This window comes from Dendrobates tinctorius, unplaced genomic scaffold, assembly GCF_039654945.1.
Source record: "Dendrobates tinctorius isolate UK_male_01 unplaced genomic scaffold, ASM3965494v1 ptg000040l, whole genome shotgun sequence".
NCBI classification, from domain to species: Eukaryota; Metazoa; Chordata; class Amphibia; order Anura; family Dendrobatidae; genus Dendrobates; species Dendrobates tinctorius.
Genome location: NW_027361708.1, coordinates 17,019,304 through 17,163,482, shown reverse-complemented (window position 1 = coordinate 17,163,482; position 144,179 = coordinate 17,019,304). Strand labels below are relative to the sequence as shown.

General features: G+C 46.2%; 1 protein-coding gene across 1 annotated transcript; it reads left to right on the top strand.

The window, feature by feature from the left end:
- The first annotated feature begins 32,617 nt into the window (after positions 1-32,617).
- Positions 32,618-131,914, top strand: GPRIN2 (G protein regulated inducer of neurite outgrowth 2). The gene is made up of 2 exons (XM_073574919.1): positions 32,618-32,729; positions 129,797-131,914. The coding sequence occupies exon 2, from the start codon at positions 129,819-129,821 to the stop codon at positions 131,619-131,621; it is 1,803 nt and encodes a 600-aa protein (XP_073431020.1). The 5' UTR covers positions 32,618-32,729; positions 129,797-129,818; the 3' UTR covers positions 131,622-131,914.
- The last annotated feature ends 12,265 nt before the right edge of the window (positions 131,915-144,179 follow it).

The following is a 144,179-nucleotide window of genomic DNA, read 5'->3' as shown; positions in this document are numbered from 1 at the left end:
GGAAAGACTAGAAGCAATGGGATGAAACTGAATGGGAGGAGACAGATTAGATATTAGAAAAAACTTTTTGACAGTTAGAGTGATCAATGAGTGGAACAGGCTTCCACGAGAAGTGGTGAGTTCTCCTTCAATGGAAGTCTTCAAACAGAGGCTGGACAGACATCTGACTGGGATGATTTAGCGAATCCTGCTTTGAGCAGGGGGTTGGACCAGATGGCCCAGGAGGTCCCTTCCAACTCTACGATTCTATGATTCTATGATTCTAGGACACAGAAATAATGCAATGGATAAGACAAGTGACGTAAAGCAGAACTATCATTATGGGAGAGGGCTAAACAGTTGCGGCCGTAAATATTGAAACAGTTCATAAATAAGGAGTGTGAAAGTTTTATAGTCTATGATTGAAGTCTGGTTCATGATTGTGATGCCCCCAAATGGTCTGAAAAGCACATTCCTTAGTTGATGTAGAAAGACATAAATCCATGAGACATATTCATTCCGGCATTGAGTGTGTCAAAGGATGTCATAAATTTATACTCCCAGACTCTTCTGTCTCTCTGAGATTTGAAGCTACCTTTCAATACCAGTAATTGTATGTCCATTGTGCTGTGATCAGGAATACAAAAATGTATGGCCACAGGTAGATCCATTCTTTTTTCTTTTATTGTGTGGCGATGAGAATACTGCATCATCATTGCTTGAAGACATCTGTTCAAACAGCCTTCCTAAACAACATTTGACAGTTGGCTTTTGAGAAGACTAGGCAGTGGATAGTGCATTCCCCCTACGGTTCCAATATGTCAGAGACCCCAAGCTGGAGTCACACATAGCGACTCACCAGCGATCCCGACAACGATATCAACGTGTCAGGACGTGCGTCCCTTAGATACCCGATGTGTACGTTAGTTACCAGCTCCCTGCATCAGCGCGCTGATAACTAACGTACACATCGGGTACACATCGGGTATCTAAGGGACGCACGCACGTCCCTTGGATACCCGATGTGTACCTTAGTTACCAGCAGATCGCTGGACTCCCGCCTGTCACACGCAGCGATGCGTACTGGCCAGCGGAAGACCAGCGACAAAAGAAATGTCCAGCGGTTTCCTACAGCGATCAGTGATACCGGCATACTTGTGACTCAGCAGCGATCTCGCTAGCGAGATCGCTGTGTGTGACGGGGCCCTTAGGCCTCATTCCCAAGATTGTTTTTCAGATATGTGCTCTATCCATGTTTTTTTACAGATAAAACACACACCCATTATAGTCCAAATTGCTTTTCAAATATTTGTGTTTGTAACAACCCTGCCGGCATAACTGCAGGGCTTTCCATCTCCCACCAGGCAGATACAGCATCTTACTTACTCTTCCAGGCCATGCTGTGAGTTCTGCTCTCTGCTTGATCCATGCTGTGAGCCTTATGTCTCCTGCCTGCTCTTTGCATACTTCCTGGCTGCGCGCTTAGGGCGGCGGCACCTGCACTTCCTGGTTCTTATAGAGACAATGTGTACCTTCTTAAGGTGTCCCCAGCCAATTGCCAAGAGGCCTCAGGTACTTAAGGCATCCCCACCCATAGGAGGATGCCTGAGCAACAAACTCTTTCAGCCTGTCTTTGGCTACTGAGTTTCCAGGTCCTGTCCTGCTATTTCTCTTGTTCCGCCTTCCAGGGGGCTGCAAACCCTGGCCTGTACCTGTATCTTCTTTTCCGCCTATGAGTAAAGGGTCTGAATACTTATGACCATGTGATATTTCAGTTTTTGTGTTTTAATAAATTTGCAAAAATTTACACATTTCTGTTTTTTTTTCCATCAAGATGGGGTACAGAGTGTACATTAAAGAGAAAAAAATTAACTTTTTTGAATTTACCGAATGGCTGCAATGAAACAAAGAGTGAAAAATTTAAAGGGGTCTGAATACTTTCCATACCCACTGTAAGCCCTTAACTATCACTTGCTAATGCTGTTCTCTAAAGCAGTAAAAACCCATTAGGCCTCTGGTATCAAAACTCAGGTGCATCTACAAAATCTTCAGGATTCACACATTTTGTACGGTTACTCATTGTCATGTGATTTTGATGCTGATTTTTATTTCCCTTATGAACAGTAATTTGTCAAAAGCAAAAATAGTAGGTGTGAACCCATGCTTAGGTTACAACCCTGAACAAATACGACAACAGGGTGGCACATGTTAAGGACCTGAAACTCCTAAACCCGTCATCCAATTTTAATGTGGATACCTTCAAAAGAAAGCTGAAAGTCTGAACTTCAACTGCATCTGAATTGTTTTGTTTAAAATTCATTGTGGTAATGTCTAGAACCAAAATTAGAAAAATGTTGTCTCTGTCCAAATATATATGGACCTAACTGTATGTTTATCAATTAACTAAATACAAAGTGAATGAATAAAATAGAAACCTAAATCAATTCAATATTTGGGGTGATCAACCTTTGTCTTTAAAACAGCATTACATCTTTGTCTAAAACCAGAAGTTTACAGACACTACTGTGTTAGGAACGGCGGAACGCACTAAATAAATAATAAATTGCATTCGCCGCTCGGGGTCCACCCTGCAGAAGGTGTTAACACTGCTGCTGAGTAATGGCAGACGTGCCATATGGCGGTATAACGCGCACGGGTTAAACGCCACCCGATGTGCGCTGAGCGGACTCTGTTAGTTCACAGAGGCGCTGTCACATAAACGCCGAGCCTGTTAGACTCACAGGTCTCAGCTAAATTGCACGCGCGGTATCCGGGCACAGGACACGGGCCAAAGGCTGAGGTCGGTGTCCATCTAGACCTACCGTGCGTGCGGCATCGCTACCGCAGACACTGGTAAGTGCTGCTGACTGCAGCGCAGCGGCAAACCCAGCCGCTATACGATAGTGCCGTGAGACCTGACACAATCGGACGCTAGTGTAGAGGTGCGGTGTGCACAGTGGCCTATGGCTTGCCAGTGACTGGCGCTGACTCTTTCTCTAGTTCCCTATCCACATGCGTAATATCAGAGGGAGGGGAATCTTAATAAGTCAGTCACCAGAATCATACATCCATTACCATTCACACATCTAGCAAGTAAAGTCTATACTAGCGCATGGCCGAGCGGCCATGCGGGCCTTTTATAGCCGGGTGCTGCCGGGACCTTCCAGATCTCTGAGATGGACCAATCAGATCTGGAGAAGGACCTGAGCACGTGACTCCCGACCTCCAATGGGAGATCGTCTCGTGAGCATGCTCAGTGTAGCTGCACAGGAACTTAGTCTCAGGAATGGCTTGCTGCAGAGCAGCATGTGAGTCTCTGGATTCCTGTTGTGTTTCTGCAGGGATCCGACGCCTAACATACTGTATATAAAAGACACATATGCATATTTTTCTCATGAAATCAGAATAAACCTTTCCCGCTTTAGGTCAATTAGGATTACTATAAATATTAATATTTGCCAATTGCCAGAATGCCAGAATGAGAGAGAGAATGTTTTAAGGAATTTTTTATTACTTACTGCAAAGTCAATAGTTTACATACATTTCGTTAGTATTTTGTACCATTGCCCTTAAACTGAATAACTTGGGTCAAACGTTTGGGATATCCTTCCACAAGCTTCTCACTATAGTTGGTCGGAATTTTGGCCCATTCCTCCTGACAAAACTGTTGTAACTGATCCAGGTATGTAGGTCGCCTTGCTCGCACCTGCCTTTTCAGCTTTGTCCATAAATTTTCAATAGGATTGAGATCAGGGCTTTGTGATGGTCACTCCAAAACATCAACTTTGTTATCCTTAAGCCACTTTGTTACCATTTTGTCAGTATGCTTTGTGTCATTGTCCATTTGGAAGACCTATTTCCACCCAAGCTTTACCTTCCTGGCTGATGCCTTGAGATGTTGCTTCAGTATTGCCACATAATCTTTTATCATGATGCCATCTATTTTGTGAAGTGTACCAGTCCCTCCTGCAGCAAAACAACCCACCGGCGCATGAAATCTCATCTCTCGAGATCTTGGTCCCGAGATCACATCTGCGCATGCGAAGGTGGCCATTTTTTACCAGAACCACTGCACACACAGGGAACTGTGGAAATGCCGGGGCTCTGGCCTGTTGCAAAATGTCGGCAGAGCCTTGGGGCAGCGCCGGACACACATGCAGCACCGGCCAGCAACCTCCGGGCACACTGAGAAACCCGGCAGCAGCACAAGACCCCGCAGCAGTACAAGACCCCCGCAGCAGCGGCACACATTGGAGCCCCCCTCATCTCTGAATGCAGCCTGCAGCATCACCCCACTCCTGCCTCCTCCAGCAGCGACTCTGGGACCCCACTACAACGCAGCCACCAACCCCGGTAAGCAATAAGATGCAAGGATTATAAGGGGCACCACCATTTTATTAAAAAAAAAATTCTTATTTTTCTCTTCAAAATTTGTGGTGCGTCTTATAATCCGGAGCATCTTATAAAGCGAAAAATACAGTATATATTGTTATATTATATATTGTCATTTATTTTTCAATTTTTAAAAGGACCAATAATATCACAAGAGTTGTACCACTGCACCATGACCAGACACCATATTACCACCATATAGTGATCTAATAATACTACATACAAGTAATAAAAATGGCCACACCATGACCAGATCACATATTACCACCACATGGTGAACAATAATACCACAAACAAGGAACAAATTCCATCACGCCATGACCAGATCACATATTACCACCACATTGTGACCGAATAATGCCACATACAAGGAACAAATACCGCCACACCATGACCAGACCACATATTACTACCACAGTGACCGAATAATAGCACACACAAGAAACAAATACCGCCACACCATGACCAGACCACATATTACCACCACAGTGACCGAATAATAGCACACACAAGGAACAAATACCGCCATCACCATGACCAGATCATTTATTACCACCACATAGTGACCAAAAACTACAATACTGATCATTAATAAAAAAAACACAACACTAATGTCATTATACACAGGAGATCTGTACTTAGTATACAGTGTCTGTGTGCAGGTAATACAGTGATCACCGGTGACATTATACACAGGAGTTCTGTATACTGTATTGTATCAGTGTACAGGTAATACAGGGATCACCAGTGACATTATACACAGGAGCTCTGTTCTGCCCTCTGAATATAGGGCAAATATGTTTGTATTATGTGCTGGTTTAGTTACAGCACCATCTAGTGGGGGGTGAATTTATAGCTGTGTCTTAAATAGCATTTGCAGCCTGTGTCTTTAACAGAAGTGTTGCACCGTGGGATTGAAGCAATGCATTGTGGGAATGAAGCAATGTATTCTGGGATAAGGAAGATGACATTTTCTTCTGTGTATTTCATAAGGACACACGTGTTTATCTGTCCTCCTGTAACTCCCCTACTTGAGTTTGTTATCCTGGTAAAGCATATCTGATAAGATTGATATCTTTCTTGCCATGCAGTTTGTTCAGCGATGTTATTAGCTGTATGGGAGACAGTGCACAGCAGATGTAATTAGACACCTGTGTATTTCTATGTAAAGTTTGCATCACACTGTATACTTCCTGTAATTGTGTTAGCTGTGTGATCATCTGCCCAATACTTACCCATGTCATTTGTATTCTTTATAGTTTTACCGCATGTTCTATACTCTTCACCAATAAAGAAGTTAGACTACAGAGAACAATCTGCTTATTTGGAAGACAGAGCAGTGGTTTATGCTGCATGCTAGAGTGCACACCGTGTCAATGTGTATGAAGGCAGAACAAACTCTGTATATAGTATAAGTGTAAGTGTACAGATAACACACTGACTCACTGGTGACATCTCTAGTTGAAGTCTTTCACCTTTGCTTTTCTCCTTCATCTAGTTCAGACCACCATCACTTCTTCCAGCCAGGATTCATCTCTGCTGAAAAGAACACAGTTATCTAGAGCACATTCCCCAATTTTTTCCCAACCTCTATACTATGCCAGATGAAGAAAAAAGTGACCATGTCACCCTTTACAGTAGTAGGACCTGTCTTCCCCAAACTGAAAACAGTAATCTCAAAAATAATATCCTTTAATTAGCCCCTACAGTAATAATATCCCACATTATGGACCCCACATGTCCTCCATGTGTACACCCATTCTGCCTCATGTCTCTCCATATTTCCCCCACAGTCATCCATAATAGTATAATGTAGCCCCATAGTATAGTGCACCCCATAGTATAATGCAGCCCCATAGTATTATAATGCATCCCATAATATAATGCTCCCCCATAGCAGTATAATGCACCCCATAGTATAACGCAGCTCCATAGTAGTATAATGCAGCCTATAGTATAGTGCACCCACATAGCAGTATAATGCACCTTATAATATAATGCACCCCATAGTAGTACAGTGCACCCCCATAGTATAATGCAGATCCATAGTATTATAATGCACTCAGCCCCATAGTAGTATAGTGCACCCCATAGTAGTATAATGCACCCCATAGTAGCATAATGCATCCCATAGTATGGTGCACCCATATAGTATAATGCACCCACATAGTATAATGCACCCCCATAGCAGTATAATGCAGCCCCTCTGCCTTTGGATTGGAGACCCCGCAGCGTGACGTGGGGTCCCGATCATTGCCATGATGAGCGGATATCATCTTGATGACATCCAGGTCACCAGCGCTAGGAAACTTGTTGATCATGTGCAGTGCATGATCAGCAAGTCTCTCTGTCAGTGCAGTGCTGACAGCTTCTATGGCATGCAGATGCTGTTTCATCTGCATGCTATAGAAGCGATCAGCCTGCAAATAAATGATTGTCCCATAGTGGGACAAAGTAAAAAAGTTAGGAAAATGTAAAAAAGAAATTTTAAATAATTGTAAAAATATTTAAAAAAATAAAAAATAATAAAAAAAATCAATATATATTCTGTTACTAAATAAATATTTGAGTGAAAAAAAATAAACAATAAAAGTACACATATTTGGTATCGCCATGTCCGCAATGACCCAAACTATAAAACTGTCATACTAGTTAACCCCTTTAGTGAACACCATTAAAAAAAGGCAAAAAACAATGCTTTATCATCATACCACCAAACAAAAAATGGAATAAAACATGATCAAAAACATGGATATAAATAAACATGGTACCTCTAAAAGCAAAAAATAAGCTGCCATACAGCTCCATCAGTGGAAAAATAAAACGTTATAGCTCTTGGAATAAAGCGAAGCAAAAATAGTTTTTTCTAGAAATTAGTTTTTATTATATAAAAGCGCCAAGACATGAAAAAAAATATAAATGAGGTAATGGCTGTAACAGTACTGACCCAAATAATAAAACTGCCTTATTAATTTTACCACACATGGAACAGTATAAACTCCCTCAAAAAAGAAATTCATGAATTGCTGGTTTTTGCTCATTCTGTCTCCCAAAAATCGGAATAGAAAGCTATAAAAAAAAGTCATGTGCCCGAAAATTGTTCCAATAAAAACATGAACTCATCCTGCAAAAAAGCAAGACCTCACATGACTCTGTGGGCCAAAATATGGAAAAATTATAGCTCTCAAAATGTGGTGATACAAAGCTATTTTTTGCCATAAAAAGCGTCTTTCAGCGTGTGACAGCAGCCAAACATAAAAACCCACTATAAGGCCTCTTTCACACATCCTGATATTTCCGGTACCGTGTGTGTAATACTTGCGGCACAAGTGTGGCATTTGTGTGCCGCATCAGAACTAAACGGACGGGCTCCAGGGAAGAAGTGTTATAGTAAGCGCTGTTCCCCGGCGCAGGGTACTCTCATCATTCACCCCTGCTCTGCCGACCATCGGCACAAGCAGGGGAGAATGATGAGAGTTAGGCCGGAGTCACACTAGCGATAAAATCGGACGAATGCAATGCGATAAAAAATCGCATTGCATTCGTCCCAATGTTATTCTATGTTGCTGCTCTCATCATGCATTTTTTTATCGGATCCGTTCCTCGGACCGAGACAATCGCAGCATGCTGCGATTGTCACCGATTTTCGGATCGGATTCGACAATGCAAGTCTGTGGATGCGATTAAAAAACTCATTGAAAACGCACCACAAGTGTGAATTGCGATTAAATCTCAAGACTTCTCCTGGTCACAGGAAAGAACGTCAGGCATTAGCATTGGATGACAATTTGATGCTTAGATGCGAATAAAATCAGTTCATCACCGGAAAATGGGATGACAGACGGATCCCTGGACAAGAATTCTTTGTGCGATTTCGTACCGTTAAAATGGGACCGATTTTTTATTCATTGTGTGTGACTCCAGCCTTACATTTAAGTAATAAAGGAGACAGCAGGAGCGGTGGATGGGAGTATTCATCTTCCGCTCGTGCGCTGTTAATAAATACGGTAATTAAAAATAAAACAGCGTGTGTTCCCCGCTATTTTTGATAACCAGCCTGACAAAACTCACAGCTGGGGGCTGCAACTCTCAGCTGTCAGCTTCAGCAAGGCTGGTTATCAAGAATTTGGGTCCCCACACTGTTCTTTTAATTATTTAAATAAATAATTTTAAAAAAACGGCGTGGGGTCCTTCCCATTTTTGACAACCAGCCTTGGTAAAGCAAACAGCTGGAGGCTGGTATTCTCAGGCTGGTAAGGGGCCATGGATATTGACCCCCCCAGCCTAAAAATAACAGCCCGCAGCAGCCCAGAAAAGGCACAGACTCCTTTATTAGTCTCAATTAAATCATATTTACTACCTCACCTAATCCCAGCAAAGCTCTCGATCTCCTGTAATAAAAATAAAATAACCAACAATATACCATACCTGTCCGTCATAGTGTCCCATACAGCAGTCCATGTCTGAGAGATAATTAGTTTTCAACCTAGACGGTGCCAAGTTGCGACGGTCCCGGCTGAAAACCATGGGTGAATGAGCTGCGTTCACAGCCTCCGGTCACTGGGCTCCAGCCCCAGCTGGGCTGAGCTATGATCAGATCCCCACTAGCACTGTGAGCGCCCACGGCTCAAGGTGCTAGCAGGGATCTCACCAAAGTCACCGCAGCTCAGCTCAACTGGGAACAGAGCCCAGTGACCGGAGGCTACCTCTATGACGTCACCCTCGGTTACTGACGCTGCATTGCCAGCTGGGCTGAGCTGTGGTGAAATCGGTGAGATCCCCGCTAGCACTGTGAGCCATGAGCGCTCATTGTGCTAGCAGGGATCTGATCGTAGCTCAGCCAGGCTGTGAACGGAGCCCAGTGACCGGAGGTAACCTCTATGATGTCACCCCTGGTCACTGATGTTGCATTCCCAGCAGCTCATTCACCAGTGGTTTTCAGCCGGGATGGTCGCATCTTGGCACATCTAGGTTGACAACGAATTATCCCCCAGACATGGTTACTGCGTGGGACACTACGATGGACATGTATGGTATATTGTTGTTTTTTTATTTTATTTTTATTACAGGAGATCAAGGGCTTCGCTCAGATTAGGCGAAGTTGTAAGTATGGTTTAGTTGAGATTAATAAAGGAGTCTGTCATTTTTTTCAAATAAAGGACATTATTCTGGCTGTGTCTTTATTTACAATACAAATATAGGATTAGTAATGAATGGGTGTCTTTTAGACGCCTCTCCATTACTAAGCCGTGGGCTTGATGTCACCTTGACATCAACCCCACAAATATTACCCCACTTGCCACCGCTACAGGGCAAGTGGGAAGAGCTGGGCAAAGCACCAGAATTGGCATATCTAATAGATGTGCCTTTTCTGGGCAGCTGTGGGCTGCTATTTTTAGGCTGGGGGTCAATATCCATGGCCTCTTACCAGCCTGAGAACACCAGCCCCCAGCTGTGAGCTTTAACAAGACTGGTTGTTAAAAATGGGGGGGGGGAACGCCATGCCGTTTTTTAAATTATTTATTTAAATAATTGCCAAAACAGCGTGGAGACTCCTCTATTCTTGATAACCAGCCTTGCTGAAGCTGACAGCTGAGGGTTGCAAACCCCAGCTGTGAGTTTTGTTTGGCTGGTTATCAAAAATGGGGGGAACCCAAGCTGTTTTTTTAAATTACCGTATTTATTAACAGCGCAGGAGTGGCAGATGAATACTCCCATCCCCCGCTCCTGCTGTCACTGTTATTAGCAGCAGCATGAGTAGGCTGATGGAAGTTATAGTCCCATCAGTCGCCGTCTGCTGTCTCTTTTATTACTTAAATGTAACTCTCATCATTCTACCCTGCTCGTGCTGATCACTGGCAGAGTAGGTGAGAATGATGAGAGCTGTGTTCAGCACCTGGCGCCAGGGAACAGCAATAACTGTAACGCTCCTTCCCAAGCGCTGATGCATGTCACATGGATGATATCAATGTGTGTTATGTGTATCCATGTGTGCGGGACGTTTTATGGACCATCCTGACATTAAAAAACAGACATGTCAGCGTGTTTTGTCCACAGACACATGATCTGTGGAAATACACTGACATGTGCACAAACCCATTCACTTCAATAGGCAAATAGCGCTCCATTCCTCTTGAGTCTCTCCGCATGGCTAAGTAGTACTGTACAGCCACATATGGGGTATCGCCACGTTCAGTAGAAATTGTGGGACAAATTTTTTTGCCATTTCTACCCACTTTTTATGTGAAAATGTAAAATCTTTGGCTAAAACAAAATTTTGGTGGTAAAAATGTAGTTATTTTGTGTTCACTGCACAATTATATAAAATTCTGTGACACACCCATGGTGTCAATATGATCACTGCTCCCCTAGATGAATTCATTGAGAGGTGTAGTTCGCAAAATGTGGTCACTTTTGGGGGATTCTGCTGTTTTGGCACCTCATGGGCTCTCCCAGTGGGTCATGGCACCCAGGGCCGGTTTTAGGCAAAGTGGGGCCCTAGGTAAAGTTTAAAATGGGGCCCAAATGCTAACATATTACACATCACACAGAAGCATTTCGGTTGTATTTACATGCGCTAGTTCAGGACGCTCAATGAGTGTGATCAACAATATTGAAGTCGTTCAACACTTGTTTCCTTGCCTCTTTCCACCATCTGAGAAAGAATGATGGGAACAGAATAATGACTAACAGATCACCATACAGTATCATGTTATCAGCAGCACATCTACAGTTTACACCCCATAGTCCTCCATTTAATATAATGTCCCCATAGTCCTCCATATTGTATAAAACACTCCCTATAGCCCTCCATATTGTATAATACACTCCCTATAGTCCTCCATATTATATAATGTGCCCCATAGTCCTCCATATAGTATAATATACTCCCCATAGTCCTCCATATTGTATAATACAATCCTCATAGCCCTCCATATATTAAAATACACTGCTCAGTCCTCCATATAGTATAATACACTCCTCATAGTGCTCCATATAGTAAAATACACCACCAGTCATCCATGTAGTAGAATTCACTTCCCATAGTATAATGCACTCCATAGTTCTTCATATAATGTATTCCCCATAGTATTTGATACAGTATAATGCAGCCCACATATAGTATAATGCAGCCACCCCATAGAGCATAATGCAGCCACCCCACAGAGTATAATGCAGCCCCGCCATACAATATAATGTAACACCCATAAAATATAATACAGCCCCCCCTCTTATAGTATAATGCAGCCACCCCTTAGAGCATAATGCAGCTACCCCACAGGGTATAATGCAGTCGCTCTACAGCATATAATGTAAATCCCCATAGAATATAATGCAGCCCCTCCATAGAATATATGGCAACCCCCTCATGGAGTATAATGTAGCCCTCCTCATATAGTATAATGCAGCCCCCATAGAATATAATGTAGCCCCCTTATAAAGTATAATAAAGCCCCCATACAATATAATCTAGCCCCCATAGAATACAGTGTAGCCCCCTCATAGAGTATGATGCTATCACCCCCATAGCATATAATATAATACAGCCAATCATAGAATATAATGTAGCCCCAAATAGAATATAATACATCCCACCTCCCCATAGAATATAATGTAACCTCCCATATTATATAACATAGCCTCCCCCATAGAATATAATGTAAAATGTACCCCCCTTGGTATATAACACAGCCGCATAGTATATAGCACAGCACCACATGGTATACAGCCCAGTCCCACATGGTATATAGCTCAGCCCCACATGATATATAGCCCAGCCCCACTTGGTATATAGCCCAGCCCCACATGGCATATAGCCCACCATGGAATATAGCACAGCTCACCATGGTATATAGCACAGTACCACATGGTATATAGCACAACACCACACAGTATATAGCACAACACCACACAGTATATAGCACAGCCCCACGTGGTATATAGCACAGCACCACCATAGTATATAGCACAGTACTACCATGGTATATAGCACAGCCATCATGGTATATAGCTCAGCATGGTATATAACCCAGCACCACATGGTATATAGCCCAGCATGGTATATAGCACAGCACTACATGGTATATAGCCCAGCATGGCATATAGCCCAGCACCACATGGTATATAGCCCAGCATGGTATATAGCCCAGCATAGTATATAACCCAGCATAGTATATAGCCCAGTATAGTATATAGCCAAGCAGCACATGGTATACAGCCCAGCATGGTATTTAGTACAGCACCACATGGTATATAGCCCAGCACCACATGGTATACAGACCAGCATGGTATATAGCCCAGCACACCACATGGTATATAGCCCAGCACCACATGGCACATAGCCCAGCATGGTATATAGCCCAGCATGATATATAGCCCAGCATGGTATATAGCCCCCCCAGAATGGCCCCACAGTCCAGTACTCACTGATATACTTAAAGAAAAACACTCCTCACGTTCTCCCCGTGCCCGCGCTGCTCCCGAATCCTGTCTCCTTCTCTGCCTGGTACACAGTGAGTGCGTGATGGCGTCATAGCGCACCCGCTGTGTCAGAGGCAAAGTGGGGATTGATGGGAGAGGGAGCGTCAGCTGACGCTTTCTCCTCCATCATTGCTGTGAACTGTACCGGTGTCTATGACGCCAGTATAGTTCAATGCAGCGGCGGGGGGACTCGACGCTGGAGGCAGGCGGGACCCACTGCCTCACAGGGGTCCCATAGCGGCTGTGTGATGTGCTGCTAGCTAGGGGCCCCTGGGGGAGCGGGGGCCCTAGGCAGCTGAATGGTCAGCCTGCCCCTAACGCTGGCCCTGATGGCACCTGCAATCCATAACAGTAAAATCTGGTGCTCCTTTTCTTTTGAGCTCAGCCATGCACCCAAACAGTGGCTTACCTCCACATATGGGGTATCAGAGTACTCAGGACAAATTGCACAACAACTCTTAGGGTCCAATTTCTCCTGTTACCCTTGGGAAAATAAAAAAAATTGGGGGAAAAAAGATAATTTTTGTGAAAAAATGTGATTTTATTTTTACGGCTCTATGTTTTAAACTTCTGTGAAGCATTTGGGGGTCCAAAGTGCTCACCACACATCTAGATAAGTTCCTTAGGGGGTCTAGTTTCCAAAATGGTGTCACTTGTGGGGGGTTTCCACTGTGTAGGCACATCAGAAGCTCTCTAAACACGACATGACATCCGATCTCAATTCCAGTCAATTTTGCATTGAAAAGTCAAACGGCGCTCATTCCCTTCCGAGCTCTGCCATGTGCCCAAACAGTGGTTTACCTATACATATGGGGTAGGAGCATACTCAGGACAAATTGCACAACAGCTTGTGTTCCAATTTCTCCTGTTACCCTTGGGAAAAAAAATTGGGGGCAAAAAGATCATTTTTGTGAAAAAAATATGATTTTTTATTTTTACGTCTCTACGTTATAAACTTTTGTGAAGCACTTGGGGGATCAAAGTGCTCACCACAAATATAGATAAGTTCCTTAGGGGGTCTAGTTTCTAAAATGGTGTCAATTGTGGGGGGTTTACATTGTTTAGGCACATCAGGGGCTCTTCAAACGCGACATGGTGTCCGAACTTAATTCTAGCCAATTTTGCGCTGAAAAAGTAAAACGACAATCCTTCCCTTCCCAGCTCTGCCATGTGCCCAAACAGTAGTTTACCCCCACATGTAGGGTGTCAGCTTACTTAGGACTAATTGCACAACAACTCTTAGGGTCCAGTTCCTCCTGTTACACTTGGGAAAATAAAAAATTGTTGGCGAAAAAATCATTTATATGAAAAAATATTTACAGCTCTACCAGTGTACTCAGGACAAATTGCACAATTTTTGTGCTCCAATTTCTCGTTACCCCTGGTAAAATAAAAAAAATGGATCTGAAGTAAAATTTTGTGAAAGAAAGTTAAATGTTGATTTTTTTTAAACATTCCAACAATTCCTGTGAATCACCTGAAAGGTTAATAAACTTCATGAATGTGGTTTTGAGCACCTTCAGGAGTGCACTATTTAGAATGGTGTCACTGTTGGGTATTTGCTATCATATAGACCCCTCAAAGTGACTTCAAATGTGACGTGGTCCCTAAAAAAAATGGTGTTGTAAAAATGAGAAATCGCTGTTTAACTTTTAACCCTTATAACTTCCTAACAAAAAACAACTTTGTTCCAAAATTGTGCTGATGTAAACGTAATGTTACTTATTAAGTATTTTATGCTACATATCTCTGTGATTTAAGGGCATGAAAATTCAAAGTTGGAAAATTGCGATATTTTTGCCAAATGTCCATTTTTTTCACAAATAAACGCAAGTCATATCAAAGAAATTTATTGACTATCATGAAGTACAATACGTCATGAGAAAACAAGGTCAGAATCACCAGGATCCATTGAAGCGTTCCAGAGTAATTACCTCATAAAGGGACAGTGGTCAGAATTGTAAAAATTGGCCAGGTCATTAACATGCAAACCATACTTGGGGTTAAAGGGGTTAAAAGGGATTTTCCAGGCTTGGGACTCAAGTATGCAGCTACTCTATGTAACGGTGTATGCATTTGTCAGCATTCTCCAGGAGCGAGCAGGCAGTTGTGTGACCGCAAGTACGTGATTTGTCTCTCTCCGACCACATTTTGGCTTGATGTGTCTGGCCTCGCTCAAAAAAAAATTCATTACTCAAGGCTGTGCCCATCTAGTCAGAATGTGAACAGGAGTGCGCAAATCACATACTTGCGGTCACATAACTGCCTGCTCACTCCTGGAGAATTGCGCACACAGCGCTATGTGAGGATTCACGTGAAGAATTCTGTATCACACAGAGTGACTACAGACTTTAATCCCAACTCTGGATAACCCCTTTAACTTGTAATAAAAGATATAGGGCTTCATGCACATGTGGATCCATGCACGCTACATGTCACATGTGTATGAAGCCCAATATCTTGCTCTTTTCTTACCTGGGACATGCCTTTAATAAAACTACAGATTTTTTTAGTGGGGGTGTACTGAGGCTGGTGCGCTCACTGTTACAAGTCAGGACTCAGAGAAAGAGTCAAGGGCAGCGTGCTGTGGTTATCTGACCTCTGTCTCTACGTACCTTTACGCAGGCCAGATGCACACAGCAATGTTCAGGACCATGAAAAGCTCCACCTTCCTCTCTGTCTCCCTCTGAATTGTTATGCTATGCTGGCTGCATCATGGCCACTCCGCCCTCCGCTCCACCTCCTCTCCGCCCCCCTCTGAACACTTATGCTGGCCACACCATGGCCACTGTGCCCTCTGCTCCGCCTCCTCTATGCCCCCTCTGAATGCTTATGCTGGCTGCACCATGGCCACTCCGCCTCCTCTCCACCTCCCTCTGATACTTTAAGGCCCTTTTACATTTAGCGATGCACCAGCGATCCGACCCGGTCAAGATCGCTGGTGCATCGCTAAATGATTGCTAGTGAGCTGTCACACAGGCAGATCTCACAGCGATGCAGCAGCGACGCAGCGCACTATACTCACCTTTCACACACAGCGATCCTGACGTCCTCCCGCCCGCCTCCACGCGTCGCTCGTCGTCACAGCAGGAAGCCCCAGCAGGAAGCTGACGACGAGAAATTGAGCCGGACATTCTCGCGCGATCAGCGATGGACAGCGGGGGAGCCGGTCGGAGGTAAGTATCACACATAGTGATATCGCTAGCGATATCGCTATGTGTAAAACCCCCTTTACTCTGGCTGCACCATGGCCACTCTGCCTTCCGCTCCACTTCCTCTCCACCTCTCTGAAGGCTTATGCTGGCCGAACTATGGCCGCTCCACCTTCCGCTACGGTTCCTCTCCACACCCCACTGAATGCTTATGCTGGCCGCACCATGGCCGCTCTGCCTCCTCCCAACCCTCCTCAGACTCCTCACTACACGCTGTATTGCTACCTGGCCTGCACGCTCCGGAGTGCTGTGGCTACTGGAGCATTTGTTCTAGTCTGTTTGCTTGTGCCTGTCGACGGGACGGACAAGCACAAGCAAAGGACCGGATGTGGCCCGCGGGCCGCAGTTTGCCCAACCCTGTATTACACGATGAATAAGTGCTTGCCTGTATTCCCCAACAATGAGATCACCATTAATTATGACCAAATCTCCAATTTCATTTGTTAGTTAGGGACCAAGGAAAGAAGCAGATGTTTTAGGGTGCATTTTTTCTGGTTCAGCAGCCAGAGCAACAGTCAACTGGTTGTTTACCAATGTTCATAACTTCAACAGAGTTGTGCCTGTCCCTACATAATGTTTCTAGGTGAGCACGTTCCTTTCTGATTCTTAATTCATTCCAAATAATGGTAATACGTTGTGTTGCACCCCATTCCTTATTTGCAACTTCATTTGTTGAAATGCAGCCCCAGACTTAGAAGGAACCTCATCCATGTTTCACTTTGTTCTGATGAAAGTCATTATTGCACTTTCTTCAGTGTTGCCCATTTCTTGGTGTCCTCAATGTTGATAAATACAGGTTGATCCTTATCCATCATACACTATGAGCAGAAAGCCATTTTATTGGCTCCAAGTTTATTCTGCAGCAGGACAATTACCCCAAACATACAGCAAATACCATGAAGACCTTTTTCTTAGTTGTATGGAAGAACAAGGAGTCCTGGAAGCGATGATATGGCCCCACAGAGGTCTGATCGCAGCCTCATCAAGGTTGACTGCGATTACATAAAGAGAAATACAGATTTGTACAAGCCTACATCCATAGATGTTTAGTTCACCAAGATGCTAGGAACAACCTCCCTGCCGAGTTCCTTCAAAAACTGTGTGTAAGTGTACCTAGAAGAATTGCTGCTTTCAAGCTGGTTTGAAGCTATAGTCCAGTCACATGAAATGTTGATGTCATTTAGAATTCTTTTTGTTCATGCACTTTGTGTTTTGTTAATTGATGAAAAGAAAAAATTGACACTTCTATTTTTAAAAGCAAATTTTTGCATATTACTGTTGTAAGGTAGCGCTTGTTATTCAGGTTGGGGATACTCGCTTTGCAGCCAAATAACCAGGTCCGGCACGGGTTTTTCATAAAACATTAACATAGTCCATGCGGTTTATTAGGCATCATAAACCAAAGCAGCAACAGGCTTTTCACATCAAAGCAGCATAACGTTCATGACAGAGCTCCGCTCTGTTAACCCTGTGGTCACACAGGCTGTGTTATGTCCGGTATGCAGGTTCTCGCCTAAACACAGTTAGCTCACCCTCTTCGGGTTACCTTCTTAGCTGCTTCACACTGCAGATGTCCGTTCCCTCCTGGAACTGTCAGACATGCGCAGCCATTACACACAGCGTCCACACGTGCTGTTCTGGAAGGCAGCCACATCTTTCAGCCGTCTGCCTGACGAGACCTTCCATACGGACCAACCGGGTCCAAGCATTCCCTCATGTGACCTACCCTGGTCACCTTATATGGTCCATAGCCACGCCCACCAGATCACATGGCTATGACCTCATCACAGGTCCTACAACCATTCACACACATACTGTTCACTATGGGCGTTTTAGACACATGCCCCTGGGTGGATTTGTAGGTGGTTAATCCCACCCATCTCACCAACCACCTGAAGGCTTCTCCCTGACACATTAGAACAGAACATCAGCAGTAGCCCTGCTGATCAACACATAATCAAGCCTTCATCCCAAGGCCACCCACCTTGGGAAAAATAACGGTCATTTAGGATCCTGCTCCTATTACTACCCTGGATATGGCTATTTGCCTGTCCTGGGACACCCACAAAGCGCCCCCTAGCGGACACAGTGGAAATTACACCAAACTGTATATACAAGTTATCATGTACAATAAGGGCTCCAAAAGAGCAGCATGACGACTTTATTACACCTCTGCATAACTCTACTTTCATACAGAGACAAACAAAAAAATTTTCTCAAAGAATTCATGCAAATGCAACAGAAATAAATTGTGACATGTGTACCCAGATTTTGTTTTTGGGGTACATTATTATACCCTTGAACCATTGTTGATAGGTAGAAAATTGTGTTATTTGGACTTTAAATTGTAATTGTTATATTTTGTATATTTTATTGCAAAAGTGAAAAATGGAAGGAGCCTAATACCAATACACAAAATTGTTCTGCTATATTTTCATTGTCTCTGATTCAATTAGAATATGTTCTGTTTATTCTCCATATGACACAGATCTTGTTTCCGCATATGTAAATCAGGGCATTAATTTTAGTTTGAATCATTTTGATATTACACAGAACTGCTATTCTAACCGGAAACAATACATTTAATTCTCTCCTGCACTCATTGCTAAATCCAATTATATTCTTCATAGGGTTGCTTGCAGCAGCTGATAGTAAGCACTGTCCCAACCCTTTCAATTACCAAACTGTGACAAAGAAATCTAAAATAACATGAATAACAACAAATTATGTCTTACATCAGTGACGACCATCCACATATTTCCCCTTTCCTTAAAGTCTACTTTAGGGAACACGTGTTTAAAGAGGTTGTAATTTTTTTAAGGGGTTGTCACAGGTGTAACACCTGTCCACAGGTTTTGTGATGTATTGCAATTTGCCATTTAATGAAATGGAGCTGATCTGCAGATTCAGAGACAAATGTGTGTTTGTGTGTGAGTCACCTGTAAAAGGGAGAAAAAGACCAATACAAAAATAGGTGTGCACACCTGGTAAATAATCTTAGAATACAAAACTTTATTTCATAACTGTGGATACACAAGTGTGGCGCCCCTGAGGCTCAGTCGCCACCGAGGTACTGCACCTTCTCCTAAGGTGTAGTGCCCCACCATCCTGGTAAGTTGGGAACTCCTTTCCACACTCCAACACCTGCATCCCACACACAGGATAGTTCAACAGGGCCACATTGCAGCTTCAGGCTCAGAGGGTAGCAGAGCACCCTTCGTGGAACCCTGCTTCGTAACACGAGATGTGCTGGGAGGTGGGTGGAGTTAGCTATAAAAGAGGGGGAAAGTATTGAATTACAGGTCAGTCGGTCAGAAGGACTGATGACGTCAGTCTGTTAAGAGGGCAGGCGGAGTAGGACAGAACAGTCAGTCACTCTGTGAGGAGTGAGGATCCCTGGAAGAAGGGATGGAGGAAGGATTGCTGCAGCTGCCTCAGTAATCTGAGCCAGCTGGCATGGGAAAGGAAGAGAAGGAGAAAGACGTAGAACTGTAACCTAAGTTTCCATAGAGAGTGAAGGACAAGTACGGAATGAAGGAGAAGAGAACAGAGAGGAGACGTGGGTTGAGAGAGTACCTTGCCTATAGGTTCTCTGCGCAAGGCCAGGGCCCGGTCCCCGAGGTTGTATGGACACTTATGGTTCTGTAGCAGACACCGGTGGAGTAGTTGGCTGTAAATGCACTACTCCCATCCAAGACTTGGGATACAACAGCAACTGAATAGAGAGCCGGGATCCAGGAGGTCCCCGAGCAGGCTTCAGCTGTCTGTCATACAAGCAGAGATCTAGGAACATCTGAAGAGAGGCATTCCAGGGTAACTAAGTACTGGAGTGCTTCGCACTTAAAGGCACATTGGAGGAGTCGTTCAGGATAGGTACATGTTGGCGGAGTGTTGGAGAGGAGAACCCTGACTTGCCCGGGAGGCTGATTGAGTCTCATCCCCGGAGGACACGGCACGGAGGCAGGCACCTGTGTGTACCAAGAACTGTGAGTAAAGCTTTGAAACTGCGAGCCTGGTGTCCTCCATTCATTCGTGCGCAACACCTTCAGCACCACTACATCTGGGCATCAGCATCCACACTGCCCGCGCCTCCTGATCCATTGCACCTACACTGCCCTGGGACTACAGCTCCACCTGTGGGGAGCTACACCATCCTGGCTGCACCACACCATCAGTCCCAGCGGATCTGTATGCAGCGTTGGCCTAACATCTTACTTGCCAAACACCACGGGTGGCGTCACAAACTATTCCTATAAACTATTACACTACAACCACCATTTTATTGGGCGCCCAGGACCATGGACCGGGTCACCGCCAGTGCAGCACGTCCCCCCCCTGACACCAGCCCGGTACCGAGTACCCCGCAGCCCTGGGAGGGCGACCCACCAGCCTATTAAAAATATTTAAAAACATGTAAAACACAACACAATCATCATCCAACACCCCTGGTACTATATCAAATGCCTAAATGGCCACAAATGTATTAAGGAGCAATAAACAATATTTGTAAGAATCTTGATTGGTATATACATATATTCACCCCTATGTAGAATGGAAATAATAATCATGCAGGATAGAGGTCACACATAGACCGGGTAACATGTGCTGTATATATACAGTGCGGGATTTTGTAAGTTTGCCCACTAACAAAGACATGGACAGTCTATAATTTTAAGGGTAGGTTAATTTTAACATTGACAAGTAGAATATCAAAAATAAAATCCAGAAAATCACATTGTATAAATTATATAAATTTGCATTTTGCAGTGAGAAATAAGTATTTGATCCCCTACCAACCATTAAGCGTTCTGGCTCCTACAGACCAGTTAGACTCTCCTAATCAACTTTTTATCTGCATTAAAGACAGCTGTTTACATAGTCACCTTTATAAAAGACTCCTGTCCACAGACTCAATTAGTCAGTCAGATTCTAACCTCTACAACATGGGCAAGACCAAAGAGACTTGGCTACAAAACCATACATAAGAGAGAAGAGTGAGAAGTAGACAACTGTTGGTGCAATAGTAAGAAAATGGAAGAGATTAAAAATGACTGTTGACATCGATCTGGGGCACCATGCAAAATCTCACCTCGTGGGGTATCCTTGATCATGAGGAAGGTGAGAGATCAGTATAAAACTACGCAGGTGGAAGTTGATGCTTTCAAGTCAGCTGGGACCACAGGCACCAAGAAAACCATAGGTAGTACATTAAGCCGTAATGGGAGAATAGATGGAGAGATGTAACGTAAAATCCTGAGTGACAACCTCCTTCCCTCCACCAGGATATTAAAAAATGGGTCATGACTGGGTCTTCCAGCAAGACAATGACCAAAAACATACAGCTAAAGCAACAAAGGAGTGGCTAAATAAAAAGCACATTAAGGTCATGGAGTGGCCTAGCCAGTCTTCAGACTTAATCCCATAGAAAACTTATGGAGGGAGTTGAAGCTCCGAGTTGCCAAGCGACAGCCTCAAAATCTTAATGATTTAGAGATGATCATCAAAGAGGAGTAGACCACAATTCCTCCTGACATGTGCGCAAACCTCATCATCAACTACAAAAAAGTCTGACTGCTGTGCTTGCCAACAAGGGTTTTGCCACGAAGTCTTAAAGGAAACCTGTCATCCCCCCAGGGCGTTTTTAACTAAAAGAGCCACCTTCTGCAGCACTAAGTCTGCACTCTATGAAGGTGGCTCCTCTGTTTCTGATCCCCAGTAACGCCGAAATATTGACTTTTATAAATAGGTCCCCATACCTGTATTCAGTCCCATAGGTATGGTGTGTCCCCCTATGTCAATCGCCTCCCAGCCGTCCATCATCCCCCTGTTGCGTCCCTGTGCCGCCTCCCAGCCATCCATCATGCCCTGTGTTGCGTCCCTGCGCCGCCTCCTCCTGTGTTGCTGTTGGCGTTACATGCCGGCGGGCACCTGCGCTGTGCCAACAGTTCTCGGGTTGGAAACTGACATCAGGCTATCGCGCCTGCGTGTTTCTCAGGCGCCAGATTCCCAGCCCTGCAGTGTGAATACATCATAACACACTGTGGGGCGGGATCTGGGGCCTCCCAAACACGCATGCGTGATAGCTTGATGTCAGTTCCCGGGCAGCGCGCACTGCGCATGCCTGAGAACTGTTGGCACAGCGCAGGCGCCTCCCGGTATGTAACGCCAACAGCAACACAGGATGAGGCGGCGCAGGGACACAACACAGGGGCATGATGGATGGCTGGGAGGTAGCGCAAGGATGCAACAGGGGGATGATGGATGGCTGGGAGGCAGCTGATACAGGGGGACACACCATACCTAAGGGACTCAATACAGGTATGGGGACCTATTTATAAAAGTCAATATTTTGGCATTACTGGGGATCAGAAACAGAAGAGCCCCCATCACAGAGTGCAGCCTTAGTGCTGCAGAAGGTGTCTCTTTTAGTTAAAAATGCCCTGGGGGGTGACAGGTTCCCTTTAACATGGGAGCCTAATGCAATCAACTCTCCCCGGAGAACCACCTTATGTGTTTCACAAATGAAAGTAGTAGTTTCTCCTTCTAAGATATTTTCTCTGAAAAATCTAGCAATAGAAACATTCAATTGTTATAGGTGGGCCGAGTTATCCAATAAGGACTCATTCCCACCATGTCGGAGAAGTTCAGGGAAGGGAGGCGATTCGCAATTTCATGAAAATTGGGGTATGGTCCGAAATTGTGATAAGGCATATTGAAATGTCTAAAATTAGTGAGATAGCTGAAGTTTGCACCATTAGATAGTCTAATCTTTGATACGAATTATGTGGCATTGAATAAAAGTAGTAATGTTTTGGAGTAGGGTGGGAAATTCTCCATGGGTCGATCAGATTAAATGAATTCAGTTTATTTAAGAGGTTTCTCCTCTCTTTTTGTGGAATAGAGAACTTGCCATTAGATGCATCTAGATTCGGATGTAATGTTAGATTCAAGTCTCCCCCCTAAGATCAAGAGGCCTTCTTTGAACAGTGCAAGGGTGTCCAAAATCGTAGACAACCATTGCGCCTGTCCAGTGTTCGGTGCATACAGATTCCTGAATGTAATCAATGTATTAGCTAAGAAACCCTTTACAAAGCTATACCTTCCCTCCGAACCCGTGAGGTAGTCTTATAAAGTGAAGGGTAGTCCCTTCTTGAAGGCGATATTAACCCCTTTTAAAGCTGAGGAAGAGCAGCTATTGAACCAAGTTTGGTATGGAGAAAAAGAGGGGCACTACCTGCCTTGAAATGGGTTTCTTGGAGGAAAAGAACCTGTGCATGTTTTTTCCGCAATAAGGAGAAGATCTGACTACACTTTGCTGGTGCATTAATACCTTCCACATTGAAGGAAGCCCCGGTGATCGAGTCTCCCGGGTTTTGTTCAGCCATAGACATGAAAGACATTGGAATCTGCCACCAAAAGTGTGCACCTTTGGTAAAATAACATCATAGTCAACACATAACTATATACAAAAACATTTTCATCTTCAGCAAGGGGGGTCGTATAAACCCTATTATTAAAGATGAGACATAGTGATCCCAAGCAGAGATCTAGAATGATTTGATGAAGTAATCAACCTGTAATAGAATAATTTCTGGAAAAACAACTAACTTGACTCAAGGAGAGAGTTTCAATCAGTAGACCAAGCCTTTTAGTCTATCTCTCCCCCCCCATCACTCCCCAAGAAGGAGCCATGCTACCCACTAAAAACATAACTCAGGTAGGAAAGGAGAGGCGGGGGATGAAGAGCAAAATGAGGGCGTGTTGGAAAATAGATTTCTCTCTAAGATAATTGGAGACAGTGTTGTAAACATTAATAATCACTAACAATTAGTAGAGAAATGGAAGGAGGAGGGTATTTACTAATCCGAAACCGATTAATATTAAAAACCCTCAGCATTCTCTACTCAAGAGAACAATGACTTGGAGTGCATTCAGCCCCAACAAAACATAAAGACATCATTTTCAGGTTAAGTGACGTTTGGAAGAGTTCTTTTTAACTTTCGGAGAGGCAGATTTATTTTTTGTGGACCACTCCGCTGGTTTAGCAAGCCTCGGTATATCCAATCCCAGATCCAGAGGCATCTACGAAGGGATCGGGACAGGGCTTATTTGTAATGATTCCCAAGAGTTTTCCAGGTCCTCTGGGGTTCGAATGGTGATCTGACGACCTTCTTTAGTGATCCCAATGCCAAACGGGAAAAAGCCATTTGAATCTTAATCCTTTAGCCACTAACGCATCTGTCAATAGCTTCAGCAATCTCCTTTTAGCCAGAGTGGAGGGAGAGATGTCCTGGAAAATTTGGAAATTTGTGTCTCCATAAGTCAGGGGTAATGCTCTCCAGCTCCTGTTAAAATTGCTGCGGTGTCGAGATAATTGAGAAGGCCACATATTATGTCTCTAGGAGGTTCAGAGACTTTGGGCTCGGTCTAAGAGCCCTATGGACCCTTTCAATAATGATGGAGTCTGCGCTGTCCTGATCTAGAATAGCATGAAAAATTTCCTTAGAGACTTTATTGAATGATTCTGGGGCAAATGACTCTGGTATACGGCCTCAACCTTATGTTTTTCTTCTACTCCTGTTCTCCTGATCTTCCATGGCCAGAAAGACGGTATTAAGGTGTTGCTGGTGGACAAGTAAATGAACTCCCATAGTGTTGGTAGCATTAATAAGTTCAGTCAGGGTGTTTTCTAACGTTTCCACCCTTTGACCAATGTTTCATGTCAGACTTTAGGTCCGCTGTCTCTTTGACCAGAGGTTTCATACTTGTGGCTAAAAGTTTTTTCATGAAATTTCGTGAGATAGAAACCGGGTCTTCCAAGATAGAACCACACTCTGATTCATCTGGACTGACTTCCGAGTTTTCAGGAAGAACAGGGGGTTCCACGTTCAGTTCCATTAATTTATCTAGAGACCGTAAAACTTCTGTTTTTTTTTCATCAGAAATTTATCTAATTCTCCCTGAGGGGTAGATTTCAGGTTTATGGAGATATTTCTTGTTAGACTTTTTGCCTGTTCTTTATTTGCGTGTACCATTCTGAATTCTTATGTATACGGGCGAGCTATGATTACTGTTTGGGCATTCAGCTATGGCTAAACAGTCATCATCATGGGTTGGATACGGTATCGTAGCTACCGGGGGCAGGGAGGTTGGTGGCCCGAGGCCCTGTGCTCTGAGGGGGCCCACCGGAGCTACACTACACCACTATTCTGCGGCAGAGCAGGGAGAATCAATCTCCCTACTCTGCTGCCCGGCTGCTATGGGCCCCTGAGAAGGCGGTGGGGGGCCCTGGTGCCAGCAGTGGACCCCCCACCTCTCAGCCAGCAATGTCGTCCTGGGCTATTCACAGGACCTGCGATGAGGTCACAGAAGGGGCGGAGTCAGCGGTCACATGATCAGGGGTCTTCAGTGGCTGCAGGACTCTGCTGTGCTGGTTGTCATGGTGCTGGCTGGATGAGGTGAAGTTTCTGTGTGGGGTCAGGAGGGGTTTACAGAGTGCATGTAGCAGAGCTGTGTGTGTATGAGGTGTAAAGAGCAGAGCCGTGTGTGTAGAAGGTGTACGGAGCAGAGATATGCATGTATGAGGTGTACGGAGGAGCGGAGCCGTGTGTGTATGGCGTGAGCGGAGCCATTTGTGTACAAGGTGTACACAGAGGAGCCGTTTGTGTACAAGGTGTACGGAGCCGAGCCGTGTGTGTACGGGGAGTACGGAGCGGAGTCGTGTGTGTACGGGGTGTATGGAGCGGAGCCGTGTGTGTACGGAGCAGAGCCGCGTATGTACAAGGTGCACGGAGCAGAGCCGAGTGTGTACAAGGTGCACGGAGCAGAGCCGAGTGTGTACAAGGTGCACGGAGCAGAGCCATGTGAGTACGGGGGGTGCAGAGCCGCGTGTGTACGGAGCGGAGCCAGGTGTGTACAAGGTGTACGGAGCAGAGCCGCGTGTGTACAAGGTGTACGGAGCAGAGCCATGTGTGTACGGGGGGTGCGGAGCCGCGTGTGTACGGAGCGGAGCCAGGTGTGTACAAGGTGTACGGAGCAGAGCCGTGTGTGTACAAGGTGTACGGAGCAAAGCCTCGTGTGTACAGCGTGTACGGAGCAGAGCCGCGTGTGTACAGCGTGTACGGAGCAGAGCCGCATGTGTACAGAGTGTACGGAGCAGAGCCGCGTGTATACAGCATGTACGGAGCGGAGCCACGTGTGTACAGCGTGTACGGAGCAGAGCCGCGTGTGTACAGCGTGTACGGAGCAGAGTCGCATGTGTACAGCGTGTACGGAGCAGAGCCGCGTGTGTACAAGGTGTACGGAGCGGAGCCGTGTGTGTATAGGGGGTGCGGAGCGGAGCCGTGTGTGTATAGGGGGTATCAGGTGCAGTAATAGTGACACATACGGCAGCAGCGGCTCAGCATTGGGGTATCAGGTGAAGTAATAGAGACATACGGCAGCAGTGGGTCAGTATTGGGGTATCAGTTGCAGTAATAGGGACACATACGGCAGCAGTGGCTCAGCATTGGGGTATCAGGTGAAGCAATAGAGACATATACGGCAGCAGTGGCTCAGTATTGGGGTATCAGGTGCACTAATAGGGACACATACGGCAGCAGTTGCTCAGCATTGGGGTATCAGTGCAGTAATAGGGACACATACGGCAGCAGAGGCTCAGCATTGGGGTATCAGGTGCAGTAATAGGGACACATACAGCAGCAGTGGCTCAGCATTGGGGTATCAGGTGCAGTAATAGGGACACATACGTCATCAGTGGTTCAGCATTGGGGTATCAGGTGCAGTAATAGGGACACATACGGCAGCAGAGGCTCAGCATTGGGGTATCAGGTGTAGTAATAGGGACACATACGGCAGCAGCTCAGCATTGGGGTATCAGGTGCAGTAATAGGGACACATACGGCAGCAGCGGCTCAGGATTGGGGTATCAGGTGCAGTAATAGGGACACATATGGCAGCAGAGGCTCAGCATTGGGGTTTCAGGTGTAGTAATAGGGACACATACGGCATCAGTGGCTCAGCATTGGGGTATCAGGTGCAGTAATAGGGACACATACGGCAGCAGCGGCTCAGCATTGGGGTATCAGGTGCAGTAATAGGGACACATACGGCAGCAGCGGCTCAGCATTGGGGTATCAGGTGTAGTAATAGGGACACATACGGCATCAGGGGCTCAGCATTGGGGTATCAGGTGCAGTAATAGGGACACATACGGCAGCAGCGGCTCAGCATTGGGGTATCAGGTGCAGTAATAGGGACACATACGGCAGCAGAGGCTCAGCATTGGGGTATCAGGTGCAGTAATAGGGACACATACGGCAGCAGAGGCTCAGCATTGGGGTATCAGGTGCAGTAACAGGGACACATACGGCGGCAGCAGCAGCTCAGCATTGGGGTATCAGCAGGATGAGGGGTTTGTGCAGGTTGGGGATACATGGTGATGGAGCTGGAATATGAGAAGTGAAACGTGTCGTTGTATTCTCTGTAGCAGAGTCCTGGCTGGATGAGTTGTCAAGTCAGTCTGGGCCAGATGGAAAAGACGTGAAAAGTGAACGATTCCATCAGAAAGATCATCAGCGGTAAGACACCAACTATAACTGTGCTGTAATCACTTATATGTAGGACTGGAATTTACCACTGACCATATGGCGGTAATATCAATATTGATCTTTATAGAGAGATTATTTTCAGTAACAGCGCAGTCATCTCCTACATCCACTATTAGGGTGCGTCACTGAGTTGTAATCAAAGTTACCTAGTTAGGGGCCCACTCAGAAGTTTCGCCCCCCCGAACCAAAACCCTAGCTATGCCTCTGGTGGGATATCATGTACAGGTAAAGACGATTTTAGCCCAATGAATAAGAAAACTAGAATCAGTAGAATCATGTGATAGCACAGAATGACCAGCAGGTGGAACTCCAGTCTTTAAAATGTATTCTATGGCCACAATGAGATTTGTATCATAATCTCTCTCCTCCATTTACAATCTCTTAGGTTAGCTGCAAAAAACCACTCTTATTTTATGGACCTGGGCACCCAGGTATAAGTCCCACAGTAGACCAGAAGTCTGATCACAAAATCAGCCCGATGCCCCTACTGATATTTGTTTGGGCAGGGAAGGCCACAGCGCCCCCTCTATTCGCTCAAAGTCAGTTGGCTCTAGAGCCTAAATATCCCAGTGTGTGATCATGCGAGGTTTGTTCAGCTCTAGCACCACGCACCTTGTCACCGACGGACCATCTACTCTAGGCCCTGGTCTCACCGACAATGCAGGCCACAAGATCGCTGCGGTCTCCCCAAGCCCACCGTGCGCACAGGAAAGCACCACACTGTGGCCCCACAAGGCACAGAGAGGTATGTAAGTCTCCCACCTGATATTGTTGTTCCAGCAATGGGAGGAAAGCAGCTGATGTTGCAGGTAGATGGTGGGCGGGAAGCGTCTTGCGCAGGCCCCAGGTCCATCCGCAGTCCCCGAATCCCCGCTGCACCTGTGGTGATGGAGCGTGTCTGAGGCAGTTCACCGGGAGCGCAGTGAGGCCCGCCGTTGTAATCCCGCAAGGTACGGAGAGAGGTGGGTAAGTATTTCACCCTCTGTCTTTGATCCAGCGGTAGGAGGGAAGCGACTGTTGATACGAGGAGGTGGTGGGCGGGAAGCGCCATGAGCAGACCTCAAATTTCCACTGTGCCCATGGCACTAGTAGCGTGTCCGAGACAGTTCACCGGAACAACCGATGTGCAGGGAGGCCCGCCGCTGTATCCCCGCAGAGTACGGCAGTTAGCCCTGTGATGGGAGAGAAGCGGCTGGTGGTACAGGAAGATGGCGGGCGGTAAGCGCCTCCGGCAGGCCCCGAAACTCTGCTGCACTCGGGGTGTCGGAGTGCGTCCAAGATGTAAAGGTATCGTCTCTGGGGGCTCCACCACTTTCTTGCTGCTTCAGAGAGGTGTGGATGGGCCACAAAAAGTGTGAAATTAAGCTGATTGCTGTGGCATTGAGCTCAGGGAAGCACATCTTACGCCTTCGGCTGCTGGCCACGACACCCCCCCCCCCCCCCCCCCCCACAAAAGTTTTATTTATTTTTTTTAAATTCTCTAATTCTGTGGAAGCATGGTTGAAAAGCAATATCTGATTTTCATTTGTTCATTTCCATAGATTTTTTTTATTATTACTTTTGTCAGATTCAAGTTATTTCTGTCACCATTGTGGGTTTTTCTGTCATTAAATAAGGGGTACCAACAATTTTGACCTTGTGTAAATACTTTGGCTTTGCTGTAAATGCAGTGGCCGGCAGGGCCGTGGGATACTCGTGACTGGGTCGGGCAGTTACTTCAGGAGATGTCACGGCAGCAGTGACCCGGGCCATGGCCCTGGGCGCGCAATGAAATGATGAGGAGGAAAGGTTATAGGGGATTAATTCGTGACATACCTGTGGTGTTCGGCAATAAGGAGATGGCCAACGCTTCTTAAGGAGACCGCTGGGGCTGTTGGTGACGCAGCAGAGTTGTTACAGCTCTCCACGGGTAGAGCTATAGAGCTAGACTCCAGGGCAGTTATAGGGTGAAAGAAGATGGCGGTGATGATGGTAACAGTTGTAGTGCAGGGTAGGTGGCGCAGCAAATAAATCTGAGGACACAGCAGGGTTGCAGTCTTAACACTCACGGTGTTGCAGGTTACAATCCCCAGCCGGAGTGCTGTTAACTCCGGGACGGTGGTCCAGCCAGCTCTCAGGCAATGTGGGTACACTTTACCAGGACCCCCTTCTTATGTTCTTTCTCTGGTCGTCTCTCTGCGCTGGCTTCCGCCTCTCCTGCACTGCGCCTTACACACAGTGTCCCAAGCCAGCAGCCTCAGATCCTGTCGGGTGACATACTCTAGGTCCCCGTGATCCTGTGTGGCTGCCTTTTCAGAGAATGTATGCAGACTTGGCTGTTACACATGCAGATGCTGCAGACTTTGGTTTGCTAGCTGAGTCCCCAGTTTCTCCACTAGTCTGGGGCTGGTCCCCTACTGCGACCTGGTCCCTCCTCTCTACTGCGGATGGCATGGATTTGGGTGCCACGGGTAGAATCCTCACTACCTGTGCCCCTAGGACCCCTTCTTCCTCTCTCTCTCTGGAGCTTCTCTCTCTGACTCCTCTGTCCTCCTCTCTCTTTCAACTGTCCTCTGGTCTCGGGACAAGCTCCTCACTGCTCCAGTTCCCAGCACCAACTCCCTCTAACTCACTCCTGATCTCTCAGACCACTCACCCAAGCTCCGCCCATTTTCCACTTCCTCCACCCACACTCTCTATCTAGTTCCTCATTGGCCTGGAAAGGTCTAGTGTTGGATGCCAGTGTGTGGCTCCTGGGCAGTGCCCCCTCCTTACCTGAGAGTGGAGTACCACACCTCTGGCTGAGGTGCAGTACCTCTGTGGCAACTGGACCCTCAGGGGCGCCACATAAAGTTCCCTCTGCCTTTGGATTTTTCTCTATTATATATGCTTTACAGCCACAAAATTAAGGATAATTAGTTGGTGTATTTACAAATACTGATGTAAAATACTGACCAAATACTGAACGTGTGAACGTGGCCAAAGGATAAGTAATAAGTTATAGATTGGTGAGGGTCCAACTGCTGGGACCTGCACCGATCTGCACAATGTGAACTCTTACTCCTATTAGTATGGAGTGGCATGTGCGACTCAACCATTGATCCATTCATTCCCTAAGGATCTGCACTTGCCTTTTTCTGGAAGCCCCCAAAGAGGATGAATGGAGCTGCGGTCAGACATCCCACCTGCTGCTCCATTTTAAAATGGGGATAAAAATGCCCTGTCTGGGATGAAAGTTCCCCATTCCTCCGATTGGTGCAGTTTCCAATGATTCCACCGATCAATAAGTTATCACCTACCTAACCTGTGGATCAGAGATAACTTGTTTTCACCAATGAACCACTTTAATGCAAACTACTACTATTGTACATCCCAGTTATAGGGGCGCACAGTAGAAGTGAAGAAGCCTCCTGTGTTTTACAGTCGATGCTGCACTATATGAGGGTAACGACTAACAGGTATAGCTGAAGGGTGAGCCCCTAGGGTCAATACTCCCAGTGGGCCACTACAGCCCAGTCTAACCCTGATTACACTGTATGGTGTTACGCATTAGATTTGTTTGTTTCTGATCCTTCTTTATCTTTAGTACTACACATAGTGATGATTAAATTAAAAGGGTGGTCCAAAATACAAAGTAATGTTCATCCTAAATGCCTATTTATTTAATGCTGTAATCTACGATATCTTGTAATATACTATGATTAAAATGTCCCTATCCTTCCCTATTTTATCTAACAGGTTTTTTTTTACCTACTTCATCTTTGAAGATGCTCCATTTGAGTACGCTCTGTTGCTGGCTCAGATCAGTAGCAACAAGCTGACAACAGAGCGCACTAACAGTGTACACTAAGGCTGGTTTCACACTTGCTTTTTTGCGCTGTTTTTTAGCGCAAAAAAAGCATGCGTTTTTTCCCCTATCTTTTACATGGGTGCGCATAGGTGCGCATACACATGCGTTTGTATGCACATGCGTTTTTTTGTAGTGTGCGCTCAGGCGCACAAAATGCATCCTGTTGCATTTTTTGTGCGTCCGACTTGCCCCAAAAAAACCGCATGTGCACGCAATGCGTTTTTTTTTTTACAGCAAAACACCCATTATAGTCTATGGGTGCGCATACGTGAACGTATGCGCAAAAAAACGCACCAAAACCCGCAAAAAAGTATACAAACGCATGATGTGTTTTTTTCATGCACTTGTGTGCGCAAAAAACGCACAGCAAAAAAACGCAAGTGTGAAAGTAGCCTAAGTATTCTAACAACGCGCTCTGCTCTGTTGGCGACTCGTTACTACTGATCTGAGCCGGCAAGAGAGAGCACATCACGTAGGGGATATAGCCCAGACTCTAAAATGAAGGTCACTGATATCGCTACAGGTGAGAGAAAGAGACAGAGGACCCTGCTGACCATAAAAATCACAGAGAGAGAAAGTAAAAGAGAGAACAAAAAGAGAGTAGGAAAAAGAGAAAGAAAACGAGAGAGAAAGAAAAAGAGAGCGTGAGAAAAGAGAAAGAAAAAGCGAGAGAAAGAAAAAGAGAGAAAGAGAGTGAATAATGGAATAACAGGAGCAGAAATGCACAGCCTTGTAACACATTCCTCACCCAGACTGACACCACTGCTTCATCTGTGGATGATGGGGGTCACCCAAGGTTTCATCTAAGGAAGGAGCAGATGCTGCAGCTCAGTGATAACATTATGGTATAAGGCAGATCTCACACAGATTTCACATATAAGTCTTTGATGATTTGTGTTTAAATACAAGGATTCTAATTGTTGATTTTTCTTAGTCTCCTTCCTCCCTGCTCAGCACTTCTTTCTTACCTGCTCTCCTGTCATGCACCTCTCTAATCAGCTGAGATTTCAGTTTATCTCCCTCCTCCTTCTGAATCACCATCTTGTCCCCTCCACAGAGAGAAGTGGGTGGTTAGAGGAGGGACAGTGGGCACCTGTGGCAGGGCACATCTTCATCCTCGCCCCCTATTTCTAGTCCAGCAAGAACAACAAAGGGGAAACATCAAGGAGAACACTTCTGTATCAGGACTGACTTATACAGGATCTGCTCTCATCATTTACCATAAAGGTAAGAACAGATTGCAGTATCATTCCGAATGTAATATTTGTATATACAGATGTAGCAGAGCTGAATTTGCTACACTATAAGTTAACAGTTTTATTGGGAGTTGGGAGCCTGGTTACCTGCAGCTCTATGGAGAAAGAGAAATAATACTGGATGCTACATTGCTAAATGAAAGCTCGATCCAATGACTTCTGTCTATGACATTTGTATGATGGATTTTCTTTCCTTTACTCCAAAGACTGGAGAGAAAATATTATAATACCTGAAGATAAATGGTTGTTGCATCTTATATATTAGATATTTAAAAAAATAACAAAATAAAAAATAAAATGACATATGAATATTTATAAATGAGTTTGTGTGATTTTGTCTCTTGTGGATGCGTGTAAAGCTTAAATATTGTACAAAAATGTCATTAAAGGAGTTTTCCAGGATTAATTCTGTTTGCTTTCTGGCACACCTACAGTGCTGCCCCTCTGGGGTCTGGGGAAGAGGCAGCGCTGGGCTTGAAGTGGGTGAGCACAGATTATTTAATTTTGCACTGGGCAGACCAAGTAATGAAAAACAATCCTGGAAAATCCTTTTAATTTTAACATATTATTCTAGGTTTTCTCATACTACAATTAAATAAAAGTATATTAACTAGATACAAAATTAGCACTTCCCAACATCAGTTTACAATGGCGTAGCAAATCTATAGTAGGGTATACTCCTGTGTGGGCCGGTACATAAACACATGTATAGCAGTCCTAAATCTGTCATGGCTCCATTGTATGCTACTAATTAGTTACTTTCCTACAAGTAAAACACTGAAGTTATTATGATTTGTATCAAGTACACTGCATTTTAATACCGTATGAGGTTGTCTAGGACTTTGTTACTAAGATGTTACTAAATACTCTGCCGGCTCAGCGCAGTCACATAGCGTTCCTGCTGGCGATTCTGTGACTTCCGATGACGTCACGTTGACAGAGCAGCTTCTTCCTTTCCGCTCTGTGGTGCCAATCGACAGTGATGCTCAGTCGACAGAACAGACTGGGATATGAAGAGCTTCTCTGTTGACTTTTTTTCCATACTTTTCACTGACTTTAATAGTCCCCTTAAGAGACTTGAAACTGCGATCACTTGTACTGTACAAAAGCTTCAGCCCTGCTATGTATAGAAGAAATCATGATCTATGAACGCAGGCAACAAGCCGGCGTTCACAGGAGATTCACAATAACAGGCACTGGGGTCCTCTGCAGATCCCTGGTTGTCATGACAATCTATCGACATGCCGCGATCAAGTGACAGGGGCGCCAATGGGCGGGACAAGTGACGCGCTTCAGGCTGGCGTGTATTAAAGGCACTTGATGTCTGATTATATCAGTTACTAAGTGCAGGGAAAGATTTGGACTCAGCGTCAGATCGCGCAACAAAGGCAGGAACACAACCTTTGACGTAAATATACGTCAAAGATTGTGAAGGGGGTTAATGAATTAGGGCCATTCTGTTGCCTAGCTCTGTGTAACATTGTTGCTTTCCTTTTTACTATGGCTTGCAGCATTACCAATATTAAAGGGGTTGTATCATGTTCAGTCTTCAGGAGTGCACTGTTTCCCTGCCTCTTCTTCCTGGGGGGTGCAATCCTGATGAATAGTTCAGACCAGCAGAATTTTATTGCCTGCAAAGCTGTGAGCTCATCAATGATGGAAGCAAAGGCAGCTTGGTCTCAGTAGTATTGGAGGAGCTTCACAACTGTGATTACAAGTTGTATAGAAAAAAGCTTATAAGCACAGAATTCCTTGCCTGGGAGACTGGTCCCCACTGACTGCAGCAATGGCCGCTAACCTAGGCACCAAGCAGTAAAGTATAACATTAAATATATAGAATTTTTCACGGTGATCGGCTGTGAAGATACTGAGCTTGAACTGCGGTGACCTCATCACTGGCATTTTCCCACGGTCCAGAGGTCAACACAGTTCAACCCAGGTGGGAGCGCAGCCTCAGTGACATCACTGAGGCTACGCTCACAGCATCTCATTCACCAGTGTTTATCAGCCTGGATGGATGCATTTTGGCACCGTCCAGGTTGAAAACTAATTCTCCTCCAGACATGGATTATGGTGTAGGACAGAATGACCAAAAGGTATGGTATATTGTTGTTTTATTATTTTACTTTTATTACACGAGATCGAGGGCTTCGGTGGAATTATGCGAGGTTATAAGTAAGGTTTAGTTGAGATTATTAATGGAGTCTGTGTCTTTCAATTACAGGACTTTTTTTCTGGGTGTCTGTGTTTTCTTACAATGTGACTATGGGGATACTAATGGCGGCGTCTTATTGACACCTCTCCATTACTAACCTTGGGGCTTGATGTCACCAGACAATACAAAGGTGACATCAACCCCCCAAACTATTACCCCACTTGCCACTACTACAGGGCAAGTGGAAAGAGCGAGGCAAAGTGCCAGAACTGGCAAATCTCAGAGATGCACCTTTTCTGGGGTGGCTGAAAGCTAATGTTTTTAGCCAGGGTGGGGCCAGTATCTGTGGCACCTTCCTAGGTTAATAATATCAGCCCGCAGCTGTCTGCATAGCCTTTGCTGGTTATTAATTATAGGGGACCTCATGTAATTTTTTGGGGGGTCCCCCATTTTAATAGCCAGTAAAGGCTAATTATACAGTTGTGAGCTGATATTACAGTCATATGTTAAAGTTTCGGCACCCCTATTAATGTTAAACTTTTTTCTTTATAACAGTTTTGGTTTTTGCAACAGCTATTTCAGTTTCATATATCTAATAACTGATGGGCTCAGTTATATTTGTGGATTCAAATGAGGTTTATTGTACTAACACAAAATGTGCAATCTGCATTTAAACAAAATTTGACCGGTGCAAAAGTATGGGCACCCTTATCATTTTCTTGATTTGAACACTCCTAACTACTTTTTACTGACTTCCTGAAGCACTAAATTGGTTTTGTAACCTCATTGAGCTTTGAACTTCATAGCCAGGTGCATCAAATCATGAGAAAAGGTATTTAAGGTGGCCACTTGCAAGTAGTTCTCCTATTTGATTCTCCTATGAAAAGTGGCATCATGGACTCCTCAAAACAACTCTCAAATGATCTGAAAACAAAGATTATTCAACATAGCTTTTCAGGGGAAGGATACAAAAAGTTGTCTCAGAGATTTAACCTGTCAGTTTCCACTCTGAGGAACATAGTAAGGAAATGGAAGAACACAGGTACAGTTCTTGTTAAGCCCAGAAGTGGCAGGCCAAGAAAAATATCAGAAAGGCAGAGAAGAAGAATGGTGAGAACAGTCAAGGACAATCCACAGACCACCTCCAAAGTCCTGCAGCATCATCTTGCTGCAGATGGTGTCACTGTGCATCGGTCAACAATACAGCACACTTTGCACAAGGAGAAGCTGTATGGGAGAGTGATGCGAAAGAAGCCATTTCTGCAAGCACGCCACAAACAGAGTCGCCTGAGGTATGCAAAAGCACATTTGGACAAGCCAGTTACATTTTGGAAGAAGGTCTTGTGGACTGATGAAACAAAGATTGAGTTGTTTGGTCATACAAAAAGGCGTTATGCATGGAGGCTAAAAAGCACAGCGTTCCAAGAAAAACACTTGCTACCCACAGTAAAATTTGGTGGAGGTTCCATCATGCTTTGGGGCTGTGTGGCCAATGCCGGCACCGGGAATCTTGTTAAAGTTGAGGGTCGCATGGATTCAACTCAGTATCAGCAGATTCTTGACAATAATGTGGAAGAATCAGTGACGAAGTTAAAGTTACGCAGGGGATGGATATTTCAGCAAGACATTGATCCAAAACAGCGCTCCAAATCTACTCAGGCATTCATGCAGAGGAACAATTACAATGTTCTGGAATGGCCATCCCAGTCCCCAGACCTGAATATCATTGAACATCTGTGGGATGATTTGAAGCGGGCTGTCCATGCTCGGCGACCGTCAAACTTAACTGAACTGGAATTGTTTTGTAAACAGGAATGGTCACAAATACCTTCATCCAGGATCCAGGAACTCATTAATAGCTACAGGAAGCGACTAGAGGCTTTTATTTTTGCAAAAGGAGGATCTACGAAATATTAATGTCACTTTTATGTTGAGGTGCCCACACTTTTGCACTGGTCAAATTTTGTTTAAATGCAGATTGCACATTTTGTGTTAGTACAATACACCTCATTTGAATCCAGAAATATAACTGAGTCCATCAGTTATTAGATATATGAAACTGAAATAGCTGTTGCAAAAATCAAAATTGTTATAAAGAAAAAAGGTTAACATTAATAGGGGTGCCCAAACTTTAACATATATCTGTATTAGCCTGGGAAGCTCCATGGGTATTACTCCCTTCCCAGGCTATAAACATCTGCCCCCAGTCACTGGCTTTCCCTCTGCTGGTTAGCAAAAATTGCGCGGGAGGCCACGCCATTTTTTTCCAAATAATAATCTTTTATTAAATACATGTAAAGTAATTTGCACACACTGTACTAATTGTATTTGTCACTGACATCTTTATATCTACCTATTGTATTTACTGTATATAATCCATCTCTTCTATCCTGTTGGCTCCTGCAGTGATTTTACAGAACCCAGCAGCTGAATTACCGGCTTTTCTTCTATCCATCTCTCTATGCAATATAAATACATATCTTTAATATATCTCTGTAAGCGTCACTCTGTCCGAAGCCTCTATAGACTGCGCAAGCGCAATGCGCCTGCGCAGTGTGACTCCAGACAGAGTGAGGCATCCAGCGGTGAGGAGTGTGTATGGCCCGGAGATGGCGGTACCATACACACTGCATACTGCCATCTCCGACGCCATACTTACATACTTACCTGACCGGGAGGAGCGTTGCCGCGGAGCTTCTCTTCGCCCGGAGACCAGGGCTGGAGTGCGGCCGGAATCGCGCTACGCGTCCGCGATCCAGCGCCATTTTACTGAAGACACACTTGCAGTGTGTCTTCATCAATATGGCGCCGAACAGCGCTATGGGCATATGCGATACGCCCTCCAACAGAACAGCGCTGGAGCACAGGAAAGAAGGGTGAGTATAAATTTTTTTTTTTACTTGTAATAGGAGTGAGGGTACCATGCATACCAGGATAGGGGAGGTGAGAGGCCCATGCATACCAGGATTGGGGGGTGAGGGGGCCATGCATGCCAGGATTTGGGAATGAGGGGTACCATGCATACCAGGATAGGCGGGGTGAGAGGACCATGCATACCAGGATTGGAGGGTGGGGGGCCATGCATACCAGGATTGGGGGGTGAGGGGGCCATGCATACCAGGATTGGGGGGTGAGATTGACCATGCATACCAGGATAGGGGAGGTGAGAGGCCCGTGCAAACCAGGATTGAGGGGTGAGGGGGCCATGCATACCAGGATTGGGGGGTGAGGGGGCCATGCATGCCAGGATTGGGGAATGAGGGGTACCATGCATACCAGGATAGGCGGGGTGAGAGGACCATGCATACCAGGATTGGAGGGTGGGGGGCCATGCATACCAGGATTGGGGGGTGAGGGGTACCATGCATACCAGGATAGGGGGGTGAGGGGACCATTCATACCAGGATTGGAGGATGAGGGGTACCATGCATACCAGGATTGGGGGATGAGGGGTACCATGCATACCAGGATTGGGGGATGAGGGGTACCATGCATACCAGGATTGGGGGATGAGGGGTACCATGCATACCAGGATTGGGGGATGAGGGGAACATGCATACCAGGATTCAGGGATGAGGGGTACCATGCATACCAGGATTGGGGGATGAGGGGTACCATGCATACCAGGATTGGGGGATGAGGGGTACCATGCATACCTGCATACCAGGATTGGGGGATGAGGGGAATATGCATACCAGGATTCGGGGATGAGAGGTACCATGCACACCAGGATAGGGGGTGAGGGGACCATGCATACCAGGATAGGGATGAGGGAGTATCATGCATACCAGGATTGGGGGGGTGAGGGTACCATGCATACCTGGATTGGGGGATGAGGGGTACCATGCATACCAGAATTGGGGGATGAGGGGTACCATGCATACCAGGATAGGGGGTGAAGGGATCATGCATACCATAATAGGTGGGTGAGAGGCCCATGCATACCATGATTGGGGGATGAGCAGGGAGCATGCATACCAGGATTGGGGGATGAGGGGTACCATGCATACCAGGAATGGGGGATGAGGGGGACCATACATACCAGGATAGAGATGAGGGAGTACCATGCATATCAGGATTGGGGGATGAGGGGTACCATTCATACCCAGGATAGGGGGTGAGGGGACCATGCATACCAGGATAGGGGGGTGAGAGGACCATGTATACAAGGATGAAGAATGGGGTGCCATGCATACCAGGATTGGGGGGGGTGAGGGTACCATGCATACCAGGATAGGAATGAGGGGTGCCATGCGTACCACGATAGGAGGGTGGCAGCACATAGCAGGATAGGAGACCATATACCAATAAAAATGCTCGCCATCTGGGCGTACAACGGGTTGATACCTAGTATATATATATATATATATATATATATGTGTGTGTGTGTCACTGACATATATATGTGTATATATCTATTCTATCTATTTTATTCTAACCTGTCACTTTGTGATTATACTCTATGCGGCAGATGATTTGCCGGCTTTTAATCTATGTATGCAATATAAATACATATATGTGTCTGTGTGTGTCACTGACATCTATATATTTATGTATTCTACATGTATAGATCTATTCTATTCTAACCTGTCAATGTGATTTTACTGTATACTGCACATGATTTGCCGGCTTTTCAAAGGACACCAGTGCGTAAACATCGGACAGCACTCGCATGGTCCGTGTGGTGTACGTTTTTTTCTCACATCCATAGGCTTGCATTGGCGAGACTTGGTTGATATATGCTGAGATTTTACACGCACGTAGAATACACCCAAGATGAAATATGGTGATGTGAGCTACCCCGCAGATTAACACCAGTCCGAGTGCTATTAAATGTTTTCTCGCATAGCACTCCTCCGTATTCTATGGTAGTGTGACACCGGCCTTAAAGAGAACCTATCAGGAGGATTGTGCACAGTAACCTACAGACAGTGTTAGGTCGGCGCAGTTACACTGATTAAAATGATACCTGGTTTGATGACATCCGTCTTGTGGTTGTTGTTTAATTTTTATTTGTAGTTTTCAGTTAATGATATGCTCGTGATCCGGGGCGGCCTGTGGGGGGGGGGTCATCATGTGGTGCTCTGAATAGCTATTGATACTGATAGAAAAGGATAAACCAGATCACCCAAGCTAGGCGTCCCATGTGGCACAGATCTGCAAAGAACCACTTGTTGAAATGACGAATGACAATGATCCAGCTTCCAGGCATGCAAAAATGTATTGGATTAACAAATATTAATAGCTTCCATCATGAGTGTAGACACAGCTATGCAATTCGAACATCCATTGCATTCTTTAGCAATGAAAGCGCTTTGTTAAAGAATGCAATGGATGTTCGAAACGCGTAGCTGTGTCTACACTCATGATGCCATCTATTAATATTTTTAATCCAATACATTTTTGAAAGCTTGGAAGCTGGATCATCTTCTTTCTTCATTCATACTGATGGCTTTAGACAGGTCACTGATCCCTCAGGGACCTCCCCTATTTTACATATTGAATATTATATTGAAAAAAAATCACCTAGAGCAGGCAGCGGCGCCTGCACTGCAGCATGATCACGTGTATAATGTGCATTAAATTGTTTTATTTAGCCATATTCATTGATTCTGCGAAAAAAAATCTCAAAATGGCGCCGGCCGTACCTGCGCAGTAGCATCTATTGGCGATCCGATAATTTTTTTTTTCCTCTAGCAAAATGGCAGCGTCTGTGCAGTAGCATCTATCTGTTCGCCGATAGATGCTACTGCACAGGCGCGGTCGGCGCCATTTTGAGAAAGATTTTTTTTCAGAATCAATGTACAGTATATGACTAAATAAAACAATTTAATGCTCATTATACATGCAATCATGCTGCAGGGCAGGTACCGCTGCCTGCTGAAGGTGATTTTTTTTGTCAATACATATAAAAATCAGTATGTAAAATAGGGGGCAAGTCAATGAGGAATCAGTGACCTGTCAAAAGCCATACTGATGAATACCTAATCAGGGCACCACATGAAGACCCTCCTACAGACCACCCCAAAGCATGAGCATATAATTAACTCAGAACTGAAAACAAAGATTACACAACAAACACAAGATGAATTTCATCAACCAAGCTATCATTTTCATCAGTATAACGGCGCCGGCCTGACACACTTTGTAGGTTACTGTGCACAATCCTGCTGACAGGTTCCCTTTAAAGCCCCCGTCACACACAGCAATCTTGCTAGCAAGATCGCTGCTGAGTCACAAGTTTTGTGACGCAACAGCGATCTGACCAGCGAGATCACTGTGTGTGACAGCGATCAGCGACCGGCCCCCCTGCCGGGTATCGCTGATCGTCTTGGAATGGCCAGGACATTTTTTTGATCGCTGGTCTCTCGCTGGCCAGCACGCATCGCTGCATGTGACAGGCGGGAGACCAGCGATCAGCGAGCTGGTGCTGGTAACTAAGGTACACTTCGGGCTTCTAAGCGGCACGCAGCACTTAGAAACCCGATGTGTACCTTAGTTACCAGCGCTCTGGTGCAGGGAGCAGGTAACCAAGGTACACATGGGTTTCTAAGTGCTGCGCGTCGCTTAGAAACCCGATGTGTACCTTGGTTACCAGCTCCCTGCACCAGGGCGCTGGTAACGTACACAGTGGGTAACTAAGCGACGTGCGTCGCTTGTTACCCGCGTGTCGCTGGTGCTGATCGCTGGTGAAGCTGCCTGTTCGGCAGCTCACCGTTGATCATGCAGCGACACACCAGCAATCCTGACAAGGTCATATTGTTGTCGGGATCGCTGGTGCGTCGCTATGTGTGACAGGGCCCTAAGTCATGGCTATTGTTTTTTAAAAGGAAAAAAATGCACTGAAATCAAAATTGGGAACCAGAAGTTACAGCAGTCCCTCTCCTACAGTGAAACAATTCAAACTAACTTCTTTATTGAAATCTCAAATAAGAGATCCCCAGCCTCCTCTACATCAGAATTCATAGGTAACACCAAAAATACAATAAATGAAATACAGTGTAATCTGGGCAGCTAGCTGTCTGGGGTCAGCACTAGAGTTGAGCGAAACGGGTCGAAAAAATTCAAAAGTCGCCGACTTTTGGCAAAGTCGGGTTTCATGAAACGAAACCCGACCCTAGGATGAGGTCGGCCACGAGGTCGGCGACTTACGCGCCAAAGTCGCGTTTCAAAAGTTTGTTTTGCGCTCTTTTTCAGCCAATCAGGATCCACGGACACTGTGGGCAACGTGATGACATAGGCACGGGTCACCACCATCTTTCAGAAGGGCATGCAAGTGATTGGCTTGCTTTGGGGGGCGTCACAGGGGGTATAAAAGGGCGTGCACGCCGACCGCCATGTTACTCATTTGATCTCAGAATAGGGAGAGCTGCTGCTGCTGCTGATTTTGTAGGGAGAGCGTTAGGCAGGGAAGAAGACACCAAAAACTGCTTCTGCTGCTAGCGATTTTGCCTGTACAACACACCAGTCACTGTGCAGTGCAAGGGGAGGCTATATAGTGGTGTATCAGTGGTGTTGGTTGTTGGGCTGCCTTCTAAGGCTTCCTGACATTCCTGCATTGCTGTTTACCCACTGCTCCGCAAACTGCTTTTTTAAAAGCAATCACAATTTTTTTTTTTGTCCTGCTGAGAAGAAGAAAAAAAAACTGCTTCTGCTGCTAGCGATTTTGCCTGTACAACACACCAGTCACTGTGCAGTGCAAGGGGAGGCTATATAGTGGTGTATCAGTGGTGTTGGTTGTTGGGCTGCCTTCTAAGGCTTCCTGACATTCCTGCATTGCTGTTTACCCACTGCTCCGCAAACTGCTTTTTTAAAAGCAATCACAATTTTTTTTTTGTCCTGCTGAGGTACTGAGCGTGCATTTTTTCACACCATACAGCGGTGTACGCTCCTCACACAGTACCGTGTAACGGCTGTTATCACAGCCACAGTGAAGCTATCAGTGAGTCACTCTGTGAGAATAAGTCGAGGACATGTTCCGTTCTTACAGGCCTGCACTCTAGGGAGATTCCAATTCTGCCCAATTCTACATACACCTTGTAGTTTGTGATACACTAGCCAATTTCTGCCTGTGACATAGCGCTCAGATATTCAGTGGGCCTCACACAATCCATAAGTGTCCAGTGTCCACAAGTGTGTGCAGAAATTCAAAATCTCCCTTATCCTCTAGTCACTTTGGTCACAGCTCTGCCATCGAGCCTGTGACAGAGCGCTCAGATGCTAGTCAGTGGGCCTCACACAATCCATAAGTGTCCACAAGTGTGTGCAGAAATTCAAAATCTCCCTTATCCTCTAGTCACTTTGGTCACAGCTCTGCCATCGAGCCTGTGACAGAGCGCTCAGATACAAGTCAGTGGGCCTCACACAATCCATAAGTGTCCACAAGTGTGTGCAGAAATTCAAAATCTCCCTTATCCTCTAGTCACTTTGGTCACAGCTCTGCCATCGAGCCTGTGACAGAGCGCTCAGATACTAGTCAGTGGGCCTCACACAATCCATAAGTGTCCACAAGTGTGTGCAGAAATTCAAAATCTCCCTTATCCTCTAGTCACTTTGGTCACAGCTCTGCCATCGAGCCTGTGACAGAGCGCTCAGATACTAGTCAGTGGGCCTCACACAATCCATAAGTGTCCACAAGTGTGTGCAGAAATTCAAAATCTCCCTTATCCTCTAGTCACTTTGGTCACAGCTCTGCCATCGAGCCTGTGACAGAGCGCTCAGATACTAGTCAGTGGGCCTCACACAATCCATAAGTGTCCACAAGTGTGTGCAGAAATTCAAAATCTCCCTTATCCTCTAGTCACTTTGGTCACAGCTCTGCCATCGAGCCTGTGACAGAGCGCTCAGATACTAGTCAGTGGGCCTCACACAATCCATAAGTGTCCACAAGTGTGTGCAGAAATTCAAAATCTCCCTTATCCTCTAGTCACTTTGGTCACAGCTCTGCCATCGAGCCTGTGACAGAGCGCTCAGATACTAGTCAGTGGGCCTCACACAATCCATAAGTGTCCACAAGTGTGTGCAGAAATTCAAAATCTCCCTTATCCTCTAGTCACTTTGGTCACAGCTCTGCCATCGAGCCTGTGACAGAGCGCTCAGATACTAGTCAGTGGGCCTCACACAATCCATAAGTGTCCACAAGTGTGTGCAGAAATTCAGAATCTCCCTTATCCTCTAGTCACTTTGGTCACAGCTCTGCCATCGAGCCTGTGACAGAGCGTTCAGATACTAGTCAGTGGGCCTCACACAATCCATAAGTGTCCACAAGTGTGTGCAGAAATTCAAAATCTCCCTTATCCTCTAGTCACTTTGGTCACAGCTCTGCCATCGAGCCTGTGACAGAGCGCTCAGATGCTAGTCAGTGGGCCTCACACAATCCATAAGTGTCCACAAGTGTGTGCAGAAATTCAAAATCTCCCTTATCCTCTAGTCACTTTGGTCACAGCTCTGCCATCGAGCCTGTGACAGAGCGCTCAGATACAAGTCAGTGGGCCTCACACAATCCATAAGTGTCCACAAGTGTGTGCAGAAATTCAAAATCTCCCTTATCCTCTAGTCACTTTGGTCACAGCTCTGCCATCGAGCCTGTGACAGAGCGCTCAGATACTAGTCAGTGGGCCTCACACAATCCATAAGTGTCCACAAGTGTGTGCAGAAATTCAAAATCTCCCTTATCCTCTAGTCACTTTGGTCACAGCTCTGCCATCGAGCCTGTGACAGAGCGCTCAGATACTAGTCAGTGGGCCTCACACAATCCATAAGTGTCCACAAGTGTGTGCAGAAATTCAAAATCTCCCTTATCCTCTAGTCACTTTGGTCACAGCTCTGCCATCGAGCCTGTGACAGAGCGCTCAGATACTAGTCAGTGGGCCTCACACAATCCATAAGTGTCCACAAGTGTGTGCAGAAATTCAAAATCTCCCTTATCCTCTAGTCACTTTGGTCACAGCTCTGCCATTGAGCCTGTGACAGAGCGCTCAGATACTAGTCAGTGGGCCTCACACAATCCATAAGTGTCCACAAGTGTGTGCAGAAATTCAAAATCTCCCTTATCCTCTAGTCACTTTGGTCACAGCTCTGCCATCGAGCCTGTGACAGAGCGCTCAGATACTATTCAGTGGGCCTCACACAATCCATAAGTGTCCACAAGTGTGTGCAGAAATTCAAAATCTCCCTTATCCTCTAGTCACTTTGGTCACAGCTCTGCCATCGAGCCTGTGACAGAGCGCTCAGATACTAGTCAGTGGGCCTCACACAATCCAAAAGTGTCCACAAGTGTGTGCAGAAATTCAAAATCTCCCTTATCCTCTAGTCACTTTGGTCACAGCTCTGCCATCGAGCCTGTGACAGAGCGCTCAGATACTAGTCAGTGGGCCTCACACAATCCATAAGTGTCCACAAGTGTGTGCAGAAATTCAAAATCTCCCTTATCCTCTAGTCACTTTGGTCACAGCTCTGCCATCGAGCCTGTGACAGAGCGCTCAGATACTAGTCAGTGGGCCTCACACAATCCATAAGTGTCCACAAGTGTGTGCAGAAATTCAAAATCTCCCTTATCCTCTAGTCACTTTGGTCACAGCTCTGCCATTGAGCCTGTGACAGAGCGCTCAGATACTAGTCAGTGGGCCTCACACAATCCATAAGTGTCCACAAGTGTGTGCAGAAATTCAAAATCTCCCTTATCCTCTAGTCACTTTGGTCACAGCTCTGCCATCGAGCCTGTGACAGAGCGCTCAGATACTAGTCAGTGGGCCTCACACAATCCATAAGTGTCCACAAGTGTGTGCAGAAATTCAAAATCTCCCTTATCCTCTAGTCACTTTGGTCACAGCTCTGCCATCGAGCCTGTGACAGAGCGCTCAGATACTAGTCAGTGGGCCTCACACAATCCAAAAGTGTCCACAAGTGTGTGCAGAAATTCAAAATCTCCCTTATCCTCTAGTCACTTTGGTCACAGCTCTGCCATCGAGCCTGTGACAGAGCGCTCAGATACTAGTCAGTGGGCCTCACACAATCCATAAGTGTCCACAAGTGTGTGCAGAAATTCAAAATCTCCCTTATCCTCTAGTCACTTTGGTCACAGCTCTGCCATCGAGCCTGTGACAGAGCGCTCAGATACTAGTCAGTGGGCCTCACACAATCCATAAGTGTCCACAAGTGTGTGCAGAAATTCAAAATCTCCCTTATCCTCTAGTCACTTTGGTCACAGCTCTGCCATCGAGCCTGTGACAGAGCACTCAGATACTAGTCAGTGGGCCTCACACAATCCATAAGTGTCCACAAGTGTGTGCAGAAATTCAAAATCTCCCTTATCCTCTAGTCACTTTGGTCACAGCTCTGCCATCGAGCCTGTGACAGAGCGCTCAGATACTAGTCAGTGGGCCTCACACAATCCATAAGTGTCCACAAGTGTGTGCAGAAATTCAAAATCTCCCTTATCCTCTAGTCACTTTGGTCACAGCTCTGCCATCGAGCCTGTGACACAGTGCTCAGATACTAGTCAGTGGGCCTCACACAATCCAAAAGTGTCCAGTGTCCACAAGTGTCTGCAGAAATTCAAAATCTCCCCTGTCCTATAGACACCTTGTACCTTGTTTTACATTACTATATAGTTTGTTGGATTTTGTCTACGTTTCTACCAAAAATGAGGAAGGCTGGTGGAAGAGGCCGTGGAATTGGGCGGGGGTTGGCAGCTGGTAATGATGGTGTTGGTGGTGGATCTGATGGTAGTGGCAAGAGCAAAATAGGACCGAATGCAGGAGGTGTTGAGCCTGCGTCATCGTCTGGCTACATAAGGCCTCGAACGCTTAGTTTTATAGGAGTTGGCAAACCGCTTTTAAAGCCAGAGCATCAGGAAAAAGTTTTGTCTTACATTGCTGACTCAGCCTCCAGCTCTATCGCCTCCTCTTCTTCAGTTGTAAAAAGTAAAAGCACTGAGTCGTCATTGGAGGCTCATGTTCATGAACCACACCTTTCCTTGTGTCCTTCACCCCAACCAAGATTGAAGGATGACGCAGGCCATACTACTGATTACTCCATGGAGCTGTTTTCACATACCATGCCTGGATTATCAAGTGAAATGGTGAATTACCCAGGCCAAGATGAATCTGACATGGAGTGCACTGATGCACAGCCGCTGATGGATGATTCTGCTGGTACATTCACTCAGAGCACTACATTGTCCTCGCAGTGTACAGAGCCAGATTCTGACCCTGATGAGACTCAGGTGCCCCTTCCCGCACACTATACCACCATACACGGTGACACAGAGGAAGGTGCACATGACATAGAAGAGGAGGTGATGGATGACCCAGTTGTTGACCCAGATTGGCATCCATTGGGGGAAGAGGGTGCTGCTTCCAATAGCTCAGATGAGGAGCATCCACAGCAGACATCGACATCGCAACAGCTGTTATCTGGCAGGCCCGGAGCACTCCAAAGACAGGTTCCAAACATCAAAAGAGTTGCTGGACAGCTTGTCCAGAGGGTCAAAAGATCACAGCGTGCTAGGCCGCAAAATGTCTGCCAAAGTAGGAAGAGTGCAGTGTGGCACTTTTTTGAACAAAATCCTCATGATCAGGCCAAGGTTATCTGTAAGAAGTGCGCAAAGACCTTTAGCCGAGGGAAAAATCTGAAAAATTTGAATACCAGTTGCATGCTTAGACATTTAACCAGCATGCACTTGCAAGCGTGGACACAACACCAAACCTCAAGTGCCACATGTGCAACTGATCACAACGAAGGTAGTCAGCAACGCTACATTGTTTCCCCCACTGTAAGCCCACCGGTTAGCACAGCAGCAAATGTTGAGGTGTCGGTGCAATGCCACAGCAGTCAGGGAATCCCACTGTTATATCAACGAAAGACTGATTCTAGGCCATCAGAAAGAACAACAACTCCATCACCATCATCAACCCTCTCTCAGTCCGCCCTGTCCACCGCTACTTCCACCATATGCAGCTCTCAAGTCCAGCTCACCCTCCCAGACACTATGAGTAGGTCAAGAAAGCACTCAGTCTCTCATCCGCGTACACTGGGTTTGAACGCCCACATTGCCAAACTAATCTCGTTTGAGATGATGCCCTTTCGGTTGGTGGAAAGCGCAGCTTTCCGCGAACTCATGGCCTATGCAGTACCACGCTATGACCTACCCAGTCGCCACTTCTTCTCTCACAAAGCCATCCCAGCCCTACACCATCATGTGAAAGACCGCATTGTCCATGCACTCAAGCAGTCAGTGAGCGGAAAGGTGCACCTCACAACTGATGCATGGTCCAGTCGGCATGGCCAGGGCCGTTACGTGTCTATCACTGCGCACTGGGTTAATGTGGTGGATGCAGGGTCCACAGGGGACAGCGGTGGTGGGACAGTGCTGCCTAGCCCACGGTATAGGAAACAGTTGGCTGTAGGCGTTCGACCCTCCTCCTCCTCCAGAAGCGAAAGCTCGTCCACAGAGCGCAGTCGTACGAGCACTCCATCTGCAGCTGCCACTGTTGCACACGATGTGTCCCCCTATCGAGCAGCTAGTGGAAAGCGTCAGCAGGCTGTGTTGCAGATGATGTGTTTGGGCGACAGACACACCGCCGAGGTACTGGCCGAGTACTTGAAGCGACAAACTGAGTCATGGCTGGGCAGTGTACATCTTGAGGCAGGCAAGGTAGTTAGTGATAACGGCTGTAATTTTGTGGCAGCCATAGCCCTTTCAAAACTCAGCCACATACCTTGCTTGGCTCACACCTTGAACCTGGTGGTGCAGTGCTTCCTCAAAAATTATCCGGAGTTAACAGCCCTACTCCAGAAGGTGCGAAGACTGTGCGCGCACATCCGCCGGTCGCCTGTACACTCCGTTCGTATGCAGAAGCTGCAGCGATTGCTCCACCTTCCCAACCACCGCCTCATTATCGACATTGCAACAAGGTGGAACTCCACCCTGCACATGGTGGAGCGGCTGTGCGAGCAGAGGCAGGCCATAATGCATTTGTGGGAGGATACACGGCCAGGCACTTTGAGAGCAGACATGGAGTTGACAGGTGTGCAGTGGTCGAAGCTGAAAGACCTCTGTAAAGTCCTTCAGTGTTTTGAGGAATGCACACGGCTGGTAAGCGCAGACGACGCCATCCTAAGCATGAGCATCCCACTTATGCGTCTGCTCATGCAAACTTTGACGCACCTTAAGGAGAAAAAAGGACCCGTCTGTCAACCCAAAATGTGGATGATCTAACCTTCATTAAAATGAACCATGCATGGGTTTCCAAGGATTTTGTCCCACCTTCCCCTGATGACACATAGGGTGACAGAAAAATGGCTTGCTTTGGTCCACCTCTTCCTGGGACTTCACCTATTTCGCCTTTTGCATCAGCTGAATGTCCAACATCAACATATGCCACTTTCTAAAACTCCCTAACTGTGCTGCCTCCCCCCGCATGGCCAGGGTCACCACCTAGCGCACGACACCGTGTGAGTGCCGTTGCCCTGGACAGGTGGGTAGGCCGACTCTTGGGCGCGGGCACTGGCACAGGGTCCCTCGTAGTGCAATCAAGTGTCTCTGACGGTGGTGGTGCACACCCGCCGTCAGACACACCGCTGTACTATGAGGGGCCCAGTGTCAGTACCGACGCCCACGAGTGGGCCCCCCTTGCTTGGGCAGGGCCCCAGCATTTGCAATCTTTACCTCTCCCTGCTCCTCTGCTGTGTAATCTGGGCCGTCAAATCCATACTGTGCCTGACACCGTCTGAGCCTGCCTCCTAATGTATAGACATATATTTTGAATGTGTACGCTATCCATACATGTTATCTGGGGATACGGTACCCTTTCTAACCTTTGTGCAATCACGTGCAATCCATACTGGGCCTAACACCGTCTGAGCCTGCCTCCTGATGTATAGACATATATTTTGAATGTGTACGCTATCCATACATGTTATCCGGGGATACGGTACCCTTTCTAACCTTTGTGCAATCACGTGCAATCCATACTGGGCCTAACACCGTCTGAGCCTGCCTCCTAATGTATAGACATATATTTTGAATGTGTACGCTATCCATACATGTTATCCGAGGATACGGTACCCTTTCTAACCTTTGTGCAATCACGTGCAATCCATACTGGGCCTAACACCGTCTGAGCCTGCCTCCTGATGTATAGACATATATTTTGAATGTGTTCGCTATCCATACATGTTATCCGGGGATACGGTACCCTTTCTAACCTACGTGCAATCACGTGCAATCCATACTGGGCCTAACACCGTCTGAGCCTGCCTCCTGATGTATAGACATATATTTTGAATGTGTACGCTATCCATACATGTTATTCGGGGATACGGTACCCTTTCTAACGTTTGTGCAATCACGTGCAATCCATACTGGGCCTAACACCGTCTGAGCCTGCCTCCTGATGTATAGAAATATATTTTGAATGTGTACGCTATCCATACATGGTATCTGGGGATACGGTACCCTTTCTCACCTTTTGCAATCACGTGTAATCCATACTGGGCGTGAGAATGTCTGGCGAGCTGTTAAGCAAGCTACAGCACCTGTGGTTTGCACACGTAAGTTTTTAATTTTTTCATGAATGACGGTTAGGCCTAATTCCGGAACTGCGGTTGACCTGCACTTACTGGGAAATCATCGTTCGCGGGTAATAATTGTAATCAGTGATCCCCATCACTAACGTTGTTCAGCGGGTTATCTGCACCTGTAAGCGACAAACGCTGGCCTTTTCAGTGTAGCGCACATGCAGCCACGGACATGTAAGGGCATGACACACCAGTTATTGGCCAATCTCATGTGCCAGAGCCTCACGTGTCCCTCTAGTAAGCCGGACTCGGACCGCGGGGCATGACGGAGTCTTGTTCGTTAACGGAATTAAGCTTGCAATGTGTGCATCTGTTCTGTAGCTGGCATGGTTGAGGTTTCCCAGGTGGAGTCGAATTTAACCGTAGGCTCCACTCCTGGTGGTGCCCTTCTGGACATTCCTTTAAGGTTCAGCTTTGCAACCATACTGCCCACGTAAAACAAACACTTTGCCTTCATGAACGCTGTTTGGAGGGTCATGACTCGTGGGAATAACGCCGCCCAATCAGTTAACCTGCTAGAGAGATCCTTCGTTGCTCCCAAGCATGACATCACACTCCCTAGGAGGAAGGTAATGCCACTGTGGCGACCGTACTCCTGGGGGCGACACAAGTGCACTTATGCCCAGCCACTGCTCGATGAATCTGCTGGTACATTGACCCAGACCACTACATTCCCCTCGCACGCTACACGGCCTGAATCTGACCCTGATGAAACTCAGGTTACCCTTCCCATATACAGTTCCATCTTACACGGTGACAAAGAGGAAGCTGCAGATGAAAGTGCAGGTTCGGCCCACCCGCCATCAGACACACCACCGTACTATCAGGGGCCCTGTGCCAGTGCCGTCGCCAATGAGTGGGCCCCCCCTGCTTGCTCAGGATCACAGCACTTGCAAGGTTGAAATACTGTGCAGTGAGATGGAAGATGGGGACGACGAGGAGTCCAGACTAGTCCAGGGATTCCCTAGCGAGGAGACTTATTTGATTGTTTTCAATGTTGGGACAGCAATTTTTGGGGAGCACTATACTCTGGAGAATGATAGATGGGGCCCACCATACACTGGAACATTCCAAAGGTGGACATCAGACACTGGAGCAGCATTTACAGGGCCCATTATACACTAGAGCATTAGAAATGGGGCCCATTATGTTTGGAGCATTATTTGGGCCCATAAGACAGTGGAGCTTCATCCATGGGGACCAACATATACTGTAGCATTATGTGGAGCTCATCATATACTGTTTCAAACATTATATGGGACCAATGATTCTGTATGGAGAAATAGATGGGCCTCGTCATGAGATGTAAAAAGTGAAGTATTTTTCATTGTACTATATCGCTATTTCTCTGCCGTATCGGAGCATGATGAGTTTTGGTATGTGTTAAAGGGGCGCTCTTTCGCCCAGGGCACATGAAAACCTGGAGCCAGCCCCCCCCCACAACTTTAGCCAAATTTTTCAGTGCGTAACTTGTATTATGAAGTTAATTAAGGTTGACAAGCTTAAGTAAGAAGAATTGATGCTTTTGGCATTCAAATGGGCACTGTAGGTGTGTTTCCTGTCCTCCTCTCACTGCCGACTTTTATTCCCCATTGACTTACATTGGGTTTCGTGTTTCGGGACGACCCCGACTTTTCCCTATAATCGGACGATCTTGCTCGACCCGACTTTTGGAAAAGTCGGGTTTCACGAAACGAAACTCGACCCTAAAAAACCAAAAGTCGCTCAACTCTAGTCAGCACTAATAAGCAATGAAGTCCCAAGAGGTTATTTGACTTCCTAAGAAATTGATCTCTAAGTCTTATTAATGACAGGGACTGATATGGTGACAATTTCATTGTGGCATAGATAGGTAAAATAAAATAAAAATATTCTGGATTTCATAACGTGTCATTCTCAACAGAAGCAGAAAACCCCTTAAGTATAATGTTATTCTAATAGAACTAGACAGAAAGTCTCTTGTTAACATTTGCACGAGCAGCTGAGCAAATCAGATATTCTTCTGGCTTAAAAAGACTTTCTGCCTCCCCTGATCCCGAGCTTTCCCTCAGCTGTTTCTGACCTTCTTACAAATGGATAAGCTGACAATCACCTGATCGCTTTGTACAGAATTCCCTCTCGGCTTAGTCTTCGCTGACAGTTTATATAGTTCTCCTGGCTCACTGTAATGCCATCTTTTCTGTTCTGAGAACAAGTTTGCTTGTGATATCAACATCCACAGAAAAACCTCCCTCGTGTTTGCAAAATTCAATTTTGGCCACAATGTCCTCATTTATTACAGGGGGCAAAACACGTAGTAAGGAATCTTACATGTTGCGCCTGCCCCTGTGATGTGCACCCTGTGATACTTTGGTTTATGTGCTCATGTCTTGTATTTTTAGGTGGATAGCCTATTAGAATGCTTATTTTCATCTTTTTTATGACTTGAAGATAGATTTAGAGAATAATCGTCATTTTAATTTTTTTTTTTCATAAAGTACACCTTACAATAAGTAACTTTGTATTATGTCTTATCAGAGAAATCTGCTTCTTTCTCTGCCAGTATTGATCAGTGATTATCAAAATTCTCAATTCTGAGGTAACATCTGTATTCAGTGAAGACAGACTTTACCACTACTGAGATAGGGGTGACCGCTGCTTACTGATAAGTTTCTATATAGACGGAAATAGGGACGAGCTAGCGACAGAATTCCTCCCTCCTCCATTCTAGATAGAATCATATGAAATAAAAATTAAACTACAGTTATGCCTTAACCCCTTCACCACGAATAATAACCCTGAAACACTTTTATAGATCCCACTGATTCTGAGAATGTTTTTAGTGACATATTGAACTTCATAATAGTGGTAAAATTTGATATGACTTGAGTTTATTTGTGGAAAAAAAATAGTAGTTTGGTGAAAATTTTGAAAATGCTGCAATTTTCAAACTGTAAATTTTTATTCTCTTAAGTCATTTACAAATTTATAACAGTTAAAAGTTTTTATTATTATTATTTATTTATATAGCACCATTAATTCCATGGTGCTGTACATGAGAAGGGGGCTTACATGCAAAGTTATAGATAATAGTAAACAAATTTGCAATGACAAACGGTACAGAGGGGAGAGGACCCTGTCCTTGCGGACTTACATTCTACGGGATAATGGGGAAGAGACAGAAGGTCAGGGGTGCAGCAGCTCTGATGGTAATGAGGCAGGATGAGGGGGATATTCGGGAGAAATTTTGGTGGCGGTTGTGTGAGGAAAAAATAAGTGTAGAGGAGAGTAGGAGGTCTTGGAAGGATCGAAGATTACGTGAGGGAAGATATTGGGAGATTAGTTCAGATATATAGGGAAGGCACAGGTTGTGGATGGCTTTGTAGGTCAATGTTAGTAGTTTGAACTGGATTCGTCAGGGAATTTGGAGCCAGTGGAGGGATTTGCAAAGGGGAGAGACAGGGGAGTAGCGAGGAGAGAGGTGGATTAGTTGGGCAGCAGAGTTGAGGACAGACTGGAGTGGTGCAAGAGAGTTAGCAGGGAGGCCACAGAGGAGAGTGTTGCAGTAGTCAAGGCGGGAGATAATGAGGGCATGTACAAGAGTTTTAGTAGATTGAGGGCTGAGGAAGGGACGTATTCTGGAAATATTTTTTAGTTGGAGGTGACAGAAGGTTGCAAGAGTTTGGACGTGTGGTTTGAAGGACTGTGACGCCTCTGGCTAATACGTCCAAGAGTGGACCCTCTGGATCGCGGATCCGGAGCCCCTGGGCCGAGCACACCTGGTGAAGACCGACCCCTATACAGGGATCGTTAGGGGCAGGACCGCAGGGGGCGGAACCGCGACAGCCGGAGCCAGCAGGGACGACTCGGAGGACTGGCAGACAGAGCAGGAGTAGCGAAGTGGAGGGCAGTAGGAAAAGGCTGGAAGCCCACAGGAAAGGTACAGCGAGGACCACAGGAAGGAGACAGGCAGACAGACACGGACCAGGAACAGGGCAGACAAAGGAACAGCAAGGATAGGCAGGGTACACAGAAGAAGGTGGGACCGATGGGTGCTGCGAGTCACAAACAATCATCAGGCGCCCTCAGAATAGAGCGGACGCCTGATATATGCGGAGACCGGAAGTGCGCCCTACAGACCCTCCCCTAGCGACGCCCCCTGCCAACGGAAGAGGCCGGGGGAACGCGCGTGCGCGGCCTAAGGCCGCCGCGGTCACCCGCAGCAGAGCGGCAAGCAGCGCGGAGGAACGCGCGAACCGGAGGGCGCAGGTGAGAGAAAGCTGCGGCGGGCGCCGTCGCTAAAGGGGCATCGGCGGGCACGACCGCCGATGTCACAGTACCCCCTCCCATATGCCCTCTCCTTCTGAGGTTGGTTAGAAATCTTTTCATGATAAGGGGGGCATCGACATTCTCTCGGGGCTCCCAGGACCTCTCCTCTGGGCCAAAACCCTTCCAGTCGATAAGAAAAAGAGTCTTACCTTTGACCCTTTTCATAGCCAGGATGTCCTTTACTTCAAAGACATTGTCAGAACAAATTGGCGAGGGAGGGGACATGGAGGTTGGTTGGAACCGATTCAAGACCACAGGTTTAAGGAGCGAGATATGGAAGGCGTTAGGGACCCGGAGTGACGCCGGCAACCTCAATTTGTAGGCTACCTTGTTAATGCGCCCAAGTACTTCAAAAGGCCCGATGTACCGAGGACTTAATTTGTAAGCAGGGACTTTCAGGCGGATATGTTTGGTAGAAAGCCAGACTTTGTCCCCGGGCTGGTACGGGGGTAGATCCCTTCGTCTTTTGTCCGCGTGTTTCTTAATTCGGACGTTGGCTAGCTCGAGCGCCTCTCTGGTCTCCTTCCAAATTTGCGAAAACTCCTTGGCGAGAGTGTCTGCTGCAGGAACTCCAGACGATGCGGAAAAGGGCAATGGAACCCCAGGATTTAGCCCAGTTACCACAAAGAACGGTGTCTTGGACGTTGATTCGCTGGAATGATTATTATGAGCGAATTCCGCCCAAGGTAGAAGAGAGACCCAATTATCCTGATGGGCGTTAGAAAAATGGCGTAGGTAGGTGGTCAGAATTTGGTTAATCCGTTCCACTTGGCCGTTGGTTTGAGGATGATACGCTGAAGAGAAGTCGAGAGACGTGCCCAGGAGCCGACAGAGGGCCCTCCAGAATCGGGAAGTAAACTGGACCCCTCGATCGGTCACGATTCGCAGAGGGAGGCCATGTAGCCTGAACACGTGGTGGATAAAGATTTCGGCCAACTTTGGGGCAGATGGCAGTCCGACCAAGGGAATAAAGTGGGCCATCTTGGAAAAGCGGTCAGCGACGACTAAGATGGTAGTACACCCAGCCGAGCGAGGGAGATCAGTCACGAAATCCATGGCGATTTGCTGCCAAGGAGCCTCTGGGACAGGCAACGGATGAAGGAGGCCGGAGGGGAGAGTCCTTGGAACCTTGTTCTGAGCACAAGACCTGCAGGAGGCTACAAAGTCCTTTGCATCCTGGTGGAGAGAGGACCACCAGTAATACCGGGAAAGAAGCAAAAGAGTCTTCTTAATCCCAACGTGCCCAGCAACCTTGGAAGAATGTCCCCAGCGCAGTACTTCCAGGCGTTTGTTTGGAGGGACGAAGGTCTTGCCAGGCGGAGGGTTAGAGAAACTCACGGGGGCCACGGAGATAGCTTTAGCCGGCTCGATGATATATGATGGATCCTCCTCCCTCTCCGGAGGCTGCAAAGACCTGGAAAGCGCATCGGCTTTGATGTTCTTACTGCCGGGCCGGAAGTGGAGCTTAAACTCAAAACGGGAAAAATACAGAGCCCACCTGGCTTGTCTGGAGTTGAGTCTCTGGGCAGATTGCAGGTAGGCCAGGTTCTTGTGGTCCGTGAAGATAGTAAAGGGGTGCACTGACCCCTCGAGCAGATATCGCCATTCCTCCAGCGCCATTTTAATGGCCAATAATTCCCGGTCCCCAATGGAGTAGTTGCACTCCGCCGGAGAAAAGGTTTTGGAGAAGAACCCGCAGGGGACAAGACGTCCAGATGGAGCCTGTTGGGAGAGAACTGCCCCAGCTCCAGTGGAGGAGGCATCAACCTCCAGAATGAAGGGCCTACTGGCCACTGGACGGTGTAAAATCGGAGCAGAAGCAAACGAGCGTTTCAGGGCAAGAAAGGCGTCCTCGGCTTCAGAGGGCCAGACGTTAGGCTTCGTCCCCTTACGGGTCAGGACCGTAATGGGCTTGGTGACTGTAGAGAAGTGGGGTATAAACTGCCGGTAATAATTAGCGAAGCCGAGGAAACGCTGGATGGCCTTTATGCCAACCGGACGAGGCCACTGAAGTACCGCGGACAGCTTGTCCGGATCCATCTTAAGACCGGAATCCGTGATGATGTACCCCAAGAAGGGTAACGCTGTTTGCTCGAAGAGGCACTTCTCGATCTTGGCGTAAAGACGATTTTCTCGAAGGCGCTGCAGGACCATGCGTACACTTCTCCGGTGGGAGGAGAGGTCGGTCGAGAAAACGAGGATATCGTCCAAATACACCACCACGCAGGAATAGAGTAGGTCTCGGAACACCTCATTTACGAATTCCTGAAACACCGCTGGAGCATTGCAGAGACCGAACGGCATGACCAAGTATTCATAATGGCCGTCCCGGGTATTGAAGGCCGTCTTCCACTCGTCCCCCGCTCGGATTCGGATTAAGTTGTAAGCTCCCCGCAGATCCAACTTCGTGAAGATTCTGGCCCCCCTCAGGCGGTCGAAGAGTTCAGGAATCAGCGGGAGCGGGTACCGGTTTTTGACCGTGATGTTGTTCAGACCCCGGTAGTCAATACAGGGTCGCAGGGACCCATCTTTCTTCCGGACGAAGAAGAAACCTGCGCCCGCAGGGGACGAGGACTTTCGGATGAACCCCTTGGCCAGATTTTCCTGTATATATTCCGACATAGCCGAGGTCTCTGCTGGGGACAAAGGATAAGTTCTCCCTCTGGGAGGAGTGGCACCAGGAACTAGGTCGATAGGGCAGTCATAGGAGCGATGAGGGGGTAAGGAATCCGCCTCCTTCTTGCTGAACACGTCGGCAAACGTGTGATAGGGTGCGGGTAAGCCCGGGAGGTCGGCAGGCTTCGAGCATGGACGAGGACGCGTGAGGGCCCGTAGGCAGTGCTCCTGGCAGGAGTGCCCCCAACGGAGAACTTCCCCAGAGCGCCAGTCAATCACAGGCTCGTGCCGTCTGAGCCAGGGCAGTCCTAGGAGAACCGCATGGGCTAATTGTGGCAGGACATAAAAGGCTATCTTTTCGAGGTGGAGAGCTCCGATTTGAAGATCTACTTCGACGGTAATCATGGTGATGAGTCCGGGTAAAGGTTTACCATCAACGGAGGAAATAGCGCGAGGGTTCTTCAATACCAACACCGGAATCTGGAGTTTGTCAACCTCCTCCTGGCGGATGAAATTACCGGCAGCACCCGAGTCCACATACGCCTCCACAGACCCACGCCCCCGACCTGTAATTAGCAAAGCTGAAAGAGTAAGGGGAAGAGAGGAATTTTGATCACCTAGGGGGTCCTCTCTTACCTGACCTAGGTGGAGGCATTTCCCGACCTTTCTGGCTTCTCTGGACAGGAACGCACAAAATGGCTGGCCCCTCCACAGTACAGGCAGAGGCCCTTGGTCATCCTCTCCCTGCGGCGTTGCTCGGACAGTCTGACCCGATCAGCCTGCATAGGCTCAGGAGCGGTGCTAACAGGAGATACAGGGAAACGGGGGACAGGAGCCTGATACAACCTAAAGGACCTTCTCTCTCCGACTGCCTCTCTAGCGCGCTCCTGAAAGCGTAGGTCTATGCGAGTGGCCAGCGAAATAAGGTCCTCCAGAGTGGTGGGGGTGTCTCGCCCGGCCAGCTCATCCTTGATCTTGCTGGAGAGGCCTCTCCAAAAGGCTCCCACTAGAGCCTCATTGTTCCACCCTAACTCAGAAGAGAGGGTCCGGAAGCGGATGGCGTATTGCCCCACTGTGAGGGAACCCTGGCGGAGGTTAAAAAGGGCCTCAGTGGAGGATGCTAAGCGACCCGGTTCATCGAATACCTTGCGAAAGGTTTCTAAGAAGGTCTGTAAATTTAGCACTACGGGGTCATCTCTTTCCCACAAGGGGTTCACCCAGGACAGGGCCTCACCCTCAAGATGGGACACAACGAACGCCACCTTGGCGCGGTCAGTAGGGTACTGAAGGGGGGCAAGCTCAAAATGTAGCCTGCATTGATTTAAAAAACCCCGGCATAACTTGGGATCTCCGCCGTACCTGGGGGGTTTACCCAGACGGGGAGCCGGAGTAGGGGCTACATCCGGGGAGGAAGTTGCAGCGGCAGCAGAGGATTGCAGGGCCAGCAGTCGGTCATCCACGGATGCCATGTAACCCAAGATGTGGGATTGGGCGTCGCGCTGCTGCGCGAGCTCCTGTTGAAGGCTGACTAAGAGAGGAGCGTGCCCGGGGTCAGAGGTCTGCAGGGCGGACAACCGGGTGTCCATAGACTTCATAAAGGACATTATCCGGTTCTGATTTTCACGAAGGAAAAGCAATTCCTTTTGTGTGGCGGCTGCGGCACCGGCGGGATCCATGGCCTGATGATACTGTGACGCCTCTGGCTAATACGTCCAAGAGTGGACCCTCTGGATCGCGGATCCGGAGCCCCTGGGCCGAGCACACCTGGTGAAGACCGACCCCTATACAGGGATCGTTAGGGGCAGGACCGCAGGGGGCGGAACCGCGACAGCCGGAGCCAGCAGGGACGACTCGGAGGACTGGCAGACAGAGCAGGAGTAGCGAAGTGGAGGGCAGTAGGAAAAGGCTGGAAGCCCACAGGAAAGGTACAGCGAGGACCACAGGAAGGAGACAGGCAGACAGACACGGACCAGGAACAGGGCAGACAAAGGAACAGCAAGGATAGGCAGGGTACACAGAAGAAGGTGGGACCGATGGGTGCTGCGAGTCACAAACAATCATCAGGCGCCCTCAGAATAGAGCGGACGCCTGATATATGCGGAGACCGGAAGTGCGCCCTACAGACCCTCCCCTAGCGACGCCCCCTGCCAACGGAAGAGGCCGGGGGAACGCGCGTGCGCGGCCTAAGGCCGCCGCGGTCACCCGCAGCAGAGCGGCAAGCAGCGCGGAGGAACGCGCGAACCGGAGGGCGCAGGTGAGAGAAAGCTGCGGCGGGCGCCGTCGCTAAAGGGGCATCGGCGGGCACGACCGCCGATGTCACAAGGACAGGGCAGAGTCGAGAGTTTCTCCGAGGCAGCGGATTTCAGGTGCAGGAGAGAGCATGATGCCGTTTACCATAATAGATAGATGGGGTCGGGAAGATACATGAGATCGAGGAAAGATAATGAGTTCAGTTTTGTCTACATTGAGTTTTAGGAAGCGAGAAGTGAAGGAGGATATGGCTGATACATTCCGGGATTCTGGACAGCAGAGAGGTGACATCTGGGCCAGAGAGGTAGATCTGAGTGTCGTCCGCATACAGGTGGTACTGAAATCCATGGGACTTTATGAGTTGTCATAGGCCAAGGGTATAGATGGAAAAAAGTAGGGGCCCCAGGACAGAGCCTTGGGGGACTCCAACAGAGAGAGGGCGGGATGAGGAGGTAGTGTGGGAGTAGGAAACGCTAAATGTGCGGTCAGAAAGGTATGAGGCAAATCCAGGACAGGGCAAGGTCTTTGATGCCAAGGGAAGAAAGAATCTATATCAGTAAGCAGTGGTTGACTGTGTTGAAGGCAGAGGACAGGTCGAGAAGGAGGAGGATGGAGAACTGTCTGTTAGCTTTGACTGTGAGTAAGGCCCCGTCACACATAGCGATGCATTAGCGATCCCGACAATGATATGACCTTGTCAGGATCGCTGGTGTGTCGCTACATGATAGCTGGTGAGCTGCCAAACAGGCAGATCTCACCAGCGATCAGGACCAGCGACGATGCGGGTAACAAGCGCACACGTCGCTTAGTTACCCGCTGTGTACCTTAGATTCCAGCGTGCTGGCTCTGGGAGCTTTTACCCAAGGTAAACAGTGGGTTTCTAAGCGCCGCACGGCGCTTAGAAATCCGCTGTTTACCTTGGATACCAGCTCCCAGCGCCAGCACGCTGGTATCTAAGGTACACAGCAGGTAACTAAGTGAGGCACACCCTTAGTTACCCGTGGTTTACCTTGGATACCAGCTCCAGCTCGCTGATCGATGGTCTCCCGCCTGTAACACGCAGCGAGGCATGCTGGCCAGCGGGAGACCAACGATCAAAAAAATGTCCAGAGCTTTCGAGCACGATCAGCGATACCCGCGAGGGGGGCCAGTTGCTGATATATGTCACACACAGCGTTATCGCTGGTGAGATCGCTGTTGTGTCACAAAACTTGTGACTCAGCAGCGATCTCGCTGTGTGTGATGGAGGCTTAAGTCATTAGCAAATTTGGTCAGGGCAGTTTCAGTGGAGTGATGGGGCGGAAACCAGATTGGAGGATGTCAAGGAGGGAGTTAGATGAGAGGTGGGAGGAAAGTTGAGCATGGACATGCTGCTCAATGAGTTTTGGAATGGGAGCAGTTATATGGGGTGATAGCTGAGCATAGTAGTTTGGTCAAGGTTTGTTTTTTTGAGAATGGGTGTGATATTGGCATGTTTAAAGGCAGAGGGGAAGGTACCAGAAGATAGCAATAGGTTGAAGAGATGGGTTAAGGCTGGGATGAGCATGTTAGTGAGGTTGGGGAGCAGGTGGGAAGGGATGGAGTCGAGTGGCCAGGTGGTAAGGTGTGATTTGGAAAGGAGATGAGTAAGCTCTCCATCACTGATGTTGGAGAGGGAGGTTATTAGGGAAGGGTAGAGGTCTGGTATGTGGATTGGTTGGGGTGGTGGAACAGTTAAGGTTTGCCTTGTTTGGTCGATCTTGTTTTCGAAGTAGGTGGCAAAGTCCTCGGCAGAGATGAGGGGAGTTGCAGGTGGCAGTGGTGGGCAGAGAAGAGAGTTAAATGTGCTGAACAGTTGTTTTGGGTTGTGGGACAATGAAGATACAAAGCTTGTGAAATAGGTATGTTTATCAGAGGTGAGGGCTAATTTGAAGGCAAGTGTAGCTTGTTTGAGAGCACTGAAGTAGTCTGGCAGAGGTGTTTTCTTCCAACGCCGCTCCGCGACCCTGGATGCTTGTCGAAGTTTTTTGGTGAGGTTGTTGTGCCAGGGTTGCCTATTGATTCGTCGCACTTTGCCATGCATGAGAGGGGCGACTGAGTCTATGGCTGATGTGAGGGTGGCATTGTAGAAAGCGGTGGCGGTGTCCATATCGAGTGAAGATATGGAGGACAGAGGTAGAAGAGAGTCTGAGAGTCTGTTAGTGACTATGTGTGCGAGGTTTCTGTGAGGATGTGCTAGTAGCTGAACATGTGGGGCAAGTGAGAAGGATAAGAAGGTGAATAGATAGTCAGATGGGGGAAGGGAGAGGTTGTGACATTAGGTAGGGAACAGAGGTGGGTGAAGATGAGGTCTAATGTATGTCCGTCTGTGTGGGTGGCTGTGGAGGACCACTGAGTAAGTCCAAAGGATGAGGTAAGTGACAGGAGTTTGGAGGCTGCTGGCTGGTGGGTGTCAATGGGGATGTTGAAGTGGAGGAGCCAGGTAGAGAATTGGTCAATGAAGGCAGTGGCTGAGCACGGTGGTTGGCATATTACAGCCATTTGGAGATTATAGGGAGAGTAGATATCGACGGAGTGAACCTCAAAAGAAGGGAGGATAAGGGAGGGTGGGCTTTGGATAGGGTTAAAGGAGCAGGAAACCCACTCCTCCGCCATGTCTGTTGCCAGAGCAAGGAGTGTGGGTAAAGTGGAGGCCACCGTAACTCAGTGTGGCAGGGGAGGCCGTGTCAGGGGGTGTCAACCAGATCTCAGTGAGGGCCAGGAAGGAAAGGTTGTGGGAGGCAAAGAGGTCGTGGCTCACTTGGAGCTTGTTGCAGATGGAGCGGGCATTCCGAAGTGCTCCAGAGAGAGGGAGCGGGAGGGTGGGGGTCAGTGGCACAGGTTTTAAGTGTGAGGGATTGCGGTAGTTTCCCTTAATGTGAGAAAGATAGGGGTGAAGATTAGTTGGATGTATGAAGCAGGGGGGCAGGATTGGGGGATATGTCACCAGCAGTGAGAAGAAGCAGAGAAAGGGAAAGCAGGTGGGTGAAGGAGAGTGATCGACTTGTGTTATATTTTAGTAGGAGTGGTCTGGGGTTAAGGAGTATGTCTGCAGATGAAGCGAGGTGAGGGGTAAGAGAGAGGGGGAGATAGTTATTTGGTTTGAGGGTGCAGGGGTGTGGGGATAGCAAAGGAGAGTGAAGATTAGTGGAGCAAAAGCGGTGAGGGCAAATGTGAGCATCGTTAAAGAGCAGGGTAAGAAAAGAGAGGCAAGTTAAATTAGAAAGCAGTGGTTATTCTTATCTTCTGACCGATTTCTGGGCTAATTCTGGTATATTTCTGATGTAACACTTTAAAGATGTCACACTTCAAAGGTCATATCTGACCTGCTCTGTTCAAATTATACCATTCAAATGTCCATGAAATGAAGCCAGGTGAGTGAGAGAGGGAGGAGGGGTCAGGAGGACAGTTCACAGCAGAGAGAAATTAACAGATTGCAGTTGATAGGACATTTGACTATCATCAAAGCTGAAGAAAGAGGCAGAATAAGATGGAAGGATAAGATTAGGTGTGAGGAGCATGGGCATATCAATATGCATACAGTAAGTTTGAAGTATGATACATGGAATTAAAGTCAGGGGAAAAAACAGAGTTCAGACGTACCAGTTAAAAAATAAAGGATGAGGAGTGCATGGGGTTCAGGGGTGCAGTGGGGATTCTGGATTATGAGGGTTCAGACGTACCAGTTAAAAAGCAGAGGATGAGGACTGCATGGGGTTCAGGGGTGCAGTGGGTATTCTGGAATAAGAAGGTTCAGACGTACCTGTGGATGAAAGCAGCAAGTTGACCAGCAATTTTTTTTTTTTTTTCACCAAAATTTACAAAACTTTGAGGGGTCTAAATGACAGAAAATACCAAAAAGTTTATTAACCCTTCAGGTGCTTCGCAGAAATTAATGGCATGTGGAAGGAAAAAATTAACATTTAACTTTTTTTCACACAAATTTTGGTTTAGACCCAATTGTTTTTATTTTCATAAGGGTAACATGAAAAAATGTACCCTAAAATTTGTTGTGCAATTTCTCCTGAGCACTCCAATGCCCAATATGTGGATGAAAACTACTGTTTGGACGCACAGCAGGGCTTGGTTGGGAAGGAGCACCATTTCACTTTTTGAATGTAAAATTTTATGTAATAATTAGCAGATGCCATGTCACGTTAGAAGAGCCCCTGATGTGCCTAAGCAGTGAAAACTGCCCACAAGTGACACCATTTTGGAAACTAGACCCCCAGGAAACATATCTAGATGTGTAGTGAGCACCTTGAATTCCTAGGTGCTTCACAGACGTTTATAATTTTGAGCTGGGAAAATACAAAAATCACTTTTTTCCCACAAAAATGTTTTTAGCCCCAAATTTAGCATTTTCATAAGAGTAACAGGAGAAATTGCACCATCAAATTTCTCCTGAGTACACTGATAACCAATATGTGGACAAAAACTACTGTTTGGGAGCACGGCAGGGCTTGGAAGGGAAGGAATGCCATTTCACTTTTTGAATGTAAAATTTGCTGGAATAATTCACAGACTCCATGTCATGTTTGCAGAGCCCCTGATGTGCCTATTCAGTGGGAATCTAGATGTGTAGTGAGCACTTTGAACCTCTAGGTGCTTCACAGAAGTTTATAACAAAGAGCCGTAAAAATTAAAAAAAAAAACACATTTTTCCCACAAAACTGTTCTTTTAGCCCCAAATTTTTTCTTTTTACAATGGTAAAAGGAAAAATTGGACCCCAGAATTTGTTTCTCCTGAGTACACTGGTATTCCACATTCAGGAAGAACTACTATTTGGGCACACAGCAGGGATCAGAAAGGAAGGAGTGATGTATTGGAACATAGACTTTGATGAAATGGTCTGTGGGTGTCATGTTGCATTTGGAGAGCCCTTGATGTGCCTAAACAGGGAAACCCCTTACAAGTGACCCCATTTTAAAAACTTGACCCCTCAAGGAAATTATCTAGATGTGTGATGAGCACCTTAAGCCCACAGTTGCTTCACAGAATCTTACAACGTTGATCTGTGAAAATTAAAAATATATATTTTTCCCACAAAAATGTTGTTTTAGCCCCAAAATTTTCATTTTCACAAGGATAGGATAAAAAGGGCTCCAAAATTTATTGTGAAGTTCCTCCTGAGTATGCCGATACCCCATATGTGGTCTAAAACTACTTTTGAGGCACAGTGCAAAGATCAGTAGGGAGGGAAGAAGCATCGTATTGGAATTCAGTTTTAGAGTGCCATGTCACCTTGGCAGAGCCGATGAAGTGCCAGAACCGCAAAACCATGGGGGTTTAAAAACCCCATTTTACAAAATACACTTTTCAATTAATTCATCTAGGCTTTCAGTAACCATGTTGATATTACAGGTGTGTCACAGAATTTTATGGCATTGGGCAGTGAAGTAAAAATAATTACATTTTTACCACCAAAATTTTGTTTTAGCCGAGGATTTTACATTTTCAAGATGACACCAAAATTTTTCCTACAATTTCTGCTGAATGTAGAAATACCCCATATGTTCTGTACAGTATTGACTCCATGGGTGTTTTCCAGAAACAAGCAGCAGTGAATGTTGCCAACTGCCGTTTTAGTGACCAATTCGTTGAAGTGAATAGTTCATTGTAGTGACCAGTACGATGTTGTGACCAGTAGTGATGGGCGAACCAGTGGATGTTCAGGTCTGGCAGGTTTAGCCGAACAGTTAAAAAAAAGTTCATTTCGGGTACCAGAGCAGCACCCGAACTCAGACCCCAGTCACATGGGGTCACATGTAATCAGCCTGAATATCCATTATTTGCCACACTGTCATGCAGATGACAGTGTGGCAGACACTGCCACTGATCAGTGACAAGATCATTACTACGCAGTCAGATAACAGCAAGCACCCGCAACTGTGACTGGAGGTAAAAAGTTTACCTCTCGTCACAGAAGCATCATCTGATGGGAGTACTACTGCCATAAGACTATGCCTGCTGTCCCTGGCAATAGCAATAGCAGGTACCAGCTGACGAAAGTATTCATCAGCCGGTGAAAGTGTAAAAATAAATACTAGTTTTAAAAAATGGCATGGGTTCCCCGGTATTTTTGATAAACAGCCTGGCAAATTGCTGCTTGCTGCAACCATCAGCTGTCAACCTTATCATGGCTGGTTATCAAGAATAGAGGGGTCCTCACACCAATTTTAAAAAATGTTTAAATAAATAATTTTTAAAAAATAGGGCTGGGGCACCGCACTTCATTTATGACAACAAGCCAAGCTAAAGCAGACATCTCGGTGCTTGTAATTTCAGGTTGGTAAGGGGCCATGGATATTGGCCTTCCCCAGCTTAAAAATAGCAGTTCACAGGAGACCCTGAAAAGGTGCATATATAAGATGCATCAATTCTAGTGCTTTGCCGAGATTTTCAACCCTTGCCCTGTAATGGTGGCAAGTGGAGTAATATTTGTGGGGCTGATATCACCTTTGCATTGTCAAGTGACATCAAGCCCATGGGTTAGTAACGTTGAGGTGTCAATAAGACTTCTATCCATCACTAATACTATGGTCATATTGTAAAAAAAAGCACAGCAAGAATAAAATCCTTCATTTCAAATAAAAGACACACCACTTTACTTTATTTAAAAATAACAAACACAGTTATGCTCACCTAATGTGGCTGTAAAAAATATAAAGTAATAAACAACAAAAATACTCACCTAACGCCTTTTCCATTGAGGCCCTGGTCTCCTGTAAAAAACAAACAAACAACCATATCCCTGACCTGTCCGATGTACTGTTGCACACCGTGACCCATGTCTGCAATAAATGTTTTTCAACCTAGACCTGTGACAAGATGCAACTGTCTAGGCTGAAAACAACAGGAATGCCCCCACTTGCCCTGTGGTGACTGTAGGATGCTATTTTTAGGCTTACCAGCCTGAAATACCAGCCCACAGCTGTTTGCTTTAGCTTGGATGGTTGTAAAAAATAGGGGGGACTCCACGCCATTTTTTTTTATTATTTATTTAAATAATTTTAAAAAAGTGTGGGGACCACTCTATATTTGGTAACCAGCCATGCTAAAGCTGACAACTGAGGGTTACAGCTCGCAGTTGTCAGTTTTACCAGGCTAATTATCAAAAATTCAGGGAAACCCATGTCTTTTTTAATTTATTTATTTATTCATAGCCCAGGCACCGGCTGATGAATACTTTAGTCATCCTCTGCCTGCTTTCGCTGTTTTTAGCTACAGCAGACCAGAGGTAAACGTTTTTATTCATCTGACAGCACGGGAGCCGCAGCGCTATGACTGGTGGTAATAAGATCAGAGCCGCCGGTGGGTCTTGCGCTGTCAAGCAGATGACACCCAGTGTTCAGAGTGCTGAACCTGAACAGTAGCATGGAATTCCTGGAAAAGTTCATGTTTGGGGTCCCTGCCCAAACAGTAGGTGGTCGGTGCAGACCTCGAACTTTAATGTTTGGGTTTGCCCATCTCTAGTGACCAGTATGTTGTAGTCCCCTTACATTGTGCCCAGTTCATGCACCTGTAGATTAGATGGATTCTCATTGTTACAGAAACACCAAACATATGGACGCTAACTGCGGTTTAGGCACATTGTGGTGCTCAGAATGGAGGTGGGCATTTGGATTTGGGAGCGTAGAATTTGCTGAATTTGTTTTGTTGGGCGAGGAGGCATTTCACTTTTCCAGAGCCTTTGTACTACACGAAACATAAAAGCCTCCTATATTTCTATTAACAGATAATGGACCTGAGTTGGGACTTGCTTTTTTTGTGGATTGAGTTGAAACTTTTGTTGGGAACATTTTACATAACATTTGACATTACATTTATCCAGAGCTCTACACTGAGGACTAACATTGGAGTTTTCATCTAAGAATCCGAGCAATTCATTATAATGAGGCAACAGGGTTACTCTGGACTCCATGTGGCCTCTGTTCAGCGTTGTCCTTTTTTTCAGACGTGCGCAAAACTGTGGCAGACCATGCTTTTATTAACCTATAAAGATGGATACCGCCACATCATAGGCCAAACATCATACACAGTGCCTCCATCTGCCTCTTTATAGGGAATCTTCCGTTGGGGGTTCTATCTGAATCACGTATGTCAAAGATTTACATTGAAACCCTGGTGTAAGTACTCAGCATAGAGTGCAGGATAAATCTGAGCCAAGCTTTACTGCGATCTTTAGGAGGCAGAATGAACAAATCAACAAAAGAGTTGAAGAGTTGTTTTTATTTATTTTTTACATGGATACTTGTGTGGTATAATTGATTTGGCGACTTTATTTTTTGGGTCTGTGCGATTACAGAGATACCTGATTTATTTCTTTTTATGCTTGACTGCTTTCACACACAAAGAAATGCTTTTTCTTGCAAAAACTAGTGTTTGCATAGCCATATTTTGAGAGCTGTAATTTTTCTATATTTTGGCTGGCAGAGTCTCGTGAGGGCTTGTTTTTTGTGAAATGAGTTGACGTCGTTATCGGTACCATTTTCTATGACATGACATTTTTTGATAATTTTCTATTCCGATTTTTGGGAGGCAGAATTAACAAAAATCAGCAATTTAGGAATTGTTTTCTGATTTTTTTTATGCTGTTGTGCATGTGGTAAAATTGATAAGGGATTGATAAGGCAAATTTTATTCTTCAGGTCAGTACGATTGCAGTGATGCCACATTTTTAACCTTTTTTATGTTTTGGTGCTTTTACACAATAAAATTTATTTAGGAAAAAATCATTATTTTTGGATTGTTTTATTCTGAGAGCTATAACTTTTTTTATTTTTCCGCTGATGGATCTGTATGGCAGCTTGTTTTTTTGCAGGAAAAGATGACAGTCATCTTTTTTCTCTCGTTTTATTCAATTTTTTGTTCATTGGTGTGAAGATAAAGCACTTTTTTTTGCCTAGTTGTTTATTAGTTTTTTTACAGTGTTCAATAAAGGGGTTAACTAGTGGGAAAGTTTTATACGACAGGTGATTCTGGATGATTTTTTTGTTTTTATTTCACTTTTTTACTTTGTCCCACTATGGGACTTTCACTTTTTGCAGTCTGATCGTTTGTAAAGCATAGCAGAGCAGGAGCTTAGGCTGGTTTCACATTAGCGCATTTTCAGCGCGCGCACGGCCGGGGGTAGCTCCGCCCCCGAGCCGGCTCTCTGCCCGGCGTGCCCGCTCCTTGCTTGTAGCGCCGCCTACTAGCGGACAGCGGCGCCTGCGATCGGCGCACCCTATCTTTAGCATAGGGTGCGCAGATCGTGCGCAGGCCGTGCGCTAGTTGCGCTTTGACCTGCGCTGCGCACTTTCGACGGTGCGCCGTGCGCGCCAAAATCCGAAAAGTTTGATTTTGGCGCGCACGGCGCACCGTCAAAAGTGCGCAGCGCAGGTCAAAGCGCAACTAGCGCACGGCCTGCGCACGATCTGCGCACCCTATGCTAAAGATAGGGTGCGCCGATCGCAGGCGCCGCTGTCCGCTAGTAGGCGGCGCTACAAGCAAGGGGCGGGCACGCCGGGCAGAGAGCCGGCTCGGGGGCGGAGCTACCCCCGGCCGTGCGCGCGCTGAAAATGCGCTAATGTGAAACCAGCCTTAGCTATGCTTTACAAACTGTTAGCGCTGCACTGATAAGCAAGCTTGCTACACCATGCTCTGACCTTGATCTAGGAAGTTTAGTAGCTCTGGTGACACGGATGTTGTCATGACGACATCGGATCACCATGGCAATGATCCGCCCCTCGCGATGACGTCGCGGTGGCGCCAATCGGACAGCAAAGGGAGCTCTCTTCCTCTGCATGCCTGCTAAATGCTGCGATCTATGTCAATCACAGCATTTAGTGGGTTAAAGTGCTGTGAGCAGTGCGGGAATTGCTCCTATCACCGAGTGCTGGGTGTCACCTGTCAGAATCAGCTGACACCTGGCGACGATCACCATGACGTATTTATGCAGCATCAGTTGGGAAGTATTTGGCCACACAAGTGACTTGTGCAGAGACAAAACTATGTTCTTGTCACTAGCATCTATTTATGCTCTTTTATTTCATTATTTTATTTGCCTTGGCAGCAGCTGCCTGGCACTGGTAACTAAAGTTTAGTTTGCTGTCCTTATGCCCAAGTCTTTTTCAGTGACAGTTTTTCACAGTGTCTTACAGTTCAATACATAATTATACATTTTATTTCCTCTGCCCAAGTGCACAGCCTTACATTTATCCATTTATCTGCATTAAACTTCAATTACAAATTTATCAGCCCAAACCTCCAGCTTATTACTCCTCGGTAACATTAACTCCTTAGTGACTGGGCCAATTTTGACAATTCTGACCAGTCCCTTTATGAGGTTATAGCTCTGGAACGCTTCAGCATATTCCACTGATATGGAGATTGTTTTTGTGACATATTGTACTTAATGTTAGTGTTAAAATTTCTTCGATATGACTTTATTTATGAAAATAATGGAAATTTGGCAAAAATTTTGAAAAATTTGCAATTTTCAAACTTTTAATTTTTGTGCCCTAAAATCAAAAAGTTATGTCACACAAATTAGTAAATAAACAACATTTCCAACATGTCAACTTTACATCAGCACAATTTTGGAAACATAATTTTTTTTGTTAGGACGTTATAAGGGTTAATAGTTGACCAACGATTTGTCATTTTTCCAGCAAAATTTACAAAACCATTTTTTAGGGACCACCTCAAATTTGAAGTGACTTTGGGGGGTCAATATGACAGAAAATACCCAAAAGTGACACCATTCTAAAAACTGCACCCCTCAAGGTGCTCAAAACCACATTCAATAAGTTTATTAACTAGAGTTGAGCGAAACGGGTCAGTCAAATTCATAAGTCGCCGACTTTCGCTGAAGTCGGGTTTCATGAAACGAAACCCGACCATAGCGTGAGGTCGGCCACGAGGTCGGCAACCAGAGCACCAAAGTCGCGTTTCAAATGATGCTTCCAGCGCCCTTTTTCAGCCAATGATGGAGGACGCACACTGTGGGCAACGCGATGACATGGGCATCGGTCACCACCATCTTTGATAAGGGCATGAAAGTAAATGGCTTGCTTTGTGTGGCGTCACAGGGGCTATAAAAGGGCGTGCACACCGACCGCCATCTTACTTCTGCTGATCTTAGCATTAGGGAGAGGTTGCAGCTGCTGATTCTGAATAAGGGAGAGCGTTAGGCAGGGAAGAAGGAAAAAAAAACTGCTTCTGCTGGTAGCGATTTCCACTGTACAACACAACTGTATAGTGTGCAGTGACAGGGGAGGCTATATTTTTGTGCATCTGCTCTGTTGGTTATTAGGCTGCCTTATAAGGCTCCCTGATAGCTGCATTGCTGTTTGCACACTGCTGTCCAAACTGCTTTTTTAAAAGCAAAAATACTTTTCTTCCTCTTTTCTGCACAGTTACCAAGCGTTCATTTTTCCACACTTTTGTGTGCAGCAGTCCTGCTTATTAGGCTGCTTGCTGCCATACTTGGACTGAGAGCATCATTGTCAGCCTCATAAAATCTCTAGGGAGCTTCCAATTCTCCCCAATACTATATACACCTTGTACTTTGTCATACACCAGCCTATTTCAGCCTGTTAAATTGAGGTGTAATCTATAGTGGGCCTGAGAGAATAGTTCAGCCTCCTAAAATCTCTAGGGAGCTTCCAATTCTCCCCAATACTATATACACACCTTGTACTTTGTCATACACCAGCCTATTTCAGCCTGTTAAATTGAGGTGTAATCTATAGTGGTCGTAATCTATAGTGGGCCTGAGAGAATAGTTCAGCCTCCTAAAATCTCTAGGGAGCTTCCAATTCTCCCCAATACTATATACACACCTTGTGCCTGGTCATACACCTGTCAATTTCTGCCTGTTAAATTGAGGTGTAAACTATAGTGGGCCTGAGATAATAGGTCAGCCTCCTAAAATCTCTAGGGAGCTTCCAATTCTCCCCAATACAATATACACACCTTGTGCCTGGTCATACACCTGCCAATTTCTGCCTGTTAAATTGAGGTGTAATGTATAGTGGGCCTGAGATAATAGTTCAGCCTCCTAAAATCTCTAGGGAGCTTCCAATTCTCCCCAATACTATATACACCTTGTACCTTGTTTTACAGTACCATATAGCTGGTGGTATTTTGTGTACATTTTCCCAAAAATGAGGAAGTATGGTGGAAGAGGCCAAGGAAGGGGGCGGGGGTTGCTAGCTGGTACTGATGGTGGTGGTGGTGCATCTGCTGGTAGTGGCAAAAGCACAATAGCACCTAAGGCAGGAGGTGTTGAGCTTGCATCATCGTCTAGCTCCACAAGGCCTCGAAGGCTCCCATTTCTGGGAGCAGGTAAACCGCTTTTAAAGCTGGAGCTTCAAGAACAAGTTTTGGCTTACATTGCTGATACAGCCTCCAGCTCTATCGCCTCCTCTTCTGAAGTTTCAAAAAATAAAAGCACTGAGTCGTCAGTGGAGGCTCCTGGTCAGGAACAACACCTTTCCTTGGGTCCTTCACCCCTACCAAAAGTGAAGGATGCAGCAGGCCACACTACAGATTACTCCATGGAGCTCTTTTCACATACCATGCCTGGGTTATCAAGTCAAATCATGAATTCCCCAGTCCAAGATGAATCTGACATGGAGTTCACTGATGCACAGCCACTGCTAGTTTTTTCTGCTGGTACATTCACTCAGAGCACTACATTGTCCTCGCAGTGTACTGAGCCAGAATCTGACCCTGATGAAACTCAGGTGCCCCTTCCCGCATACTATACCACCTTACACGGTGACACAGAGGAAGGTGCACATGAAATTGAAGAGGAGGTGATGGATGACCCAGTTTTTTACCCAGATTGGCATCCATTGGGGGAAGAGGGTGCCGCTGCCAATAACTCAGAAGAGGAGGAGGATCCGCAGCAGGCATCGACATCACAACAGCTGTTATCTGGCAGGCCCGTATCAGTCCAAAAACGATTTACAAAAACCAAAAGAGTTGCAGGACAGCTTGGCCAGACGGTCAAATTAGGACAGCGTGCAAGGCCTCAAAATGTCTTCCATAGTAGGAAGAGTGCAGTGTGGCACTTTTTGAACAAAATCCTAATGATCAGGAATCCTAATGATTCAGAAATTTGAATACCAGTTGCATGCTTAGACATTTAACCACCATGCACTTGCAAGCGTGGATGGACTACCAAACCTCACGTACCACATGTGCACCTGCTATGAATGAAGGTAGTCAGCAACGCTACATCGCTTCCCCCACTGTAAGCCCACCAGTTAGCACACCACCAGCAGCAAATGTTGAGGTGTCGTCGCAAGGCCAAAGCAGTCGGAATCACAATGTTATTGCTACGAAAGACTGAATCTGAGCCATCAGCAAGACCACCAACACCATCACCAACCCTCTCTCAGTCCACCATGTCCACCGCTAGTTCCACCATATGCAGCTCTCAAGTCCAGCTCACCCTACCAGAGACTCTGAGTAGGACAAGAAAGTACTCATCCTCTCATCCACTGTGTTTGAACGCCCACATTGCCAAACTAATCTCGGTAGAGATGATGCCCTACCGGTTGGTTGAAAGCGAAGCTTTCCGCGAGCTCATGGCCTACGCAGTACCACGCTATGAACTACCCAATCGGCACTTCTTTTCTCGAAAAACCATCCCAGCCCTCCACCTGCATGTGAAAGACCGCATTGTCCATGCACTCAAGCAATCAGTGAGTGGAAAGGTGCACGTCACAACAGATGCATGGTCCAGTAGGCATGGCCAGGGCCGTTACGTGTCCATCACTGCGCACTGGGTTAATGTGGTGGATGCAGGCTCCACAGGGGACAGCGGCGGTGGGACAGTGCTGCCTAGCCCACATTATAGGAAACAGTTGGCTGTAGGCGTTCGACCCTCCTCCTCCATAAGCGAAAGCTCATCCACAGAGTGCAGTTGCACAAGCACTCCATCCGCAGCTGCCAGTGTTGCACACGAGGTGTCCCACTATCGAACAGTTAGTGGTAAGCGTCAGCAGGCTGTGTTGAAGATGATGTGTTTGGGCGACAACAGATACACCGCCGAGGCACTGGCCGACTACTTGCAGCGACAAACTACGTCATGGCTGGGCAGTCTACATCTTGAGGCAGGCAAGGTAGTTAGTGATAACGGCCGGAATTTTGTGGCAGCCATAGCCCTTTCAAATCTCAGACACATACCTTGCCTGGCTCACACCTTGAACCTGGTGGTGCTGTGCTTCCTCAATAATTATCTGGAGTTAACAGCCCTGCTCTATAAGGTGCAGAGACTGTGCTCGCACATCCGCCGGTCGCCCGTACACGCCAGTCGTATGCAGAAGCTGCAGCGATTGCTCCACCTTCTCAAGCACCGCCTAATTATCGACGTTGCAACAAGGTGGAACTCCACTCTGCACATGGTTCAGAGGCTGTGCGAACAGAGGCAGGCTGTAATGCATTTGTGGGAGGATACACGGGCAGGCAGTTTGAAGGCAGACATGGAGTTGTCTGGTGTGCAGTGGTCGAAGCTGAAAGACCTCTGTAAAGTCCTTCAGAGTTTTGAGGAATGCACACGGCTGGTAAGCGCAGACGACGCCATCATGAGCATCCCACTTATGCGTCTGCTCATGCAAACTTTGATGCACATTAAGGAGCAGGCGTCTGCAGCCGAGGAGGAAGAGGAGGGAAGCCTTGATGACAGTCAGCCATTGTCTGCTCAGGGAACTCTCCTGGACGAGGTGGAGGAAGAAGAGGAAGAGGAGGAGGAGGGTGATGGGGATGATTATTTGGGGAGGAGGATGCTTCTCAGGGGGCAAGAGAAAATGTTGGCGTGGCAAGGTCAGGTACAGGGTTTGTGCGTGACTGGAGGGATGTTGATTTGCCAGAAAGTGCTCCTCCACCCAGCACTCGCAGTGCATCATTGACACCTGGAACATTGGCCCACATGTGTGATTATGCCTTGCAGATCCTAAAAAGGGACCCCCGCATTGCCAAAATGGTGAACGATGACGACTACTGGTTGGCCAGCATCCTGGATCCACGCTATAAAGGCAAATTCCAAAACATCATGCCACAGGAGAACCTAGAGCTAATATTGGCTAACAAACAAGCAACTCTGGTAAACCGTTTGTTTGAGGCATTCCCAGCACACAACGGCGGTGATGGTTCTCCCACAAGCCGTAGGGGGCAACATGGAAGAGGTGTTCATGGTGCACACAGCACACAGCTGAAGTGGCGTTGGACACAGGGGTTTCATGACCATGTTGTGGACTGATTTTTCAAGTACTGTTCACACGACTGGTAATACTGCATCGATTGAAAATGACAGGAGACAGCAGTTGTCAACTATGGTTACAAACTACTTCTCCCATATCGATGTTCTCCCTCACAGGTCATTCCCCTTTGACTATTGGGCCTGTAAACTGGACACCTGGCCTGAATTGGCACAATATGCCTTACAGGAGCTCGCTTGCTCTGCTGCTAATGTGCTATCCGAAACAGTCTTCAGTGCTGCTGGATCAATCCTGACAGAAAAAAGGACACGTCTGTCGACCCAAAATGTTGATGATCTAACCTTCATTAAAATGAACCATGCATGGGTTTCAAAGGATTTTGTCCCACCTTCCCCTGCTGACACATAGGTTGCCAGAAAAATGGCTCGCTTTTGTCCTCCTCTTCCTCGGACTTCTCCAATTCCTCCATTTGCAGCTGCTGAATGTCCAACATCAACATATGCCATTTTTTCAACCTCCCTAACTGGGCTGCCTCCCCCCCAGGGCCGGCGTCACCACCTGGCGCACGCACCCGTGCGAGTGCCGTTGCCCTGGACAGGTGGGTGGTCCCACTCTTGGGCGACGGCACTGGCACAGGGTCCCTCATAGTACATTCAAGTGTCTGACGGTGGGGGTGCACACCTGCCGTCAGACACATCGCTGTACTATGAGGGGCCCTGTGCCAGTACCGCCGCCCACGAGTGGGCCCCCCTGCTTGCTCAGGGCCCCAGAACTTGCAAAACTTACCTCTCCCTGCTCCACCGCTGTGTAGTCTGGTCTGTTAAATCCTTCACTGGGACTGCCAATACAAATTTGGTGAACTGATAGATGATGGTTAAGACGTAGCTATGCCCTGTCCTGCTGGGCTCTATCTTCAGATGACCAATGGCTTCCATTTGTTATGGACGTCGACTCACAATGAGATGCAGTGGTGGTTTATCATCAGCTTTCACGGTTTTCCTACTCACAGACATGTGACATTCCTGCCCACATTTTTAAATGTGTCCTCTCATGCCAATCCAATAGAATCGCCTACGGCCTGTGGCTTCAGTCTTTTTCACTCCAAAGTTACCTGACAGATCATGATAGGCAGTGAGGACAATGTCTACATCTCTCCTTGTGATCACAATTTGATGGAGATGAGTAACGGTGATGGGATCCACGGTACTGCGATACAACAAACCTTTCTTCACAAGAACTGTTTTCGCTGTATCCACAGACAAAGTAATTGATGGTCAGCATCGCCTCTGAGAATTCTCCCGGGACTTTTTCCCGTGATTAGTAATTCCAAAATTTCATCAATCACACGACTTTCCGTCTATACTTGTATCCATCTCGTTTCCTCTTGCGAAGTCTGGACTGTCTTACTGAGACTGAAATATATATGAAGATTGAAAAATACCCCAACAGTGTATACTGGTGTACGGTTCGAATACATTACCCTTTTTCTACTTTTTAGGTTCTTGTCTAATACTGAGGCTGTGAGTGTCTTTGTCGGACTCCGGAAATATACACGGAGATTTTTAATGTTTAAACTATGCTATATATACCTGGTATCCAGTGATACTGTACCCTTTCTCAACTTTCTACAATCTTGTAGAATCCATACTGGGCCTGAGATCGTCTGAGTCTGCCTCCTGGATATATAGACATAGATTTTTAATGTTTAAACTATGCTACATATATACCTGTTATCCGGTGATACTGTGCCCTTTCTCAACTTTCTACAATCTTGTCGAATCCATACTGGGCCTGAGACCGTGTGAGTCTGCCTCCTGATATATAGACATAGATTTTTAATGTGAAAGCTAGGCTACATATATACCTGTGGAATAAAATGACATTGCTTACTGAACCTGTCCACCACCACCCAGATACATGTCTTCCCTTCTGAGGGCGGCAGGTCAGTAATGAAGTCCATGGAGATGTGGGTCCATGGACTCTCTGGAGTGGGCAAGGACTGGAGCCAGCCGGCAGGCCGATTATGGGGGGACTTGGCGCGAGCACATATTTCGCAAGCTGGTACGTAATCTTTACAGTCCTTAACTACCGTTGGCCACCAAAAGTTCCTAGTCACTAGTCTGACGGTATTATTGACACCAGGGTGGCCTGCCAGGACAGAGTCATGTGACTCCTTCAGAACTTGTAGACGAAACGGGGCTGGAACGAACAATTTCTCAGGGGGTGTCGTGTCAGGGGCTGGTTCTGAGGACCTATGGATCTCCTCCAGAAGGTCCAGAGACACTGCCGACACAACGATCCCATTGGCCAGTATTGGAACTGGTTCCAAGTCCTCTGCCTGTGAGGGGCAGAAACTTCGAGAGAGGGCATCAGCCCTTACATTTTTAGTCCCTGGACGAAACGTGATCACAAAATTAAACCTTGAAAAGAATAAAGCCCACCTAGCCTGCCTAGGATTCAGTCGTTTAGCTGACTTCAAGTAGGTCAGGTTCTTGTGATCTGTGATTACTGTAATCTTGTGTTTAGCACCTTCGAGGAAGTGGCGCCATTCCTCAAAGGCCCATTTTATGGCCAACAATTCCCGATTCCCTATATCATAATTTTTCTCAGTAGAAGAGAATTTTCGGGAAAAGAAGGCGCATGGACGGAGTTGAGTGAGGGAGGCAGTGCCTTGGGAAAGCACTGCCCCTACTCCAACCTCAGAGGCATCGACCTATACCACAAAGGGGCAGTCTAGATCAGGCTGGATTAATATCGGGTTGGCAGAAAAACAATCCCTTAACATAGAAAATGCCTGAAGTGCCTCAGACTTCCAATTAACCACGTCTGCCCCCTTCCGGGTCAGGTCCGTGAGCGGTTTGGCGATATCTGAGAAGCCTTTGATAAATTTACGGTAGTAATTTGTAAACCCCAAGAATCGCTGCAGCGCTTTTAGAGTTTTGGGTTGCACCCATTCTCTAATGGGTCGGATCTTGGCAGGATCCATGCGGAAACCCTTAGCAGAAATCATGTACCCCAAAATTTGTACCTCCTCAGCCATAAAAACACACTTTTCCAGCTTGGCAAATAGAGAATGTTCTCGAAGTCTCTCGAGCACAGTACGAACATGTTGCGCGTGTGTAAGAACATCAGCGGAGTAAATCAGAATGTCATCTAAATAAACCACTACATATACCCCACAGATATCCCAAAGTTTTGGAACACGGCAGGTGCGTTACTTAGCCCGAACGCCATAACAAGATACTCAAAATGACCAAGGGGTGTGTTAAACGCGGTTTTCCACTCATCTACATCTCTTATGCGGACAAGATTGTAAGCTCCCCAGAGATCAAGCTTAGTAAACCAACGGGCTCCCAGTAGCTGATTAAAAAGATCAGGGATGAGTGGAAGCGGATACTGATTCTTTACAGTTATAGCGTTCAGCTCACGATAATCAATGCATGGTCTGAGTCCACCATCTTTTTTTTCTACAAAGAAAAACCCAGCCCCTACAGGTGAGGTGGATGGTCTAATAAAGCCTTTTCGTAGGCTGTCTGCTATGTAGTCATTCATGGCTACACTCTCTGGACCAGAGAGGTTAAATATTCTCCCCTTAGGGAGACGGGAACCTAGGACCAAGTCTATAGGACAGTCATACTCTCTATGAGGAGGTAATTTCTCAGACTCCACTATGGAAAAGACATCCTCATAGTCTCTGAATGCATATGGTATAAAGGGTGTTTTAAGTTTAATTTGGTTCACTGACAGCGACATACAGTTACTCTGACACTGTGGACTCCAGCGCACGATATCACCTAGGTGCCAGTCAATAACAGGATTATGCTGGTGCAACCATGGCATACCTAATACCACTGCATGTGATAAATTGTGAATAACAAAAAACGACATCTGTTTGGTGTGTAATGCCCCTACTGACATAGCAATTTCTGCAGTGACAGATTCCACTCCACCCTGGATAATAGATGTACCATTAATCGCAGTGGTTTGAACAGGGGCATTAAGCTTTAGCAGAGGTACACCAAGACTTGCAAGTAAAAAATCCATAAAGTTGCCTGCAGATCCACAATCCACATAAGCCTTTACACACAGAAATTTCTTAGAAAATGAGAGAGAGACGGGTAACAAAACTTTAGCCGCATTTGCGGGCAATACCTGAGCCCCCGGGCAGTTTTGACCAGAGCTGCCCAGGGGCCGATGTCCCAGGAATTTGGATTTCTGATCCCCAGCATTTCCCTTGAAGTCTCCAGGCTGCAGCATGCTGGTATAGGAAGATTGGAGTGTTCCTTCAGGCTGTGCACTGAAGCAGGTGTTAGGGCAAGAAATCAGCTCAGGCAGGAGAAGAAGGAAAAAAAAAGTTCAGGAGACTGCTTTTATTTATGATGGACATACACACAAAAGCAGCCTTTTTGGGCGGGATATAATGTGACGACCGTCTTCGAATCTGAGCTGCAGTAGGACAGCACCCCGAGTAACCCCGAGACCCTTAACCCCTATACAGGGATCTGGAATTGTAGCAAGGCCCAGGGGGTAACTGTCTTGGGGCGCAGTGAACCAGAGCAGAACGGTCATCAAGGGGTTAAAACTAAAACCCGTAATAGTGGTCCGGAGACAGGAGTCGGAGGTCGGCAGAAAGCAGAAGTACAAAAACAACAGGCAGAAGAAGGGTCAGGAATCCAAGCCAAGGTCAGCGTCAAAAATCGGGAGAAAGACAAAGGTACAAAAACGGCAGGCAATAGAATGGTCAGAAATCCAGGCTGAGGTCAGAGTTAACTATAGCAAATCACACAGTAGCACGCAGGGGAACAAAGAATATATCCGGCGGCTTGCAAGACCAGTCCCAAGGTATTTGAGGGATCAGGTCATCCCTCACAGGTTCCCGGACTGATGATGTCATAAGGACCGCCCCCAGGACTAGGCCAGATGGTGATGCAGTAACCCACTGACGACTGACAGAGGGGCAGCGCCTGCACCGACCAGATGCCTGCGCAGAAGCCCCTTCTCTGTCACCACCAACACTCACGGGCGAACCATGGTGCCTCCCAGTGGCCAAGGCAGGAACAGCCCTCCCTGAGTCTGACGGTGAAGTGGCGGCCTGGCGCCTCCTAGTGGCCGCGACCGGAACAGCAGGCCCCAAGTCTGACGGCGATGTGACCGACCGGTGCCTCCTAGTTACCGAGGCCGTAACTGCAGGCCCCAAGTCTGGCGGCGACGTGCCAGTCCGGCGCCTCCTAGTGACTAAAGCCGGAACAGCAGGTCCTGAGTCTGACGGTGACGTGACACCAAGAAGTCATCCATTGATTCTTGCATTTCTACTATTTTGTATTGCAAGCCAACGGCTACCAATAGCCTGTTACATTTCTCCAGTTTCCATCCGCAGCACCTCAGAAACGATATCCCTAAGGGACAGTTTTACCGCGTGAAAAGAAATTGCAGTACACATGATGACTTCTTGACACACGCATGAGACTTGACCATTGGTAACACCACAACTAGCCCAGAGTGGATCTAGATTAAACTCTGCAATAACCACAATCAAAGAAAGAGGGAGTACTTTAATAATTTTTGATTTAGGAATTTGCCTTACAGAAAACTTGTACTCGCCTAACCACTGCCTGCTGGCCTCAATCCTGCCTATTCTTTCAACACTGAGACTTTATGAAGACAGTCTTGGAGATAGAGCACACAACAGTGGAACGAAGAGGATTGGTGGAGAAGAAGACCATATGGTGGCTTGAGAGGTCAGAGGTGAGTAACATTTTCTTTTGTTTGTGTTTTTAATAAACCATTTTCATAACTATGGATCATTCATAAGTTGAATGTTCTGAAAAGGCCCCGTTACACATAACGATGTCCCAGCGATCCCACCAACGATCCGACATGATGGGATCGCTGGGACATTGTTAGGCCGATCGCTGGTGAGCTGTCACAAGACAGCCCCTCCAGCGATCAGGACCAGCGGCGCTGGACGCTGGTTTCTAATGTAAACATCGGGTATCCAGGAGCCGCGGCTCTTGGATACCCGCTGTTTACCTTGGAAACCGGCGTAAACGCTGGTTTCCAAGGTAAAGATTGGGTATCTAAGAGCCGCACGACTACTGGATACCCGCTGTTTACCTTGGAAACCAGCGTGTATGCCGGTTTCCAAGGTAAATAGCGGGTATCCAGGAGCCGCAGCTCCTGAATACCCGATGTTTACATTAGAAACCAGCATCCAGCGTCGCTGATCGCTGGTGTCTCACTGCCACACGCGATGCATGCTGGCCAGCGGGAGTCCAGCGATCGAAAAATGGCCTAGGCCGATCGAGGACAATCAGCGATAACCGGCAGGGGGGCCGGTCGCTGATCCCCATCACACACAGCGATCTCGCTGGCGAGATCGCTATGGCGTCACAAAATCATTGATCTCGCTAGCTGTGTGTGATGGGACCTTAAGTTGCTGACTGTCTGTATTGATTATGGCTACGTAATTATTCTTAGATATTTTATTTGCTTACAATAAAATGTAAAATTGTATTTTTATAGACTTTATACTGGAATTGGCTTTTGGGAGTTTATCATGGACAAGAAGTAGATATCCAGCTGGGCAGGAACCATCATCACTGGCAGCAGAAGAACAGTGTAGAAAATGGGAAGGCCATTCAAACACTGGAATCAGCTGTTGGGGAATGAAAGACAGCACTTATTCATGCCTGATTTATTTTGACAAACATAAGGTTTTTCACCCTTGTGGAGGATAACCCGGTCCGCTTTGACATGATGAAGCCACCAGTCATGCTGAATATCCTGTCTGACAGTATATCGGAGGCTGGACATAGTACGCCCATAGCATACCAGGACAGTTTTAGATGTTGGTCCGATCTGATAATCCAAAAGTCCATGAGATCGAGGCTATCTACCAGAGAAAAAACACAGTCTAGGTACGACTGAAGCTGGGTATTCAGCCACAATGTCCTAGTTGGCTGATATGCATCAGTTTAGAAAAATGGCAGATATAACATCTGATCCATCATGTCAAATATACTGAAGCTGTTGTTGCCTCTGCTCCTTGCTGTAGCCCTAACATTGGCATATCGTTGGGTCTGTGGGGTCTCCTGGTCAGTCGTGCAGCTGTCTCTTTACATAGAAGGAAACACAGTTTATCCTCACAATAAGCCGATTAGGACTCCCTTTAAATAGAAAAAAATTCTCCATATTGCTTTTATTGCAAGGATCTAAAATCATAGCTTTTGTCTGCAGCCCTAATGTTACATCAATGACACTGCAAGCAATTGTTGAGCTCGGCGGCTTTGAAGTGACTGCCCTCAACTCATGTGAAGCTGCTGTGCTCAGTTCTTGGTTGCAGAGTTCTTGACATGGTTTCAGGGCTACACACAAAAAAAGATATCGGAAGCAGGACCCGGGGTGGGTGAGTAATGCAATTTTGTTTGTTTTTTAGTATATGTATGATTTATAGAGGGTCTAAGTTCCTTATAATAATAATAATAATCTTTATTTATATAGCACCAACATATTCCGCAGTGCTTTACAGTTTAACAGTTTCAAAACACAAGTCATAAGTAACAACGTTAACAATACAATAATTAAAGCAAAATAAGATGAAATAAGATGACCCTGCTCATGAGAGCTTACAATCTACCATGAGGTGAGGGAGATACAAAGTACAGGTGTGTATTTACAATTGTATATTTACAATGAAGGTCCACCCATCTTGAGGGAGTGAAGGATGGATGGAGATAGTGAATGGGCTATACACGCACACTTACACATAGAAGGACTTTAATTAGCGAACGTGATAAGCCGCTCTGAAAAAATGTGTTTTGAGGGAGCGCCTAAAACTATGCAAATTGTGGTTAGTCCTAATTTCTTGGGGTAGAGCATTCCAGAGGATAGGAGCAGCATGGGAGAAGTCTTGGAGTCGGGAGTGGGAGGTACGGATAAGTGCAGAGGTTGGTCGAAAGTCGTTTGCACAGCGCAGCGATGGGCTAGGCTGATAGACAGAAATGAGGGAGGAGATGTAGGGGGTGCCACACCGTGGAGAGCTTTGTGGGTGAGAACAAGTACTTTGTATTGGATCCTATAATGAATGGGCAGCCAGTGTAATGACTGACGAAGAGCGGACTCGTCCGAGTACCGATTAGCCAGATGGACCACCCTGGCTGCTGCATTAAGTATGGACTGGAGAGGGGATAGTCGAGTGACGGGGAGGCCAATTAATAGAGCGTTGCAGTAATCCAGGCGGGAGTGGATCAATGCTACAGTGAGGGTTTTTGTTGTTTCCATGGTGAGAAAAGGGCGGATTCTAGAGATGTTCTTTAAGTGTAAGCGGCAAGAGCGGGCAAGAGATTGTATATGGGATGTCAAGGAGAGATTGGTGTCAAACATAACACCCAGACAGAGCGCCTGCTGCCGGGGAGTTATTGTGGTACCACCCACGGAGAGGGAAATGTCAGATTTAGGGAGGTAAGTAGACGACGGGAGCAGAAGAATATATGAATATATATGAATATATAAATAGTTGAATTTCAGTTTTGGGGGTGACTGATTCACTGAGGGTGGACATAACCTTAAATTAAACCATCCTCTTGTTTGCAATGTTCCTCAGTTTCATTACTCGTACATTTGCCAGTAATCATTGATAGAATTAAGTTTTGTTTTAATATCGTAGAAAATCATTTTAATCCAGTGTTCACTGTAAGCCTTTTTGTTCTGTAATTTTAGCTTTAAACTATATAAGTAGATTGCAGATTAAAGAGAATTATCAAAAATTGAATTTAAGATTAGATTTCGTTTTTTAATATGAGCATAAAGGAAAGTATTATTCCAAGATGTATTTCCCAGTTCTGGAATAACCATAAAACCAAATGAAATCCATAATTATATGAAATATATAGAAGCTGCATATAAAAATAAAACAAATATTCAGCTGCTAAATAAGTCTCTGTTTACACCATATTTGGCCAGTCAGTTGGTTGTATACATCTGTGTTCTGAATATCACGTATGATGTTAGGGCTCAATAGCTACGATGATGCAGTTGGTAGTAATAGCAATGCATGTTACTATGACTTTCAGGCTACAGCTTTTCCCTAGTGGCAGTTTGTAGGAAAAGGTGATATAAGACCTTGATTCTAATAAACAACAGCATAGTCTGAGAATCTAGTCTCACTCAATAATGCATGCCCTCCAGCTCCATTCTAGGGCAGCCAGACAGAAGAAGAGACAAGAAGTGAGGCTAAATAAGCCTCTATTATATTTTTAACCAGCCTGCATTTAATTAGAATAAATCAGGATATATAACGTCCCAGTCAATGGAAGTCTATGGCAGACAAAGACAAGGATGCTGAAAAGTTTGTGAACCCTTCAGAATTGTCCATACTTGTAAATAAATTTGACCTAAAACTACATCAGATGTTCACAATAGTCTTGAAAATAAGATAAAGAGAACAAAATAAAACAAATAAGCCAAAAATATTAGCCTTTGTCATTTTTTTATTGTGGAAAATGATCTAGTGTCATGTGTCTGTGAGTTTCCAAAGTATGTGAACCTTTGTGTCATGATTCATCTTTGGATTCATGAAAGCTCTGGCTCTGCTTTAATTTAAACATTGTTTTTGCTTTCATGCCAGCAAGGGTTAATGTCAGTTTCCTTGCTGGAAGCTGCATTGTTATTAGGTCAGCTGATGTGGGTGGTGACCACTCCCACCATACTTTAAATAGTCACATAACGCATCAGCTGACTTTTGGTAATAGAGTTTGTCTCTGAAAACCAGCCGTGGAGTTGGGAGCTCTCTAATGCCAGCGTGTATCAGTTGCTTGAGGTCCTAGTTCCATATCCTCTGTTGTGTGGAGCTTGCAGCAGAAGCTTGAAAGCTAAGTTTTTTGTTCCCTGTCTTTGTCTGTCTCGTGATTATCACTACCCCTTATGTTTACACCATCTGCAGTGGTGAGGCTAGCATCCTTGCCCACCAGTGCACTAGCCAGGGTATAGTGAGGTGACAGCTAGAGACTAGGTACGTGACGGTGGTGGGGGAAGGACCTGCATAGGGCATTTTGTGAGCTTAGGGATAGGTACAGGCTGTGTTAGGAGGTGCCCCATCCCTCGTCCCTTATTGTTGGGGCCTTCCTCTCCCTTTTTCCATCCCATTGTTGGTGTTTGCTATACCATCCGCTGGACCGACCCCTGTGGGTTGTGACATTATTACCAACCCATACTAATTTCCAGTGAACCTATGCCTCAAGCATAGGCTTTTGTTCACCTTATCCAGACCCTCATGGATGAGTTAATGAAGCTGCAGTCTCAGGTGGTACAGCAGCTTCAAGAGATGTCTGGGTTCATGGTCTCGGCTCACGTCCTGGCTAAACAGGAACCCAAAATATCTCTCCCTGACAGGTTCTCTGGAGGGTGAGATAAGTTTATCATATTTAAAGAAACCTGTAAATTCTACTTTAGGCTTCACCCTCGTTCTTTAGGGAGTGAGGAACAGCGTGTGGGGATTAGTCTCTCTTCTCAAGGGTGATCCCCAATACTGATCCTTCTCCCTGCTGATCGATTCACCATCTTTGCGGTCGGTGGATGAGTTTTTTGTGGCATTGGCGCTGGTGTATGGGGATCCTGATGGCGTCTCCTTGGCTGAGTCTCAACTCCATAAAATCAAGCAGGGGGGCCGGTTTGCTTAGGAGTACTGCTCAGAGTTTCAGAGATGGGCCAGTGGCACCCAGTAGAATGACCATGCTCTTAGGAGCCATTTCTGTCAGGGTCTGTCAGCTAGGCTTCAGGATACTCTGGTGCAGTATGCTACTCCTGGGTCATTGGAGGCTGCTATGGTCCAATCTATCATGGTGGATTGACGTCTCAGGGATATGCATACACCGAGTTTACCCCCCTGTTGTTCTTTCTAGGGAGGAGGACCCACTGGTGCAAATGGAAGAACCCATGCAGGTGGGAGGAGACTCCTCTCAAACTAGGTCGCCTGCGGATTGCCGTGGGATGGGGGCATGTTTTTTCTGTGGTCTGACTGATCATTACATCAATGTCTGCCCAACTCGTGCCAAAGTGTGTACTCCATCACAAAAGCTGCTTTCCCCTGATTGTATGGAGGGAGATGACCATGGTGTGTATATTTCCTCCATCTTTATGTCTCAGTTTACCATTTCGGCTGAAGTGGTGGTTGGTGGGGAAACTGAGACTATACTGGTTCTTGTGGATGGTGGAGCTAGAGTCAATTTGGTAGATTCTCACTTTGTTCAGACCCATGGTCTGATTGGTAGGACGCTGGCAAGACCCGTTACAATTCGGGCAATTGACTCTGTTCCTCTCAGCCAGAGGAGTTTGACACAAGTCATAGACTATATTACCCTGCAAATAGGCACTCTTCACGAGGAGTCCTTGTCGTGCCACATCTTGAAGGGTATGTCAACTCCCATCATCTTAGGCCTTCCCTGGCTGAAGAGACACAATCCGGTCATAGATTGGCGGTCCAGGGAAGTAGTGAGTTGGGACCAGTCTTGTAAAGACTGTTGCCTGGGTACTACGATCTCTGCCATCCTTCTCAAACCTACCCCTTCTTCTCCAGTGGAAGCAGCTAAAGTGCTACCGGGTAGTAAGGGCAAGACTCAACCCTCACCACAGGTAAACTCTGAGTCTTGGTGTCCCCTTACGAGGAGGGATCAGGGGAGGGTGATGGTTCCCTTTGAATATAGTGAGGGTATGAGTTTGGTGACACGGGGGAACACCTGTGGTCTGTTCTTCAGGGAAATTACCATCTGTTGTCAAGCGAACGCATGGAAATAAATGTTCAGGTCCAGACCTGTATGTGAATGAGTACATGTGGGTGTGCACTAAAAACATCAAGTGGAAGTACGCATCTGGGACTTGGAGTTCTAGAGTGATCAGGCTGTATCAGGTGTCGGCCATTTTTCAACCTTAGGACCTTCCAGTTGGACTTACCCCCAGAGGGTTCCACTGCTGGTCTCCAGGTGATTAATCTTTCCTCATATGGTCTCACTTAACCCCAATTAGAAGTCCTAAGCAAGGGCCTGACCTTTTCCCCCACTAACTCCTTTGATTATTTTGTAGCATTAAAGGACCTCCATCTTTTTTCGAGGAAACTTATGTTGCAAAAGCTTCACCACAAGGATGTGGGTAAAGAGATGATGAGTGAGAGCGAGAGGGAGGCTCTTCGTGCTCTAGAGCAGGGGTCCCCAACCGCCGGTCCGTGGCCCAGCACCGGGCCGCTGCATTGCCCTTGCCGGTCCGCGGACACAAGGGGAGCCAGGGGCAGTCAGTGGCGTAGCGGGGGCAGGGGACGGCGCGCAGCAGTTATTGAACTGCCCTCGTGTAGCGGCGGGCAGGGAGCGATCAAGCAGGGAATAGCAGGAGCGGAGCTGCAAGGACCCGTCCAGCTTCCTGCCCGCCGCCCGCGCTTCCTGTCTCTGACTGACACAGAGAGGAGCGTGCCGCTGCTGTGTCAGAGCGAGGAAGCGCGGGCGATGCTGCGACAGGTGAGAGGAGAGAGGTGGTGTCTGTGTGTATGTATAGTGTGTGTGTGTGTGTGTTTGTGTAGGTGGAGCCTGGCCCTGGAGGAGATGGGGAGGGAAAGCCATGATGCCTGGGGTGATGCAGAGAAGGCATTGATGGAAATGATGGAGAGACGTCAGTGATGGGGTGAAGGCAATGATGGAGAGATGGCAGTGATGGGGTGAAGGCAATGATGGAGAGACGGCAGTGATGGGGTGAAGGCAATGATGGAGAGACGGCAGTGATGGGGTGAAGGCAATGATGGAGAGACGGCAGTGATGGGGTGAAGGCAATGATGGAGAGACGGCAGTGATGGGGTGAAGGCAATGATGGAGAGATGGCAGTGATGGGGTGAAGGCAATGATGGAGAGACGGCAGTGATGTGGTGAAGGCAATGATGGAGAGACGGCAGTGATGGGGTGAAGGCAATGATGGAGAGACGGCAGTGATGGGGTGAAGGCAATGATGGAGAGACGGCAGTGATGGGGTGAAGGCAATGATGGAGAGACGGCAGTGATGGGGTGAAGGCAATGATGGAGAGACGGCAGTGATGGGGTGAAGGCAATGATGGAGAGACGGCAGTGATGGGGTGAAGGCAATGATGGAGAGACGGCAGTGATGGGGTGAAGGCAATGATGGAGAGACGGCAGTGATGGGGTGAAGGCAATGATGGAGAGATGGCAGTGATGGGGAGAAGGGAGTGATGGGGTGATGGAGCAGGCAAGAATGGGGTGATGGAGCAGGCAAGGATGGGGGTGATGGAGCACTCATTCAAAACCTATGGTGAGTTGAGTCACATTATAAATGTTATTTAATTATAAGTATGCACTGCTACACTACAACCGTGTCCATAGCCCCGCCCCCTTATGACCAAAGCCCCACCCCTGTCACACCTCCATCCCCGCCCTGCCGGGCCATGGAAGAATGGTCTTGCTTGAAACCGGTCCCTGGTGCAAAAAAGGTTGGGGACCACTGCTCTAGAGGACTTCCTTGAGGAACAAACACCACCTACTCGGGGTAAGTTTCCTCCTAACATTGTGCCCAGATCCAAGAGGTTCCCTCCTTGGCATTGAGTCCCGCTATTGACATCTTTACAAAGTTGGTCACAGAGGATTTTAAAAAACCATCCTTGCGGCGGAGACATGATAATTTAACTTACAAACAACGGCAGGCAATCTCAGAATTACAATCTATTCCAGGAGTATTGTTTAAACCCGCTGACAAGGGGGGGAACATCGTGGTCTGGCCTATATCTATGTATGAACGTGAGGCATATAGACAGCTAAGAAATCTTCATACCTATGAAAAGCTGTCATACAATCCAACTTCCTCCTTCTCGCTCAACACTCCAGCGCATTCTTGTTCGTGCGTTGGATGATAACATCATTACAAAGGCAGTTTTTGAGGGGTTAATGGTCAGGAATCCCAGGACACCCACCTTCTACCTCCTGCCCAAGATACACAAGGACACCGCTGACCCCCCGGGACGTTCGATCGTGTCCAGTATAGAGGGCCTTTGTGACCCGGTATGTAAGTTTTTGGATTATTATCTGAAACCTTTGGTTGAATTACTACCTTCATACATCAAGGACACGATGGACGTGCTTACACGGGTTGACGGCGTCCTTGTTGACTCTCATACTCTCCTCGTCACTGCCGATGTCGAATCCTTATACACCTGTATCGATCATGCCCTTGGTCTGGATGCGGTTCGCCTCTTCCTGGGGATGTCCGACCTGGACGGCTCTTTGTGCGAGTTGCTCCTTGAGCTGCTGCGCTTTGTCCTTACCCATAATTTTTTTGTGTTCAAAGATCAGTTTTATCTTCAGCGGTGTGGCACCGCCATGGGCGCGGCCTGCACGCCTTCGTACGCTAATCTCTTCTTCAGATCATGGAAGAGATTCATTTTTGGAGACGGGGGTGCGCCGGCCGCTTCCCGTGTGCTGTGCTGGCACCGCTATATTGATGATATATTGTTTTTTTTGGATGGGACGGTGCAGCAGCTCGAGGAGTTCATGGCGTGGCTTAATGTCAATGACTTTGGTATTAAACTTTTAAATATGATTTCAAGTCTATCGACTTTCTGGACGTCACTTTGGAGGTGGATCATGATCTTCATATCCAGACTGACGTATGCAGAAAGTTGACCACGGTCAATGCTTTGTTACACGCTGAATCTGCGCACAACTTTTCTACCATCAAAGCCATCCCGGTCGGGCAGTTCCTAAGGATGAGGTGAATCTGCTCCACTGATGATAGATTTGAAAATCGTGCCCGCGATTTGCAGACAAGGTTTCAGGACCGAGGATACAGTAACAGGTGTATAGGGAGGGGATACGACAGGGCGAGGAGAACGGCACGTAGGGATTTGTTATATCCCCGGGCAGCTATTGGTGGTAGAAATGATGGGGGGTACTCCTGGTTTCACTGGCCCTATTCGGTTTATATCAACTTTTAACCATGAGTGGGACCATATGAGGGAGATTCTCTAAACATTGGGCCGTCTTCAGTTCCGAACCATCTTTACGTTTGGCCATTGGAGATCACCCTATGATGACCTCTAGAAGGTCTAAAAATTTAAAAGACCTTCTTGTTAGGAGTCATTATGTTCCAGCACTTACCAATCCGTTTGGCTCCAGGGGCCCGATGGCTGGATCCATTTTTGCGGCCACTGTCTTGCCTGCTCGAATGTCCTGCGATGCTCTACATTTCACACCTCAGATGGATCTAAAGAATTCCAGATTGCCCAGCGTATATCGTGTAGCAGTACCAATGTCACATATTATGCGACATGTGGATGCCCCATGATATACGTTGGTTTGAGAACTACGTGTGAGGGTGCGTGAGCATGTGCGGGACATTCGGGCGGCCAAGACGGTGGCCGACTCCTCTACCCTTAAGACCATCCCTCGCCATTTTAAGATGTTTCACAATTGTGACCCTCAAACATTTATGGTGAGAGGAATTGACTGTATCCATCTGAGGGTTAGAGCAGGGAGCTATAAGAAAAGTTTGGCCCAAAGGGAGACTAAATGGATTGTCACCAAGGACACGGTGACCCCTAAAGTCCTTAATGAGTCCCTGAGTTTTGCTTCTTTTTTATAGCTGTACCTTTTGTATCTCTCCTGCATCCACTATTGTATACATCTACCCCAGTTCCGTGGTCTTTTTATTTGTTTTTAACTTTATTTGTCCTTTTTCATCATTAGAGTTATATTTTTTTAATTGTCGGCTGTCTTGGACTAATGGGACCTCTTGGGACCTATGCTGCGGATGTCTATTTTGGATCTGTGGCTGTGCTGGCATGTAACATTTGCGAAGATGTCATTCCGGATACGGACCCTCTTTCTCGTCCCCGGTGGATACATGGACATTTTTCTTTATATATGTTACTGATGTACTGGGGACTTTTGATATGTGTTCATTAACACCACTGCTGCCCCACTCCACATTATAGCTGACCCAAAACATTTAAATGAGGTTTGCACTTTTTTTTTCCTTGAATCATGGATCCGCTGCATGCTCTCTCTGAGCAAGTGAATAGCCTCACTCAAATGATACAAAACCTGTCTGTGGAGCAGCAAACCCTGGCTCAGTCGCAGCAACAGGTTCAGAGGGAGGTTGCTGATGCCATGCAGGGTTCTTTTCCTTCTGGGGCCCGGGGTGAGGGTACCACACATGTTTCCTTAATTTCCCCTGAATCACGTGTTAAATTGCCTGACTTTTTCTCTGGGGATAAAAAACATTTAAGGTTTTTAAGGAGGGGTGCAAACTCTTCTTTTCGTTAAGGCCATGCTCCTCTGGGGATGAGAGTCAGAGGATTGGGGTCATTATTTCTTTGTTAAGGGGTTCCCCTCAGGCTTGGGCTTTTTCCCTTCCCCCTACCTCCCCTGAGAGAATGTCAGTGAATGCATTCTTCGAGGCACTCGGGCACATCTACGATGAACCCGATCGTGTGAGGCTAGCCAAGGATATGGTGATGAGTGTGTGCCAGGGGAAACACTCAGCCGAGTGGTTCTGCTCTGAGTTCAGACGCTGGGCAGCGGAGGTCTCCTGGGATGATGCTGCCCTCCGGTGTTTGTTCTGTAGAGGCCTGTACAAACGTTTGAAAGATGCCCTGGCCTTTCATCCTCCACCGGATTCTTTGGAGGACGCTATGATCCAGGCTGTCCGCATGAAACGTAGGCTGCGGGCGAGAGGGGACATGCTGCAGGAGACCCCTTTATTCTCCAACCTGAGAGACTCTGCATCTGGTCCCCAGCCCATGGAGGTTGGTACCACGTCCTTGAAGGAAAAAGAGATGAGACGCTGTAGAAACAACCAACTGTGCTTTTACTGTGGATCCTCTGGACATTGGAGAAGGAACTGTCCTTCTTGCCCTTCTTCAGTGAAGCCGTCAGGAAAACGACTGAGTCTGGGTAACAATCAAGGAGGTTGCCCAGACTCCCAGGTACCTTTTTCCTCGCTTACTAAAATTTTGCTTCCGGTGGAACTAGAACTTGCAGACGGTCTGGTTGTGACTACCGCCTTTGTTGACTGTCATTCTTCTATTAATCTGATCGATGCCAAAGTTGTGACTTTTCATAAGATAGGGACAGTCAGGTTTATAGATCCTGTTAAAATTGTGGCAATTGATTATCCTCCTATCACCCGGGAGGGAATTTGTTTCATGACTGATACCTTTTCTCTGAAAGTGGGTTCCACTCACATGGAAAAATTAAGGTGATTTGTTCTAAATAATCTGCCGGCTGGACTGGTACTGGGTATGCCTTGGCTTCAATGCCACAATCCTACTATTGACTGGGTCAAGGGGGAGATCATTCAGTGGGGTTGTATGGCTAACGGTCTATGTTTTAACTTGACAACTCTTGTCACCCCAGTAAAATCTGTGTCAGTGTCGTCTGTCGGTCTGGAAGGTATTCTGGAGTACCTGAAAGATTTTGAAGACGTATTTTCCAAAAGTGAGGCTGAGGCGCTACCACCACATAGACCATTTGATTGTGCCATTAATCTAGTCCCTGGAGTCAAGTTACCCAAGGCTCGCCTGTTCAATTTGTCCGGGCCCGAATGTCTAGCCATGAAGGAGTACATTACCGAGAGTCTCCGCAAAGGGCATATTAGGACTTCTGTTTCACCTGTGGCGGCGGGATTCTTTTTTGTTAAGGAAAAAGATGGTGGTTTGCGGCCATGCCTCGACTTTTGGGAATTAAACAAAATTACTGTGAAAAATACATACCCTCTCCCCCTAATTCCTGATCTATGTAACCAAGTCACCGGGGCCAAGTGGTTCTCTAAACTGGATTTACGTGGGGCATATAACCTTATAAGAGTCCGGGAAGGGGACGAATGGAAAGCAGCATTCCTGACGACTGAAGGGCTGTTCGAAAACTTTGTTATGCCCTTTGGTCTCACCAACGCTCCTGCTGTTTTTCAGAATTTTATTAATGTAATTTTCTCTGATTTAATTGGTCGTTTTATGATTATCTATTTGGATGACATTTTGGTGTACTGGGTGGACAGTCAATTTCACTTGCACCATTTGAGCATGATTCTCATGAGACTGAGGGAGAATCATTTGTATGCCAAGTTGGAAAAATGTTCATTCTTCAAGCAAGAATTATCATTTCTGGGTTTGATTGTGTCAGGGGAGGGGTTTTGCATAGATCCTAGGAAGGTCCAGGCTGTTACGGATTGGGTGCAGCCTCATGACTTGAAAGGGTTGCAGCGATTTTTGGGCTTTGCTAACTTCTATAGGAAATTTATTAAGGGCTTCTCGCAGGTGGTAAAGCCTCTAACGGACCTCACTCTCAAGGGAGCTGATGAAAAAAATTGGTCTGTAGCTGCAAAAAATTCTTTCATGACATTAAAAAAATGCTTTTCTTCAGCCCCAGTATTGGTACAACCCGACCCGTCAAGACCTTTTATCGTGGAGGTTGACGCCTCGGAAGTAGGGGTGGGGGCAGTTTTGTCTCAGGGCCCTCCTACCCTTACTAATCTGAGACCTTGCGCCTTCTCTAAAAAATTTTCCTTTGCCGAGAGAAATTATGTTGTCGGCAATAGAGTTATTGGCGGTAAAGTTGGCTTTTGAAGAATGGAGGCATTTCCTGGAGGGGGCCGTTCATCCCATTACAGTCATCACTGATCACAAAAATTTGGCCTATATCGAGTCTGCCTATATCGAGTTTTTATTTTTCTCGATTTTAGTTTACCATCACATTCCACCCGGGATCTAAAAACATGAGGGCTGATGCCTTATCCTGAAGCTTTGATTCGGTGTCCCCTCCAGAACCTCCCTCCTCCATTCTTCAGCCAGGAGTAGTGGTGGCCGAAATCTCATCTGAGTTACAGAGAGGGATTTTGGAAGCCCAGGCTCGGGCTCCAGGTGGTAAACCCCCTGGTAAATTGGTTGTACCGGAACGTTTCCGTCTCGGACTTAGGCTGGTTTCAAACTTGCGTTTTTTTGCGCTGTTTTTTAGCGCAAAAAAAGCATGCGTTTTTTCCCCTATCTTTTACATGGGTGCGCATACACATGCGTTTGTACGCGTTTGTATGCGCATGCGTTTTTTTGTAGTGTGCGCTCGGGTGCACGAAATGCATCCTGTTGCATTTTTTGTGTGTCCGACTTGCCCCAAAAAAACACATGCGCACGCAATGCGTTTTTTTACAGCCAAACACCCATTATAGTCTGTGGGTGCACAAAAAAATGCATGCATTTAAAAAAAAAAAACGCACCCAAACTGGCAAAAAAACACACACAAACGAACGATGCATTTTTTATGTGCGTTTACACTGCAAACGGTGCGCAGCGCAAAAAAAACGCAAGTGCGAAAGTAGCCTTATGCAGGAATTTCATGATTCTATATTGAGTGCTCATCCTGGCATTGCTGCTTCCCGGGGGGTAATTGCGAGGGGTTTCTGGTGTCCCTCTATGGTAACAGATATTAAAAAGTTTGTGACTGCATGTGGGGTGTGCGCTCGTTCTAAAAGTTCTCAGGTTCGGCCGGCCGGCGCTTTTGCCATTTCCGGATAGACCATGGACACATTTGTCCATGGATTTTATCACAAATCTTCCTCCTTCCAGGGGTAACTCGGTGATATGGGTGGTGGTGGACAGGTTTTCAAAACAAGCCCACTTTGTACCTCTCCCCGCGTTACCATCTGCTGAAACCCTGGCACGTTTATTTATTCAGCATATAATTCGGTTGCATGGAGTGCCTATGAATGTGGTGTCAGACAGAGGGGTACAGTTTGTGGCCAGGTTCTGGAGGGCTTTTTGCAAAAATCTTGGAATTTCGTTGTCCTTCTCCTCTGCCTATCAGTCTAATAGACAGACTGAGCGCACAAACCAATCATTGGAGCAGATTCTGAGATGCTTGGCCTCTTCCAGGCAGGAGGACTGGTGTGAGGTATTGCCCATGGCAGAGTTTGCGTTCAACGGTCGTGTGAGCCAATCCACTGGGAAGTCTCCCTTTCAGATCAACTATGGGTTTAACCCACATTTTGGAGAGTTTTCCCACATGGATTCAGGTTGTCCTGGTGCTGAGGATGCGACACAACATCTTAGAATTCTTTGGAGGGAGGTTCAGAGGAATATTTCCAAGGCCCAGGGAAACTATAAGCGGTTTGCTGACAGGAGGAGGGGGCCAGGTCCAGCATTTGCAGTAGGGGAGAAGGTGTGGCTATCCACCTGCAATATCAAGCTTAAGATACCATCTATAAAGCTGGGCCCCAAGTTTATTGGCCCATACAAAGTTGTGGAGGTTGTTAACCCAGTAGCCTACCGACTCCAGCTGCCCACCTCCTTTAAAATTTCTGATGTCTTCCACAGGTCCCTGTTAAAGCCTGTGGGGACTGTGAGAGAGGATTCCTCATCCAATGCTCTGCCAGTGCTGGTAGAGGGGCAGCTGGAGTATGAAGTAGGGCGCGTTGTTGACTCCCGGTGGGTGCACCGGAAACTCCAATATCTGATACACTGGAAGGGGTACTCTCTGGAGGATCGGTCATGGGTTCCGGCCAGTTCGGTGCATGCCGATCGTCTGGTGCAGGCTTTCCACGCCAGATACCCAGACAAGCCTGGGGGTCCAGTGGCCCCCCCGTTAAGAGGGGGGTACTGTCATGGTTTGGACAGTGTTCTTGCCCTGCACTCACAGGGATAAGTGTACGTGGCCTCTTTCTGGATCTGGGAGGGGTATTTATACTCACTCTTTCCCTGGGTTCTCTGTCAGCTATACTGTTGTTCTGGCTGTGTGTCTGACCCCTGGTGTGCTTGTATACTGCATAGCTTGTTTGCTTCCCGTGTATGACCCGGTCTGTCCCCTCACTCTGTACTCCGTCTCTCGATTTGGCATTATTGTCTTCTCCGGTTCTGACCTCCTGGCTTGGCTATCGCTACTCCGTTACAGTTTGTCCCTATTGTACCGTCTATTGCCCGTTCTGGTTTTCTGATCTATTGCTACGTCCTGACTATCCATTTTGTATAACCTTTTGGTACTGTCATGCTATCTTGTGCTTTGACCCTGGCTTGATCTGGTTTCTATCTCTGTCTATGCCCCTTGATAACATTGTCCTGTAGTTACCCTTCTAGGAGTTTTCCTCAGCTCCTAGCTCTCTGGAGTTTAGACCACGCCTTTAGCAGTCACATGCATCAAGTCCTGTGAGCCTGGAGCATGCATCATCACCACTGCTGCCCCACTCCACAGGTATCTTTGTGCACAGTTTTGTACTCAGGACACGCACACTGGCTCAGTGAGCAAGTGCAGTGCGGTGTTCCTGACAATTTTTAGGTATTTGTGCTAGCCTCTGAACATGTCGGCATATTTTAAAAGCCATTTTGGCTTAGTTCGGTATAGGTGCACTTCATTTTCCCCCCCTGCCTGCCTTCCTGTCATTGGTGTTAACTTTTTATCTGCAACTTTGCTGGTTATTTATATATGCTGTTTGTGCCAGCACTTAATAAAGATTTTGATATTTTTATACTATTTGGATTCGATTGCTCCTTTTCTTTTCTCCTCATTTTCTGTTTACCCCCAGTAATGCAGGTACTGAATGTGGGTCGCCCTCCCAGGGCTGTGGGGTACTCGGTACCGGGCCGGGGTCTCAGAGGGAAGTGTCACAGCAGCGGTGACCCGGTCCGTGGCCCTGGGTGCCCATGTAAAAGGGGTGAAACGTGGCTGATTATAGTTTGTAAGTGGATAATACGTGACGCCACCTGTGGTGATCGGCAATGAAGGGGTTAAGCCGACGCTGCAGACAGATCCTCTGGGACAGATGGTATATGGCAGCAAGATGTAATAGCTCCCCACAGGTAGAGCTGTAGTCCCAGGGCAGTGAGGATAGGTGTTGAGGAAGAGGGTGCAGTGTCTGGTGCAGTGATGTAGCGGTGCTGGAGAGGTTGCAGGAAGAAGGCAAGGACACAACAGTCCAGAATCCAAATTACAGATGGAGCAGGAGCTGGCCAGCCTGGAAGCAACTCTGAATCTCTCTATGCAGATGGGTTGTGTAGTCTCCTTCCTAGCGCTTATTTTAGGTACTTGCAGTACTGTGTTACACTGAAGTTCCACTCGCTTGTTCTCTTTAGAACTCCCTCGTATGGCAGACAGCTGTAGCCTCCTTCTTCTGGCTCACATGTTGCTGTTGTGCCTCCGAGTCTTATATGGGAATAGAGCATTTACAGCTTCCTATTCCTCCGGTTCCTGTTGCAGGAACATCAGTACCCGTACAACCTTGGAGACCGGGCTCCAGATCATGCGCTATAGTTGGGAATGAGCCTGAACTCTCTGCTCAATCTCCCAGCTCTTCTCCATGTCCACACACGTTGCCCTCCTCACACAAACTGCCTAATCTTCCCCTTTCTGGCCCCCAGAGAGTAGCTCTTCCCCTAGTTTTGGTTCAGAGCTCCCTCTGCTGGCCTGGAATTAGAACTGTGTTGTGTGTTGTGATTAACTACTAGAGAGACCCTTCATTGCTTCCAAGCATGACATCACACTCCCTAGGAGGAAGGTAATGCCACTGTGGCGACCATACTCCTGGGGGCGCCACATTCCCCCCTAGTGCAATTCAGTACTCCCGGACTGAAGGAAAACATGTAAACATATAAACAATTATAAATATAACAAGATTTCCAAAAGTGAAAAATACAAAAAAAAACCAAAGCTCTAAAATAGTCCTGATGACGATTAGTCTAGGCGTCAATTTCCATGGTCCAATTCCTGAGCAAGCAGTAACTATGTAGAAGATAGTTTTGACCACACATAGTCCTGTGGCCCAATTGTCCATCAAAAACAAACTGATACTTTCAAAAGGGTTCTTACAGAGTCTCTGTAGGCACAAAACTTGAATCGTTGCCTATTTACATTTTGACATTACATAATTTACTTATATACGAAACCTTAAGGGTGGTATACCTTGGGTACTACGGACAGACCTGCGTAGCACTGGTGTTGTTGGGGACCTTACTGGATGCCTTGTGTTAACTACTGGTGTAGTGTGTGTTGTACTGGCTACACTACTGGTGGTTCTGCGTAGCACTGGAATACTAGATTTCCTAGGACCACTTCTACTCACTGTGGGCATGACAGATTCACCAATGGCAGGGTGAGAATTCTCTTGTTCCACTGCTGGTGTAGCATCCACTGCTTGTACTTGCTGGTTTTCAGGGTGGTCTTGAGTCACTTCTTCTTGCACTACCAGTTGGGGAAAGGTCAAAACTGGCACCACTATGGCTTGATTCGCTCTAGTCCAATTTGCAGGGAGTACAGTGCTGACCTTCTCTTCCTTCTCTATGGGTTGGATGTTGTTTTGCTCTTCCATTCTTTCCTTTAGCTGGTCAGGGCACAGTTTCAGATGATCCCTCGATACTGCTGATGAGGTTTCTCCTCCATCCTTACTGATAAGGCACACTTTGGTGTTGTCAAAGTTTGATGGTAAGACGGTGTAGGGTTCAACTTCCCATTGGTCATCCAATTTAGGCATCCTCCTTTTCCTCTTTAGGACTTGTTCTCCTGGTGACAAGGGAACTGCAGGTGCATGTTGATTGCAGTTCTCCTGCTTTTGTCTCGCCTGAGCTAGACTCTTTTCTACATACTCTTGTACTCTTCGATATTGTTGCTGCCGCTCTGTATCCCAGTCAGCATCTGGTGATGTCACCTCAGGTGTAAGGACTCCCATATCCAAATCAATAGGCAACTTGCCATGCCTCGCTCTCATTAGGTAGGCTGGAGTGCAGTTGGTGGAATTCACAGGAATGTGTTTGTAGTGGTCAACCAGATCTGGCAACTTTTCTGGCCACAGATTCCTCTCTTCCAAAGGCAAGGTCTTCAGTAGATCGATCACCACCTGATTCATCTTTTCACACATGCCATTGGTCTGTGGATGGTACGGTGTTGTCCTGACCATCTTGCAACCGTACAAGTTGCATAATTCCTGGAACACTTCTGCCTCAAAAGCTGGACCTTGATCTGTAAGCACTCGCTCGGGATATCCGTGTGGTCGACAAAAGTGCTGTTGGAATGTTCTGGCTGCTGTCCTGGCTGTTTGATCCTTGACAGGCACTACTACCAGGAATCTCGAGTAGTGGTTAACGATGGTAAGTGCATAAATGTAGCCTGAACGGCTTGGGACCAGCTTCACATGGTCCAGGGCTACCAACTCGAGTGGCTGTTTGGTTATTATTGACTGCAAAGGAGCTCTCTGGCTGTTACGGTCCTTTCTGCGCAGGTTACATTGTCCACACTCCCGGCACCAATTTTCAATGGTCTTCCTCATACCAGCCCAGTAGAATCTCTCCCGGAGCAAGGCCTCCAAATTTTCCATCCGAAGTGTCCAGCTCCATTGTGGTATGCTTCCAAGACCATTGATGCCTCTCTCTTTGGGACTACTACTTGCCAAACCAACTCATGAGTGCGGGCATTGATACTCCTCCGACACAGCTTTCCTTCATAAATGAACAGCCTGCCTCTTTCCTTCCACAACTGCTGGGTTTCTTCAGGAGCATCCGACTCTGGGCGTGAGTCAGCTTGTGACATTAGCTCCTTTACCAGGCAGACTGCGGGGTCGCTATCTTGGGTTTCTGCCCAGTCATAATGAGGCAATGGATTCAGGGTGGCCTCTTTCATGATAGACCATCTGTTTCTCACTCCTTGGGCACGTTGGGCCGCAATTGGCCGGTAGAAGGCAGGTAACTCTATTTCTTCGAGTGCCTCAGGGTCTTCTCCTGCATCTGGCAGATTAGGCATTCTGGACAGTGCATTAGCATTGGCATTCTTCTGCCCCGCTCGATACTTGATGGTGAATTCATAGTTAGACAGCCGGGCCATCCATCGCTGCTCCAGTGCACCTAGTTTTGCAGTTTCCAAGTGAGTCAACGGGTTGTTGTCCGTGAAGATGGTAAACTTAGCTGAAGCTAGGTAATGCTTGAATCTTTCAGTCACAGCCCAGACTATGGCAAGGAACTCCAGTTTGAAGGGACTGTAGTTGTCAGGGTTCCTTTCAGTGGGACGAAGCTTCCTGCTGGCGTAGGAGATCACTCTTTCTTTGCCATTCTGTATCTGTGACAGTACAGCTCCCAGTCCCACGTTGCTGGCATCAGTATATAACACAAATGGTTGGTCATAATCTGGGTAGGCCAGAACTTCGTCTCCTGTTAGAGCCATCTTCAGTCGAGTGAAGGACCTCTCCAGTTCCTCATTCCATTCAAATGTAGGACTCTTCTTTCTGGCTTTCTTGGGCTGGCCCACCAGAAGATTTTGCATAGGGGTGGCTATCTCAGTGAAGCCTTTGATGAACCTTTGGTAGTAGCCTACCAACCCGAGGAATTGGCATACTTCATGAAGGTTGCTGGGCTTCTGCCAGTCCCGGATGACAGTGACTTTGTCGGGATCCAGTGCCACACCTTCTGCACTCAGTACATGACCAAGGTACTGTACCTTGGGCTTCAGGAGGTGGCATTTGGATGGCTTCACTTTCAGGCCAAAGTTGGACAAGGCTTCAAACACCTCAGCCAGGTGCTTCAGATGGTCTTCATAAGTCTTGGAGAAAACAATGACATCATCAAGGTATAACAGGACTGTCTCGAAGTTCTTGTGTCCAAGACAGCATTCCATTAACCGTTGAAATGTCCCAGGGGCAGTGCAGAGCCCGAATGGCATGTAGTTGAACTCACAGAGACCCATTGGTGTAGTAAACGCTGTTTTCTCCTTGTCTGCCTCTGCCACGGGAACCTGCCAATACCCACTAGTGAGATCTAAGGTGGAAAAATAGTTAGCAGTTTTAATTGCAGCTAATGACTCCTCAATTCTGGGTAATGGGTAGGCATCCTTATGTGTAATGCTGTTAATTTTTCGGTAATCAATACACATTCTCATGGTACCATCTTTCTTTTTCACAAAGACTATTGGAGCTGCCCAGGGGCTACAACTGTCTCTGATCACCCCAGCCGCCTTCATTTCCCGCAACATACTTTTGGCACATTGATATTGTGTTGGGGGTATAGGCCGGTAACTTTCTTTAATGGGTGGATGATCTCCAGTGGGGATATGGTGTTGAACCCCTTTTGCCTTCCCAAAGTCTAGGGGGTGTTTACTGAATACCCGCTCATACTCCTGAGTCACTCGGTAAACCCCATTCTTTTGGTATAAAGGGGTGGAGTCAGTCCTCACCTGCTGACACCACTCCTCCAGCTGCTTTACAGAGCCATTGTCCTCCACCTGGTCGGATGAGACCAAGGGCTCTGCTGCCTGTATGGCATTGTTACTGACAGTAAGCAGCTTAGCAACAGTGGCATACTGAGATATTGTGGCCTCCTCCTCCCCACAATTCAAGAGGCGTACAGGTACTCTCCCTTTGCGAACATCAACTACCCCTCTGGCTGTCAGGACAGTGGGCCGGCTGTCAGAGTACACTGGTTCTACCACTGCCTGGTAATCTTTTCTTCTGAGGCCTATGACTGCCTGACACCAAATTAACATTTCACATCTGGGGGGTATTGCAATGGGGAAAGAATCACTCACTCTGATGCTGCCAATTTCTCCGCCAGAGAGTTCTACCTGCTGTCTTTGCATCAGGGCCTTGATCTCCTTCTGCAGGACGCGTTGTTCACTGGAACCAGCAGTCTCAGCCACCTGTTGCAACAAGGCAATAACCTCAGAAAGACAATTTTCAATCACATTGGTACCTAGACTCATCATTGGGTTACATTCTCGTCGATCAATATCTACAACTATCAGACCTTGAGATTTTAACTCTACTCTCCCCACTTTAATAGTAATTTCTTTGCATCCTACTTGCGGCAAAGACTGACCATTACTGGCAACTACTGTGAGTTCATCACTTGGGCCACGGGTAAGTTCAGAGTCAGCCCAATACCGCTTGTAAAGGATATACGGCATAGTGGTCACCTGAGAGCCAGTGTCCAGCAAAGAGTTCATGGGGATGCCGTCAATCACCACTGGGAGGATCGTCATCCTCCAGCATACTTGGCTCGCCAGTTCTTTGGGCCTTGTGGTCCTACTCCTGGGGGTTGGCCCTCTGCCCCAGGGTGGCAGAATCTTGAGATGTGGCCTGCCTTGCTGCAGCGGCGACAGATGGGACGTCCATCCTGGTCATAGCGATCGTTGTTTCTCCCTCGGCGTGGCGGGATCCTCTTCTTCCGTAGCCACGGAACATCCTCTGGACTGGGGGCCAGCTGGATCTTCTCCTTTGAGGACACCTGCATAGACTGCACAGTTTTAGCAAGTGCAGCCAAACCTTTGGTCAACTCCTGGACCTGAAGACGCAATTCTTCAGACGGATCTTTATCCAGAGTCTGTGCATCAGCCTCCGCAGGGCTGAGAAGGAAAGATGCTGCCTCCTGATGGTATTTGATTGCTGGGCGCCTAGGGGGCACTGGATGGCTAGCAGTTGGTTCATGCAGCACCCGAATAGCCCAGTCTTTGAAGTCTGCGAAGTCCAGATCAGGGTTCTGTAGGGCTATGATGCGCAGCTGTGCTCTGTGGGTGCTGGATAAGAGTCCTTCAATAAACCGCTCCTTTATCAGTCTGTCTCCATCTTTCACACTGTCTGGATCAATCTGCTTGATGGCTCGCAGCCCCTCCTGCAGGTTAAGAGCATAGTCCCGTATACTGTCCTGCGCTCTCTGCTTACATCCAAAGAATCTCATCTTGATCTCAGCTGCAGGACGGGTGTCAAAGGTGCTTCTTAGCTTGGCCAGAAATCTTTTAACAGTCTGTTTATCAGTGCCCTGCCAGGCTTTTACTTCCCTCTGTGCTGCACCTGTTAGCTGCCCAATAAGGATGTTCACTTTCTGGCCTTCAGACAAAGGATACACCTCAAGCAAACTGCACAGTCTCTCTTTAAGTTCACTCAGGGTATGTGACTCCCCTGAATACTGCGGTAGCCAAGCTGCTCCCGGTATGTAGGGCATAGACAGCGGCATTATGGGGACTGCTGCGGTGGGTGCTGATTCTTACGGTGCCCTGGAGCGAGGCAGCGCTGGCTGCTGGATTCAGCGGCGCTATGGGAGCCACAGCTGCGCTGGGCCCTGCAGCTTGTGGCGCTGTGGGGTTTGCATTGGCGACCGCCGCTGCGTCTGCTCTTGCTTCAGACATTCTCTTCCCCCTAGTTAACGTTGGCCAGGCCATGGGTTGCGCTGGCTTACAGGTCACCGCTCCACCGGCTGGACGATCGGGGGACGCCGGGGCTGCAGGCCTCGGCTTCTCACTTCTTGCGCGCTGGCCTCTTCTTGTGCGGCGCTTCACTTTTTCGCGCTCTTCGGCTGGCTCCACCCACAACGGCCCGCCCTTTTAGTTTCCCCCGCGCGCCAAGCAGCGGGGTAATGGCGGCAATGGCGCTGACAGTCTATGGCACACAACACAGTCTCTGGCACACAGGACCCGGGGACACCAGGCTCCGTAAATCCTGTTCGTGATGCCAAAATGGGTCGCCCTCCCAGGGCTGTGGGGTACTCGGTACCGGGCCGGGGTCTCAGTGGGAAGTGTCACAGCAGCGGTGACCTGGTCCGTGGCCCTGGGCGCCCATGTAAAAGGGGTGAAACGTGGCTGATTATAGTTTGTAAGTGAATAATACGTGACGCCACCTGTGGTGATCGGCAATGAAGGGGTTAAACCGATGCTGCAGACAGATCCTCTGGAACAGATGGTATATGGCAGCAAGATGTAATAGCTCCATTGTCCTGTAGTTACCCTTCTAGGAGTTTTCCTCAGCTCCTAGCTCTCTGGAGTTTAGACCACGCCCTCAGCAGTCACATTCTTCAGGTCCTGTGAGCCTGGAGCATGCATCGTCACCACTGCTGCCCCACTCCACAGGTATCTTTGTGCACAGTTTTGTACTCAGGACACGTGCACTGGCTCAGTGAGCAAGTGCAGTGCGGTGTTCCTGACAATTTTTAGGTATTTGTGCCAGCCTCTGAACATGTCGGCATATTTTAAAAGCCATTTTGGCTTAGTTCGGTATAGGTGCACTTAATTTTCCCCCCTCTGCCTGCCTTCCTGTCATTGGTGTTAACTTTTTATCTGCAACTTTGCTGGTTATTTATATATGCTGTTTGTGTCCGCACTTAATAAAGATTTTGATATTTTTATACTATTTGGATTCGATTGCTCATTTTTTTTCTCCTCATTTTCTGTTTACCCCCAGTAATGCAGGTACTGAATGTGGGTCACCCTCCCAGGGCTGTGGGGTACTCGGTACCGGGCCGGGGTCTCAGAGGGAAGTGTCACAGCAGCGGTGACCCGGTCCTTGGCCCTGGGCGCCCATGTAAAAGCCCTGGTGAAACGTGGCTGATTATAGTTTGTAAGTGGATAATACGTGACGCCACCTGTGGTGATCGGCAATGAAGGGGTTAAGCCGACGCTGCAGACAGATCCTCTGGGACAGATGGTATATGGCAGCAAGATGTAATAGCTCCCCACAGGTAGAGCTGTAGTCCCAGGGCAGTGAGGATAGGTGTTGAGGAAGAGGGTGCAGTGTCTGGCGTAGTGATGTAGCGGTGCTGGAGAGGTTGCAGGAAGAAGGCAAGGACAGAACAGTCCAGAATCCAAATTACAGATGGAGCTGGCCAGCCTGGAAGCAACTAGGAATCTCTCTATGCAGATGGGTTGTGCAGTCTCCTTCCTAGCGCTTATTTTAGGTATTTGCAGTACTGTGTTACACTGAAGTTCCACTCGCTTGTTCTCTTTAGAACTCCCTCGTATGGCAGACAGCTGTAGCCTCCTTCTTCTGGCTCACACGTTGCTGTTGTGCCTCCGAGTCTTATATGGGAAAAGAGCATTTACAGCTTCCTATTCCTCTGGTTTCTGTTGCAGGAACTTCAGTACCCGTACAACCTTGGAGACCGGGCTCCAGATCATGCGCTATAGCTGGGAATGAGCCTGAACTCTCTGCTCAATCTCCCAGCTCTTCTCCACATCCACACACGCTGCCCTCCTCACACGAACTGCCTAATCTTCCCCTTCCTGGCCCCCAGAGAGTAGCTCTTCCCCCAGTTTTGGTTCAGAGCTCCCTCTGCTGTCCTGGAATGAGAACTGTGTTGTGTACTGTGATTATCTGCTAGAGAGACCCTTCATTGCTTCCAAGCATGACATCACACTCCCTAGGAGGAAGGTAATGCCAACGTGGCAACCATACTCCTGGGGGCGCCACATTTGTATTCCACAGGTTGTCGCTCTGGAGATTTGTGGTGCTTCTGGAGCCTACGTTATTTCCATCACAATCAAGCTGCATTTGCCATAAACCTGAGGATCAGGTGACTGCAGAGCTGAATCCTAGTGGGTTGAAGCGTCCTTATCAAACGTCATTTCTGGTGAGGTCCAGTATTTAGGGTCCAGAGGCCCCTCGTTGAAAGGGGGGGTACTGTCAGAATTCATTTTTGGATTTGTGACAGCTCTGGCTCTGCTATTGTTTTGTGCTCCTGTGCCAGCAAAGGTTAATGTCAGTTTCCTTGCTGGAAGCTGCTTTGTTGCTAGGTCAGCTGATGTGGGTGGTGACCATTCCCACCATCCTTTAAATAGTCACATGACGCATCAGCTGACTTTTGGTAATAGAGTTTGTCTCTGAAAACCAGCCGAGGAGTTGGGAGCTCTCTGGTGCCAGCGTGTATCAGTTGCTTCAGGTCCTGGTTCCATATCCTCTGTTGTGTGGAGCTTGCAGCAGAAGCATGAAAGCTGATTTCTTCTTCTCTATCTTTGTCTGTCTTGTGCTTGTCACTACCCCCTGTATTTACACCATCTGCAGTGGTAATGCTAGCGTCCTTGCCCCCCAGTGCACTAGCCTGGGTATAATGAAGTGACATCTAAGGACTAGGCATATGATAGTAGCGGGGGGATTCACCCACATAGGGCTTTAGAGAAGCATAGGGGTAGGCACAGGCTTTGTTAGGAGGTGCCCCATCCCTCGTTCCCTATTGTTGGGGCCTTCTTCTCCCTTTTTCCATTCTGTTGTTGGTGTTTGTTGTGCCATCCACTGGATCAATCCCTGTGGGTTGTGACATTTTGCTTTCAGTATTTGGTGTGACCTCCTTGTGCATCAATAATTGCATGCAAACTTTAGCAGGAATTGATTAGTCCTGCATATAGGCTTGAAGGAATTTTAACTGACCACTCCCTATAAAACAGCTTCAACTCTCTTTGCTTCAATAGCTATGTTGGTGTTTTTTTCCCATGAGCTGCTCTCTTCAGGTCCTTCCACAATATTTCTATAGGAAAAAAGGTCAGGACTTTCACTTGCCATTCCAAATCTTTAACTTTATTCTTCTTTAACCATATTTTTGTTGAATGACTTGTGCGCTTTGGGTCATTGTTATGCTGCATGACACGTGTTCTCATGAGATTTAGCTCGTCATGACCAAAAGTTCTAAATTTTTCCTTTAGAATTTGCTGATAAAGTTCAGAACTCACTGTTAAATCAATTATGGCAAACCATCCTAGCCCAGATACAGCTAAACAGGTTCAAACCATGATATTACCACTACCCTGTTTCACAGATAGAAAAATACTGCATTACAGTATAAAAACTTTCTCTAAACTTAACGTTTTTTTATTTAAAGTGAACGTGTCAGCAGGATTTTGCTAAGTAAACTATAGACATTATCAGGTTGGCACTTTTATACTAATTAAAATGATATTTTCAGTGAAGAAATCCATCTTGAGGTTCTTGTGTAATCAGTATTAGAAGTTTTCATTTAATGTGATGCCTGTGCTCCAGGGCGGGGCTGTAAGCAGAGTCTTATCTTCCTGCTCTAAGCCAGAGAAACCAAGAAGAGACCTGCCCACAGGCTGCCCCAAAGCACAAACAGGTTCCTCATCATCAGAGCTGGCATTAGGGGCTGGCAGACCAGGCAGCTTCCTAGGCCCCCCGCTGCCCCAGGGGCCCCCAGCTAGCGGCACAACACGCAGCCACTATGTGGCCCGTGAGGCAGGGGGGCCCACCTGCTCCCAACGTCGACTCCCCCTCGCCGCCTGCCCCCGGCGCCAACTCCCCCCCCGCCGCTGCCACATTGAACTATACCGGCATCCTAGACGCCGATACTGTTCAAAGCAATGATGGAGGAGAGAGCGTCAACTGACGCTCCCTCTCCCATCATTCCCCGCTCTGCCTCTGACACTGCGAGCGCATGATGACTTCATCGCGCACTCACTGTGTGCCAGGCAGTGCAGCCACTGAGGCAGAAGCCAGCCAAGAGCAGCACGGGCATGAGGAGAGGTAAGGAGTGTGATTTTTTTTTTACTACAACAGTGAGTACTGGACTGTGGGGCCATTCTCGGGGGGAAGGGGGAGAGATGCATGCTGTGCTATATACTATGAGGGCTGTGCTATATACTATGTGGGCTGTACTATATACTATGAGGCTGTGATATATACTATGTGGGCTGTGCTATATACTATGTAGGCTGTGCTATATACTATGAGGGCTGTGCTATATACTATGAGGCTGTGCTATATACTATGTGGGCTGTGCTATATACTATGAGGGCTGTGCTATATACTATGCGGGTTGTGCTATATACTATGCGGGCTGTGATATATACTATGCGGGCGGTATTATATACTATGCGGGATGTGTTATATACTATGGGGGTATATTATATTCTATGAGGGAGGCTGTGTTATATACTATGTGGCTGTGTTATATACTATTGGGGGTATATTATATTCTATGGGGAGGCTGTGTTATATACTATCTGGCTGTGGTATATACTATGTGGCTGTGTTATATACTATTGGGGGGTACATAATATATTACGGGGGATGATGTGCTATATACTTTGGGGGTATATTATATTCTATGGGGGAGGCTGTGTTAAATACTATGTGGCTGTGCTATATACTATTGGGGGTACATTATATTCTATGGGGGAGGCTGTGTTATATATTATGCTGGTACATTATATATTATTTTCTATGGGGGAGGCTGTGTTATACAGTATGGGGGTACATTATACATTATATTCTATGGGGAGGCTGTGTTATATACTATGAGGGGTACATTATATTCTATGGGGGAGTGTTGTGAACTCTCTTAATCCGACTTTTGAAGCAAGGCTCCCTCTGGTGGATACTGCTGGTAGTGGAGCTGGTCAACATGATGTTAACCCAACAGCTGCAGAAGATAATTGGAGGAGTGGGGGTAGTGACTGGGACTACATAAGCAAGCAGACTTCTCTCAGTGGCTGCCAGTGACACTCCTTTCTTTGCTTCTTTGCTTATTGAGGATTTCTGTCTCCTGCCTGATCCTGCATTTTTCAGCTAAGTGTCATTTGCTAAACCCTTTGCATCTGATTTTGCCTTGCTGTCAGGGGTCAGCTTGCTCCCCCAGGGGCTGCTGGCTCCTGCCCTGTATTTTTGTATCTTGTGTTTGTTTGCTCAGTCCCCTGCTGTATTAGCCTGTTGCTAGCCGCCAGTTCACACCTGAGTGCTGATATAGTGGGGGCGAGGTTTGTGCAAACCTCAGTATTTTTGTACATCAGTCGTGTTGGAATTGTTAGGGTTTTTGCGTGATTGCAGACAGTGCCTTTTCTGTCCTGTCCTATCTAGTCAGTGTGGGCCCCATCATTTGCTCAGTCTATTTTCTGTCTGTGTTTGTGCTTCATCTTGTCTCACCGACAATATATGTTTGGGGGCTCTCTATTCCTTTGGGGATCTGCTCCAGGGCAGATTAGATTTCACCTTTCTGTCTTTAGGCTTAGTTAGTCCTCCAGCTGTGACGAAGCGTCTAGGGCAACGTAGGAGGATTTTTTTCCTTCATGGAGACAATTGTCTGATCGTGTTGAGCATCTCGCTGCTGAAGTGCGGAGAATTTCTGCTTATCTCGCCCAATCATCTATTGTAGAACCAAAGATCCCTACTCCTGATGTGTTTTCTGGGGATCGGTCTAAATTTCTGAACTTTAAGAATAATTGTAAACTATTTCTTGCTTTGAAGCCTAACTCCTCAGGGAGCTCGGTGCAGCAGGTTAAAATTGTCATTTCTCTGCTGCGCGGCAATCCCCAGGACTGGGCCTTTTCTCTGACACCTGGAGATCCTATTCTGGCTAATGTAGATGCGTTTTTTCAAGCCCTGGGGTTATTGTATGATGAGCCTAATGCTATTGATCAAGCTGGGAAAACCTTATTGGCATTAAAACAGGGTCAAGATGCTGCTGAGTTATCCTGTCAAATTCCGAAAGTGGGCGGTCCTTACTAAATGGAATGATGATGCCCTAGCAGCTCTCTTTCGGAAAGGTCTGGCAGAATCTGTAGAGGATGTTATGGTGGGATTCCCTGTCCCTTCTAGAAACATAGTAACATAGTTTTGAAGGCTGAAGGAAGACCTTATGTCCATCTAGTTCAGCCTATTTTTAGAGCAGCAGTTCTGCATTGTTGATCCTGGGGAAGCAAAAAACCCACAGAGTTGAAGCCAATTTTCTCCATAGGGAAAAAAATTCCTTCCCGACTCCTAAGCTGGGTCAACCATCTACCTATAATATTATGTTATTTGTAACCTTCTATACAGTTACTCACAAGAAAAGCATCCATTCCTTTCTTAAAGTCTGGTCTTGACAACTCTATGTCGTTGGCCATTCAAGTTGATTCACGTTTACGAGAACGTAAAACTATGCGAGAGGCGGTGCCGCCTTTCGAACAAACCTCTGAACCCATGCAATGTGATAGGGTTTTGTCTAGGGCGCAACGTCAAGAGTTTAGAAGGCGTAATAAGTTATGCTTCTTTTGTGGAGATGCTTCTCATGCTATTTCTATAGACTTGGCACACACCAAAAAGATTCTGATGCAGAAAGGTGGTTTTAATGAATTGCAGTACATACATACAGACGTTTCGGTCTAGGACCTTCATCAATGTACAATAAGTTGTACTGTGAGCTCTTAGTGACTGGGCTTTAAGGGAGAAACCAATACTGCAAGGAGGCACCTGCGGCCGTCCCACGTGGTTCTATATAACAAGTGGACGCAGTATCCACCACGAATCCAAGGGTGCACCGCGGTGGATACTGCATCCACTTGTTATATAGAACCACGTGGGACAGCCGCAGGTGCCTCCTTGCAGTATTGGGGCCCATGTTGTCTGCATTCTCCGTGGCCCCTCTGGCTGAGACATATTCTGTGACCACCCGGAGACAAGCTCGAGCTGCGGAGGCGGAATCACACTCAGAGGAGGCCCAGGTAAGACATCTCAGCCTTACACATATTCCCATAGCCAGACACATTTCTTGGGCCACCCCAGATGAATTTAAGAGGGAGTTACTTGAGGATCCTTCATTAGAGGGATATCGTGGGAAGGCACAGGAGGGGAGAGGGGTACTGGAAGGGGAACAGTTTGTATGGAAGCAGGGACTCCTCTACCGGATCACAGAGCAGCACCACACAGGGACGGGCCCCACTATAAAACGACAGCTGGTAGTTCCCAAGAAGTATAGGCAGGAGCTACTGCGAATCTCTCATGACATACCCTTAGCCGGGCACTTCAGCGTCAGTCGCACCAGGCATCGTCTGACACAAAACTTCTTTTGGCCGGGGGTAACCTATGATGCTCGTCAGTACTGCCAGACCTGTGACAGTTGCCAGCGCATTGGCAAGAGGTGGGATCGATGCAAGGGCAAATTACGCCCCCTCCCCATTGTGGAGGAACCATTTAGCCGAGTAACTGTCGATCTGATAGGGCCGTTAGCCAAACCCAGTCCGTCCGGGAAAAAGTATATATTGACAGTGGTAGATTATTCCACATGGTATCCAGAGGCGGTTGCGTTACCTAACATACTGGCAGAGACGGTGGCGGCCGCCCTGCTCCAGGTGTTCTCACGGGTTGGATTTCCCCGGGAGATTATCTCGGACCAGGGTACCCAGTTTACAGCAGAGGTGACCAACCAACTGTGGAAGCTGTGTGGCGTAAAGTCCATTAGAAGCGCCCTGTACCACCCGCAAACCAATGGGTTGTGTGAACGCTTTAATGGGACATTAAAACAGCTCATTGGGACTTTTACCAGGACATACAGGGATTGGGAGAAATTCTTGCCACACCTCCTGTTTGCCTATCGGGAGGTGCCCCAAGAATCCACGGGGTTCTCCCCGTTCAAGCTGGTATACGGGAGACGGGTAAGGGGACCCCTAGACTTAGTGCTGGAACACTGGGAATGGGAGGGCCTCATAGAAGGGGTACCTATTGTACCCTATGTGCTGGAATTCCGGGACCGCCTACAGGATCTGACTCAGGCTGTACGTGAGAACATGCAGGCGACCCAGCGGCGCCAGCGCGTATGGTACGATCGGAGGGCCAGAGAGCGCACTTTGGAAATAGGACAGAAGGTCCTGGTGTTAGAGCCCACTAAGCAGAATAAGTTTCAAGCTGCATGGCAGGGGCCCTACCAGATAGTGGGGAAAATAGCCGACACAACCTATAATGTCGCCGATTGTGACGACCCCAGGGTTATCCGCATGTTCCACGTGAATATGCTGAAGCCCTACCGGGAGTGCCCTGAAGAGGTATTGGCCATCTGTGCACCTGAAGCAGAGGATTTAGCCGGACTTCCCTTGCCGGATGTCTTAGGGGAAAGGACTCAGTCTAAAACATGGGACCAGGTACACTTGGGTGAAGACCTAGGCCCCCGGGAGAGACAGCAGGCGGAGGAGTTGTTGAAGCAGGGACAGAGGATGTTTTCGGGGAGACCAGGGTACACTCGCCTGGCACAACACAAGGATGAGACCCAGGATCAGACCCCCTGCGACAAAACCCCTTCCGCGTCCCTGAGTCTGTACGAGAGGGGATGCGACAAGAGATACAAGAGATGCTGCGTTTAGGGGTCATTGAAGAGTCAGATAGTCCCTGGGCATCCCCCGTAGTGTTAGTGCCCAAGAAGGATGGGACTACACGGTTTTGTGTAGACTATCGTAGGCTCAATGAGAAAACAGTGACGGATGCATACCCCATGCCGCGTGTGGATGAGTTGTTAGACCGGCTGGCGGGGGCAAAGTATTTGACCACCATCGATCTATGTAAAGGCTACTGGCAGATTCCCCTTAGTCCTGACGCTATTCCCAAGTCGGCATTTGTCACCCCGTTCGGCTTATTCCAGTTTCGAGTTATGCCATTCGGGATGAAGAATGCCCCGGCGACCTTCCAAAGGCTGGCTGACCGGCTTCTGAATGGTCTCCAGGACTATGCTTGTGCCTACCTGGATGACATCGCCATCTACAGTGCGACATGGGAAGAGCATCTAAATCACCTAGAGACAGTATTGGACAGGATCCACCAGGCCGGAATCACCCTGAACCCAAACAAGTGTCACGTGGGCAAAGCAGAGGTTCAGTATTTAGGGCATTGGGTGGGAAGTGGGAAACAGTGACCAGAACCAGCCAAGATTGAGGCCATAGCCAAGTGGCCCATCCCACGCACTAAAACCCAGGTCATGGCGTTTCTAGGGACAGCGGGGTATTACAGGAAATTCTTTCCCAATTACAGCAGCGTAGCCAAGCCCCTCACTGATCTGACCCGTAAGAGCCAACCCCGCAAGGTAACCTGGACCTCAGAGTGTGAGGAAGCCTTCCGCCAACTAAAGGACGCCCTCACCAATACCCCTGTATTGGCCGCCCCCGATCCAACTAAACGTTTTCTTGTTCACACAGACGCTTCTATGTTTGGATTGGGGGCAGTACTGAGCCAAGTCGGGCCGGTCGGCCAAGAACATCCGGTAGCTTACCTGAGTCGGAAACTACTGCCCCGTGGAGTAAGCTATGCAGCCATCGAGAAGGAGTGCCTGACGGTAGTATGGGCACTCAAGAAGTTGCAACCATATTTGTATGGACGACAGTTTTCCCTCCTAACGGGCCATAATCCCCTAGTCTGGCTTAATCGGGTCTCCGGAGACAACGCCAGATTGCTGCGGTGGAGTTTAGCCCTACAACCTCTGGACTTCACCATCCACCATAGACCCGGCAAACAAAACGGTAACGCCGATGGGCTAAGTCGACAAACGGAACTTGTACCAACCCCATAAACTTCAGTCATCCACAAACCGATCCGTTGAGGATCAGACTGTGTATGCCGATCGCGTCGCTGAAAAGGGGGAGCCGTGTTACATGCTACAGAACCACTCAGCACCCAGAATATGTTGTGCAGTTATATGTATAATAGGTTCCATGTGAGATGCGTGTCCATAATGCATCAGTTCACAGGCTGCGCCCCTGGGCAGAGGGGACACGATATTCTCCTTTTGTCCTCCCTCCCCCCACCTTTGTAAATCCCACAGTAAACATTGGCAGGCTCCGGCCACCTGCGGCTTTTGTAATGCATGTCTGGCCTGCCGCATTTCTATTGGCCGGCCTTCTGTATCTGTGTGATATATTCTGTGTCCTGTGAGTAAAGTGTTGTCAAACTGGAAATACATGGAGAAGCAGTGATCTTTTATATGCGCCCGTGTAACCAAGGAATTCCAGCCAGCGTCATTCATTCAGACTCCAGCCAACGCAGAGCGGACCTCCGAAAACACGGGGTGGTACTAAAAGAGGTACCCCAGCTTGGTAGACCCCGTTACACCTTGATCTGCTCCTTGTCCACATTTTCCGCTAAGGCATTTGTGAATTCAGGAGCAGTTTTGAATCTGATGGATTTTGACTTCGCTAAGCGTTGTAGTTTTCCTATGGTACCCCTGCAGACCCCAATTCCTTTGAGGGGTATTGATGCTACCCCTTTGGCGGAGAATAAACCCCAGTTTTGGACCCAGTTGATTATGCGGGTCGCCCCGGACCACCAAGAGAATTGTACATTTTTGGTGTTGCACAATTTACATGATATTATTTTACTAGGTTTACCGTGGTTGCAGACCCATAATCCTGGTTTGGATTGGAAATCTGTGTCTGTGGTGAGTTGGAGTTGTCAATGTGCTCTTGGTGACACTCCTGTTTTCTCCACCTCTCCCCAGTCTCAAGATGTTCCTGACTATTTGGCTGATTTTTCTGATGTATTTAGTGAGAGTAAGTCTGTGTCTTTGCCTCCTCATAGTAGTTATGATTTCGCAATTGAGTTGATGCCCGGGTGTAAATTTCCCAAAGGTCGGCTTTTCAACTTATCGGTACCTGAACATGATGCTATGCGATCTTATATCAAGGAGTCAATAGAGAAGGGTCATATAAGACCATCTTCTTCACCTTTAGGTGCTGGGGGGTTTTTTGTGGCCAAGAAAGATGACTCATTAAGGCCATGTATTGACTATCGCTCCCTTAATAAGATCTCTGTTAAATATCAGTACCCGTTGCCCCTGATTTCTGATTTATTTTCCCAGGGTCAAAAGTGCTTGTTGGTTTACCAAACTTGACCTTAGGAGGTGTATAATCTTATTCGCATCAAGTACGGGGATGAATGGAAGATGGCTTTTAATACTCCGGAGGGACATTTTGAGTACCTGGTGATGCCTTTTGGGCTCACTTATGCCTCTTCCGTCTTCCAGTCTTTTATGAACGATATTTTCCGGGACTTTGTGGATACGTTTTTGATCATTTATATGGATGATATTTTGATTTTTTCCAGTGATTGGGATTCTCATGTGGAACATGTTCAGACTGTGTTCGGGATCTTGAGAGAAAATACTCTGTATGTTAAGGGATCGAAATGTCTCTTTGGTATACAGAGGATTTCGTTTTTGGGATTCATTTTTCCCCGTCTGCTATTGAAATGGACCCGGCCAAGGTACAGGCCATCTATGATTGGGTTCAGCCCACTGCTTTGAAGACTCTTCAGAAGTTTTTGGGTTTTTCTGATTTCTATCGTAAATTTATACTGCAAGTAATTTTTCTGGTATTGTTAAACCACTGACGGATTTGACTAAAAAAGGCGCTGATGTGGTTAATTTGGCTCCAGAGGCAATTTTGGCGTTTCAGGAGCTTAAGCGGAGATTCACTTCTGCTCTGGTTCTGCGGCAACCTGATGTTTCACTCCGATTTCAGGTGGAGGTAGATGCTTCTGAGATTGGTGCAGGAGCCGTTTTGTCTCAAAGGGATCCGGTAACCTCTAAGATGAATCCCTGTGCCTTCTTTTCTCGAAAATTTTCCCCATCTGAACGTAACTATGACGTGGGGAATCGGGAGTTGTTGGCCATGAAGTGGGCATTTGAAGAGTGGAGACATTGGTTGGAGGGAGCTAGACATCAAGTTGTGGTCCTTACCGACCACAAGAACTTGATTTATCTTGAATCAGCCAAGCGCTTGAATCCTAGACAAGCTAGGTGGGCCTTGTCTTTCATGCGTTTTAATTTTGTGGTCACCTTTCTTCCTGGCACTAAGAATGTTAAGGAGGACACCCTTTCTAGGAGTTTCTTTGCGGATTCTCTCGATGTGACCGAGCCTACTACCATTCTAGGTGAGGGTGTGGTTCTTTCCGCCATTTCACCAGATTTGAAACTTGCCCTGGTGGAATTTCAGGAGGACAAACCCGAACGATGCCCTGTGGGGAAATTGTATGTCCCTGACGAGTGGAGGAAAAGAGTGATGGCTGAAATTCATTGCTCCATGCTGGCTGGTCATCTGGGTATTTTTGGTACCAGAGATTTGGTGAGTCAGTCTTTTTGGTGGCCTGCCTTATCTCGTGATGTCAGTAATTTTGTGCAGTCCTGTGGGACTTGTTCCAGGTTCAAGTCCTGTTCTCATTCTAGTGGTTTGTTGATGCCCCTGCCGGTGCCCAGCTGGCCATGGACCCATATTTCAATGGATTTTATTCTGATCTCCCTGTCTCTCAGAGAATGACTGTTATCTGGGTGATTTGTGATAGATTTTCCAAGATGGTCCATCGTGTACCACTCCCGAAGTTGCCATCTTCTTCTGAGTTGGTGCCCCTGTTTTTACAACAGGTGGTTCGTTTGCACGGGATTCCTGAGAACATTGTGTCAGACAGAGGAGTCCAGTTTGTTTCCAGATTTTGGAGGGCCTTTTGTTCTAAACTGGGAATTCAGTTTTCTTTCTCCTCTGCATTTCATCCTCAGACCAATGGACAAACTGAGAGAACAAACCAGACTTTGGAATCCTATTTGAGATGTTTCATATCTGCTGATCAGGATGACTGGATCTCATTTCTGCCATTGGCCAAATTCGCTCTAAACAATAGAGCTAGTTCCGCCACTTTGATGTCTCCGTTTTCTGTAATTTTGGTTTTCATCCTCAATTTTCTTCGGAGCAGATGGAGGCTTCTGCTTGCCCAAGTGTGGATTCTGTGGTGGACAGAATGCAGCAGATTTGGGACCAAGTAGTGGACAAGTTGTCCCACTCTCAGGAAAAGGCCCAACGGTTTTCCAACCGGCATAGGACCTTTGGTCCCCGGTTCAAAGTGGGTGATATGGTTTGGTTGTCCTCAAAAAATATTCCAATGAAGGTTGCGTCTCCAAAATTCAAGCCAAGGTTCATTGGACCTTATAAGATTTTGGAAATCCTTAACCCCGTTTCTTTCCATTTGGCTCTTCCAGGTACGTTCAAGATTCATAATGTTTTTTCACAAATCATTCTTGAAAAGGTTTGTGGAACCAGTAGTTACTGTGGCGGCGCCCCCTGACCCTGTATTGGTTGAGGGTAATTTGGAGTATGAGGTAGAGAAAATATTGGACTCTCGTCTGGCTAGACGGAGACTCCAGTACTTGGTCAAGTGGAAAGGTTATGGCAAGGAGGATAATTCTTGGATCTCTGCTTCCGATATTCATGCCGAGAGATTGGTTCGTCCTTTTCACCAGGCCCATCCTGATTGGCCTGGTGGTGTGGATGAGGGTTCGGTGACCCCTCCTCAAGGGGGGGTACTGTTGTGAACTGTCTTAATCCAACTTATGAGGCAAGGCTCCCTCTGGTGGATACTGCTGGTAGTGGAGCTGGTCAACATGATGTTAACCAAACAGCTGCAGAAGATAATTGAAGGAGTGGGGGTAGTGACTGGGACTACATAAGTGAGCAGACTTCTCTCAATGGCTGCCGGTGATACTCCTTTCTTTGCTAATTGAGGATTTCTGTCTCCTGCCTGATCCTGCATTTTTCAGCTCAGCGTCATTTGCTAAACCCTTTGCATCTGAGTTTGCCTTGCTGTCAGGGGTCAGCTTGCTCCCCCAGGGGCTGCTGGCTCCTGCCCTGTATTTTTGTATCTTGTGTTTGTTTGCTCAGTCCCCTACTGTATTAGCCTGTTGCTAGCCGCCAGTTCACACCTGAGTGCTGATATAGTGGGGGCGAGGTTTGTGCAAACCTCAGTATTTTTGTACATCAGTCGTGTTGGAATTGTTAGGGTTTTTGCATGATTGCAGACAGTGCCTTTTCTGTCCTGTCCTATCTAGTCAGTGTGGGCCCCATCATTTGCTCAGTCTATTTTCTGTCTGTGTTTGTGCTTCATCTTGTCTCACTGACAATATATGTTTGGGGGCTGTCTATTCCTTTGGGGATCTGCTCCAGGGCAGTTTAGATTTCACCTTTCTGTCTTTAGGCGTAGTTAGTCCTCCGGCAGTGAGGAAGCATCTAGGGCAACGTAAGAACGGTCCACGGCTACTGCTAGTTGTGATGTTAAGATCAGGAGTCTGCAATCTGCTGAGCGACCAACCTCTCTGGTGTTCTGGTGGCATAGCCTATTGCGCTCTCCTCCTCGGTGATCCATTCATAACAGGGGAGGCTGTGTTATATACTATGGGGGGCTGAACTATATTCTATGGGGGGCTATATTATATACTATGGGGAGGTGGGCTGTATTATATTCTATGGGGGCTACATTATATTTTATGGGGGGCTGTATTAGATTTTATGAGGGAGGATTGCATCATACTCTTTGATGGGGCTACATTATATTCTATGGGGAGGTGGGCTGTATTATATGCTATTCAGGGCTACATTATATTCTATGGGGGGCTGTATTATATTTATATTCTTTGAGGGGTGATTGCATCATATTCTATGAGGGGGCTAAATTATACTATATGAGGGGGGCTGCATTATATTCAATGGGGGGTTACATTATACTCTGTGGGGTGGTTGCATTATACTCTGTGGGGTGGCTGCATTATAATCTGTGGGGTGGCTGCATTATGTTCTATATGGTGGCTGCATTATACTATATGTTGGCTGCATTATACTGTATTGAGGACTATGGGGAATACATTATACTATATGAAGAACTATGGGGTGCATTATACTATGGGAAGGGAATTGTACTACATGGATGGCTATGGTGGTGCGTTATACTATATGGAGGACTATGAGGAGTGTATTATACTATATGGAGGACTGAGGAGTGTATTATACTATATGGAGGACTATGGAGAGTGTTTTATACTATATGGAGGACTGAGGGGTGTATTATACTATATGGAGGACTATGGGGCATATTATATTGTATGGAGGACTATGGAGTGTGCATTTTACAACATGAAGGACTGTGGTGTGCATTATAATATATGGAGGACTATGAGGTGCATTATACTAAACAAGCAAAATGCTGCATATTCATCGAATGATTGGATTGTTTATGCCGGAACAAAAATCATTGTTCTCAGCAGCACATCGATGGTGTAAACTGTAGATGTGCTGTTGATAACATTATCATGAGGACAGATTGATCTAATAGTGATTGTTCTGTCCCATCATTGTTTCTCAGACAGTGGAAAGAGGCTGGGGAGCAAGCCTTGAACGATTTCAGTATTGTCGATCACACTCATTTAGCGTCCTGAACTCAGTGAATGTAAATACAAACGAAATGCTTCGGTGTGATGTGCAATATGTTAGCATTTTGGGCCCCATTTTAAACTTTGCCTAGGGCCAAATACCAGCCCTGCTCATTATAGAGACAGAAAGAGAGACAGACTGTGCTTCCAGGGAGTCTGTGGGCAGGTTTTATATTCTTGATCTAAGCCAGAGAAACCAAGGAAATACCTGCCCACAGGCCAACACCGAAGCACAAACATGTTCCTCATCATAGAGACAGACTGTTTGTGCTTTGGGGCGGGCCTGTGAGCAGGTATTTCCTTGGTTTCTCTACCTTAGAACAGGAAGATATGATCTACCTTCAGTCCCGCTCCGAAGCACGAGAATCTCATCACCTGGAAACTTCTGACACGGGTTACACAAGAACCACCAGACGGATTTCATCACCCCAATTTTTTCTGGATATTCTTTGGGTGTTATTTTTTTAACAATTTGACTATGAGGATAGTAATGAGGGTGCCTTGTAGATGCTTCTCCATTACTAAGCTCAGGGCTTGATGTCACCTGACAAAGGTGACATCAACCCTAACACCATCACCCCACTTGCCCCTCCACCATGGCAAGTGGGAAGAGTGAGGCTAAGTGTCAGATGTGTGCATCTTATGGATGTGTTATTTCTGGGGCGGATGAGAGCTGATGTTTTTATTCTGGGACAGGGCCAATATCCCTGGCCCCTTCCTAGGCTATTAATATGAGCCCACAGCTGTCTGCCTAGCTTTGGCTGTTTATTAATTATAGGGGGATTCTACGTCATTTTTTGGGGGTCCCTTATTTTAATAACCAGTAAAGGCTTAGTATACAGCTATGAGCTGGTATGAATAGCTTGGGAAGCTACATAGGTGTTACCCCATTCCCAGGCTATAAACATCTGCGTGCAGCTGTCCGCTTTCCCTCTGTTGGTTAATAAAATTTTGGGGAACCCCACATCATTTTTTTTTTCAGAAAATAATTTATTTATTAATAAAATACATGTACAGTAAGCTTCACAGGCCAAGCAATGATTATTTATCTCAGTCACATATTTATATCTATCTATCTGTATCTATCTAACATATATATATAGAGAGAGTATGTAGAATATTTCCTTGGAAAACTATGTGTAAACGAGATATTTAAAAGCTCATGTTAAAATCACATTGCAATCGGATCGCATTCGCATATAAATTGCATGTCATAAGGATGCTCCATGGAAAAAAAATCGCATTGTACGCTCAAGAAAATCGCATCCCACACACATCCCACTTTTCTGGACCAATATCGGACCTTTTTTCTTACAGTGATGGGTATAAGCACTCACTCCAGTATCCTGACTCTAACATTGTCCTTGTCACCAAATGCCAGCTACCCTCCAACAGTCTGGGAAGGGCTCTGTAAAGCCCCCTTTCTTATCAGGAGTGGGTGAAGAATATCCTGGCCCTTTTGACTTGCCTAGCAGTGGTGGCTTGCCCTAAGTGCATCTGTGCACATTTGCTGGACCGGTGCAAGTCGCTGAAGAGTAGATTAACTCCATCACATAACAGTATTTACCGTATATACTCAAGTATAAGTTGACCCGAGTATAAGCCGAGGCCCCTAATTTTGCCACGGAAAACTGGGTAAGCTTATTGACTCGAGTATAAGCCGGGTATGCATTGTCCCCTCATCCCTGTCCTGCTCTGTGTGGCTCTCCCCCCTCCCAGTATGCATGATTTGGCTCCCCTGTCCCATCCTTCTATGTATGGCTCAGCTCCCTGTCATCCCCCGTGCTCTCCGTCCTCCTCAGTGCTCCCCCGTCCCTGTCCCATCCTTCTATGTGTGGCTCAGCTCCCTGTCTTCCCAAGTGCTTTCCGTCCTCCTCAGTGCTCCCCCGTCCCTGTCCCATCCTTCTATGTGTGGCTCAGCTCCCTGTCTTCCCCCGTGCTCTCCGTCCTCAGTGCTCCCCCGTCCCTGTCCCATCCTTCTATGTGTGGCTCAGCTCCCTGTCTTCCCCCGTGCTCTCCGTCCTCAGTGCTCCCCTGTCCCTGTCCCATCCTTCTATGTGTGGCTCAGCTCCCTGTCTTCCCCTGTGCTGCCCGTCCTCCTCAGTGCACCTCCATCCTCCTCAGTGCTCCCCCCGTCCTCCTCTGTGCTCCCCCATCCTGCTCCATACTCCTACGTGCTTCCCCTTCCTGCTCCGTGCTACCCCATCCTCCTCTGTGCTCCCCTCGTCCTCCTCTGTGCTCCCATCCTGCTCCATGCTCCTCCGTGCTCCCCCATCCTGCTCCGTGCTCCCTCATCCTCCTCAGTGCCCCCCCGTCCTCCTCTGTGCTCCCCCATCCTGCTACGTGCGCCTCAATCCTCCTCTGTGCTCCCTCCATCCTTCTCCGTGCTCCTCTGTGCTCCCCATCCTGCTCCATGCTCCCCGTCTTCCCCTGTCCTTTTCTGTGCTCCCCCATCCTCCATGCTCCCCCCATCCTCCTCCGTCATACTCACCGTCCTGTTCCATCGCTGAAAGTCCCTGCATCCTCTGTTGTCTCAGGGCTTGCAGCTTCTTCCTGTGTTGAGCGGTCCCGTGGTACTGCTCATTAAGGTAATGACTATAGACGCCACGCCTATGGGAGTGTGGAGTTGCATTCATATTCATTACCTTAATGAGCGGTACTACGTGACCGCTCAACACAGGAAGAAGCTGCCAGCCCTGGGACAATGGTGGATGCAGGGATTTTCAGCGATGGCACAGGAGGGTGAGTATGATGTCTCAGCCACCGGCTCCTGCCGCTGCTCCCCCTCCCCCACTGGTTTCTGCACAATGAAGTATTCTTTAATTTTTATATGAATAAAACTATCACCATTGTGAAATCATGCAATTTCCTTGTCAAGGTTCCCTGGCTTTCAGTTTGGAGCCATATGGCAGTAACACTTGTGTGATGGAGTAGTTCTTCCATCACTGTTTTGCAATGTTTTAGGCAACTCTCCTTTTTCCAGTGCGTGCACTCAGGCTTCCTGTGCATATGAAATACTTTCCCTACGTGACAAACTTTCACCACTAAATACACCAGAGTATTACAAATTACTGAAACTTTTACAGTACAAACACTAGATATTGGCAGATATCACACACATAATCAATTGTGCTACAATGTTTTTTCATTATATTATCTAGAACTATCAAAACATTTTTATCAGAACATTTCTATCTTATGGAATTCACAGTGGGGGTCCAAGGAGAAAGCCTACCTAAAACCCTGAAACACTGTTCAAGTGTTCCGTATTATTACATGGGTCATGTGGTATAATGTTCCTAATATGTAACATTTCACAGTTCCTGTTTTCAAGAAACCACTGGAGCCATAGGCGGCGGAGGACACGACTTGGGGATCGGTGGACCTTTACTCCTGCAGCTTTTTTTTGGTATAGTGGTATAGATTTTAAGCAAGAGTGATGTTGCTTTCAGAGTAAAGGGGGTTTTACACATAGCGATATCGCTAGCAATATTGCTATAATGTCACCGATTTTGTGACGTTATAGCGATATCGCTAGCGATATCACTATGTGTGATACTTACCTCCGACCGGCTCCCCCGCTGTCCATCGCTGATCGTGCGAGATCGCGCAGCTCCATTTCTCGTCGGGCGCTTCCTGCTGGGCTTACTGTGGCGCCGACAAGTGATGCGAGGATGCTGGCGGGAGGATGTCAGGATCGCCGAGTCTGAAAGGTAAGTATCCATACGCTAGATCGCTGCTGCATCGCTGTGAGATCTGCCTTTGTGACAGCTCACTAGCGATCATTTAGCGATGCACCAGCGATCCTGACCGGGTCGTATCGTGGTCGGGATCGCTGGTGCATCACTAAATGTAAAAGGGCCTTAAGAAGCACAGTGTGTCTGTACCTGGTGGGTTACTGTGAGGAGGGTGGGGCTTATATAGAACAGGAAATCTGTCTCTCTCCCTCTTTCAACACAGGATGAACAGGAGGAAGCATGTCTGCAGTTTCAGGGAGTATAATACTGGGGTTATCACCTCACATGACAGATGATAGGAGCACATTCACCTCAGACATCATGTACCAGTGTAGTATTAGCTCCTACATTATGTATGGGATCAATATTACCTCAGCAATTCATGTAGCTGCCATGTCCCTCATGTGCATGCTACATTTTCCTCACAGACTGTGAGACTACTTCTGTGTGACCTCCCTGCAGACATGTTTGATATACTACTCTGCATTCACCTCAGACATTGTGTAGTGTGTACTAGGGTAGTATCAGCTCCTACATAATAACAATAATCTTTATTTTGATATAGCGCTAACATATTCCGCAGCGCTTTACAGTTTGCACACATTATCATCACTGTCCCCAATGGGGCTCACAATCTAAATTCCCTATCAGTATGTCTACATCAAATCTGGGATCAAGATTACCTCAGAAATTCATTTAGCTGCCATGTTCCCTCACTTATTGCAGAAGCAGCTTTTGTGTGTCCTCCCTGCAGACATTTCTGATATACCACATTACTGCTGTATTATACAGAGTCTTCATGAGTTCTGGGTTTATGTATGATAGGACAGAGCAGGGACACATGCAGTGTCTGCCATTACTATGGTGGAGCTGGGCAGTCACATGTATTAGAGACAATGGTGAGAGGGGAGGAGTTGGGGTATTGTATATGTATGATGGTAAGGGGCTGCACTTCATGTCAGTGCACTGTATACTGACCCTGCTGTGTGCTGATTATCGCCCCTTCCCAGTTATGGAGTCTGATGATTTGTATGTGACCTCATCTCTGTTACTCACTGTGAGGCTGGGTGTGCAGATCCTGTGTAACCAGGTAACTTACTATATGTGGTATATGTGTAAAGGCTCTATTCCTGTGCTGTGTACTTAACCTGTACCACAGGTCTGTATACATGATATCACTCCTCACTCTGCTATATAGGGATCATGCTGGGTATTGACATCCTGTGTCTCCAGGTCATTTTCCTGGCTGTACATATAATCTGGACATGACTTCCAGCTTAGTGCTTAATTTCTGTAGCTATTGCTGCCTTTAGTCCTCTTATGTTACATGCTGTCCTACCGGATATATCCATCCTGTTTCTGTATATTGTCTTCCTCGTATGATGCATGATCAGAGTATACCCACCAAGAGCTTATTTTATATTACCTAAGATGGTGGATAGCACAGGCCTGAATGGATTATGTTTTATCATGTGTAAAATAAATAATTGTGGAGTAACTCGGCACATTTGAGTGTGCACTAATAACTCAGCACATGGCGGGCAGTGAGTGGGCACTCTTAGTGTCATGCTGCACATTGCTCTGGAAAACACATCATGGGCCCAGTTTTCAGCCCTGTCTCTCCTCTATTGTAAGTGTATGTAGTAGAGTGACTGACTGGGATACAGAACTTGCAGTTTTCTGCTCACACACCTATGGCTGCAGGCAGCTTATATTAGACCTACATATTTCTTACCATTTATGTGCAGCTGGTGATTAGAGTCTGTAACTGCTGTAGAGGAGCAGGCGGCTTCTCATTTATTGTTACAGCATATAACACAGCATTGCCCATCTCTGTCTATTTCAGGACCTGGGATATTTTCCATTATTAACCTGTTGTATACCTTGGTTGTAAACCTGCATGGTTTCACCGTCACTTATCCCACATCTTGTGCGGTTGGAGGGGTCCTTGAAGTTGGTTAAATATGGTCTGGGGGATCCATTGGGATATGGTTTCCTCCTTTTGGAATTTAATATGGTTCTGGATCTGGTGAAAGGTGGAGGGGAGTTTCGGCAAGGGTTTGTCGGATCCCCAGGAAATTCAAGTGAACATTGGAACCCTTGCAATTATGGTGCTCCCGAGCCAGTGGGGTAACGGCTGGGAGTAATTGTTGGTACATTTTATGTTCACTTTATGTTTGGAAATCACCAGATTTTGGGAGCTTCAAGGACTCCTACCAGTGTGTTAATATTATTTATGCTTTGATGTTTTATTGTATGTTTGTTTTAATAAAGGCGTGAATAATAATTAAAAAAAAAAAAGGGATTGGTGTATACCCACCAAGTACTTATTTTATGTTACATAAGATGGCGGATAACACAGGCCTGAGTGGATTACCTGGAGCCTGGTGGTTGGGGGGGTCCTTGAAGTTGGTTAGAAATTGGTCTGGGGGATCCATTGGGATATGGATTCCTCTTTTTGGAAGTTGATATGGTTCTGGACCTGGTGAAAGGTGGAGGGGAGTTTTGGCAAGGGTTTGTCGGATCCCCAGGAAATTCAAGTGAACATTGGAACCCTTGTGGTTATGGTGCTCCCGAGCTAGTGGGGTAACGGCTGGGAGTAATTGTTGGTACATTTTATGTTTGGTAATCACCAGATTTGGGAGCTTCAAGGACTCCCCCCAGCGTGTTAATGTTATTTGTGCTTTGATGTTTATTTTATGTTTATTTTAATAAGAACATGAATTAAAAATTTAAAAAACAAAAAAAAAAGTTATTTGTTTTTCTTTTAGTGGGTCCTTGAAGTTATTTATAAATTGGTCAGTAGGGGTAACCATATTAAGTATGGACCTCTGGTTTGGGGGGGTGTTCATCACAGTATGACACCCCCTGGGTTTGGAAGGGTAACCATTTCAGGTATGGCACCCTGGTTTTGAGGGGTAATCATTTCAGGCATGGCCCCCTGATGAGGAGGGTAACCATCTCGTGTATGGCCCCCTGGTGTGGAGGAGGTAAGCATCTCGGGTATGGCCCCCTGGTATGGAGGGGTGACCATCACGGTATGGCCCCCTGGTCTCCAAAAGCATTTATATTTTATAGGACCCTGTTAGGGTAAAGTCCCTGGGGTCATGGCAATCATATTTTGCATGCCTACAGAATAAATTGGCTCCTCTGAGCCAGGAACAGTGGCTGGAGGGGAGAAGAGAACAAGGCAGGCATGCTTTTCAATGCAATCTATAGCTTCAAGGACCCTCTCTCTTTTTTCATGTGACTTGAGAATGCCGAGGCAAGGTTTTTGACTTTATATTGACCAAACCATGTTTCTTTCCATGTTTCTTTCAAGGTTGTCGTCTGGACAATGCAGTTATCTCGTGCATGAAACTGAAGAGCAATATACCTAATCTGTGTGCCCTTAAGTCAGTGGGAGTGACTAAGGGTAAAGTAATCAAGTGCATTAACATAAAGGGCAATATGCCTATTCCCGATGCCCTTGAGCTGGTGGGAGCGGCTAAGGGTATAATCTAGTAAATTAACACAAAGGGCAGTGTGCCTACTCCTGGTGCCCTTGAGCCAGTGGGAGCGGCTAAGGGTAAAGTAATCAAGTGCATTAACACGAAGGGCAATATGCCTATTCCCAATGCCTTTGACCCAGTTGGAGAGGTCAACAGTAAATGTTATCAAGTGCATGAAAAACAATTAACAATGGCGTGGCAGGGTTATTAATAATGCCTTTGTAGACTTTTTCTGCTTTAGGTTTATTTAAATTACTATTTCCAGATATTCTGAACGTTATTTTATGGTCGGTTATAATGTTGATGTTATATTGTGTATAGTTTTTAATTACTCCCTATTTATAATATCTTTCTATTGATATTTTCATCACTTTTCGGGTAGTGATAGTAAGTGGGTTTAAGAAATTTTACTGCACAGCTACTGTAAATAATGGTGGTTTCCAGAACTAAAATCTGTGAATTGGTGAATTATTAGTGCTGGCTACAATACATGCAGTATAATAGTTTTTTGAGGCATGACAGATGTCATTATACAGGTATTCAGATTGTAGCTATGACCTTAATTATGGTTTACTTTCCACATTCCCCATTATGGGATCCTCATTGCAGGATGTTTAGCAACTGTTATTTTGCTGTAGTTACCGTATTATCGATCATAACTTGGTAGCATGGCATTGATAAAATTAATCTGTCGGAGCTCTGGAATTTTATTTTTATTTTTTATTACTTGTGTGCACAGTCTTTCCACAGCATGTAGAAATGGTTGATGGCTTTATTAGGCATGGTTGATGGGGGTCGAGTCCATTTAAGGTGTCAAATGGCCTCTCTGGTGGCGGTTTAGGAGTCAGGTGGAAGTTGCAGACAAGTTAAGGTGGACTCATTTTAACTAATAGAGGATGTAAAACCTCATGGTGGTGAACAGGCTCGGCTTTGGTGGCCAGCCTCATGGACATTGTAATGGTAACGTCAATCAGGGGCGGGCACAGTGGTTAAGCACAGGAGTGAGGATAATAGGGTCATTGGTGCCCTGAAAGTTTACTGGCTCTGCTTGAATGGCAAGCCAGTGCGTGCCACCCCTTTATGGCTGTCTGTCCTGGTTCTGTATGTCAGACACTGGGGATATCACAGTACTTGTGAATCCCAATGTACTAGCACTTCACCTGACTCATACTGCGATTGTTTTAATCCTGTGATTTAAATAAAGCTGTGGCCATTTTGACAACCAAAATAATGTGTTGTGTATTTATTCTAGTGCATAGGTTTACTGTAGTTATGGTGGTTTTAAGATGGAGTAGGGGTCCGTCCCATATCCATAAGTCAAGAAACCACTGGAGCCATAGGCGGAGGAGGACATGACTTGGGGATGGGTGGACCTTTACTCCTGCAGCTTTTTTTGGTATAGTGGTATAGATTTTAAGCAAGAGTGATGTTGCTTTCAGAGTAAGAAGCACAGTATGTTTGTGCCTGGGGGGTTACTGTGAGGAGGGTGGGGCTTATATAGAACAGGAAATCTGTCTCTCTCCCGCTTTCTTGCACTGGATGAGCAGGAGGAAGCATTTCCCGCCCTCCCGCCCCTGTTTATAATCATTGTCCTAAAACGTTTTAATTATTGCTTGTATGATGAATGCTTTATTGTATTTTTGAAATTACCATTGTATATTTTGTTCCAGGTTCAATTTTATCATGGCTATAAAGAGTTAACAGCATTAACCTTCTAAGCCCAAGGGAAGGGCCATCCTTCAGCCATGGTTCCTTAGAGGTTTCCTCCACAGGGGGTTTTTCCTCTCCTGAGCACTGTAGGATGACTCTTTGTGAGTCGGAGGTTTTCCAAGTTAGTTCCCTTAATGCTTTTGCAGGGACTTCTAGTTTATAAGTTTGCTAAAGTGATTTATTAAAAAAAGGGTGTCAAATGTGAATTTATGACCCGTCACAGCTTTGCGGTTTAGGAGTCAGGTGGAAGTTGCAGACAAGTTAAGGTGGACTCATTTTAACTAATAGAGGATGTAAAACCTCATGGTGGTGAACAGGCTCGGCTTTGGTGGCCAGCCTCAAGGACGTTGTAATGGTAACATCAATCAGGGGCGGGCACAGTGGTTAAGCACAGGAGTGAGGATAATAGGGTCATTGGTGCCCTGAAAGTTTACTGCCTCTGCTTGAATGGCAAGCCAGTGCGTGCCGCCCCTTTATGGCTGTCTGTCCTGGTTCTGTATGTCAGACAGCTGGGGATATCACAGTATTTGTGAATCCCAATGTACTAGCACTTCACCTGACTCCTACTGTAATTGTTTTAATCCTGTGATTTAAATAAAGCTGTGGCCATTTTGACAACCAAAATAATGTGTTGTGTATTTATTCTAGTGCCTAGGTTTACTGTAGTTATAGTGGTTTTAAGATGGAGTAGGGGTCCATCCCATATCCAAAAGTCATGTTATCTGCAATATGAATTAGGAGCGTCTTAAAGAGTAACCGATGTTTCAGTTTTTACATGAATCTATTGTACAAGTGAAGATCTGAACTCAGGTAAGATCTGAACTGAGGCATGAGACCGTTGCTGCTCATAAAATTCCATTCCAACCCTAGGCTCAAAATTGAACATGCATTTTACAAAAAAAGTCACAGGTACAAGTGCATTCCATGAAAACCACGGATCGCACTAATACACGAAAATCGGACGTCTGAATGAGGCCTCAATAGATCATAACAAAAAATAATCAAGTAGCATTTTATATCTTAATAATGATATCTTGAGATGATGGGGTACAAATTTATAGCAAAACAAATGTTTGTCTACCCAGCAAAAAAAATAAAAACCTACAAATACTGTATAAAGTCACACAGAAGTAACCAAACACTTTGTAATCTGACTTGTCACCCTCACCTTTAGTATAGTTAGGATCTTTTATCTTGGTATTTGTGCATTTTATGAAAGTACAGTAATTAATTTGCTATTTTTCAATGCCTAGCAACAGAAGATATACCAAGTGGGTTGTAGTTCTCCAAAATAATTAGTTGGCTTAATCAGATTATTCTGCTTATCAAATGCAACTTTCTCTTCATGTTCCAGAAAATTAAATAGGTCACATCTTATGTCACAAGACAATGGACAATGTGGATAAGCAAAATTGTTGCTTTCATAAAAAGAATTAATGAGAGCAACTGACTTAGGATCAGTCTTACAGGCCAACGGAAGCTTAGCCAAAAATAGTATGCATTAATTCTATATCTCTCCTTGTAATCCTTCTTGCTAGCTCCAAACACAGCACTGCAAACCAAGAGCTAAATGCTGCCTGCAAATACTATTCTGTGTCTTGTTTAAACTAATGATTACAATGGCTCTTAAGTTATATTAAATGTCTCATTTCCAAGAAATTTTAGTATTTAAGAAGCAAAACAGGTTTCCAAAAATGATTTGTGAAACTCTGGTTAGGACCCACTTTGCATATTTGACTATTTAAAAAACTATATGACTCTGTACTACAGAACAAATCCTCAAAAATAATTAAAATACAAGAAGGAAAAATCTATATTAAGATGGCATTGGAGCTCTGGGTTTGAATGCAACCAAAAGCAACATCTTTATGGCATGGTTATATTCTCTCCCCATTTACATGGGTTTCCTTTAGGTTCTCTGGTTAACCCTGGAACACCAAAACATATTGAAAGGGCCAATTTAATTGGATTCCAGGAAACTAGACCATGATCCTCATAATGGACAGTGAATAATGTGAGTTAAGGCAAAACTATTGATTATATATAGGCAACAGGATACAGCAAGCAGAGGAGTGTAAGGTTTCAGAACATTTCAATTTGAGTAGATGACAATCTCCATTTGAGGATGCATTTGTATTTGTGATGCATTGTGAGGTACAAGTTAAGGACAGTGCTCGTTAAAGCATATCGTGGTTTTTAATCACCTTGTTTATTGCAACTGATGTTAACATTAATTAAAAATGTATTCATGATTTCATCTTTTTCATGCAGGTGCTGAAGTCCTCCATTTATCATGTCAAGCAGGGACCATAACTTCTCTTCCCAAACTTGCCAAGAAATAGTTCATGTATTTTGCCAAAAGAAGACCAACTGTGGCTGCCATTTCCTCTCCAAAAGCTCATCTGCCCTAGCCAACACTGAGAGTTCACAAAGTAAACCAGAGATTCATAAAAGCCTTAATAACATTACTTATGTGGCCAAGTGTAATGAGAACAGCGTGATTCAGAATTCACATAGTTCTCAGTGGTCTTTAAGCATGGATGGTTCTCCTAATCTTAATCCTGAAAAATCTGATTGCAACCATTTTTCTGTCAGTGACTTTGAAGAAAAAATGCATCCCAAAATTCACTATCTCTCAGATGATTCATCCTTAGCAACAGCAGAGCAAGAGATCAAAAAGATCTTCGCCAGATACAAGGTCTCTGAAAATATTTCCTTACTCGACCATTCACAAACTTCTATGTGTAAAGTTGATAGCATGGATAATCTTAACTCACCGGGCCTGATAGTCCAGAAGAGTTTTTCAGATTACTCCTGTGGAAGCAGGACCTCTGTGCCTCATTCCATAAGGGGAAATAACACAATCAGTGCTGCATATTCCAATCTCTCTGCTTCCAGCAGCATTTCTGGGTCTGGCAGTGATGGCACCTGTACACTTAGCAATTTTACCCAAGACTCTGGGATAGATTATTCTCCATCAAATCTGCAAAACAACTTGACTGATGTATATTCTGACATGGAGCCAAATATTCCATTGAGTCATTTGGATAGCAGTACAATTCAGCACAACATTAGTGTACATACAGTGCTAGGTGCCTATCAACATGGAGTGTTTGGCCATAAAGATCCTCGAAACGTGCTACCATCTAATGAGTATATGTGTTGTCAGCCATACTATAATATTTCAAGTGTTATGTCTTGTGATGACATCTCAGAAAGTAAGCTGCCACCACTAGCTATGATTATTCATGATAGCTGTTCTGTTCATTGCAGCAAGGAATATGAACCATTGCTAAAAGTAGATGACGCAACTGCTGCCTGTTGCCACTCCTTGCCCATATCATCTATTCAGTACTCATCCAGACAGGAACATTCACTTGTTGAACCAGTCTTAGGGCATACTGTATCACAGTTCTGTTCTCAATTACCAGCCCCTGATAAATTTTTATTTCCAAAGCTAGTATCGTCAGTTAGTGAATCTGGACTGGAAACTAAAAAGCTACTTCGATGTGGCCGGTTTGCTTTTCCACCACCTCCTGTTTCCATGGGGGAAAATAATTTGCTCACTTACAATAGAAATACCAGTGATTTACTTCTTAAAACAGTAGAAACACCATTAGATATCTTGGAAATACCAGACTCAGATGCAAAGACAAAAGATACTTGGACAATGACATCTAAAGACTATTTATCAGTAGACAAGAAAAGTTCCCTCAAAGATGCAGAAGTACAAACTGTGATTGTCATGGAAAGCAAAGCAGTCTCAACCACTTCATTTGTTCATAGCAGTAGCCATTTATTTCCAGACATTGGTTTAGGAATTAACCTACACTGTCCTCAATCACCAGTGCGAGAAGTCAGATGGGATAATGAAGGTATGACATGGGAAGTTTATGGAGCTGCAGTAGACCCTGAGGTTCTTGGGTTAGCTATCCAGAAACATTTAGAGATCCAGATAGAGCAGAACACACAGCCGTCAGAACAATCAGGAGAAAATGAACAATCAAATAAAGAGAAAAGAAGGTCTATCAGAACTGTTATGCAATCTTTGAGACAGTCCAACTGTTGTGTATGCACCACCGCCATGTCTGATTGACATTACAGATCGTAAAATAATAACATTAATTTCAAGTATATATTATTTTCTGTACAATGGCCCTGCTACTTATTACTTGAAATACCTGACATGAAGTGGGAATTACTCTTGTCTATTTTTAGATTTTGCATCATTTAGGATCTACAGACTCCATATAAGGCCAGGTTTCCACAAGCAGTTTTGGTGCAGTTTTTGATGCAGTTCCTGGAGCCTAATGGACACAGGCCCTTAGAATATTGTATATTAGTGGACAAATGCTTTGGAGCTTCTTTGTTCAGATTTGTTACATATGGACACTTATGTGGGCTCAGATATAAAAAAAAAAAAAAAAATGTTTATTCTGTTCTGAAGCTCAATAGAGTTCCAGTGTACCTCTATGTAAGTACTATTATGGCTCCATTCGAACCGGAATCATAATAAAGTAGTATTCATCATTGCTAAAACTATATTCAAGTATTGGGGTAGATTTACTTATTCTGGCTAATATACAGTTGTGGCCAAAAGTATTGACACCCCTGCAATTTTGTCAGATAATACTCAGTTTCTTCCTGAAAATGATTGCAATCACAAATTCTTTGGTATTATTATCTTCTTAAATGAAAAAAACACAAAAGAGAATGAAGCAACAAGCAAAACATTGACCATTTCACACAAAACTCCAAAAATGGGCCAGACAAAAGTATTGGCACCCTCAGCTTAATACTTGGTTGTGCAACCTTTAGCCAAAATAACTGCGACCAACCGCTTCCGGTAACCATCAATGAGTTTCTTACAATGCTCTGCTGGAATTTTAGACCATTCTTCTTTGGCAAACTGCTCCAGGTCCCTGATATTAGAAGGGTGCCTTCTCCAAACTGCCATTTTTAGATCTCTCCACAGGTGTTCTATGGGATTCAGGTCTGGACTCATTGCTGGCCACCTTAGAAGTCTCCAGTGCTTTCTCTCAAACCATTTTCTAGTGCTTTTTGAAGTGTGTTTTGGGTCATTGTCCTGCTGAAAGACCCATGACCTCTGAGGGAGACCCAGCTTTCTCACACTGGGCCCTACATTATGCTGCAAAATTTGTTGGTAGTCTTCAGACTTCATAATGCCATGCATACGGTCAAGCAGTCCAGTGCCAGAGGCAGCAATGCAACCCCAAAACATCAGGGAACCTCCGCCATGTTTGACTGTAGGGACCGTGTTCTTTTCTTTGAATGCCTCTTTTTTTCTCCTGTAAACTCTATGTTGATGCCTTTGCCCAAAAAGCTCTACTTTTGTCTCATCTGACCAGAGAACATTCTTCCAAAACGTTTTAGGCTTTTTCAGGTAAGTTTTGGCAAACTCCAGCCTGGCTTTTTTATGACTTGGGGTAAGAAGTGGGGTCTTCCTGGGTCTCCTACCATACAGTCCCTTTTCATTCAGACGCCAACGGACACTGTTGTACCCTCAGACTGCAGGGCAGCTTGAACTTGTTTGGATGTTAGTCGAGATTCTTTATCCAAGATCCGCACAATCTTGCGTTGAAATCTCTTGTCAATTTTTCTTTTCCGTCCACATCTAGGGAGGTTAGCCACAGTGCTATGGGCTTTAAACTTCTTGATGACACTGCGCACGGTAGACTTAGGAACATTCAGGTCTTTGGAGATGGACTTGTAGCCTTGAGATTGCTCATGCTTCCTCACAATTTGGTTTCTCAAGTCCTCAGACAGTTCTTTGGTCTTCTTTCTTTTCTCCATGCTCAATGTGGTACACACAAGGACACAGGACAGAGGTTGAGTCAACTTTAATCCATGTCAACTGGCTGCAAGTGTGATTTAGTTATTGCCAACACCTGTTAGGTGCCACAGGTAAGTTACAGGTGCTGTTAATTACACAAATTAGAGAAGCATCACATGATTTTTCAAACAGTGCCAATACTTTTGTCAACCCTCTTTTTTATGTTTGGTGTAGAATTATATCCAATTTGGCTTTAGGACAATTCTTTTTGTGTTTTTTCATTTAAGACAAATTAAATGAAGATAATAATAACAAAGAATTTGTGTTTGCAATAATTTTCAGGAAGAAACTGAGTATTATCTGACAAAATTGCAGGGGTGTCAATACTTTTGCCCACTACTGTATAGACAGTGTGGACTTTGAATAGTTTATTTAACTATTTTTACCCAAAAAGGTTAGTGTATATTATGACATCTTAAATTCCTTTTACTATTCCATGCCCCCTTATGGAATATAAAAGGCTGATTTAATGTGGAGCATCGCATATGCACTACAGTAGACTAGACTTCTTTAGTTGCATATGCACTAGACTAGACTACCGCCTCAATGAGCCCAAATTCTTGTATATTTTAATTAGTAAATTTGCCCCATTGTGTTCTCATAGCCTTCTTCTCCACAATTTTAAGCAACATTGTGGCAAAACTGTCTGGCTGTCCATAAATTACCATACATCAAAAACTGGATTCAGCACAAAACAATTACCGTAACTACACTTACAATATTAAAAAAAATTGCTCATATCTATATACTGTCTGCATGCAATGGGCCTGATTCCTCAAAGCTTTGATGTTCCCTTCACCAAAACTCTCACTCCTGAACTTTCTGGCATGGGACACGGAGGTGCACATCACTCGTGAGACGCTCCTGATCTATGAAGAGTTGTGCACTACTTCATCAATCAGGAGCATGAAACTCCAGCACAGCTCCTCACCAAGACCAGCATAAACAACGCTGGTGTCATGGTCACGTGTGTCTGGACGCAGCGAGTACCGCAAGGCGAACCCATATGACACACGTGACCCTGGATACACCGCCTCCAGTGGGGCGAATTTAAATAATAGGACGTGCAGCTGGATATGCCACCTCCAACAGGCGAATTTAGGAATTACATGTAAATCTGGAAACCCCGCCTCCAGTAAGGCGAATTTAAATAATAAAGGGGGAACCTGGGAAACATTAACAATGGTGGGCCCTGCAATAGGGAATAGGGAAGTGGAGACCTCCTGGCCTCCCCTGAGCCAGTGTCCCTGCAATCCTAATGTTCCCTATGCCGGTTCCGCACCGGGCGTGCAACAGGAACCTAAAACTACTACCTCGCCCTGACCTAAACCCTCACTAGGAAATTGGTCGGTGCGGAAACTAATCCCACAACTGCACTAAAACACACATGAGGAAAGATGACAAAACGGGAAACACCACTTAGCTTTGCTCTGTTGCGTACGCTCCTAGCAACAGAGCCCACCACCTGTGTGCATCTTCTCCACCCGGATCCATCACCATAACTGGATCCTTCACCACAGTGCAGCCTTGGAGCAGAGTCCACCACCAATTGCAGCTGTCCAGTAACAGAGTCCCAAAGATGAGTTCAGCTTCTGCCAAAACGTCCAGCTTGCTTGAGTCCAGCTCTCAGCAACCAAGTCCCGCATGCTGAATGCAACTCTCTCCATAGTCGTCATTCCACCAAGCCATGCAAGCACTTCCTGCCAACACCATAAACTGTGACTCCACCACGCCATGCCAGCCCTTCTTGCAGACCACCTAGCTGCCACTCGTCCCCTCTGGCTGGGCTGCACAGGACTCATGTTCAGCTCCTTCCTCCCCCAGGCTTACTTGCAAAATGACACAATATCACCAACAGTGATTGAACAACCCTGAGACTAATTTATAGAGCCTCACACCTGATTTATAATTGCGTGCACATTAACCCTTAAATTACGGTGCGATACCACTCACCACCGGGCAACTTAGAATGAAACACCACGTGTAATAATTCTAATGGCCACCGAGGGCAATCACAACACACTTTGGCACCAAGCCAAAGGGAAAAAAGTTCACTTTTCCATTTAAACTGTCAGATCCAGCCTGGATCATGACAGCTGGTCTTGATGAATCAGGGCCATTTTCTCTCTCTAATTTGTAACTGTTTATCATGTCTTGATGCCTCATTTTTTCAATTCACTTTTCTACTTTCTGCTATATAATGGTTCAATAAACGATTTGAAATGTAAAAAAAAAAACAACAATGCACTCAGGATGAGACAATCACTCACAACCTACCAATTCATGGAGGGGGTGATTGCTAGTATAGCCTTGTATAGGGTGCTGGTCACGCACAAGTAATGCACAGTATCTGGCTTACAGCCTATTAGTGATGCACATACTATTAGATTAGGTGGGCTGCCCAGCACTAAGTGCACCCCATGAGTTCATATGAGTTCATATGGAGAAATTGTGCATTGTCTTCATGTATCATCACAAGATACAATCGAAATGTAATAAAAGTTATATAAATTAGTAGTCCATTGTGCAAAAGCTCCACATGGTGGAGTCAAATGAAGCAAGAAGCAGATGGAAGTAGCAGCGGTGCCAGAAAACAATGTGTTAGACAGGACAATTTATGGGAAATGCTGGTTAGACGAAATTGGTATAAACCTAAAGGAATTGTTCCATCAACAGGGATAAAAAAATAGGCATATATCAGTATAAAGTGCTAAGTGCCTTATGTATAACCTGTTAGGAGTAATGGCTTCTAAATAGCCAAAATAAGAAAAGCATTAGTGAACACTTCAATTCATAGATCATATTTATCAGAACCTGGACCCCACAACGTGCGTTTCGCGTAGTTGCTTTTTCAGAGAGGGTGATTTATAATCTCTTCTACAGTATCTGTTATTGTTATACAAGTGTGATGCAACCAGGGAACTCAGTGAATTCATGTAGGAAACTGGAGCTGATGGCAGGTGTGTACTGAGGGGAAGGTCATGCAGTACAATTTTGCATGATCATGCAAGGCTTTGAGATCACATTTTCTGATTGTTAACAAGATCATTGCCATAGTTGTTCTACAAAGAATAAAATGGCCTGTTACATTTCCTTAACTTGGGGGTACACTTAATGGTAGTGAGGCCCCAGTGCCCAACCTGTCCCTGTCTCCTGTTTAGCCCTGAGCTAAAAGGCCCCAACCCCCTCCCCAGGAGGTGAGACGGAAAAAGTGTACTGCTCAAAAAAACCCAAAGGAAAGGATCAACAGACAGGGCAAAACAAAACTTAGCTTGCTCTGCTGCAATGCTCCTCAACAGCAGAGTTAGCCACTTGACAACAGCAAACAACTGAAGCACCAGAGAACTCTGTCAGCTCCTGAACTCCAGCTTGGTTGGTCTCCCTAGAGCAAGTGTATCACCAACAATGAGCTACAGCACCTGGTGACTTTTTAAAGGAAGCTGGGAGTGGTCAACCACCTGCATAGCAAAACAGACCAGCCATGCAATAACAACAGCAGCCACCGGGTGGCAAAACTGACATTAACCCCCAATGGCCTAAAAGGAAAAAAGTTTATATGAGGAAATCCAGATCTGACACGGATCCAAGAAAAGGATTGTGACAAGTACGTAGCAAACTGCAAACAGACAGCACAGCAAAGCTAGAGAACCAGACATCCATGTAAGGCCTCACTAAGAGATCTTTTTTATGTACTTGTTTTCTTTGGGTTTTTCATGGGTAGAACATGTATCTATTATTGTCTTTGGGGCTGTTCGCATAACCATATTTTTGTGGACCATTTGTCTGAAAAAAAATCATGGAGACATGTCTATTTTAGATCGGAGTCATGGATCAAAATTAGCCGCACAAGTCTATGGATCCGTGAAGATCACTGATGGCACACAGATGGCATTTGTGTACAGTCAATGTGTTGTCCTTGTTTAACATTGTAATGTACAGGAGAAACTATGTCATTTATTTATCAATACATGAATTAGTGATGAAAAAGTAATAACTAACACTGACCAAACATTCACAAAACTCTTATCCAAAACACTGATGTCTCATGGACCATTTTTGTGTACGTGCAAAATCACTGACGTCTGAATGAGGCAGCTCCTACACCCGTCCACTATAAGGATGAGCACATGGAGCAAATGATTACTGCATTCTGATAACGTGATTGGTGAACTTCAGCGTTTCTCTTTACTTAACAGAAAAAGGACGGGTTTTATATCAACTCCAAGTGAGCCGTGGTGTTCTCAGGAGGAGTAGGTTGGGGGCAGAATTTAAACATACCGCAGAAATATTGGTAACTAAGATATCCTCCCTATATTTAGTACTATGCCCAGAAGCATATCAATCGAGAAAGCATCATAATACATCACGTGCACATCAGGTCTGGTCTCATGTCAAGGTGTACAATTAGAATGTGACATTTTTTTCCATTTTCTCAACTGTAATAAATGCTATTGTGCTGTCGTATAATATGCACTTTAAATTTTCTCACATGGTAAAGAAAGAAAAAATTCTAAGTACCACAAACAACTATATTGTTTTAATCACTTAGGTTTTCTTGGAAGGTTGTGAAATATATATCTAAATATATTTATTTCATTGAAATTAGTGCACAATAAAAGGTGAGGGTTTTAAGCTAAATCACAAAATGGCACCACAATGGATAGCAGATAGTAGGTTAATGCTTCTCTGAGCCCTGATCCTAAGATCAAAAATGTAGATCAAAGGAAGTAAAATCAGGATCATTGTGAGGCCACATTCAGGCTTGAGTGTCACATAGTGACTAGGCACTGTGGGCACCTATCCAATCCCGCGAACTAGGGGCACCCTAGGATATCCCTGTTCCCTAAATTACCCTGGATGGTGGCGATGCCTGGGGCTCGTACCTTGCTATGCTCCTATCTTGCCCTTATATGTTCGATCCCCCACCCAGGGAGGTGTGAGGCCCAAGTGTATAGGCAATCGCTAACTAGCCAAATAGGGGTAAACAGACAGGGATAAAATAAAAACTACAATCATACAAATACACTCACAAAACAACAGAGTTAGAAATGGGAGGAATAGGAAGGAAGAAATCAAATGGGGGAGGATAAGGATAAACATGTAAACCAACTCCACGCAGCAATCTCCTGAAAACTCTCCAACCACCTACTCCAAACACTAAACTGTTTCCACTACCAAACCAGGTAGGAGTAACAATCACTACAAGGTCAGAAGCAAGGAATTCTAATACATCCCACTAAGGACAACATCTGTAAGGAGTTTATATGTTCTCCCCGTGTTTGTGTGGGTTTCCTCCAGGTTCTCCGGTTTCCTCCCACATTCCAAAGACATACTGATAGGGAATTTATATTGTGAGCCCCATCGGGGACAGTGCCAACAATATCTGTAAAGCGATGTGGAATTAATGACGCTATATAAATTAGTAAAATAAATAAATACATGCTAGGTGTAATTAACTCAGAACAGCTGATACAACCAAAGACAGATAACTCTAGGAGTCCAACTAAGTAGTTTAAGTCTTGCAGCACCAAAGCAAAGAAAGTCAGAGCTGCTAATAAGCCGGTGAAGCCACATACCGCAGGTGTATGTGTCAGAAGATGCTGTGATTTTTCTGAATTATCATTCGTTCTTTTTGTCCATGTGTCCATTTTTACCATTAGAGTGATAATTACTAACAAGGGTAAAATATGATTAATAAGGGAAATATGGAAGGTTACAAGTAGAGATGACCGTAGTTGTTCGGAAAAGGTTTGCCAATCTCAAAGTCGGCACAAACCTTGCACATTCAGATTCATGTTCAGATTCCCAAGTATTTTCCTCAAATTCAGCAAAGTTTTGTTTTTGTTAGAACTTTGACTAGGCTAGTGGTCCTGTATGATGAGCGGGGAGGGAAAGGTCATGGGAGTAGCAGACTTTTATTCTTTTTATTTTATTACCTTAATGTGCGGAGATTCCAGCAGCCAATCATTACACAGAAACCTTCCACAGCGTCCAGTATTTTGGCGTGCTCGGAGATTTGGTTTTCGTCACCTCAACTGCATGATTTGCGACTGCTAGACAGCTTGAATACATGTGTGGAATGCCTGTTAGGGAATTCCCATATGTATTCAGTCTGTCTACAATTCACAAATCATGCAGCTGAGGCGACAAAAACTAAATCTCCGAGCACGCCAAAACACTCGGAGATCACCCGAGCATGCTCGGGGAGACCCGAGCAACAATGCTACTCGCCCATCACGAGAGGTAACTTTACCACCGATAAGTTCATTACTGTCGGTTAGAGCACTCCAGAACCACGCTGTCAGATGTCAAGGTGACCACACAGCTGTGACTTTGACCAGTGGTAAAAAGCTTATTGCCAGTCACAGGTGTTGGGTGATGATAGTATACTACTCCCATCAGCTGATGCTTGCTGTCACAGATTACAGCGAGAACAGGCTGCAACTGTTAGGAACGGCGGAATGCACTAAATAAAAATATAAATAAAGTGCATTCGCTGCTCGGGATCCACCGTGCAGTAGGTGAAATATCCGCTGCTAGGTGGTGGCAGGAGCAATATGGAGGAATTGCACACGGGGTTAAACTCCACCCAGGTGCACAGAGCAATCTCAGTTAAACTCACGGAGATGCAAAAATAAACACAAACACAAATAACTGAGCCTGTTGTAGTCACAGAACTCAGTAAAAAACGCACACACGGTATACGGTCACAGGAGCAGCCCAAGACGGCAGCACTACATCTGTCTAGACCTACCATGTGCGCGGCATTGCAACTGCAAGCGCAAAGGAGGCTGATACTGCAGCACGGCGTGGACACTGCCGCCAAATGACAAAGGCAAGGCTCAAGCGCAATGTCGGACACTAGCAGCTGTGCGAGTTGAAGCAGAGAAGCGCTGGCGCTGAAACTAACTCAGTCCCTATTCACATGCGTAATATCAGAGGGAAGGGGTTTCAAATGAGTCAGTCACCAGAATCATGCATCCGTCCTCATACACACAGCAGCAAGTATGACTATACTAGCGCATGGCGGAACAGCCATGAGTGCCTTTTATAGTAGCCAGGACCTTCTGCACGCTTCCAGATCTCTGAGATGGACCAATGAGAACTGGAGCGGGACCTGAGCACATGACTCCTGATCTCCAATGGGAGATCGTCCTATGAGCATGCCCAGTAAGAGGACAGAAGGACTTAGCCTCAGGAGAGATTTGCTGCAAGGCAATCTCCTCTGCAATCTCCTCTGCAGTGGAAACATAGGAAGAGAATGCAGAATGTGAGGATCTGGATCCCTGCTGAGTAAGTGCAGGGATCCGACTCCTAACAGCAACTGACGGGCTTAGTCATCAGCCGGTGCCTGTGCTGAAAGAAGAAAAAGTAAAAATAAAGAAATAAATTTTGAAATAAAAGAAAAACACAGTATATACACACCTTACACCTAATCCCTGAAGTCATTGTCTCCTGTAAAAAATAAAAAAATGATATACTCAACTTAGCGCCTAATCTCCAATGCCCATGTCACCTGAAAGAGAAAAAATAGCAAACCACCATGTCTTTCACCTATCTGCCATAATCCATACTGTCTCACAATGATTCAGATCACTTGTAGAGCAGTCACATCAGCTGATACGACTGCTCTACCCAGAGATCGTCAACACACTGACAGGAGTGTGTAATCGCGCCTACGTTGTGTCATGCTGAGCTGCGATGAGGAAGCTCACTGGAGTTCATCAGCTGATGAACTCCAGTGAACTTTCTCATCGCAGCTCAGCGCTACACATTGCAGGATTGATTACCTCCTGTATCAGTGTGCAGCCAGCTATCCTTGAGAGCAGTCGCATCAGTGACTGCTCTCAAAATCATCAAGATTGTCGTGGGACATTGTGGATTATCTCTTCACTTTGGACAGGTGAGGAATATGGTTGTATTATTATTTAAATTCATTTACAGGGGGACACTGACTTTAGTTGACTGGGCAATGACGTGAGTATGGTTTAATTTAGAGTCAATAAAGGAGTCTGTTATTTCTACAAATAAAGGACTTTATTCTGGGTGTGTGTTTTTTATACAATGTCACTATGGGGTTAGTAGTAGGGGCGTCCTATAGACTCCCCTCCATTACTAACCTCTGGGCTTGATGTCACCTGGCAATACAAAGGTGACATCATCCCCCCCTATCACCCCATTTTCCACCACACCAGGGCAAGTGGGAAGAGTGAAGCTAAGACAGATTTTATTGAAGAAACAAATCACATCCATAAAAACATGAGCAGAACTGCACTTACCATATTTTTATGGATGTGATTTGTTTCTTCAATAAAATTGGACATCTTACTTACCTACTTCTACGCTGGATTTTTCCTCTTTGATTGCCTCAGCTGGCTCCCAGGCTTTTCAGAGTGCTTCTCAGCAGGATTGTGGCTGCATCAGTGGTGAGATGATTCTCTTTTTCCCTTTCTCCACTTGTTTCCAAGAACCAGATATCTGAGGTGGCTAAGAGCTGATGTTTTTAGTCTGGGATGGGGCCAATAGTTATGGACCTTTCCCAGGCTATTAATAACAGCCTGCAGCTGTCTGACTAGCCTGTGCTGGTTATTAATTATAGGGGTATCCTATGTCATTTTTTGGGGGTCCCCAATTTTAATAACCTGGAGAGGCTAAGTATATACAGGTGCTTCTTACAAAATTAGAATATCATCAAAAAAGTTAATTTATTTCAGTTCTTCAATACAAAAAGTAAACCTCATATATTACAGTATATAGAGTAATTACAGAGTGATCTATTTCAAGTGTTTATTTCTGTGAATGTTGATGATTATGGCTTACAGCCAATGAAAACCCAAAAGTCATTATCTCAGTAAATTAGAATACTTTATAACACCAACTTGAAAAATTATTTTAAAATCCAAAATGTTGGATCTGAAATGTATGTTTAGTAAATGCACTCAATACTTGGTCAGGGCTCATTTTGCATCAATTACTGCATCAATGCGGCTTGGCATGGAGGCGATCAGTCTGTGGCACTGCTGAGGTGTTATGAAAGCCCAGATTGCTATGATAGCAGCCTTCAGCTCGTCTGCATTGTTGGGTCTGGTGTCGCTTATCTTCCTCTTGACAAAAGGTTAGGCGGGTTTGCTGGCCAATCAAGCACAGTGATACTGTTGTTTTTAAATCAGGTATTGGTACCTTTGGCAGTGTGGACAGGTGCCAAGTCCTGCTGGAGAATGAGATTTCCATCTTCAAAAAGCTTGTTGGCAGTAGGAAGTATGAAGTACTCTAAAATTTCCTGGTAGATGGCTGTGCTGACTTTGGTTGTGATAAAACACAGTGGACCAACACCAGCAGATGACATGGCTCCCCAAACCATCACTGAATGTGGAAACTTCACACTAGACCTCAAGCAGCTTAGATTGTGTGCTTCTCCACTCTTCCTCTAGACTTGATTTCCAAAAGAAATGCAAAATTTACTTTAATCTGAAAACAACACCTTGGATCACTGAGCAACAGTCCAGTTCTTTTTCTCCTTGGCCCAGGTAAGACGATTCAGGTGTCTATTGGTCATGAGTGGCTTGACACAAGGAATGTGACACTTGTAGCCCATGTCCTGGATACGTCTGTGTGTGGTGGCTCTTGAAGCAATGTCTCCAGCAGCAGTCCACTCCTTGTGAATCTCCCAATTTTTGAATGTCCTTTTCTTAAGAATCATTTCAAGGCTGTGGTTATCCCATTTGCTTGTGCACCTTTTTCTACCACACTTTTACCTTCCACTCAACTTTCAATGAATATGCGTGGATACAGCACTGTGAACAACTAGCTTCTTTAGCAATGACCTTTTATGGCTTACCCTCTTTGTGGAGTGTGTCAATGACTGCCTTCTGGACATTTGTCAAGTCAGCAGTCTTCCCCATGATTGTGGAGCCTACTGAAACAGACTAAGGGACCTTTTTAAATGCTTAGGAAGCTTTTGCAGTTGTTTTTTGTTAATTCTAATTTTCTGAGATAATGACTTTTGGGTATTCATTGGCTGTAAGCCATAATCATCAACAATAACAGAAATAAACACAAAATAGATCACTCTGTAATGACTCCATATAATATATGAGTTTCACTTTTTGCATAGAAGAGCTGAAATAAATTAATTAGGTGTACTTCTCTGCCCTGTTGAGGGCAGAGCAAAGTACTGCAGTAAACAGGCGCTGTACCTCTTTGATCTTTCCCAACACCTGGGCACTGCAGTACTTTGCTCAACAAGGCAGAGAAGTATGCCAGGGCAGGAGCGCAATGCCGGGGAGCGATGAAGCAAGCAGGAGGGCGCTGGACACGGACCTTCGACACCTATCGGACCGGATCGCCCCCCCAGGTGAGTATAATAAAAGTCATTTTTCTTATCTTTCAGGTCGGACCGGGGGCTTAGCTATAGCATTATAGAATGCTGTAGATAAGCCCTGATAGGCAGTGGCCACATCTTATAGATGCCAAAACAGGTGACAGGTTCCCTTTAAGCTGAGAAGCTATGGAGTGGATCCTCGACTTGTCACCTGGAGCGTAGTTTTAGTCTGACAGGCTTACAGGAAGTCCTCCAAATCACAGCAGATGCCTTGAGGGAAATCCAACTTTCCTTCCAACCATAGTTGTCCCACCAAGGTAATACTCTCCCTTTAAAAGGTATCACAGGACCTGAACTGAAAAACCTCCTGAGGCCTGCATTAGAGTCTATTCAAAAGGCAACAGTGACCTATTGTGGCCAAAGTCCAATACTGCAACAATGTCTATTCATTACCATCTCACACTAGTCTGGTCCATAAA

Coding starts and splice junctions, on each gene's coding strand:
- GPRIN2 (XM_073574919.1), top strand. CDS start 129,819: ATGTCAAGCAGGGACCATAACTTCTCTTCCCAAACTTGCCAAGAAATA.